This window comes from Tachypleus tridentatus, chromosome 5 (assembly GCF_004210375.1).
Source record: "Tachypleus tridentatus isolate NWPU-2018 chromosome 5, ASM421037v1, whole genome shotgun sequence".
In the NCBI taxonomy this organism is placed as follows: Eukaryota; Metazoa; Arthropoda; class Merostomata; order Xiphosura; family Limulidae; genus Tachypleus; species Tachypleus tridentatus.
Window position 1 is genome coordinate 20,777,153 of NC_134829.1, and position 144,179 is coordinate 20,921,331.

At 34.7% G+C, this 144,179-nt stretch overlaps 2 protein-coding genes across 2 annotated transcripts in view; both read left to right on the forward strand.

Moving 5' to 3' along the window:
- Window positions 1-25,007: 25,007 nt before the first annotated feature.
- On the forward strand, window positions 25,008-82,305 carry LOC143250667 (transgelin-2-like). The gene is made up of 4 exons (XM_076501551.1): window positions 25,008-25,173; window positions 77,736-77,872; window positions 80,918-81,128; window positions 81,229-82,305. Exons 1-4 carry the CDS (start codon window positions 25,120-25,122, stop codon window positions 81,397-81,399), a joined length of 573 nt encoding a protein of 190 aa, XP_076357666.1. The 5' UTR covers window positions 25,008-25,119; the 3' UTR covers window positions 81,400-82,305.
- Window positions 82,306-98,265: 15,960 nt separating this feature from the next.
- The window catches only part of LOC143250668 (calcium-activated chloride channel regulator 1-like), a 71,875-nt gene continuing 25,961 nt past the window's right edge, over window positions 98,266-144,179 (forward strand). Inside the window, exons 1-7 of the mRNA XM_076501552.1 lie at window positions 98,266-98,588; window positions 108,698-109,025; window positions 119,875-120,034; window positions 121,889-122,036; window positions 122,356-122,486; window positions 131,178-131,286; window positions 140,958-141,179. Coding sequence (XP_076357667.1) covers window positions 98,409-98,588; window positions 108,698-109,025; window positions 119,875-120,034; window positions 121,889-122,036; window positions 122,356-122,486; window positions 131,178-131,286; window positions 140,958-141,179 — 1,278 coding nt within the window. The 5' untranslated portion in view covers window positions 98,266-98,408. The remainder of the gene's footprint in view (window positions 98,589-108,697; window positions 109,026-119,874; window positions 120,035-121,888; window positions 122,037-122,355; window positions 122,487-131,177; window positions 131,287-140,957; window positions 141,180-144,179) is intronic.

A 144,179-nucleotide genomic window follows, 5' to 3' on the forward strand; every position in this document is an offset into this window, starting at 1 on the left:
AAACATTAGCTTAAAATAGTCAGTGGCGTATTTTAATTTTAATAAGTTTTCAATTTTGTATCAACTGGAGTCATAGTTAGAAGAATAGGCTTGGTAAGAAGTTATGTTATTTTATAAGAAAAAACAGGTCAATGTGTTTTCTTAGGAGCGAAGCCACATCAGGCTATCTGCTGAGCCCACCGAGGGCAATCGAACCCCTGATTTTAGCGTTGTAAATCCGGAGACATACCGCTGTACTAGCAAAACAGGTCAACACAACACCCTATACTGTCATAAGGTTATATTTTCTCTGCATTGAGTAATATTAGCTTCCGATCAGAGCAAGCTATCTACTTAAATCACAACCAAATATCAAGCTGGTAATGAGTTGGGCTAATGAAATAAATTTTTCTTAATTTTTTACTTATAAATATTAACATGCACAGTTTCATTAGTTGCATATTTTTGGGAGTAAATCCGGTTATGCTTGATAGAGTTCAACCATTTTAGAAGATTTAGGCTAGTTCTAAATCATTATACTAAACTAACAATGTAAAATAACCTTTAAAATTAAAATAATAAAACTAGACATAATAAACAATCTGACAAATACTATTAATGAAAGTACATGAAAAAAACAACAACAGAGTATACCTTACCTATCACGCGCACACACAAGTAACTTCGTGAATTTTGGGGTAAAAGCTGCAGTGAGCACATTTGAGGGATGATTGTTCAAACCATTGTTAACCAGTTATTAAATGATTTTAGTGATCACGGCAGAAGATATTATCTTTTAATTATTTAACTACTGGAAATTCTTTTCGGGCCAAATAAGTAGTAAGAGCCGCAGTTCACAAGCAAAAGTGGGCGTGTGGCCATAACATATGAAGACGGAAGTTGGAGAGGGAGTTATGTCATCATAGATGACATGTTCCATGTTTTGTGTGTTATAATTACGGTCTAACTGAATATATTTAGCAATCTCTATAAGTATATATAATTTAGAGTTTCTTATTAAATTTATATAGTAATTATAATAACTGACGTTCTTTTATGACAAACACTGAAATGTTTAATTAATGTTATCAAAAACTTTAATCAGTTGGTTTATAATTCATTGTTCCTGGATCAGCTAGCCTGTCTTAATTTATTGTTTCTGAATCAGCTAGCCTGTCTTAATTCATTGTTTCTGGATCAGCTAGCCTGTCTTTGTAATTCCATTTTTTCTAATTTTTTTATATTTTCTTAAACGAGATGGTCAATGGTCTCGAACAGAAAACACTTTGGACTATGAATACCCTCTCTTTTTAGGTCGTATGAAGAGTAGACAGTAATGAAGTCAGTATTTCCGTAGTCTGTTTATCTACTCTATGTGTGTGTATATGTGACCATTTGATGACCTTTGTAATTATTAAATTTTGTATCCAGATTGTATGCATATGAAGTAAAATTAAACAGTATCAAAGTTTGACACTTATAATCTAATGATTTTTCTAAACTACCATAGTTCTTAACAAAGATGGTCAGTGTCCTTTTATGACTCAGACTTGGTAAACTTTACGTTGGTACCATCAATATCTTCAATGTGTTGTAGAAGAAAGCTTTACATTTGATCACATGTCATCGCAATAACTGTCTATATGCGTGTTCTAGTTTGACATCAGATATAGGTTCTTTAACTTTGGGAACTTGTAATAGAAATGATATGTAAAATTCGTTTGTATGTTTTGTGATATTGACCAGTCTGAAAGCTATTATATTTTAACTATCAGTAATCAGTAAGTCATTCGTTTATCATATTTACTTGTAGGGATATTACTGGTTATATATGATTTGTGAAACATTGAGTGTTCTAGAGAATGTCGTCTGACAGAATTTATGAACAGTTTAGAAAAGTATTCCATACTTTCACAAGATTTGTGAGCATTTGGAGGTGACCATTGGTTATTTAGGAAATGGACGAACACAGTAAGTCAATCATTTATTGTTTTTATTACAGATGTTAAAATATGCAAACTAATGATTTTAACATAATTAAATCTAGACGTTGATGACTTGTAAAAATACTGGGAGAGCATGTCTGTTAAAATCCTACAGTAATAATAGTAATGAAATATATGTGAAAGTCTAAAGATACATAATCTGTGGTCGCGTTTTTTTATGTTTAGTTAACTTAGTGAATGCTACTAGTTGTGTTTATTTTGATTCTGTATTTTTGACAATATTCACTTATTCTATTTAATTGTGGTTGTATGTTTGTGGCTGCTATTGCTGGTGTTGGTGCATTTTTCCAGACTGCTACATCGTTTGCGAACTGTGATGAGTATTCATTATTTGGATCTTTTAGGGGGGATATTATTCACATACATGATGAATAGAATAGGGCTAACTACCCATCTTTGAGAGACACCAGCTTCTGGAGTGAAACTCTCAGAGAAGTTCCCTTCAACATTTATTCTACATGATCTGTTTTCCAAAAAGTTTGACAGCCAGCGAATAGTTGCCGCGGTAGTCCCATTTCTTGCATTCAGAACTGGAGACCGTTATGCCATACAGTGCCGAATGCCTTCTCAATATCGAGAAAGCATGACTAAATCATGATATCAAGTATTGGTTTGTTTTGAATTTCTCGCGAAGCTACACAAGAGCTACCTGCGTTAGCTGTCCTTAATTTAGCAGTGTAAGACTAGAGAAAAGGCGATTAGTCATCACCACCCACCGCCAACTCTTTCACCAAGAGATAAAGTAAAATGTGGAAATTATTATGTCAGAAATAGGTAAAAGCGTAATAAACATTTTACTGACGATAAAATTATGTATTACGATTTTAATTAATATAAACCTGAGAAAAACCGTTAGTTATATTTACAAGTTAAATGAATGTTAACATGTATCCAATTTATCTCACTTGCCAACAAGATTGATAATCCCAGCTTCTTTTTTAATACAAAAAATGTTTTAATATGCAAACAGCAATACAATTTGCAGTAATGGTTCATAATGATCTATGAACAAACGTTTTATAAACTTACAAACAACATTGAGTCTTTATTGTGGTCTGGAACTTCTTTTATGTTTCTTTGACGGTTTACGATGATCGAGTTAAATTTGAGTTGATGTAGCTAAAATTCACTTAATAGGGAGCTAGCTATCACTGTATTCTTTTTTCTTCGCCTATCACACGTCGAGATTTTTGCCACTGAAGGCATATAATGTCTGATTTAAATCTACTGAAGTTAAATGGTTTGTAATGTTCGAGATTTATAAATGTACCTGGTAAAATATCTCAAGTTTTCGATTAATAACCATTCACCACACTTACGGCTGGCTTTCAAGGTTTAAGCATAAAAGTTATAGCAAACCTGTAATATATACTTGTCTCTTGGCGTGTTACATTGGTTACATATGTTAGGCATGGGGATAGTTTCTAGAAATTTCAGCCTGCACAACAATACTGAGGGTAAATTTATGTTTCCGTACACACACATACATTGTTGTTTCTTAAAATCGAGAGTCTTCTACAACGTTAGTGAATAGGCAAGAATTTCTCAATACAGATTTAACAGTTTAAGTTATGTACATTTCTAAATATAAACTTAACTTAAACAAATATTGATATTAAAATAGATCCATCACGAAATTGTTGTATAAAATTAAATTATAAGATTTAATTATCATATGACATTGCTATTTTTAGTGCAAGTTAAACATATAATCATGGATTGTATGCATCAGATGGAGTAACATATAATCCTTTTAGAACAAGAAATGTAACAGTTTAGTGTGTGTGTGTTTTTTATACCAAAGCCACATTAGACTATCTGCTGAGTCCACCGAGGGGAATTGACCTCCTGATTTTAGCGTCGTAAATCCGTAGACTTACCGTTGTACCAAGAAGGGGGGCTAATAATTTAATACTGAAAATTTTACTTTCTTGATTAAATAACATTTAATTATCATGTTGTCCTTGTACAAAATTTCATGTCCTTTTAAGGACGAATTAATGATAAATGAATTGGTGTTAAGCGTCATTTTTAGGATGACTTAATTAGTTAATTAATTAGTGAAAAATTATAGACATGATGAGATATGTGTCACTCCCTCGCCAACTTCCGTCTTCGTGTATCATGGCAACATGTAACTTCCGCCTTTGAAGTGCTGTCCTTGTTACTCAAGATAATACAAGCCTACAACGGTTTTCTTATCTTGAAATTTCTAAATGATGTTCAGTAATTCCTGTACGTTAATTCCGAAAATGATTTTTCTCCATCACGTACGGATATAAAGTGTCATATGTACTTTTACATAAGTGAATAATTTTCATTTAAATTAGACCACATTTTGTTATGTTTAAAATGTTGACAACCATTGGCTATAGATTTCCCTAGACAAATAGTGACTTGAGTCTTATCCATCATTCTAGAACTCAAATATAATAATAAAAAGTGTTCATTGTGGTACGCGAAATAATAATTTAATCTAAATAAGAGTCGTTTTCCTTCCCAATTTGTATAACAAAATCCTCACCCAATAGAAAAAATAATATTATTTTCGAAACCTGCGTAGCTGAGTTATGGAAAATTCGTTTTTAAAACCAAAATAACTTTTATGAGGTTTAAATTGGCAGTTCTGTGTTATTAGCAAACAAAGTGTTGCAAACACTGCATCTTACGATTACAACAAGAACGACACCTCAAGCAACCCATGGACGAAAGAACCAGCACAGACATAGGTCAGCCAGTAAACAATACCCACCACTTAGGTGACTAACGCAAGACCATACAGTGGAATTAAATGTCTTCTTCACAGACAAAGTTATAAAATGTGTTCAATGACTTATCTTGACTTGAGTCTTGGATTTTATGATCTCCATATGGCACGTTAAACACTAGCCACACCAAGCCCATTAAATGTCGTGTTTCGTTTTAGTTTTGATAACTATTGATTCTTTGTTTGATGAGCCATATTCGTGATGGTTAAGTAGTGTTTATTAATTCGCTGTGTGTGAATGAATCATGTTTGTCACTTCGCTCATGAGACACATTTTTTCTTTATTAACACGTACATCACGCAGTTAAGAGATATTTATTTGCTAGTTGTTTAACTGTGCATGATGAAACAAGGTTGATTGATACCTCGTTCATGAGACACATGTTTTGTGTCAGCACGTACATTGTACAATTGTATGATATTTATATGAAATATGATAGCTGCTTTGTTTATTAGGTACATTTTTCATGATAATACATACATAGTACAGTTATGTAATGTTTCCTTGCTATCTGCTTATAGAAGAAACGTGTTTGTCTCTTTTTTTTTTTTTTTGGTAGAGACAGCGGTGAGTCTAAGGAATTAGGGACTCAATTTCTTCAAGCGGACAAAGCAAATATCCCAGTCTCACAGTGCTATAAAACACACACATACATTTAGAACCCAGAATGCCAAGTAATTAGGGCGCTCTACTCGTAATCTGAGGGTCGCAGGTTCGAATCCCCATCACTATAAACTAGGCTCGCCCTTTCAGCCGTGGGTGCGTCATAATGTGCTGATCAATCCCACTATTCGTTGGTAAAAGGGTAGCCCAGGAGTTGACGGTGGGTGGTGATGATAACCACTTTCTTTCTAGTTTTACGCTGCTAAATTAGAGACGGCTAGCGCAGATAGCTCTCGTGTAGCTTTGTGCAAAATTCAAAACAGACAAACAAAACACATACATGAAAAACAAAACGTAGTTGCAGAATATCACGATCACCAGTCCTCAGTTTCAATGTTTTATAGCAATGGCAGTACAAGACAATAATTAAAAAGTAACCCTTTGTTAGCGTGTTTTATTCTTTCCATTATGTTCGTTAAGGTCGTTAAACTTCTATTGAAAGTCTTATTTCTTGTTTTTCTAACTTGTGTATGAGTTCAAAACGTGTTGAAAACATTTTAGTTTTAATAACAAAGGAATATCTAGCTATATAACTATTGATTCTTTGTTTGGTGCATCCTCCGTGCAGATTGAACCCTGGATGTTAATGATTACTTCTGAACCATGTTTGGAGATAATGTGTGTTGAGTAATATCATTTATTTGGTGTTATTGATAATTTATTTAATGTTATTAATCATTTAATTGGTGTTATTAAATACTTTGTTGGCTGAAGAAGATAATTTGTGTACTTGTAACACAATAACAGTGACTGTGTAGTTTTTCTTTGAACGTAACTGGATTTGAAATAGGACGGTCTTCGTTTTCATTCTCCAGGAACTCTCAGCCCTTATGTCTGTATCACACCTTTAGTTTTTTTGTCCTAAACGACCACCTGAAAAGCAGATTACTTCAGGTTGTAATTAAATACCATTTTTTGGCGAAAATCTTCAAGTTTCAACTATAGCCAGGACTCAAGCGAAAAATAAACTATCTTGTAGAGGTTATCGGAGCCAACAGTCACTTCCTTCTGAATTAGTTGGAGTGGTCTGAGGTATACTTTCATGAACCAGTGGCGGCGAGAAACTGGATAATTCTTTGTACGTTGTTTAGTTTGGTGAGACTGAAACAACGGCTGGATATAATGATAGCTACTTCAGTTGTTTTTTTTTAATTTATAACGAAGTCCAAACAAAAAGTAAGGCTTAGTCTTAGTTCAGAGAAAGCTTAGAGTGTTTTTTTCTTTTGAAAATAATAAACTAAAATTTATTTGTCAAATTAGCTATTGAAAGTATTTTATCCTTTACAAGTTATCATAGTAAAAAAAGAAGGTTGAACTTCATGTAACGTAGAGAACATCAACAAAACGTGATGTTCTGGTGATGACGTTAAAAATTATAAAATAAATATATCATAACAATTAAAATAATGTAAATACAATACATCTTCACCGCCTTTGTGGAAACCAATTCAGAGCTCACAGAAAATATAAAACTGTTTTTGCAACAAACTTAACTTAAATGCAAAAAGCATTTCGTGTTACATCTGAAAGCAAGCTGTGTCATAAAAAACAATTTTGTTTTTAATAATCACAAAAAAGTCTTCAAAGCAACTATTAAAGTAAAATATATTCTGATGACACATTTTACAAATGGCGCTCATTCATGTTGAGTTTTTATCATTTTATTATCTTCACAAATAAGTAGCAATCATTAACATAGAAAATACAAGACGTGTGCTAAGATCGTTATGACCTGGACAAGTACTGTACCTTAGATTGCGTACAGGATCCGACACGTTTTACGCATTCAATGTATACCAGTGTTTACGGTTTTCTGTTTTCGGTTGGCGACTTAAGCCATGCTGACGTATCATCATATTGTTTTCTATTTCAATCCCCACTCTTTGGCAGTAATGCGTATGTGTGTGTAGTAAACGAAAAACTGTCCAAATTCTATCATTCTACTCACATATTTTTTGATAATGCATGACAAATTAATATTTAACAAATAACCTTGAATAAAGTAAAAGTTAATAAAATCATATTAAAACGTACACAATGGAATATTTCCTCGTCTCCTAAGAAGAGAGTTGCAAGTTAAAATATTACTTTATTTTAGACGTGTTTTTCCTTCTTCTGATTGAAGATTTATGGTAGAGGGAACAGTATTTTAAAATAGCTAATGTTATATTCATGTTAAGAGAAATATATCATCATATTCAGTATTATGAAAACTTTCTTGTGCTAGTTCTGCCAGCTTGCGGCGAGCTTATCCAATATAAAGTCGAACAAACTGTAGTAGACCTGAGAAATTATCTTCTGAAAGAAAAGCAACATTTGAAGATGACGTTCGATCTTCTACTGTGGGTGTTTGTCAGATCAATATTTTGTGTTCGTAAATCCTATTCTTAAGATGGAATGTCTAATACTGTAAACAACAAGGAAAACGATATTGTTACATACAGAAATCCAGTTACAATAACTATCCAACAGAGAGTATTGCATATATGAAGGATATAGTTTCTGCCGTTACTAATCCAGCTGTTTCAGCAAGGGGCCGATGCAAGAGTTTATCTAACACGTCATGTATTATGTGACTCCCTAGATTTCCTGTCATGACAAAAATGAAACTCAAGAGACCAGAATCAATTCCCATTTTTGGAGATTTACATGATGTGGTAGAATTTAAAGATGAGACGTCTCATGATTTTGGTACTCTGATAAAATATATGTAACCTTGTTGAATGTGATAATTTATAAATGTGATTTTTAGTCACTTAAGTGTTTTATCATCATAATGTTTATTGTATTTATATTTTGTTGAATTTGCAATAAAAATGCTATTGAAATTGAAAAAATACTGTTTTAATTATTTTATCTGTCTTCTAGTTAGTCTTTTATTTAAAAGTTAAGCTTTTTCAAAAGTTTTTCCAGTTACAAAAATCACGAAGAAAACAATTTAAAGTCATGGCCAAATTAACAGAAACGTTAACAGCATGTCAGCCCTCTAACTGCACCATGAACATGATACCGTGAATGTGTTGTGCCATGCACGCCACAACTTCCTGGTTCAAACTTTCCGTAATACTTCAAAACTGGAATGAAAAAAACATTACATAAATAGGCTATGCTGAATTAAACCTACAGTAACTTATAAACGTGTAACAAAACCAGGTACAATTTCAAGTAAATTGCTTTAAAAAAAAGCACTCACATCTTGTTACCAGAAACAAAAGTTGCGTACAACAACACGAAATTCTGAAGCGAATACACTTTACCATGTGTAATTAAGTGTTAAAATTTACATTGTGTGGAAAGACAAATTTAGCTTTATTTGTGTGAAACAAGACACAAAAGTTTCATCTGATGATCTAGAAAATAGTTTGTTTGTTTTGTTCGTTTTTTTGTTTTTCAATTTCGCACAAAGCTACTCGAGGGCTATCTGTGCTAGCCGTCCCTAATTTAGTAGTGTAAGACCAGAGGGAAGGCAGCTAGTCATCACCACCCACCGCCAACTCTTGGGCTACTCTTTTACCAACGAATAGTGGGATTGACCGTCACATTATAACGCTCCCACGGCTGAAAGGGCGAGCATGTTTGATGCGACTGGGAGTCGAATGCGCTTACCCATACCGGGCCTCTAGGAAATAGAGCAGAAAATAAGATATTTCTAAATTAAAAATTAATGGTAAATATTCATAGTAAAAATAGTAATTTATTTTTAGCACTGTGTTAGTAAGCCTACTAGTACTATTATTAACATCTCTTAATGCATTTAGTGATTAATAAATGGTTAGAGATAAAATTGTATTCTATAAATTTTATCTTCTGGATATTATATTAATAATACATAAATTAACTAACGACTTAATTATTTGATATTTATAAACAAGTGAAAGTTTGATTGGATTTCAGCAAAAAGCTACACAATGAACTATTTCTGCTCTCCCATCATGGATATTGAAACCCAGATTCTAGCACTGTAAAGTCGCAGACATATCGCTGTACCACTGGGAGTCAAGTGAAAGTTAAAATGCATTCGTGATCAATGAAAGTGTTATCTGACAGACAAGTTAAATGGCTTTACTATATCACTATTATAAATGTTCAATTATTAACAATAACAGGGCGCTCGAATTGTAATCTAAGGGTCGCGAATTCCCACCACAGCAAACATGCTCGCCCTTTCAGCCGGAGGATCTGTTATTATGTTATGGTCAATCCCACTATCCATTGGTAAAAAAATAGCTCAAGAGTTGGCGGCGGGTGGTGACGACTAGCTGCCCTCCCTCTAGTCTTACACTGCTAAATTGAGGACGGCTAACGCCGATAGCTCTCAGGTACCTTTCCGCGTAAATTGAAAACAAATTTAATAAATAATTTTAAAAAATTGTTTATATAACACGAAAAAAATACTTACGAATTCATAGAAAACAGAAAATAAGAATAGGATAGTATTTGGAACCCACTATCTACCAAATTTCATACCACAAACATAATTTAGACAAGGAGCAGGTGTTGGCAGCATATCGGCTACAAACACGTTGGCTACGTGTTTTTATCGCCATCTATTGATTCTATTTGAAACAAGTATGTATGAATATTCTAATAATTAAATAATGACTTTTTTTTTCAATAAACAAATATAGTTTGATTTATAAATAAATATAAATATTTTTGTTCTCCAAATTAAGCTGATTAACATTTCTAAAAGTACCCGTCCTTACTGAATATGGCGTTCTATTAAACATGCCATTAAGTAAACCAAGTTTCACTTCTCCTTTAATATCGCTAGACCAAAAACATTATACTCTAATTTTAGACCGAATTTTGCTTCTGACATTAAAATGTACAATATGTTGTAAAAATTAATGGCATTTCCATAATTTTATAAAGAGTCTCTTATATGTTTCTCCATAATGAAAGTGAACTTCTTTTCGGCAGAACATGAAAATGATGGACAAATGAATCCAAAAGTTAGAAGTTTCAACTACTAAAACTAAAACAAGTTAAAACAGAAATGTCTCAGTTAAACAAAACTTAAATCAATAAAACGCTCTATTTCTAACATACATATTAAACAGCAGAAAAATACAGTACATTTATTTATATTGCAGTTAGGTGAAGAATTTTATTACAGTAGGTTGTGAGACACGTGTATGATTTTCATGGAAATTTTGATAGTGTATTGCTGTGTTACCTTGTTAAAGTATATTATTTTACAAGACAAATAAAAAATTGAGAAGTTAAAATCATGCAAATAGGGATCGTAAAAAATAACGAAACAAAACTAGATACAGTAGTTATTATTTGCTAAAACTACAAACCCTTTGGCTTCATGCTGTTACCTAGGATTTTATTTGGTAGATTCAAAATATGGATTTGTAATTTAAGTAAAAGTGTCTGCAGTATCTCCAGCCTTGGTTTCTTACATATTTTACACTTCCTATTCGCAGATTTTAATTTCTTAATTTTTTTATTTATCTTGTGTGCTGATGTTTTTCTATGTTCAACTATGAGCAAAGGATATTTGACAGAGTAACTAACTTAATACATTGTAATGGTAATAAGCTTAACTAGTTATTAGCTGATATGGTTCAAGATGATTTACTATATCTATTGACTACTTGATCACATTAATTCAAGATATAAAATGTTAAACTGCAGCTGGAGACTGCCATGAAGATATATTTGAGAATATAGTGAGCATCTATGATTTATGTGTAACTAAATTCTATGTATGTAATGAATAACAATTGAAAAATACATACCTAGACTAAGTTCTTATAAAATTATACCAGTAGAAAAGCAGCTTTTCCAAAGAAAACATGTACTCTTATAATATTGCTTTAAATAAAACTTCGCGTGCTTTTGAGTAATTATTTTACCAGTATGTGTAATAAAAGTTAATATCATGCGTATTAATTTTTAATCCTTTAATTAATCAGAATAGAGGGGAGGTTAGCTCCCTAAGAACACCGACTGTACAGTGTACAAAGCATTGAATATCTCCATTTTACAGTCATCTAATGTTCATCTGTTTCACCAGATATTTGTAAAAAAGCTAACTTGATGTGATAATTATAAAATCGTTTCCGTTATATTTATGATTCTTGTAACTTGTATAAAATACAGAAGAAAAAATCGATTTCTTAATACCACCACAATCTTCGCAGGTCTTTATTTAGTATTCCACAAAGGGTTTGGGTGCAATACACTAAACTGTTTTTTGTTGTAGGCTGGCAAGAGTATAATAATAAAAATCCGTTCAAAACGGAATAGAATATTAGGGTTTTGTGCAATTCCTATTATGAACCACGATAGTGGTTTATGATTTATTCATTGTTGCCTAAATTAAAAGTGTTGGTTACAGTATCTGTTATATTGAATATAATTATTTTATTCAGGTTTACTGTTTATTACTACAAATATGTTTTTCATTGTTAGTTTAACATATATATTTAGGGCAAACCTAATTATCTTAAGATGAGCGAATCACTTGAGATATTATTGGGGTTACAGCCAAAATTATCATTAACAACGAAGATGCCTACTGATGGAATAATGCATTCTTAATCTTTATAAGTAGAAACGTAAATACTGCATGCTTAAGTAGCCATGCTGATTGTCTGAGAGGTTTTTGATTTAGCTCTAAGTACACTGCTGATTCTGTTCGGAAGATGGCGTTGATATTCGTAAAGTATTTTTGCTTATATTTCGATTATAAAGTATTCGCAGCAGAACATTAAGTAATAATGGCCCGACATGGCAAAGAGTGTTAAGGCGTAGGACTCATAATCCGAGCGTCACGGGTTCGAATCCCACTCGCACCAAATATACTCGCCCTCCCAGCCGTGGGGGGCGTTATAATTTAACGGTCAATCCCACTATTCATTGGTAAAAGAGTACCCCAAGAGTTGGCGGTGGGTAGTGATGACTAGTTACACTGCTAGATTAGGAACGGCTCGCGCAAATAGCCCTCGAGTGGTTAGCTTTGCGCAAAATTCAAAATAAAACAAGCATGGTGTTATTAATCAATAATAAAATTGGGTTTTGAAGGTGGTCTTGGCACGAAAAACTCCAAAGTAATTACACTGGGGAACACTTTTTCAGTAACTTTGAGTTGCATTGGATATTTTAACTGATTCTAAAGGAGTTTTAGGCGCTGATTTCAAATCTGAAATTAGTTTTTCTTTACAAGCTCTAGTTTGTATGCAATTTGAGGTTAATGAAATTGTACAAATGTGAACTTGCGTAAACCGTGTATAAGCATTTTCACGTCCATATATATAGATAGCTTCTAATATTTTGATCATTCTTCTTTTGTTTCAGATCAAACATGGCTTCCAAAAATAGATATCATTGCAGAAACAAGCCTGATGCCTTCTGCTACATATGTGGATGCTACACACTCAATCGTCAGAGACGTAACATATCCTCGTTCGTCAAGCGTGCCTACAAGGCATATTTTGAAGTTCATCTTGGTGATCAAGACAAGCAATGGGCTCCTCATGTTGTGTGCCACAATTGTGAGAAAATGCTTCAAGACTGGACCAAAGGAAAACGCAATGGTCTGCCTTAAAAAATAAATAAAAATGTCAAATTGCATAAAATCTGTAGCTTGCAGACAAAAACCGACTTCAGATTTGAAATCAACACACTCAAATTGACTATAGAAAGGTCTTTTTTTAAATGCAACAAAATGAGTGTTCCCCAGTGTTATTAGTTTAAAATAAAAACATTTTAAATGTAAAATAAAAGTAGAGGAAAGGTTTTAATTAATTGCAAATATAATTCAAGTCTGATAATTTTAATTATGATACTGATTTATTTTTCATAAGATTCAAAATACAAAAGTAAGAAATTTTTTCTATGTTCAATATTTTTTCACTCATTAGTTACTATTTTATGTTTGTTTCAAAATGTAACTACAAATAGTGGTTAAAATGATAAATATACGTTTTTTTACGTGAAAAGGGGAGGTTAAATTTGTTTGAAGAAAATATTTAAGCTCATTCAGTAACGAACCTTTTCAGGCCCGGCATGACCAGGTGGTTAAAAGCACTCGACTCGTAATCTAAGGATCTCGGGTTTGAATCCTCGTCACACCAAACATGCTCGCCCTTTCAGCCGTGGGGCGTTATAATGTGACAGTAAATTCCACTATTCGTTGGTAAACGAGTAGCCCAAGAGTTGGCGGTGGGTGGTGAGGACTAGCTGCCTTCATTATGGTCTTACAATGCTAAATTAGTGACGGCGAGCGCAGAAAATCATCGTGTATCTTTACGCGGAATCTAAAATAAAATAAACAAAACCAACCTTTCCAATGACTTAGTAAACTGGTCGTGGCCTAGCGATTATCATGCCTAATGTATTATTATGCATCTGTCATGTCGATACATTAAAGAAACGGAACTGTACAACTGTAAGAAACCAGGGACAAAAATATATATATTCTAATAAATACTTATAATCTGTTAAAATTAGAGAAGTTATTGTATGTTAATATTAAGGCTGTAAGAAAAACTGTAATACTTTTCTTAGATTTAGAAAATTTTTCATTTCATGAACAGCTTTAAGAATTAAATTAAATCCAGTAAACCAAATCCATTGTTTTATGTCAAAAGAAATCGAAATATTTTAAGCATGTCTGCTTAAAGTTTCGGCATATGACGAATTTCCTGGGTTTGACACAACTATTTAAAGAGATTGACTACTTTTGAACTAAGTAGAAGTCCCATAGTGAAAACAGCAAAATGACACTCACTTTCAGTCATAGGTTAAAATAAGGCTGTGTACGCTTATATGCTTGCATACCTTGTGATATAATTGGAGAATAAATAATAATAATAAAAATATCATACTGTCCTACAACACTCTACCAACATTTCTTTGATTTTGAAAGTAAATATGTGTGGGCTCAACACTCTGCAATTAAAACGGAAGTATGTTTTCAGGCCCGGCATGGCCAAGCGTGTTAAGACGTGCGACTCGTAATCCGAGGGTCGCGGGTTCACATCCCAGTCGCGCCACACATGCTCACCCTTTCAGCCATGGGGGCGTTATATATGTGACGGTCAATCCCATTATTCGTTGGTAAAAAAGTAGCCCAAGAGTTGGTGGTGGGTGGTGATGACTAGCTGCCTTCCCTCTAGTCTTACACTGCTAAATTAGGGACGGCTAGCACAGATAGCCCTCGAGTAGCTTTGTGCGAAATTCCAAAACAAACAAACAAACAAGTATGTTTTCACCCCAGGCCACTGATTTTTATTCCTGTAAACGTCAATTTCCCCTCCCTCAAACACCAAAAACATGGAAACAGTTACCTTTTTCAAATAATTTTAAATACAACTTCCATACCAAAAATTAGGACTACCTGAGACACATATATAATATTATTACCCGAGTCAGGGATTTAAGAATATATACATATCTCAAATTCGCTTAGTTTGTTTTTTTAAATATCCCATTTTGAACTATATTTTGAACAAGAACTTGGAATTCTGCCCTCATGATTATATAAATAAGGTTCGCTATTTTAATGTTATAAATTTTAGGATCACCAGCTTCAACTTCAAGTGATTTTCAAATGTTCTCGGGCAACAACAAGGGCAGATATAGTAGAGGAGTTCGGGAATTAAAGCCTTTTTTTTCCAGATCAAAAGTATACAAGTGTAAAAACTTCGTTACTCAGTTTACGTTTCTCTAAAATAACCAATTATTATCCTGTGACATTATTTGAAATCGGAACTCTTTTTCCTTAGGATGGTCCTTTTTTTTTTAAAATATGGCAATTATATATCTATTTCATTGATTTATATACATAATTACGGAACTAAATGTGTGATTGCAACCAGGCTATACACGGTTAATCCTACATTTTGGTCAAAAAGTTAGATACATCCACCTTGCAAAATTCGCTCTTGTAACAAGTGTTAATACCTCACTTTTTACTAATTTCTCAACATGCGACACCACTAAGAATTAGAAAAACATCAACTCTATTTACCCACATGTACAATGTATCTATTATTTTGAACTCTGAAGAATTCTCCTGTCTTCAGTGATTTGTGGTTTGTATTAGACATCGTCTTACTTTACAATAAATAGCTTTACTAATTTACAACAGTTTCATTTTTAGCGTTCAAGAGAAAATAATTTTTAGAGCTCTGAATTTCTTGTTTTTTTAAAATATTACTGCAACAACACTTTAACCAAATTTCACCCACTCTTTATATTATATTATTTCTATGCGTCTACTAGTTAATTACAGAAAATACCCGACTTTTAAACACAACTGATGTCCCCCTAGTGGCAGAGTAGTGTGTCTGAGAACGTGTGGCTCAAGAAACTGGATTCCAATTCCAAATTATAAAAAAAAGGCATAACTTCTTTTCACTTTTTAAAGGGTTGTTTACAAAACAATAGTCAACTGAGACTTTCAAGTAACTTGACGTAAACATGAGGAAAACGATTTTTTAGGATTTAAAACAAAACGAAAATACATACTTTAAGCTTTCAACCTAATCTTTTTGGGAGTCGATTATTGTTAATCCAAAAACAAATATTAGATTTTAAATCTTAGAATATCTTTTGTAACTTTCTGCTGTCTTATCTAGCATAACTCCGAAAAATTAGATAAACTTCTCAGTAAGTACGAGAACTGACCTTCTAAACACGAGTCACTTTAAAAACACAAAACTTTTAAGACCTACTTTTATGTAATACGATTTACCTGTTAATCAAGCAAAATAGAAAAGCAAAGAAATAGACGGAAGGTTGGATTGTTATGGCAATTAGAACAGGGGTGATCTGAAACTGGTTGAGCTCCCGAATGATAAAGATTTTGGGGCCCTTTAAAAATGATTTTAGATATTAATGTGAGAAAAATAATGCATTATATTTTCCCTTCAGTCAAATATTTACTGACACTGTAATGACGGTGTTGTACTTGTAATTATTAATGTATATATTATGCACTTTTCATTTGTACTGTTATCTCTATCTGCGCGTCCCTCCTCATTGTTGGTACAGCGTCAAGTCTGAGAGTTCCTGTAACCTTGGTAGACACAACACAAATATCCATTCGTGTAGTTTTACGCTTGAGAACAAACTAGCAAATGATATGTGTGACATAAGTTAAGTATTGTGGTTTCTGTTTGAATATCACATGACAAGATGATGTCAGTAAATTCTTATTATTTTTAACATAAGTTAAGTACTGTGGTTTCTGTTTGAATGTCACATGACAAGATGATGTCAGTAAATTCTTATTTTTTTTAACATAAGTTAAGTATTGTGGTTTCTGTTTGAATGTCACATGACAAGATGATGTCAGTAACTTCTTATTATTTTTAACATAAGTTAAGTATTGTGGTTTCTGTTTGAATGTCACATGATAAGATGATGTCAATAAATTCTTATTATTTTTAACATAAGTTAAATATTGTGGTTTATGTTTGAATGTCACATGATGTCAGTAAATTCTTATTATATTTTTAAATTTTTGAACTTCATAAATCAGAATACCTTTTTCTGATAAATTGAAATTTATAAGTGATTAGATTCAAATATGTATTGTTAATCTAATTTCTTTCATGAAAATATACTCCTTGTCAAATATATAATTTTCAAAATTAAGATAATATCTGAGCAGTATTAATGAAAATTTCAAGTGCATTGAATCTTCAAATAATCCTTCACAGGCTAGTCGTTACAGTTAAATTTATATCGTAGTCTTAATATCCAGAGCGAATCCTTTTTTTTATCTCTTTATAAGCTGCTTGGTAGTTATGTTTTCAGTGTAACTGATCTATTTGCGTTACACATCACTCATGAATGACTTTATATACTTTCCATATTTACATGCAAAATCACAATTATGTAATTATTTATCAATTTAAATTGTCGTATACAATCATTTTCATATACATTATTAGTTATAGAGGGACGGTCTTCCGTTTGTGCAGACCTGAAATGGCCAGGTGGATTAAGGCGTTTAACTCGTTAGCTGAGGGTCGTGGGTTCGAATCCACGTCGCATCAAACATGCCCAATCTTTCAGCCATGGGGGCGTTATAATGTGACAGTCAATCCCAGTATTCGTCGGTGAATGAGTAGCTCAAGAGTTGGCGGTTGGTGGTGATGACTAGCTGCCTTCCCTCTAGTCTTACACTGCAAAATTAAGGACTGCTCGCGTAGATAGCCCTTGTGTAGCTTTGCGCGAAAACAAACAAACAAACCGTTTGTGCACCATTATTATGGTAACTGCATTGTCAATCTACTGACTATCGCCCAGTAGCCATTATACCGTAATGTGCTGTCATCTATAGGCCATTAAACTCAATACATTTTCTAAGTATTGAAAAATAAATAACAACCACAATAATTCAATCGAACTAACAGTTAGTAGTTACTTTTGTTGTAGCCAGGATTAATATATATACTTTCTGCAATATCTATTATATATATCAATACACACTCAGAGTTAAATATAATATAACAAAGTAAAATACATTTACTGTCTTAGACACACACCAACACTGGTAGCAGCTAATTGAAGAATTTGTATCGCTCTACATGATTCAATCCACCTTCTGGAGGTGGCATAATAGAAATGTATTTACAACCAAATATAGTGAATTATAAATTATTCCATCCAGATTTACAACAATACAAATTATATTCTGTGCTGAGAAAGAACACAGTCCCCTCACTTTATATGGGGAAGTCATAAACACTTAAGTGTACTAAACATTTTAGTTAATACAGCAGTGTTGGATCTACAAATCTTTCACCATCTGGCTGGACAGGATGAGCAATTCTCACAAAATATCAGACAAACAATTCACTGTTGAAAATGACCCAATACCTTGATAGCAAGGGTTCTAATCTTTTTCAGTTGAATTTTTGAACCATTAAAAATAATCTTTAGTTGTGCAAACTGTTTATGTTCAAGGTGTTACATTTACTGTCACCAACCATGTTAAATGTCTAATAATGTAGCAACTACTATCAATTCTCTTGCACATATTTTGACGTGAGATTCTCCTCAATAGTTCTGGAAGAAAGTCACAATCCAGAAGCTGTTCTATCATTGTAAAAATTGAGTTGTGATCACAATATGTAGTGCATAAATTTCATCATGAAATAAATAACTCTTGATTTCTTGAAAAGGAAGGAATATTATTTGTTTTCAGTCATTGATCTTGTAATGAGTGAGTTTTGCAAAGAGATCTGGTAATAGTCACACAACATAATACATACATAGATCGGTGAACATACATTGATAGCTCAGAAAGCAAGAATACCATATCCTTCCTGTCATCGACTCTTTAAACAGATGGGCATCCCTAATTGTCAGTCCAGCAGTTATTCCCAAGCATAGCAATCTAGAAGCTGATATTACCAGCAAAGATATCTAACATTGTTCCTTTAGATCCACTTCTTACTCATCTTTCATAGTCAGATAAGTACTTTCAGCATAACCCTTCTTATCAGGTGAGCTGAAATAATATAAATAGTGCTCTCATGGTCCTCCTATGCATCATTCCCAATCTCTGATTCTTCAACAAGCCAGTGAGCTAAAGTTTGATCAGTAAAATGTGATCACGGGCTGTAGATGTGTATATCCGCACTGTTAGCCACTGTCTATCAGATGTCAATGGACTAATGTGTCAGAGTATTGGAGCCAAACTGTTTCTATGGTGGTGGCATATACCGAAGCTTTGTGTAATCTCAGCACTGCAACTTACATTCCTTAACTATTGTATTTTAATATCTCCTCTGCCATGTAAAAAGATCTCCAGTTGTTGGCGTGAAAATGCTTGTGTGTTGATAAAACGAATATTAATCAATCCACATATTTTCACAGACCCTGCAATAAGTCTTTCCTAGAAGCAGGCTATACATCACACTTGCAGAAGAGCTGAATGCTTCTCGAACAAACAAGAGTAATTCAGCAAACAACTAATCAGTTTCTTTTGTGATGCACAGTGTGCCATCATGACCTATTGAAATATTCATCTTAGTCAGTATGGCAAGGAATAACAATTTCAATAAGCAACCACTTAATGGTTTGTATTACCTGTTACCAAGTGGCTGGGGGTGGTAAAGTATTGTGTGTATCTTTACCGCATATTTCACAATTCAGAGAATAGTTTATAATTTAAGTTAACTCACTGGAATGTGTCGATATTTTCAGAAGTATCAAATTAGGATACCTTCTGTTTCTTAAACACATGAGCTACAAGCTGTGTTGAATTATAGACCAATGGATAAAAACTGACATACTGTGAAGGTACAAATAATGACCAGTTCACACCAGTTACTTCGTTTCGTCCTAAGGAGAGGACAAAAATATCAATAAACGACCTATTTACTTCGTGCTTTCTGTTGGTTTGTCCTTGGTGGAGGTCCACGCGAAATATTCACTTGAATAAGTTTGGTTTGGTTTGTTTTGAATTTCGCGAAAAGCTATACGAGGGCTATCTGCGCTAGCCGCCCCTAATTTAGCAGTGTAAGACTAGAGGGAAGGTAGCTAGTTATCACCACCAACCGCCAACTCTTGGGCTACTTTTCGTGGGATTCACCGTCACATTATAACGCCCTCACGGCTGAAATGGCGAGCATGTCTGGTGTGACGGAGATTCAAACCCGCGACCCTCGGATTACGAGTCGAGTGCCTTAACCACCTGGCCATACCGGGCCACACTTGAATAGAGTAGTCTGTTTGAGACTCAGAATTTATCCTTTCTTGTAAACTATTGGAAGTCATGACTTCAGACATCACTGCCACAAAAACTGCTTCTATTAAAGTAACAATCTCTCACGCTCAAGTGCGTAGTAGTACCTCATTATCTCATTAGTAACCTTTCAATGAGAATGTCTTTTATGATGTTTTCTTAATCCACCCAAACCACAGCAGAATGTAGTTTCTCATGAAACCAATGTACATTGTCTGTAGAAGCACCAAATTCTCAGAAAAATCCTTCTTTCAAGCTCGAAACTTAGCTTAGCGGATAACTTCTCAGCTTCAGTTGTATCCAAATCCCGTTCTTTTGCCATCTTTAAGTACATGATAGCATCAAAAGCTAGAGTAATCAAACTCGAGATCACCATTGCATTGCTTCTTTCCAAGTAAATTTATTCTTGGAAATGACCTGCCTGTAACACCTCAAAAACATTCAAAGTACTTTTTGGTGTAATATGTTTTGCCTCTATCACACCTGTCTTTGACTTGGCATAATTATCTTACTCGCAGATCTCAGTCAACACCAGGCTGAAATATTTTAAGAAGAAGGTGTGATGGAGTGGGCTGATTCAAGGACCTACAATCAGATAAGCATAAGTCTATGCCTTTGGGTTATAGAATGGCAAGTTTCCAGAGTTTATTTCTTCACCTACTCTGAAAACATATTCCATTCCAAGGTTATTTATGACCATCGTTGCCCTAACACTATATCTCCTGTCAAAAAGAGGCTTTCCATTACCCCATTACCTCACCTGATGGCAAGCAGCTTCAATTGTCGGATGCTGTCCACCAGTAGCACTTCATGTCTCCCTCGGCAAGTCATATTTGGGCTTAGACGTGTTACATTGAAAGGTTTGGTTTGTAAAATTATTTGAATGTCTTGTTTTGTGGGAATAAACATTTATTTTATGTTGATATTCATAGTGTTCTGTTAATAGGGCTCTTAATAATTTGTATAAAGTTCTGTTACTGATCAGGATGTGACAGGAGGAATGGATTACTGACAATCGTAACAAATATGGCATAACCATTGACTTCTACAATCAAACTATATTATATTTTTAGATTAAGAATCAACATTTCTCTATATACAACCCAAAATATATCTGCTCTACCACTAGTAAGTTTACGCTGCTTGGATGGCCTAAGAGACTGATCAGTAACAACACTTCATCCATACCATTTGAATATCACTTAGACTCAATAACCCAACGAAAAGATGAAGACAAACTAGCGTTACAACAGTTATAGAAGTGACAAACTCCAGGGCCACGTTTCCAAAAATCAATAATGACATTGTCAATTCAACTCAGAAACGTAGGCGAAGTATTAAAATACAGGAACGAGTGGTAATATAAAATTATACGTAAATATCTAGTATGTGAAACATAATGTTTCCTTTCCTTTTGGTTTAGACGAGTGAACATTTCTGTTACAATACAGATTAGTTGTGGAATGTGATTGACCTGTTTACCTATTTTAATGGGACACTCTTCTCTCTTTTCCTGTCAGTCAAAGGTTTCCTACCAAAGAGACTGTTCTAAAATCTTGTAAATTAATACAACATGCAATTTCTGCGAAGGTTTCGGCCATGTGGTGAGGTTATCATATCCAAAGTACATATACTCTCCACTTTCATTCGTCACATTTCCCAATTTCGTCGAAGTAAATTAAAACACGTCTTAGGGAGAGATGGTGTTTCTATAATATATATATAGTCCTTTAATGCTCTCAAATTCAATCAGGGTTATTCTAGACCTATGATACATCAATTATTTCTTCAAGTGAATTGTTCCTATTTATAGGATAGAAGGATAGCGCCACATGGTGTACCTGTAAACTTGTTACTTTAAGTATTTTTGTATTTAATAAAAATTAGTTTTCATTTTCGTTCACTTGTGTTTAGTCTCTCTCTTCAGACTCATAGTTCGAAATTCAGATGAAATTCGCATTACACATGCTTCCATTTCTTAGTCTTGTAATTACTGTTCTTACCTGAGATTATCACAAGTATATCTTGGGATAGTAACATATCACAATAAGACCAAAGAGGGATTAACTTGAAATTAATAGGTTTACGGATAGGAGTATACAATAATGATGTATAGTTTTGCATTAACTTTCAATTTACTGTAATATAGAAAGGCATCCTATGTTTGCTAATCCCTTAGTTAACATGTAAATTTTTCGAAATTTCTGTTTCCTATCAGTCTGATTTGACACAGTCACCCAAGTAAACAATGTAATTTCACTTTACTTCAGTTGCACAATGGACTACAGCCATTAATTTATTATTGAATACGCTCTTTTGGAGGAAGAATAGCATTACTAGTGATATCAGGAAATAGACAGTTGTCTTTGCTGATGATGACTCGTTTAATGGTCTGGGGCTTTTTTTCTTCTATGTTCAAATATGAGTGTTTGAAGTTACACGAACTCGGTGAGTAATGTGAACAGCCTGACTTTGTTTATGCTATTGTATTTTGGTGTTTAAAGCTGTTGTTGTTTTGAAGTAAGCACAAAACTACGCAAAGAACCATCTGTGCTCTACTCACCACAGGTATCGAAACCCATTTTTAGCGTTGTAAGTCCGCAGGCATGCTGCTGTGCCACTGGGGCGTTGTATTTAAAGCTACGTTCTACTATGTCACACGGAGACTGTTTATAGTTTTGAAAATTTTAAAATTATGTAAGACTGTTTTGCATTATCTACCTTTGATTTAACTTTGAAGAGTTGTAAAGTTACTCATACTTTTTGACTTAGAGTATATTTCAGCCACTTGTTTTACTTTGAGAGTTTGTTTTTTTTTAATTTCGCGCAAAGCTACACGAGGTCAATCTGCGCTAGCCGTCCCTAATTTAGTAGTGTAAGACTAGAAGGAAGCAGCTAGTCATCACCAACCACTCCCAACTCTTGGGCTATTCTTTTACCAACGAATAATGGGATTAACCATCACATAATAACGCTTCTAATTCATTCACAAAGGAAGTATTTCTCCAGATTATTTGTTTAAATGTTTTTTGTTTTTAAATATAAAGACCACATTTCACTAATTATCTCCTAACCTTGCCTATTCTTAATCTTTAGACCTAGTAACATCTCACTTCACAATTATCTTCCAAAGCTTAATCTAATTTTTAGTGGCAAAATTATTTTGATATTGGTCTTTCTCTTGCATCATCGTTTATCTTCAATGAATACTTTTATATTCCGAACTACTATTTATTATTAAATACGCTTCTTCATTAGTTTCTTTCAGTAAAGACCATATTAATCAAGTTTTTAACCATATTAAAAACCTTTCACGCTGTAATTGTTTAAATAAAATGAAGCATTGTGTCCATTTGGAATGCTTAAGCAAAAAACTGTGCACATGAGTAAAAAACATAATTAAATACACTTTACTAAGGTTGATTTAATAAAAGCAAATACGAAGTTCGTTGAAATTTTATACAGTTATAATATCATGTTGTAGAACATATGAACTGTTTCGTTAAGACTTCTTTATTATGTTCTTTATTAGCAACCAAATGTAGATGTTTGTTTTTGAATTTCGCGCAAAGCTACTCGAGAGCTATCTGCGCTAGCCGTCCCTAATTTAGCAGTGTAAGACTACAGAGAAGGCGGCTAGTCATCACCACCCACCGCCAACTCTCGATTGACCATTACATTATAATGCCCCCACGCTGAAAGGGCGAGCATGTTTAATGTGACGGGGATTCGAACCTGCGACCATCAGATGACGAGTCGAACGCCTTAACTCACCTGGGCATGCCGGGCCTTACTTTGAGAGATTTGCATAATTAACTTAAAAGGGCTTTTTTCCCTATTAATTTAATTTTTAGCGCAGATAGCCCTCGTGTAGCTTTACACAAAAATTAAAAACAAACCAAACAACTTTTATTCTTTTATTTGTATCTAATGGGGTTGAGATAAACCTGAACTGATGGAAAAGAACGAATGAAGTTTTAGTGTAACATTCTCTCCTACAAATTTCACATACCCGCAACAAACATTTACTCTTGTGTGTTGTTTATGCACTGCGTTTGTATTTCACTGTTTGTAGCTAATGAAGTTCGTTATGTACATATTGTATACTGACTCTTTCTAACAACAAACTCAGTCTGAGTTCAGAGACACGAACCTACTCTTCGCAACTCAATAATCATCAAACTTCCTGTTTTAGAGAATTTTGCATGTTTCGATAATACATTTTAAGAAATATTGTGATTAAGTAATATCTCCAATAGAAACATCACACTTCAAACACATCGTACAAACTGAACTTACTGTAAGTGCCAACTTCTATTTAAACTAGCCACCTCAATGAACTGTCAAACAAAATAATTAACGCAGTGTAGCTCTGAATCACAGGTATGCTCATAAATTTTAATTACATAAAGTTTGAAACCACTTTAATCCTTAGATTAAGGCTGACGATACAAATGTAACTATGATGCTGGGAACACTGACGAGTCATTAATAATAGGGTGCTTGTCGTCAATGTAGTGAAAGTCAGTGTATCCGCGAATAGAATAGTTTTAACTATTTTTTAATAGCATAAGTGTATGGACTGTAAATAATGAGAAACATTGTAATACTTTGTGTATTCAGTTGAAGGTGACAAGTTCATTATTTATAATACAGCCTTAACAAATCATTACTAGGCTCTTTTAAAATGTATTTGCTTACATTTAGAGTTCATTAAAAAAGAAAGTAATATGATGTCATACCTAAATTTATTTAGTTAAAGCGCGCACGCTGTGATAATTAAGGCTCTTGCGAGAGGTTACGTTTGTGACGTCATCCCTACAGATGCACCCAAGAATCACGTGACTACGTTTTGAACTACGGCAGTATAGCGAGCGAGGGTTCGACAGTCGATTCTGGGTGACGTGCGGAGTTGTTTGGGAGTATTTTCGTCCAAAACAAGCTGTTTTCTGGAAAGTAAATTTCACAAATTGTTTTGAAAATGGCAGAAAATAGAGCACTTAAATCAGGATTTGCAGCTGAAGCTCACAACAAAGTAAGTAGATCGTTAACTTGTACTGCTAAAGTAATAAAAATTCAATCGTCTGTAATAATTAAGGTTTTCTGCATTAGCGTTAATTACCCAATATACCGGCGCTTTATTCTGGTTAGAAGTTTCAGTCACGATAGATGGTGTTGTCTGTTACAGTATGCGTTATTACATTTGAGTCGGATTGTGTAAAGACAGAAGTGCACAATTATTATTACTCCAGATATATAAATTCCACAGCGAAACGGTTTATGTGTATCAAGAAAATAGCGAGTTTCAAATTTACTCGTTAAAATTATAATTCGGTTTATTTCTCAATTTTCGAGATGTTTAAGATTTTACAATTGAAAATATCTATTGATTTATTTCCTTTATCCAATCCCAATACGTAGCGAGTATTATGTTTGACACTGAACAAAAATATAAAATTTAAGATACTGCTGTGCTACTCTGAACATGTGTTTTTGTATTTATGTAGAGAGATACATGCGTTGCACTTGAAAATGTATATACAGAAATTAAGATAGTATTAAATAACAGCCATAAATGGGCGTCGTTTATATTCGACTATCAATATGGCATAAATCATTGGGTTGTATGATACATTTAAGCTGTTGGAATTTTCAGAAAAACAAATACTTTATTAAAAGTTTGAGAGAGAGAAAAAAAACAACAGATTTTGCACAGACTAGAATGGAGCGTTTAGTGTGTCTGTTGAAACAGGTAGAGAATATGACTTCCCCAAATACCAAGTCAAAAACTATCAGCGCTTTCTTTAATCAGAATTAGACAGACAAACGAAAGCTATAGTTGCATCAAGAACCAGACAGATATCAACTGTTACTACCTTGATCACGGAATTCAAAACCTGCCTATTAAATGCTGTCATTTTATCAAAAATACAAACAAAATCGGAACTTAGCAACAACAAAATATTACTCCTCAAAGCTAGAAACTAAAAAACAGTAAATCCTATTTTTGTTCTTTCCAAAATCCGAAACTGAAAGACAAATATTACAAAAGATTTGGTTGTAGATTTCATGATGATTCAAAAACGTCTTACCTGATCACAAAATTTCAAAAACAAAAATTAATACTTTTTATATAAACGTAGTGCATAAATATTGTAGTGAAATTCGCTATGAAACTGTAAAACGTTGAGTCAGATTCGTCGTTAATTGGATATTGCACTGAGTTTTTCACTTTTTTTTTATTTACAAATGTTTAAGTATTCAACAACTGTATTTGTACTGTATTTTCCGCTTACCAGTTACTTATTTTCGGTGGACTCAGCAGATAGCTCGATGTAGCTTTGCTATAAGAAAACACACACATACTCGTGTTTCATACTTTCTGATGTAATATACAAATATTGCATGTATATCTCATTTCATTTTTAAAACTTTTTATTAATATAAAACGTAATTACATTAGCCACACAAAATGTACATGTTATTGTCATTCATTTCGTTAAATAAGTTGCACTAAATGTTCACGCACTCGAACGACATTTCTGTAAGTAAACTATTCAAAGTGTTCTTGTTATGGAAAATTTCCCTGTCTGAACCACATCAAATTGTCATGTTTTTGTTATGAAACATTTCACTAAATGTACCACGTGTTCATGTTCTTGTAAAAAATGAACCACACTGAATGTTCTTATCATGTGGCATGTCGCTAAAATTTCATATTTTTGTCCTTTAACACTTACCTGACCACACCCATTAATTAATCCGCCTGCTTTTCTAACTCGGTGATAAGTAAAACAAATATTCAAGTTCATGTTACGAACCATTTTGCTAAAGAAAAACAAACATTCCAAACTTTGTATTCGAAACCTAAAATGTATAGTACATTGGTTTTCACAGTTTATAAATGTAATTAGATACAAGTACGTTCTCAAATAATGTTCAGCATATACTATTACTGTCTCATTGACATGATCGTCACAAGTGAACAGAATTCATATAACGCTTCTCCTATTCAAGTCCACCAGCACCAGTTATAAAATAAGTGACAGTGTACGTGTGTTATTCTGAAAAGCATCTTTCAGTTAGGTGAGGGCTTTATAGAGCTGTGAAAACCATCGGGGCGGGGGGTGGACTGCTTAACAACAAGCTTTAGGCCTACAGAGACTTTGTTAGTGTCGTCTTCCGCGCCATCTGGTATGTATCTATCTCAACGTTTTTCAAAAAGCGCAAAACTAACTACTTCATGTAAATTGATATTATAATTTTTAAATACGAATATAGTAGTTTTAATTGTCGTACTGAAGCGATCTATATAATTATCCCAATTCATTCACAAAGGAAGTATTTCTCCAGATTACTTGTTTAAATGTTTATTGTTTTTAAATATAAATACCACATTTCACTAATTATCTCCTAACCTTGCCTATTCTTAATCTTTAGATCTAGTAACATCTCACTTCACAATTATCTTCCAAAGCTTAATCTAATTTTTAGTGGCAAAATTATTTTGATATTGGTCTTTCTCTTGCATCATCGTTTATCTTCAATGAATATTTTTATATTCCGAACTACTATTTATTATTAAATACGCTTCTTCATTAGTTTCTTTCAGTAAAGACCATATTAATCAAGTTTTTAACCATATAAAAACCTTTCACGCTGTAATTGTTTAAATAAAATGAAGCATTGTGTCCATTTGGAATGCTTAAGCAAAAAACTGTGCACATGAGTAAAAAACATCATTAAATACACTTTACTAAGGTTGATTTAATAAAGGCAAATACGAAGTGTTCGTTTTAATTTTATACAGTTATCATGTTGTAGAACATATGAACTGTTTCGTTAAGACTTCTTTATGTTCTTTATTAGCAGCAAAATGTAGATGTTTGTTTTTGAATTTCGCGCAAAGCTACTCGAGGGCTATCTGCGATAGCCGTCCCTAATTTAGCAGTGTAAGACTAGAGCGAAGGCGGCTAGTCATCACCAACCACCGCCAACTCTCGGGCTACTCTTTTACCAACGAATAGTGGGATTGACCGTTAAATTATAACGCCCCACGGCTGAAAGGACGAGCATGTTTGATGCTACGGGAATTCGAACTCGACCAAATATAGAATAGTTTATAGAAGTTTGTAAAAAGTATTAAAACACAGCGAGATTTAATCCATGTGGCACAATGTAATACCATACTTCTCTCGGTGACCGCTTTGTCCAATACAAAAAAGAGAGCCTTACCATAACAACAGTGTAGAAGAGGTTTCGCATTACTGTCTATAACATTCCCTGTGTAACAGAGTAACACACTCTGTTGCGCATCTTCAGATAACCATTAACATGACGGCTGGCAAACCCCACTGCTTCTGTTACACATTATGGAAGCTTACAGCGTCGTATTACATTTCTATCACTTTATATTCTCAAAATGTTTTCACTGATCTTGACGAGAGTTCTTCGACTTATAAGGCAAGTAAAACGAATATGGTTGAAAGATTTTTTCCTCAAGCAAACACTGCAGGCTTTGCGGCCCTCGCTCCCTCTTGTAATAAGACGGGGGAGATAAAACGTGCGTTAAATATCACAATTTTAAGAGTGTTATGATAACTCTCCAAAAACTTTAGAGATGCTTTATATGCACCATCATTTTAAACTTCTTGGTATTTGATATTTTTTTTAATGAATGGCATAATATTGGTGTTGGTTCCGTTTCTTTTGTGCATACCTTTTTTCGGAGCTTGAAGAAACCGATGCCACCCGTAGTAAAGAGGTGGTCATCGACAGGTCAAGACGTAGTAATCAGGCATTCAGTTGACAATAAACTTTATTCTGAGAATACTGTAGTGTCAGTTAAAAATAGTGTAATGGAACTACTGGAGGTCCTTTCGTTGCTGGCCCGGTATGGTCAGGTGGTTGAGGCACTCGACTCGTAATCCGAGGGTCGTGGGTTCGAATCCCAGTCACACAAAATATTCTCGCCATTTCAGTCGTGGGGGCGTTAGAATGTTCCAGTCAATCCCTCTATTCGTTGGTAAAAGAGTAGCCTAAGAGTTGGCGGTGGGTAGTCTTATACTGCTAAATTAAGAACGGCTAGCGCAGATGGACCTCGTGTAGTTTCGCGCGAAATTCAAAACAAACTTTTATTTACTGTGGCCCCTACCATGTATGTGAGTAATATGTCAATGTCGGACCTACATTAAGGTTTAATCACAATTTGCTGACGATGTAGCAGTCTTAAAAAGTGGCCCCAGTCCTGAATAATATAGAAGAATACTGCCAGAAATATAGAATAAAAATAAATATTCCGAAAACCCAAGTAATATTATACAGCACATTAAATAAACTGAAAAAAGATCCACCCAAGTTATACATGAATGGATCACCTTTAGGGACTGCTACTTCTGCAAAATTTCTAACTTATAATACCAAATTAACGTAGATACAGCATACAAACAATATCCTGATTAGAATCTGGAAAAGAGCAAATTATGCAAGAAGTCTTTCAAGTAAAAGTCAAGGAACATCACCTGATAATATAATAATCTACAAAACATACATTAGACCTATAAAAAAAATACGCTTGTCCTGCCTGGATAAACATAACACAAAAACAATTACAGAAACTACAAAAAATACATAATTCAATATTAACTTCAGACTATAAAGCACCACGTAGTACTTCATCCACATTCATGCACAAGTATACAAACATAGAGAAAGACTCTCGCATAATGCACTAAACTATTTTAATAAGAATTGGCATAAAAATGTTTTAATGTGTGATCTCGACAGATACTACGTACATGATGAACATAGTTCTATGTACCTCTCTCCTATGAATATATTTAAGAAATATAAATCAAACTGGCCACCACGCACTAGACGCTTAAAACTAGTATTTTATTTTTATTTTTCCGATAAATATATATATGGGAAAAGGGGGAAATTAGAATATGCATATAAAATAAAATTGAAAAAAATATAATAAAAGAGGGAAAAATTAGATAAAGGAAAAAACAAAAGGGCAAATCAAGACAATACATGGACATTGCCCAATAGCATTACAACAATAGTAGCCGACATGAAAGCTAGGGATGGAGGAAGAGGTATTGTGCACCTGACCCTCCTGGGAATTTAAAAATTCAACATACCCAAATACCCACAAAGAAGAAGCGAATGTGGTCTCTAACACCTGCTATTCTCTTGATCTTCATACTTTCATCAAACATACGTGTTCTTTCAATAGCTGGGGGCATTATAATGTATCGAAACAGTCGCTAGCTGGGGGCATTATAATGTATCGAAACAGTCGCTAGCTGGGGGCATTATAATGTATCGAAACAGTCGCTAGCTGGGGCATTATAATGTATCGAAACAGTCGCTAGCTGGGGCATTATAATGTATCGAAACAGTCGCTAGCTGGGGGCATTATAATGTATCGAAACAGTCGCTAGCTGGGGCATTATAATGTATCGAAACAGTCGCTAGCTGGGGCATTATAATGTATCGAAACAGTCGCTAGCTGGGGGCATTATAATGTATCGAAACAGTCGCTAGCTGGGGGCATTATAATGTATCGAAACAGTCGCTAGCTGGGGGCATTATAATGTATCGAAACAGTCGCTAGCTGGGGGCATTATAATGTATCGAAACAGTCGCTAGCTGGGGGCATTATAATGTATCGAAACAGTCGCTAGCTGGGGGCATTATAATGTATCGAAACAGTCGCTAGCTGGGGCATTATAATGTATCGAAACAGTCGCTAGCTGGGGGCATTATAATGTATCGAAACAGTCGCTAGCTGGGGGCATTATAATGTATCGAAACAGTCGCATCTTCTTTTCTCTGGTAGTGTTCGGTGTTGACTAGCTGCCTTTCATTCGTTGTATTACTTCTAACTCAGACAACTAACTCAAAGAGCCCTCGGTAGCTTTGAATAAATCAAAACATACTTCTATCATCATTCTGTATGTTCTGTTCATGTTTCTTTCCATTTAACTCACTGAGACCTTACCATAAATTGTGACCATTTATTTACATGTTAGAAATCTCTTACCAAGTCATCCAGTGGCACACCATAAGTATGAAGGCTTAGTACGTCAAAAACTGCGATTTTGATACCAGTAATGGGCATAACACAGATAGTCCCTTATATAGCTGTGTGTTTAACTACAAACTCTGAACTCGTACAAATACAGTATTTATTTTATTTAACATATCATCAGTTCCGGATAAGTAACGCATAATACTGTACACTAAAATGATGTTTTTTTAATGAAATAATAACCCAATAAATCAAACTTGCACTGTAACTCATAGTATCAATAAGTTTCTTCTTAGTAGTTTCACATTTGTACTTTCATTGATGTTCAAATACCTGTGGACTGGTTGCGTTGCAATTTAGCAACATTTCAATGAGTGGTGGTACAGAAAAACACATTTTAATGATTGTATAACCATCGTTCAAAATTAATTTTTAAAACGAATTATTTTAAATTGGCAAAATTAATCCCTTCTTGAGAAAGTTTATTGGTTTTGTAGGTACAAAAAATAGTGTTGGAAAAAGTGGTTTATTTTATTTTATTACTGAGTTTTAGTCCTAGTAATAATAATAATCGCAATTCCTTAAATTTCATTTTACTTGCATTTTTCGCGGTTCCTGGATTCGTGCGCTTGACCTAATGGAAATGTCCAGCCTCAATAATTTTTAAACCTTTAGAAAGAACAGTGCAATTTAATGCTAACACTGACGAACCAATTGAAAACCTGTATTTTGCCAACTTCCGTAAGGCGTCGTGACTTCTCTAACATCCCAAAAAGATTTAAAATACACGCGCGCGCGCGCACATTCACGCACAAACATACAAAGATGCACTGATAGCCAAAGAGTTAAGTCAATGAACATAAAGAAAAAATATGCAATTTGCATTGTTAGACTCAACCAGTTATTTGAGTAGAGCTTCGAAAGATGAAAATAAGAAAAGGGAAAATAAAAAAAAACTTTTAGCATTTATTAGGGAACATGTGAACACTGAAATTAGCCTAAATACTAGCTGGTCAAACGTTTAAGACCATACCGAAAAGAAGTCCTAAACAGGGTAGGAAATGCCCAACAAGAGGTCTCAGTAGTGAGTTGCACGACCGTCATTGCGAATAATTTCAAACATTCGCTTTGGCATGGTCGATGTAAGCGCTTGCAGAAGGCTGGCTGGAATGTTATTCCAAGTGGTGAAGATGGCTCCGCGAAGATCATGCACTGTTTGGAATTGACGTCCATTTCTATAGACTTCCCTTGCTATCCACCCCCAAACATTTTCAATAGGGTTCAGTTCGGGCGAACACGCTGGATGGTCCAAAAGAATCACGTTATTCGCCATGAAAAAGTCCTTTGTCCTGCGGGCATTGTGGATTGCAGCGTTGTCCTGCTGAAATATCCAGTCATTTCCACACAAGCGAGGGCCTTCAATCAATAAGGATGCTCTCTCCAACATGCCAACATAGCCAGCTGCTGTTTGACGCCCCTGTATAACTTGAAGCTCCATTGTTCCATGGAAGGAGAAAGCACCCCAAATCATGATGGAACCTCCTCCACTGTGTCGTGTGGAAAATGTCTCCTGTGGGATATCCTTATCGTGCCGGTAAAGTTGAAAGCCATCTAGACCATCCAGATTAAATTTTTTTCTCATCAGAGAATAAAACCTTCATCCACTTTTCTACGTCCCGTATTTGGTGCTTCTCAGTAAAGTGTAACCGAGCTGTTTCGTGGCGTTTGAAGACGTTTACGGTTTTTAAAGCATTTCTCTCGTAGATGCCGTCTTATTATTCTTGAGCTGCATTCTGTGTCCGTAACAGCCTTAATCTGGTTCAACGATCGCCTGATGACTTGCTGGACAACCCGTCGTATCCTTCTGCTCAAAGCCGGCGAAATTTTCTTGGGCCAACCACTTGAAATTCTCGTTTTTTATCCTTCATGGTCTTTTAAGACATTTGCAACAGCAGTTTTACTACGCCCAATCTCACCAGCGATGGCACGTTGAGAGAGAACTTGCTTTTGCAGCTTGACAATTCTGCTGTATTCGCTGGTCGGCTTTAGTTTACAGAAGATGCTCCAAACTCAGTATGCACAAAAATAATTTGATACTTTAACTCAAAATTGTTAAATGAACAGTATTTATTACAGTAATTACCCAAGTAATTTCCTATATAACTAAAATAATTACTTAAACACTCAAGAAAATTCTAAACCTTACGCCACACTCGTGTCGTGAAGTGAAACTCCATTTAGCCAAACTCAGTATAAAAATATAAATGTGCAATGATTTAAATTAAAACTATCTTATGCACAGATGGGACACAGTATCCGTTGCTACATTCCCGTTTATTTGGCACAAGCGAATGAGAATAGGGATACATTCCTCTTGCATAGAATGTTCGTCTATCGCAGGTTAACCCTTAGCTCATAGCTAGTACCCGTCGTATAGGTGAGTAGATTGGAATAAGTGGGGTTAAGTGTCTTTCCTTATGTCAGCTTTGAACTAGTAGTCAGATGACTGCTAGTTCAAATCGGGAAGCCACGCTGTCCCATAGCACCTATAAGCAATTATACAGCCTAACTAGTTCTCTCTTGGGTTATCTACAACTTCTATTTGGACAGAATTATCTTTCCAGAATACTAGGTGTTACGTATTACATTTTTTATATGACCGGTAATTTCAATTTGAACTTAAATGTTAAATGAATATCGAAATGTATTAAATTTATATTTGTCGACAGGATTGATACACACAATTTGCTCTCAACATAAATACATACAAACAACAATACAATTTATAGTAACGGTTATTACAAATGATAATTTATAGAAAAAGTTTTTACATGCTTGCAAACAATACTGAGTCTTCTATCGGATCTTGAACCGAATCTTTTATCGACGTTTCACTAAGAGCGAATTCTATATTGTCACACAGGTAAACTTCTCTTAACGGCTAACCAGCTGCTTCAGTGAGAACACGCAAGTTTTTCCACTTCCGAAATTATACTTAAAAATATTGACGTTCGAAATTAATTCACTGAAGTTGAACGGTTTGTAATGTTCGAAATTTATAAGCGTTCCTGGTCAAATATTTGTAGTTTTCCGAATAATAAGCGTATATTACAGTTATAGCTTCCAAGGTTTATAGCATACTAACTGTGAAGTACCAAAAATATTAAAACTATTTGTGTGTTGTGATTTGTAAACTAGTATCATACCTATATCGTACACAGGTAGATTCTTATGCTCAAAAATGTTCTACAAATTTAGATAACAGTAGGACTTCAGGGATATACATTTAAAAATAGTTACATTTCTAAATACATGTTAAACAAATGTAGATATTAAAAATATACATATAATAGAAAATCCGTTACATACGCTTTATTAAAGATATTTATTATAATAATAACACCAGGAACTCATCTTAGTAACAGATATTTCCAACGAGCACTCTATTATTTATATTCCAGAAGAAAACAGATATTTTAAATGTAGAAATAAGAAAAAAATTCACAAAAATTCGCATGCTGTCCCGCAACAAATCGAATAAAACAGAAACGCAGGTCACTGGAAAAAAATCATGGTTTATAGGCAATTTTCTAACCTTGCAGGCAGATGATAGTACTGTATATGTAGGGATGGCTCGGATTGTTAGTGGAAGTGGTATTTTAAATCTCTTCAATAGATCATTAGAACTTTACAATACCACAGTGTTTTATGTTATAACTATCTGTGTAATGAATAAGTGTAGTTATGAAAATGTCTGTAAATATCATAGCAAAAAATTTGAATTTATTGTTCTTTCTTCTTCTGTTTTTATTACACGATAAATCAAAACCAAAACAATGGTGTGAACAAACTGTGCTGAGATGACAGTTTCAAACGGAGTATCCGCTTTTATAAGTATTAGTAGCTAGCAGAAACACCGCTCTACGGGCGACTGTTTGTGCTAGTAATTATTAATCATAGATCATACCTCATTGAAAAAACTTTAGAAAAATAAATCTTCCCCACCCAAATATTTTCTGAGAAATACTACAAGGAAGAAGTATTCAGATTGTGCCGATATAAACTGTAAAATTTACACTTTAAAATTAACTCTTTTTTTGAAAAAAACGTTTAAGATCTCCATTTTCAACACTTTGTTTATAAATTACATCAATAAAGAATTGTTCTGTGATAGATATTAAGTTTCACATACCTTTTATGTTTTTCTAATTGTCTGAATCTTGAATACCGAAAGTGGGAAATTTTTATGGATTTTTTGTTTATAGTGCAATTCAACAGGTGGTATCAAATTGTATTTATTTCAGTCACACATATAGATACGTATATACGCGCTACGTTTATTGTAGTAAGACTAGTAGCTCTTTCTAAATCAAAAAAATTCTGGTGTTATTACCCATTGAAGCCATATTTCTTACGAAAATTTGGTGTTACTTATATAGCACTTCTGTACAAAGTAAAATGGGAATAACCAGCCAATAATAGATGAACAGTAAATATTACAGTTGAGGCCTCATTTTGTCTAGAACTTAATTATAAATGTAATTCTTCTGTATCAGTTAAAACACTGCATTAAAAAAAAAACTAAGGATGGCAAGTATCAGTCCTTCAGAAGAAACTCAAGACAGTAGGGATGGCATTTGAATCATCCTTACGTAATAGTATAGGCTAGAATTAACATATAGCAATATATGTAGCAATCACAACTGAGTTTTCTCGTATGTTGTTATGTAGGGATGATGCACGTGCCGTTTCTGCTATCTTGTTTGTATTGTTTTTGAAGGATTGATACTGGTCTTTTTTTTTTTTTTTTTGAAATTCTTTACTTGCTTGTGCCCCTGAAAACTGTCGATGAAAGCATAACATAACTGATACACGATACACATTTTTATCGTAATAATTATCGGCTGCGTTTTCATATCAGAAATTGTTTGGTGACTTAGGACTGATACACGTAGAAATATTAAAATAGATGTACAGTAGTTGCTAAATGAAATGCTGAGCAGTTTGAACTACAGATCATTATAAGAATAAAGTTGGAGAGGATATAATTGTACGTTATAGTAAATCTTTCACAATATTGTTTTAATTACATGTATTCAGCTTTAATTCACGTCAACTAGTATTTCTCAATTAATATAAATTGATTTTTGTAAACATGTCTATTTTTATTGGATGATGTTTACACTCATTGTCATTCAGTGCAATAAATATGTCTGAAAGTGCAAAAATGTTACTTAGAACATATGACCTTGATCGTTTATGTATCTGCAAGATTACCTCTTACCCTTTTCGCAAAAGCAAATAAGTTGAGAGATCTTTATCTATTCGTATAAAACATAACTATTCCTCCTCTGGATTAATTCTAATATACCTCTTCTGAACTCTTTTCCATTAATTGAATATCCCTTTCTTCAGATAGAAGCCAAAACTGCACACATTATTTCAAGTGAGGCTTAACTAGGGATTTTTATAGAAATAATTATTGCTTTGACTCGATCAACATGTATATTTTGTTTGGTTTGCTTGGAATTTTGCGCAAAACTACACGAGGACTATCTGCGCTAGTCGTCCCTTATTTAGCAGTGTTAGACTAGAGGGAAGGCAGCTAGTCATCACCACCCACTGCCAACTCTAGGATTATATTACCAACGAATAGTGGGACTGACCGTTACTTTATAACGTCTCCACGGATGAAAGGGCGAGCATGTTTAGTGTGACGGGAATTCGAACCCATGACCCCCCCCCCCCAGATTACGAGTCGAGTTCCTTATCCCCCTGGCCATGTCGGGCCCATGTATATAGTTCTGTTGGTTTTAATACTGCCAACAGAGTACTGTTCAATAATTTATTTGACTTATTTACCATTATGCTAAGAACCTTTTTTGTTTACATTGAGATGTTTCCCATTTTTATTAAAGGTGTAGTCGAAATCGTAACCATAATTCATTATCTTTAAGTTGATTTAATTAAAGGTATTTTACCAAATGTATGTCCAACTTATCAATCGACTTAAGTCAATAAAACTAGAAATATCAAGCATTTTAATGTTATCCGCAAACTTCATTGCTTAATGCCAGATATTATAAGAGACAAAATTCTTCACAGTAGATGTCTGACTTAGTGACAATAAATTTCAACAATAAACGAAAAGCACACAATACAATTGTTTTAAAATAATATACAGTTACGACAGAAGATGTTCGTACCCCTACGTTGTGAGTAACACACATCTACATAAATTTTTATGTAAATTGAATGACAAATAACCAAACATAGGAGGAGCAGAAAGTGTTCGTGCGTCGGCTTTAATGGTCACTTGCGTAGCCTTTTAGATGAATTACTTAGCGCAACCTCTCCTCATAGCCCTCCATGATCGTTTGACAGTACTCGACTGGTATTTTCTTCCATTCTGCTTTACAGAAGGCCTCCAACTCTTGCACGTTTTTCGGATGACGCTGATGAATCCTGGTCTTCAACTCGTACCAAACGTTTTCAATTGGGTTGAGATCAGGTGACGGCGATGGCCACTCCAGAACGCTTATATGGTTCCTCTGCAACCAGGATTGCACATATTTCGATGTGTGCTTAGGGTCATTGTCATGCTAGAAGATCTAACGACGCCCAAGCCGCAAGTTTCGAGCATCATTCTTGATACAAGTCCCTAATATATCAAAGTACTCTTCTTTTTTCATGATTCCGTTTAACGCGCTGAAGGCTGCCTACACAAGAAGAGCTGAAGGAACCCCATAGCATGATCGAGCCACCTCCGTGTATAACTGTAGGGACGGTGTTCTTTGGAAGATTTCGTTCCCCCTTCTTACGGAAAATATAGTGAACATCATTGTGGCCGAAAAGCTCGATTTTAGTCTCGTCTGACCAAAGAATACTCTTCCAATAGGTAAAGGGTTTATCTACATGCTTTCTTGCATACTTCAATCGTGCTTCTAAATGAACAGGCTTTAAATATGAAGTTCTACGAGAACGGCATGCTTTGAACCCAGAAGAGCGTAACATGTTCGTAACTGTAGAGGTGCTTACTTCAACCCCAGTTTCCCTTACCAGTTTCTGTATGTCATTACGTGTTAAACGAGGGTTCCTACTAACTTCTCTGAGAACCTTCTTGGTTCTCTCTGGAATATTGGTGGGTTCGTCAGGAACGCGGGAGGTTAGCAGTTGATCCTGTAAGCTTAAACTTGGCAATTATGCTTTGAACAGTGGATTTTGGCACATTAAGTTGTGTAGCAATACCGGAAAGAGACACATGAGCCTTGTATTTTACAATAATTCGGTTTTTTAAATCACTGGACAGTTGTTTCCTGTTCGCCATGATGACCAAGCAGATAATGACGGAGACAGCGCTAAATTTCCGGAAGTACATTTTTTGCTGGCTAAATTCCGATAATTATGAACAGTGTCTAGTTCTGGAATGGTATAATGTAGTTTATTCGCTAAACTAAACAAAATTTTTACGGGAATATCAGTTATTTCACACGTTCTGAACTGTACAAACACTTACTGCTCCTCCTATTTTTGGTTATTTGTTTATAAACATTTTATTTGTCGTTTAATTTACATAAAAAAATTTTGTAGATGTGCTAGTATAATATTTATAATATATTATGCTGCTATTAGCCTACTCGTGATACCTTTTAAGTTATGAGCAAAAAACCGCTCGGTACGCCGGGGTACGAACACTTTCTGTCGTAATTGTGTATTCAAAACAAATCAAATGTATGTACAAGAGTAATTATTTGCACTATTGTTTACCAAAGTTAAATTTAGAGATTTTAATAATTTTTTTTTGCCAAATGTTCCAAACTGGTTTAATTGCTTTAAAACCCAATTGACAGAACGAATCATTTCTTCCCTTTTGTCCCAATACAATCAGTGATAAATTCACTTAGTGTGGACTACCAAGTTGTATCTTGAGCTTTAAATCATTGTTTCATTTTCGTCAAAGTCCACACACGAGTTTAATTATTATAGAACACTCTTTGTTAACACAAATTAATTTTCTCTTTCTCTGTTGTTACAATACAAACTGTGAGATTCTCACTTTATAAACTGCCTGTTATGGCTGAACTGACAATGACGCAATCTAATTTCATTTTCACTAACTTATCCTGCAATCTGCAGTTATTTATAACAGGGTCACCAAACTTTTTCCACAGGGGACCAGATTACTTGGGGAATAAGAAGCGCGGGCCACATGATCATTATGTTCATTACTCATAAGCTAGAACGAAGTCTTTCTGTAAAAGACTTAGCACTAAGTCTTGTGGGAGTAGCATGCAATACACACACATAATAAAAATCAGATATACAACCAACATTTTTATTTACCAAAATGTTATCAAAGAAGGTGACATTAGCAAAAACAATTGTCACATCGCATATAGTGAGTACATATCTGAATTTCACTAAGCCGCAAAAACGTTGGTGAGATTTATGAAATTGACGTTTGGCTTTCAAAATATCTTCAATGTTCGGTTTTGAATTGCTGCATCCAATCATTAGAATTGCTTTCAACTGTTCATCAGTCAACCTTGATCGATGTACTGCCTTCACATACTTCATTTTTGAAAATGCTTGTTCATAAACATAAGTTGTTCCGAACACTGATGCCATACCAGATGCGAACAGCTTCAGTTTTGGAAAATCATCTTCAGGTATGCAGCTGTAAAATACAACACGTTTCCCCTCTCTGTGTTTTGCTTTCAACAAGTCATTTCCTTGCAAATCGATGACCTCCAGCTGAAGTTCCACTGGCACGTCATCAATGACACAATCAAAAGGATTCTGAAAAAGGAGAATGTCACTTTCGATTCTGTCGAGATCTGAAAATCTCTAAAAATTCTTATTTAAATCACCAATAATCTTTTTCTGAAACTCCAGGTTGACATCTTCTGTGATTCCAGCATGAAACTCATTGAAACACTGAAAATGAAAAAGGTTTCCTCCTTCCAAATGTGCTTCAAACAATGACAGCTTTCTCCAAACAAGATTACAGAGATTACAGACAAGGTTATTCTTCCCCTGAAGTTTCAAGTTCAATTCATTCATATGGGATGCGATGTCAAGCAAAAATGACAACCTTGACAACCAGGTTGGATCCGACAGAAGTGGATCGGCTCTATATTTTTCGATAAGAAATATATCTATTTCTCTTCTCAGCATAAAAAACGAGACAAGACTTTACTGCAGCTGAGTCACCTCACCGCCGTGTGATAAGGCAATTCACAGAAATCCAAATCAATTTCTTCAAGAAACGCCTTTAACTGGCGATGATTAAGTGCATGACCCCGAATAAATTTTACTGCAGAAATGACTGGTTTCAGTACGCAAGAAATATCTAAGTATTTTCCACAGAGTGCTTGCTGATGTACGATGCAATGTATGAACAGTGGGCTTGGGAGTTTAAGATCTTCCAACTGTTTTCTGATCAGCTCCACCAGACCCATCTTTACTCCAGCCATGTTTTTACCTCCATCAACTGTTACACCTCTAATTTGATTCCACTGAGAGTAATAGTCTTGCAAAGTTTCATGCACTTTCATGAAAATGTCTTCTCCAGTTGTTCTCCTGTGCATGATGCAAACTGATGCCAACTCTTCAGTTAAATCCAAGTCCAAATTAACTCCACGAATAAACACGATAAGTTGTGACCTACTCGAGAGATCAGTAGACTCATCCAGTGCCAGAGAATACCGTAGGAAGTTTCAAGCTTTTTGGCGTATCTGTAATGCGATGTTCTCTCCAAGTTCTTCTGCTCTCCGTACAACTGAAGTTGCTGAAAGGTTGATACTTCAAAGAAATTGGCTTTTTCAGGACACAGCTCATTTGCTGCTTCCATCATACACTATTTGATGAAGTTGCCGTCAGTAAAGGGTTTTCCTCGCTCTGCCATCCTATGCACTATTTTGTAACTTGTACGAGCGACAGATTCATTTTCAGCAAACTTTTTCGTTAAGAGATTCTTTTGAGATTCAAAAACACGTTTCATGTATTCAAATTTCTCAGAACGGAACTTTCCTGAAAATTTCAAATATGTTGATAGATGTTTTGTTTCACAGTGACGCTGAGGATTGTACTCTTTCAAAACGACAACACTTTCGGTGCATATCACACAAGTAGCTTTCTGGTTTTTCGTTTCCACAAAGAAGTGCTTTTCTCCCAATTCTTCATTGAAAGCACGACACTGAGTCCACTAGCTCGGCATGGCCAAACGTGTTAAGGCGTGCGACTCGTAATCTGAGGGTCGCGGGTTTGCATACCCGTTGCGCCAAAAATGCTTGCCCTTTCAGCCGTGAGGGCGTTATAATGTTACGATCAATCCCACTATTCGTTGGTAAAAAAGTAGCCCAAGAGTTGGCGGTGGGTGGCGATGACTAGCTGCCTTCCCTCTTGTCTTACACTGCTAAATTAGGGACAGTTAGCGCAGATAGCCCTCGAGTAGCTTTGCGGGAAATTAAAATAACAGAGTCCACTTTTCTTTTAAAAACAACCATAACGATGGGTGTAAAAAAAAAAAAAAACAGGATCTGAAAATGAAAAACACAGAACGCTGTAAGAAAAGTATTGTACTGGTCCAAGAAAGCACAAACTAAATATATTGAAACGTACGTTTGCCACGACACTTACCTAAGAACGAGTTACGAAAAGCGCATAACCCGAGTACTTAGAGAAATGAGCTTGCTGAAGCGGTGACCTCAGGCCGCTGAATTTGCAAGACCGAGTCGATAGGACGAGGGTTAAGTCTATACTTGTTTTCGAAATCCTAATGCTTTCATAGATACGTGCCTCGATATGAATAAACGGGCAGCAAGGACGAAAGAAGAATTTTCCTATTGGTTAAAAATGCGCATGACAGCCTTGTTTCTTTTTATCATAACGTCTTGTGCTTGCCAGCTTAAAGCGACCATCGGTGTCATTTATTTTGTTATGACAGTCAGACATTTGACGGAATGTCACTTTTTATTTCTAAGTGGCTAGCTGCTCGCGAGCCGGACAAAATGACCTCGAGGGCCGTAGTTTGGTGACCCCTGCTATACACCATCTCGACATGTGTGCTTAGAATTAGTATCTTGTAATTATTACGTCGGCATGACTATTAGTAGCAACTCTGAAATGATTATACAATTGCTCTTTTATACATAGGCCTGGAATGGCCAGGTAGTAAGGCACTTGTTTGAAATCTGAGGATCGCAGGTTAGAATCCCGTCTAGCCAAATGTTCACCCTTTTAAAGAGTTGTCTGTGTTCGGATGGCCCTGTGGTTAGGGCACTTGCAATGTGCGGGTTTATGGGTTCAAATCCCTTCACCTAAAACGATTCTCTTTAGCCGTGAAGGCGTTATAAGGTCTCGATAAATTTCATTATTTCTTGGTAAAAGAATAGCCCACGAATTGGCAGTTGGCGGTGATGACTATCTTCCTCTCGTCTTTCACTGCTAAATTAGAGATTGCTAACGCAGATAGCCCTCGTGTAGCTTTACGCGAAATTCAACAAACAAACATTTATACTTTGATCATGGAGCCAATAACATTTGCCAATTGAAAAACCGTGAAACCTTTAATTGAATATATTAAACCTCTTGGCTACCATCCTTGTCTCTAATCCGAATAAGCTGCAGTTCACCCATCATATAAATAACCATTCACCCATATATTTAACCTGGAATTTAAAAATACCTTGTCATCAGTAATCTGCAAATCTAATAAAATTTCATTAATTTCATTGCCATTGTCTTCAATTTTGATTTCAATCATGAAATTTTCCACTTGGTTCCCGAGTTTAAAACCTAAATGTGACAGACTACCTTTAAAAACTTGTAATGCTATGAAACTCTTTTTTTCCAAAACTTAGCTATCTTATTGACATATTCTTATATTCCCTCGTAGCTATACAAGTTCAAATTATATTTAATGAGTATATTTAAAGCTTCCCCAACTACCCTAATATCTGAACTGCTTAACTAAATACTATCTTTACGACATAATTCACCTCCACCTTGAAAACTGTCGCACGGGTCCAACCAGCCCACCTGTTTTGTTCTTTTGATCTCTGTAAGAATATCCTGGATATATGGTTTTGGATCCTGCGAGGTGAACCTACCTGGATCTAGCCCGAAGGGACACTCCCGAAAGGGCCACACCTGTTTTCTAAACCTAACTAGTTTTCTGGGCTTATTAAGCAGTTGTTGTTTTTTCTGGTTTACAGTTTGATATCATTTGCTCCTTCATACACAACAAAAAGAGAATGTTCCCTGTTACCAGCAACTAAACTGTCAAAACCCACTATAATATTCTATACTTTAGTACCTGTCAAATAAATTTGGATATTAGACGTTCTTTGCTTCCACCTACCAGTAATATTAATAGTATTAATGAGAGAATTCCCCACTGCGTAAACGTCCGTATGTCTTTATCATCTTTCCTCCTTACTCGCAGCCAGTGTTTCTAATATATTAGACTGGTACCTTAATTATAATTAGAGTATAGCTTAACCTGCTGGCGCTGTTTTTATTTTTACTTTCTCATTTACTTTATTTAAATAAGGGTTTTCTATATATTACTCATTTGTCATGTAACTTAAAATAGCATATTTTATAATGTAATTAATTTGAAAGATAGTCACTTCTAAAGTTTACTAGTGTTGATCGTATTTTATGTTTATCTAACAACAACTTGGAGAAGTGCCGCTTGTTGTATAACACTAAATGTAAAGGTTCGAGCCTCGTTATATCGTTGTACACGCTGTGGAGGCCTTATAATCGTGATACTGAACCCGCCATTTGGTGATCGTGGCTCTGAAAGCGGAGGGTGCTGCTTGACTGATCATTTCTTCTAAATTAGAAATTACCATACCCGTAACTTGAACTCGTTGGTATGTGCATATAGGTTGTAGGTACAAACCACTTACGTAGGTAAACCAAACGTCTCAAAAACATAACCCTCGGCGGTTTAAGTTACAGATCTAGGATCTTACACCTCTGACTAAATACCTCTCCAATGAATATATATTTAAGAAAAAAAATCAAGCAAGCCACCATGCACTAGACATTTAAGTTAGTATAATATTCATAGTTTTTTTTTAAATATATAGTTTAAATATATATAATTTAAAATTAATGATAATAATGAAAAATAAATAATTAAAAAAAAAACCAACTCAATATATGGACGTTGCTCTGAAAAGGGCCGGAGTACTGTGGGTTACCCTGGCCCCAAAGAACTACAACATAGTAGTAGCTGATATGAAAGTTAAGGATGAAAGAAGTCTTTGCACCTGATCCTCTGGGAATCTAAAATTTCCAACATAGCCAACTTGCTCACAAAAAAGCGAACCTCTGAAACCCGGGTTCAGTGCTAATTTCACTTACAGTTAATGTCTGATATTACCTCTTTATTCCTTAGTAAATAGGTGAAAGCAATAACTCCATCTCACCCTGTTCAACATATTCGTTGGCTTCGACTTGGGAATTTCATAAACCAAAAGCATTCATTTCAACATTAACAAATTACCCACAAACGTGAGATTTAGAAATATTTTACCCATATTCCTCAGGATCTTGGATATAAATGTGGGAAATTAGACACAAACACGTTAATAGTGGTACTCACAGATGTTGTTATACCAAGAGTTTATTACAGTGATTAACCAGCCCATTGTCCATATGCACAAAAGCATCCAAATATTACGAAACTATTGAGATAATGCGAGACATTGTATTTACCAGAATGATTCCGACATAGTGTGAAGTAACAGTCCAATATCATTGTTATTGGACAGGTTTATTGCAGATAAAAGTATGTTATGAACTGTGTATTATCCCCTACATTGGTCAGCGGAAAGTTTCAGGACTTGCAATACAAAACTTCGAGGTTAGATTCGCCGTGGTGGACTGTGTGTGTGTGTGTGTGTGGATAGCTTATTTTAATATGATAGGTTAAAAGGAAGGCGGCTAATTTAACACCACTCGCAGCCAGATCTTGTCCTATTCATGAAAGATGGAACATTAGGATTTTACCATCAATCTAATAACGCATCAACGCCTTCAAAGTGTGAGGTGCACTTTTATATTTATATGTAAGTAATGGAGCTCGATTCATGAAACTTCATTCTAAAATGTTATCCTTCGAGATGGATTCCTGTACGTGGTGAGGGGACCTCCCAGAGAAGGTTCTGTTCTTTCAGTTTATCTCCTCTGGGATCGAAACATCCACCCACATGTTGCCATGCATGGTGACCCGTTAAGGTGAGGAAAAGATCCTGGTGGTTGAGGGGTCCAACTCCAACACACCATTTTGGCCTTTACTTTCTGTAGGCGAGCGGCCTTGGGGTGGTCGCTACAGGTTCAGTCGGCTGGTTCACTTGGGCTAAGGTCAACCGAATACCAGTGTTGAACGTTCTCAGTGGCTGTTGTGGACAGTGCGTCTGATATTAGTGTTCGAGTATAGTGCTCACGAAACCCTGGTGTTGCTGCAGTATCCTTATTTGGTATTGTAGTGCATTTCCTCGTAGGGTTCTATGGTGTGTGTGTGTGGGGGCGTCACCGTATGGTGTGTGTGTGTGTGTGTGTGTGTATGGTAGCGTCTTAATTGTGGAAACCTGTATTTTTGCAAAATAAATAAAAATGAAGAAATTGAAAAAAAAAGTATTGGAAAACGACCACTGCTGTACAGTCAACATTGCAGTCAGATTCTGTACCTCGATTTTTATTATCCATTCCTTATTTAAGAAATCTTTAGGGCAGATATTCCTCTTTTTATTCAAAAGAGATTAGAGGGGCTTGCTAGCTATCCCAAATCAGTAAAGAAGTTGTGCTCTGGAGACATTTGGGTGGAAACATCTTCACCACAACATACCAAACTCCTCTTGAAATCAAAGGTCATTAGTGATATACACATCGAGGTTACTTCCCATGCAACTTTGAATTATTCCAGAGAAATTAAAGTTGAAAGGGATTTGAAGAAAATTCTTGAGTTGAAGATTTTCTCTGGTTTCTCCAGCAAAGGCGCTACTGCAGCACCCTGAATTACCACTTTCAAAGACGGAATTATGGCGCCTACTAATATTTTGATATTGACCTTTGCATCACCTTGTTCCCCTGTCACAGTCAAAACAGCTTTTCTGTAATGCAGGGTATGGTGATTCATTCCCAACCTTCTCAGATGTTTCTGATGTCAATGGTTCGGTCACTTAAAAATATTATGTCGTGGTTCCTTAACATGTGCACACTGTGGTAGCAAAGACCACGACGCTTATGAGTGCAAACTAGAACCACGCTGTGTTAACTGTAATGGTCCACACCCCTCTTTATTTCTTGCCCTAAATGGGTGGAAGAGAGGTGCAATGCTTGAAGACTATAAATATTTCTTACCCAGATGCTCGAAAATTGTTGTCCCCTACTCCACCTTGGACATGTGCTGCTGCACTCAATTCCACTGCCACAGTTGGAATGCAGGAAGATCTCTGTGCCTCCAGCAGAGTCGTTTGCAAAACATCTGTAAAGTCTATTGCCCTCCATGATCAAAAATGTTGATGAATCTACGTCTTTTCCACCTCTATCCCTGCCACTCCTTTCAGTTACTGCCCGGTTCCTTTTTCTTAAAGCCTAGGTGTTTCAAGTCCATCCTCTTCTGCAGCCCCAAAAAGTAAAACAACCATTCGTTCACGCCCTCTGTTGCTGGAATCTTTTTCTACTCGACCCAGGGCAGGATTTATAGAGGTTGATAACCATCGTCCAATGGAAAAAAAAGTGGTCGAAATCAGTAAGGCTCTTCGCCACGTTCTACTCTACATAAATACAAATGACCACCCTTATCCAGTGGAATTCTCGGGGTTTTCGTTCAAATATAGATGGCATTAAGGATTTGATTACTACCGTCCCGTGTGTCTCCTTACAGGAAACGTTTCTGAAACCTGCTGATATCACACCCTTCGGCAGTTTTCTTTGTACAGAAATGACAAGTTCTATGATTGATAAGTGCGTGGTGTGGTGGCGCTGCTGGTTGATCAGCATGTGGTCCACCCTGTCTTTCTCAATTGATATATCTTTAGGGAATGTAGCTATCCATGCTTCTTTGGGTTGTACCATCAATATTTGTTCTGTATACCTAGATCCTGAAGAGACCTATGATCAGTCAGACCTCGATGCCTTCATTGAGGAGTTACGATCTCTCTTTTTAATCCATTTTTATCCTCTCTGGAGTAGAGCTAATATTGATGGGGAGGGGTCGTTACGTAGAGCATATGTTCTTGGATCACAACCTATCTCTCTTTAATACTGATTCTTATACTTATTTTCATGCACCTATTCAGTCTCTTACTGCTATTGATCTTTCTATCTGTTCTCCTTCGCTTTTCTCTTACTTTTCTTGGAAGGTTGACAGTAACCCAGACGGTAGCGATAATTTTTCTATCATTTTGAGAGAGACTGGGCGCGGACGATGCCACACGATCCACGTACCTCAATGAAAGTTGGATCAGACCAACTGGTCCTTTTTTATTGCCCTGTCAAACTTGATCCTGCCAACGTCTGCGAACCCTCGATAAACAAATACGTGGCAGCAGTGACTAACTGTATTGTCCAGGCAGTTACTTAGTGTATTCCTAAAACTTCAACACGCTTCCCACAGTATCCTTTTCTTTGGTGGAATACTGCTTGTCACATGGTAAGGAAAGCTGAAAAACGGGCTTAGGATACCTTTCGTAGGTATCCCGCACTTAAACTGCATTGAATTTCAACAGGCCCTTGCACATGCTCGGCAAGTCGGACGTCAAAGTCAGTTGGAATCTTGGATTAAATGCACCTCTAGTATCTCTTCTACCATCAGTTCCAAAGTCGTATAGGACAGGATTCGAAATGTTAGTATACTTCTGCCCCCCCCCTTTCGATTTTGCGCTCTGATGGCCATGAAGTTGCTGATGCCCAGAGCTTTGCTAGTACTCTCGGCAATGGCTTTTCTCTTGCATCTAGCACTTCTCCTTCATCCTCCACCTTCTAAGCCATCAAGACATGGACAAAGCGATCACCTCTTTCCTTTTGGGCTCATTAGTCTGGCAGTACATCATTTGGACTCGATGATATTCATTACGTGATGCTGCGCCATCTTTCTCCTTCCTCTTAGTTAAGCCTGTTTACTCTGGTACTATCACCACTATGCATGTCCCATACATGGACCACGGTCCTGTATTCAAGGCTCGGCTCCGCGCCGGTTGGCAGTCGACTTTGAGTGAACAACATAATAACAAGCTTTCCAAATCAAACCTTCTGTTACTCTTTGGCCGTTTTGCTTCCGTAAAGATCGGAAGAAGGAAGTTGGTTTGGCTAGGCTACGTATTGGTCAGTTTTGTAGCTCATTGCTTTCTTTTATCTAGTACTTTTGCACCAATGTGGTCTGTGACACTCAGGTCACAATAACTCACATTTATTGTTATTTTAAACATATTTTTACCATGGGTTTACCCTTGACGTTGGGCAGTGTCATTGGCGATGGTGACACTACCCACCTCAGTTGTGTTTAAAAATTTGTAAAGGCTATTGGTCTTTTTAACTCTGCTTAAGATTTTAATTTGAAAATTGTATTATGTTTTCTTTTAGCATGATTGCTTTTTACATATTTTAATAACTTTACTTTTTGCCGGTTGGTTGGTGCAGATAGCCCAGTTGCTTTGCCCCAACAAATGCTTAACAACCAACCGAAATGCAACCCACTGGACCACGAAATATTAACTAATAATTTTGTAGTATTTTATGTGTCCCACTTAAGCCTAAAAAATGATCGAACGTTAAATAACTTTACTGTTAATCTCGATTTTAGCTTGTCGCAGTAATTTGAACTATTTGTTGATTAACGAGTTAATTTTTCTGTAGTACAAGTCTGGTTGTATTAAACCTCGCAACATAACGCTAGTTGTCACATGTACCATTGATGTCGAAAAACCTAGCAATTTACTCTCTGTTGAAAATTAAAGGAGTATATCACATGTAAAATAATCAGTAAATAAAGCAGGTGTTGCCATATATTTTTGAAATACATCTGTTATTTTATCTCATATTTTACGTAGCCCACGTGAAAAGGTATTTCCAAAAACAAACAAACGAACTTCACTAACCTATTAGTTCCTCCCCCGCTAGTGCAGCGGTAAGTCAACGGATTTACAACGCTAAAATCAGGGGTTCGATTCCCTTCGGTGGTATTCAGAAGATAGCTTGATGTGGCTTTGCATATATGAACACACACTAATCCATTAAATAAGTACTTAAGGATATAGAAAATATTTACGACAGTAACTAACCGTGCCATCTGTGTATGTGGTCTGAATCTGTAGCAGGTAATAGCATTACAACAAACATGTGTCTTTAGATTTGTTTATTCTAGTTTCCAAACAAAGGTATAAAATTAAAATACAACACAGTATCATTTTTAAAAATGAAGCGTAGAAATAGCCTGTACCCTGAGTGAAAGCCTTAGGAAGAACATCGAATTATGAATATACAGTTGTACTGCTCACACGTGTGGTATCGTGGAAGAAGCTTATTTAATATCCTTGTGTATCGAATAGGGTTTCGCGCCAAATGTTCTATATTAATCTTCTTCCATATGCAAAGAATAACTTGTATATGACGTTGTAGTAAAACTGATGCAATAGATCGCTACAGATTCTATATATCTATAAAGTCAGAAATCTGGTATAGCGTTTTCTAGTTATTTATATAGATAGATTTTAATGAAATACAAACTTTGTTATCAGTCAAATACATGATATATTAGGTTGCCTGTCCTTGTTAGGCAGCGAGTTTGGTATTTTAGGTTTCAAATCTCTACTGTATACTTACCTGTTAATATTTATTATACTCTTATGCCAGCCTTGTTAACATAGTGCTCAAACTTATCCTATTTTTAGCACTGCCTTATAAAATGGTATTAATATCATGTCTAAGACTCCTATTTTTATTTTATATACTAAGATGAGTTATCTTTCTTCCTAAAAACGCTAATATTTGCAGTCAAAATATTCAATGTGTAATGGATTTACGGTTGTACGTTTAATATTTACGTTTGTTTCGGTTTAATACGTGTTACGTATGTTGTCGGATGTGTTTTGCGCAAGTTCCGCCTTTTCTTTAAATTTGTAGAAGATTCTTGAGAGTAAGAATCTACAATTTTTTTATGAAAAAACTAGCGTGTTTGTACATTGTTTGACGTTCGAGAATGTGGCGTGTTTCGGATAAAAGCAGCTCGACGAGAGACAGTATCAGAATATTGGTCAGCTACAGTCAGTAAACTATAACTCCTGAAGCTATAATTGAAGTCAACATATATTAAGCGGAAAACTACAAATTTGAACCAGGAACGTTTATAGATTTCGAACATTACAAACCGTTCCTCTTCAGTGAATTAACTCGGACGTTAAATATTTCCACAATAACACTAAATATATTCGCTGGAAAAAGTCAGCTTGTAACCAGGTGTGAAACCAATCAAGCTAGCTAGCTTAAGCGAGGTGTTACAGCATCAACTCGGAATTAATTTGCTAGTCGTGGACCTGAATCGTCGATAAAATATTCAGTTCTAGACCGGATATAAGACTCAGTATTATTTGTAAGTTTGTAAAATTCTTGCATACTGAGCGGCATTAAAAACGCAACAACTAATAAAATGAGTTGTTTCATACAAAACGTGTTTAACCAAGAGTATTAAAATTGTTCAATTGTATGTATGTTGTTGCATTTTTAATGGCTCTCAGTATATATAACCATCGTTTGTAATAACCATTATTATAAATTATATTGTTTTTGTTTGTATATTAAAATATTTGTGTTAAGAAAGAAAACTATCAATCATGTAGGCAAACATCAGAAATTTAATACATATTAACATTTAATTAATTAATTAAAATTCATGGTTATTTGAAATAGTAGTACGTAACATTATAAATAGTAGGCTCGTCCGAAATAAATTATAATACTAACAACTGCAATATTTTAATATTTGATGTAATTTGCGTTTTTAATAGTTTTTATCTGACCATTAAGTAATTAGCTGTTAAAACCCAATACAGGTAAAACATTAAGTTTTTTTTTATCAGAATAGCTTCTTCACATGTGGCTTTGGTTTTTGAAGTTTGATATTTTATAAATCAATATAACAGTTCCTTAAGCTTAGAGTTTAATACCGTGTTGCGTATTTGTAGTTTTTTTTATAGATAATATATTACGTTTTTTTATTTATCTTACCTTTTAAGATTGGTTTGTTTTTTTAATTTCGCGCAAAGCTATACGAGGACTATCTAGCCCAGCCGTCCCTAATTTAGCAGTGTAAGACTAGAAGGAAGGCAGTTAGTCATCACTGCCCACCGCCAACTCTTGGGCTGTTTCTTTACCAACGAGTAGTAGGATTGACCGTAATATTATAACGCCCCCACAGCTGAAAGGGCGAGCACATTTGGTGTGACGGGGATTCAAACCTGCGACTCTCAGATTACTAGTCGAACGCCTCAACCCATCTGGCTGTGCCAGGTCTTTTAAGATTGGTAATTAAATATGGTTATTATTGTAAACTTGTGCCAAATCTTTACTTTGCAATGTAGTTTTTTCTTTAGAAATTTCCAGGGAGGGAATTAATTGTATTTAGGGGTTTCAGTCCCGAAGCTTTTTTTGAATCCTGGAATTTCGGGATTATAGTAGTTCAAATTCCGAATCCTTGCTGAGATTCTGAATTTTTATGTTCTCTTGTCTAAGTAAAAAATAATGAAACTATAAGAGTTCCTTATCCCACTTAAAGTATTAAAGGTAAAAGACAGGAGATTGGTAGGACTAAGCATTTGCACGACCAGCTTTCTAAATTGCCCTGTGAGCACTTGATCCGTTTTGTACTTGTGTGACTGCTCTTCAAGCATCCTGCAAGAGTGGTCCTTTAAGTATCCTTAATGTAAGCAATTAAGTTTGAGTACACAGAGCTTTCTATTGGCTTTTAATGAAGTTTAATTAAGGAACGTTAATACTTGGTTATTCATGGAATTTTGTTAAATATCGTCACTGCGAGAAGAAAGCAAGAGAAACTTCAATAGCCGCAACACTTAAAATTCTTTTAGGTAAGATTAATGTATGGGACCTCCCTCCCCTTTTTATGAGCGATGTTGTTGTTTGCCAACAGTGCCAAGCATGGGACTCGTGTATAGCTGACTCGGTTTTATTACTTACTCATTAGGAACTCTATCAGTATACCCTCAAACTGTTTTTTTTTTTCTTTAAGGCAGGACTAGAGTATATTAATCTGAGATGTTAAGCGTGGTTAAGTAAGGGTTTGACCTTTGAGTCCAGAAATGTAATTAGACCTCACGTCGGTCAAGAGGTGGCGGAGCCAAAAGTTTGCACTTAATTAAAAAAGAAAAACAAAACTGAGCCGCTCTATGAGCCACGCTTCCCGCTGGTACAATGGTAAGTCTTATGATTTTCAACGATTCCCTTCGGTGGGCTCAGCAGATAGCCCGATGTACCGCTATGCGACGGCAAGAAATTAGGAGACATCAATGACATTCCTCCGGTTCGGAAGGGATTACTACAATTGTGTAAACCTCAGGCTTCTCTCTTCTATATGTCTAGGGATTGTAGGAAACTAATTAGCGTTTATAGAATTGTAGCACCTAATTCTATTACATTTAGAACCCAATTTTAAAACTTAGCTTTGTGTGCTTACATAACTTAAGGTTATGTATTTATTCATGTAAATTGTTTTAATTGAAAAACAATACTTTATGAAACAAGCAGAGAAACACAGAAGAAATATTCGATTTTCAGGTTTAAGGCACTTCCACTTATTTCAACTATAAAATGTAATATTATAAACCAAGAAGCTGAAGAGCCCATATTACGAAAAGACTGCAGTAACTTTATTTTCAAAGCTAATGAATGGCTTGTGAGAAAGTGGGTTGCTCGTCTGACTATGAAATATTTTGGCCTAGTTTTCATTTACTCATATTTGATGTTTTTGTAGTCTTGTACAAAAACGTTAACCGTTCTCAACTGTTTGAGAACGTTTTAATTTATAAATTCTCGAAACGCAATAAAATCTAAACCCGTTTGATCTTTCTGGAAAAAATAAGTTACACTGCTTGAAATTAAAAACATACATTATTTTCAAGTGTTTTTTCTTCGTAAGAGAAATTAATATAGGTGGTGTTTATATATAAAAAAAATAATAAACGTGTTATTCGAAAAATTGATAACTTTTTCGAATGTGTTATAATATCTTGCTATGTTATGTATTTATGTACGTTATGTATTTAGTAGAACAACCTGAACTTTGTTTGTATAAAAATAGATATATTAAATAGTGTGGACTATACGACTCATTTTTATTAATTTTAGTTTTATATTTAAAATTTATCTAGTTTATTTTAAATAAACGTAACATTCTGATAAATTCTGTATGATACGTTGAGTGCTATGTTGGTATTTTAGAATGAGTTTATAATATACCCCCCCCCCCAGAACAAAAAGTATGTCTTTTAGAATGAGAATAAACAATAACATTTATCATCGTCCCCGCGATAATGTAAATCACGAGAGAAAGAAGATAAAGATATCTATGAAACTTTACATACACAAAAAGAAATTTTGGACTTTTATACAAAAATATCAAAATTCTACTCAGTTAAAATATGAACTTTGAAAAGAAAGTTATGTACAAATATTTATATATATATATATAAAAAGATGCTACTAAAGCTTTCGCACAATGTGTTTACTTTTACAAAAATGGTCGTAAATGACTGATTTCAATACAAGCTTCCTTTTCCATTTTAACCATAGATTTGTATATAATTGTCGGAAGCCATTTACCGTTGAGGTATTCATACTTCTATGGCTCACTAACAGTCGTTGATTAAGGTATGAATAGCAGCTCTCCTGAACGTGCACTTATTCTAGTTTTTGTCTGTCGTTAACCCACATATTAAATCGTTATCGGAGGCGAACTACCTCGGAGTTGACCACGATTGTGTACTGTAGCGCAGCAACAACCGTTTACTGTTGCTCTTTAGAGGTACACGCCAGCCTTTTCCATATCGGCCTGACAAAATATTGTCGAGGCTTTGATGTCAACGAGTGTGGATTGCCAGCGTGATTTTGAGTGGCTTTAGTTTTTCCAAGCCCTCCCATTAACTTCGACCTCCTGGTGTTAATTGCTAACTTGTATCTGTAATATCAAACTGTTTCTTGTGGGATACTGACGGTCTCACCCAAGTATTTGTTTTAGATGGTCTACTCGTTTATTACTTTTATGAAGACATTTTGAAAGTGTTTGTTTGTAATTTTGTTTCAAAGTGAGAATCTAATTAGGTGATTATAGCTTGTATTTTTCAAGACGAGAAATTGCATGAATCCAGGAAAAAGTCATGGGTGTATTTAAAAAAGGCGGTAAAATTCATGAAAACATTATTATAGTTATAATTAATTTTGTTTCACACCTAGAATTTATAAATTAGATCCACAATGACTAACTAATTATGTATTTATAAAACATATTGAAGTTATAGTGATAAAATAGCTCCAATCTTATTCAAATAAACCATTATTTATTATTAAATTACGTTTTTGTTAAGCGTTCTAATTTTTTGCACCTTAGTGTATGTGTGATGGTATCGCACAGCTTCTGTTGTTAATATGTAGAAGTCGTGTATTGCCAGTTAATAACTGATTTAAAATACTTTTATTATATCGATCGATTATGATACTTAAATAATATGACGTTTTTCTCCTGTGACTTTCGCTTATTATTCATATTGTTACAAGAAATTCAACAAATTGGCGTCTCATTAGAAAAATGGTCCTAATTGAATAAAACAAACTTAGTCGAATACAAGAGACAAAATTTTCAAAAATGTTTAGAAAATACAAGACGTATTTATATGAAAAAGGCCCGACATGGCCAGGTGGAAAAAGAACTCGACCCGTAATCCGAGGGTCGCGAGTTCGAATCTCGGTCGCGCCTAACATGCTCGCCCTTTCAGTCGTGGGTGCGTTATAATGTGACGGTCAGTCTCACTATTCGTTGGTAAAAGAGTAGCCCAAGCGTTGGCGGTGGGTGGTGATGACTAGCTGCCTTCCCTCTAGTCTTGCACTGCAAAATTAGGGACGGCTAGCGCAAATAGCCCTCGTGTAGCTTTGCGCTAAATTCAGAACAAATCAAACTTGTACGAAAAAACCAAAAAAAACTTATTGTCTCAATAAAAATTATATAAATTTTGATGGTCGACTTTATTTGATTACCGTGTTCAAGTCTTATTTTTCACAAAGTATGCATCCTATGCTTTGTCAGAGTAACTCCAAATTTTTGCCAAAATTTTTATTTACAAATAGGAATACGCCATCAAAAGTTAGTTTTAAGGCGTGAGTCAGTATTGATAGAAGTGAGACATTGTCCTGAATTTGTTTCTAGTACTTGAATTGAGTAATCAGTGATTGGTTTTGTTTTTTCTTTGCCATTTCCTTGAAACATATCCAACAGTCTTGCGCTTTGATACATGATTGACTCGTGGGTGATTGGATAATTCTTAAATGTTCATTTTTCCTTAAATTAATATTTTAATTTCATGATCCTCATTTGTAGGTTTATTTAATAAGTAAGCATAATTAGGATATATTTCAAACGTATTGAGGTTAACCCTAAAGATGGATTTAATTATGCAGGTTTAAAAATATAGGCGTGTATAAAGGTTAAAAAACACTGGGCATTGGTAAACTTGTAAGGAGCTCAACTGCCCACGTAAACTTTATCCATATATGGGTGTATAGTGCGTTCGATGCTATGTCTCCTAATTTGCTTTTTTTCTTTTCACATGAAACAGTAAAGGTCACTAAACATAACACACTAATAGTTCTTTATTACCTAAAATTAAACAAAACCTCTCGTGAAGTAGTTATTTTAAATTTTCCAAAGTAAGACTTTAAATGTGATTGTGGCAAGTGTTTTGGAGGTAGGGTACTACGTTTCATTTAATACATATGCAAAAACGACTCGTTTGGGTTGAGAAAATATTTTACGTAAAAGAGCGAACAACGTTTCGACCTTCTTAGGCCATCGTCAGGTTCACAAAGAAAGAGGTAACTGACCGGAAGCTGGCCACATGTTTGGAAGGGGTTGTGTAACTGAGTGTCGGAATGTAGAGGGCGGTGTTAGATGTTTGAATATATAATTTTATATTAATTTTATTATATTTAATATAGGTATAAAAACGTTCCTTTATATTGGTTTATCTTGGGTTTAAGTTGTTTTATAAGTAAGGCTTCTTTAATTTTGCGTGCGTTTGTTTGTTTCTTTATTTAGTATTTGAGTGTTTTCTATGGTTATGTTGTGTTTATTTGACACGAATGAATACATCCAAAAAATGAACATCCTATCAGACACGAACAAATTTAAACCAATACACACAAATCCAACATAGACACACGAGACGCAACTATACAAATTGCTACTAAAAATGAAAAAAGCCAACACAATTTCACAAACACTTTATTCCTACCTACGTAAAACCGACTCGCGCACACCACAAATATACGACATCCCCAAACCTCATAAACTAGATTGTCCATTACGACCAATAATGTCCCCATATGAATCGTTTAATTACAATCTTGGTAAATACATTGCATGGGCATTCTCCAAATATGTAACATCAGCCAGCTCATTCATCAAAGACTCTTTTAATTTCAAGTCTAATCTAAATTAACTTATTCATAAATCCTTAATGGCCAGTTTCGATGTTATATCCCTCTTTACAGGAGTTCCAACCACTGAAGCAGGTAAGATAGCCTTAGAACTCTATATCCGAGACCCTAATCCAACTATAAACATTTTCAGTAACCAATTATCAACCCTCATAGAATTCACCACGATAAAGACAAACTTCATGTTCAACAACCACAACTATATACAAACAAATTGCCTAAGCATGGGCAACCCAGTATCACCAGTTCTAGCCAATATTTTTATGACACAAGTTGAAACACAAGCAAATAACACAGCATTACATCCACCACTATACTGGTACAGATATGTAGATGACACGGCTGCGGGATTCACATCTACAGAACACACACTTAATTTTTTCGATCACATTAACGCTATACATCCCAACATCAACTTCACATGTGAACAGGAAGAAAGCAATCAAATATCATTTCTTAACCTCAAAATTACGAGAACCAACACACAATTCAAAACAGAAATCCACCGAAAAATAACCCATACTGGACTATACATTCCTTGGGATTCAGCACATGAAACAAAACAAAAACTCAACATAATAAGAAAAATTAACAATGAATTGGACAAAATAAAACAATACTTCATCAACATGAATAAGTTTCCTCCACAAACCGTAGAAAACATTATACGCACACACCTAGACAGAAAGCAAAATCAACCAACAAAAGTAAATATATCTCACGAATCAAAAAGTCACGAAACCATATACTGCTGGATATCACGTATTCCCGACATCAGCAGACAAATAACCAACATTTGGCAAAAACTAGTAACAAAATGACATTCCAGTTAATACCAAATTTGTTCAAAAACCAGGCACAAAACTGAGGTCTATAATATGTAAAAACTACACTGACAAACACCACACCAACATTATTTATAAAATACAATGTGATAACTGCCACGACTTCTATATTGGAGAAACAAGTATAAAAATGGAAACCAGATTCAAAGAACATAAGTCACCTTCACACGTTTTCGAACACTGCAAGTCAAATAAACACAACATAACCATAGAAAACACTCAAATACTAAATAAATAAACAAACGCAAAATTAAAGAAGCCTTACTTATACAACAACCTAAACCTAAAATAAACCAATATAAAGGAACGTCTTTATACGTATATTAAATATAATAACATAAAATTATATGTTCAAACATCTAACACCGCCCTCTACATTCCGACACTCAGTTACACAACCCCTTCCAAATATGTGGTCAGCTTCTGGTCAGTTACCTCTTTCTTTGTGAACCTGACGATGACCGAAGAAGGTCGAAACGTTGTTCGCTCTTCTACATAAAATATTTTCTAAACCCAAACGAGCCGTTTTTGCGTATATATTTCTCTACAAGTGGGTTCTCTCGACATCACTGATTGTTTCATTTAAATAACTCGTAATGCAACTGATGTAGTCCTGAAATTAATTGTAGTGTTTCCGCCTTTAGATTAAAGAAAAAAGGACAAGCTTTGGATCTTACATTTGCAGAGATTTGACAGAAATTAGGAACTGCCTCAAAATAAATGTTTGTGAAAGTAAATACATTTAAATGTATTAATCTATGGGATATTTAAGTAATGAATAAAAAATTGGTTTTCATTTTTAGGAGAAGTGTTTATGTAATTCAGTAGTTTGATTAATCTTTGCGATTTTGACTAAATTAATTATTCAGAATGCAATTCGAGACCTTACCAAAGAAAACGTTTCTCATATAGACATGGAAATATAATTTTAAGTGGAATAAAAAAACATTGTCTTAATTACTATACGAAAATTCCAGCATTGTTATCATTGTCCGACTATTTCGTTAGCCTCAAGTCTTGAAATAACACCGTTAAAATATAATTTAAGAACATTTAAGACAAAAAAAATTTTCAACGTGAAATATTTAATTAATTAATAAACAAACATTTTAAAAATAGACATGAAATTAATCACATCAAGGCAGTGTTTGGTATAAGAACACCACTTGGTGAAAACTATAGTGTTTGAATAATTAATGCTTGAAACTAGGTGTCGTTAGTTTGTACCCAGCAGTATCCTTGTTTGTTTTCATTTTATCCAAGATAAATTATTTTAACGGAAATGTTGTTCTTCAAACAGTTATCATAATTACTCACAAGGACGAGACACAACTATATGTTTACATGCCCCTCATATTTAAATATTTATTTTACGATTTTTAATCAAACCTGATATTTGTAATTATTCGTAAGTTATTTTCAGATACCAGGTGTGACAAGTCACCGGTGGCTCAGCGTTAAGTTTAAAGGTTTTCGGGTTAAAAATCGAGTTTCGATACTTGCGGAGGGTAATATAATTTACGAATACTTTGGTGTTTTCTATTTGTTTTACTCGAACGCTGGCATCTGTAGTTCAAGGCCCAAGAAAGTACATTCAACAATTACTCTATATTGCTTTAAAAGTACATTTCTGATCAAACTAACAGATCTGGAAGTTGTTACAGCTTTAAAAAAATATATATTTTTCGTATAGTATCCTGAATTCTGTTTTCCGTCATGTACACGTTTTCAAATATATTAAGAAATTATTTCTAAACTCTCAGATAGACCTCATTTCAAGGCAACGCTGTACTAGGAGTTTGTGGGTATAGATGTGTTGTACAAATTGTACGACACTTCAAGCAAGTCATGGGTTAAACGGGGTAGGTCACAGGCTCAAATTTGTTAAGCAACATATCTTGGTAGAGCCTTGAACATTTCGATACGCAGACGGAAATGATTAATCATAAGGCAAGGAATTCGGTTTTACGTCTATAATCTTAGCACAGTTTTCTCGCATTCTTCGTAACTTAAAGAATAGGTCGTGTTTTGTGTGAACTTTCTTTTAAAGCAACATAACTTTGATACGAAAGTGAGTCTAAAAATTAATTCATTTTCGGTTACATTGTGCTACTGTATAAATAGTTAGAAACAAAAATGTTGTATTTTGTCAGAATGAATAATAAAATATTTTTGGATATTTCAGCCAACTAGTTTCTGTAACACATTTACCACCATTATGGTTAACGAAGTAGTTTAACGTCTAATGATAGGGCAAAGGTATTAGAAGAACAAATTGTTTGTTGCTGCGTATTTCACGTGCTCTCTTGCTGAACATGTAATTAATTTGAAAATTATTGTTGGCCTCTGTGATAATTAAATATGTATGTTAATCAACTGGCGTTGTTTTCACCAACTTGGTGCTGCTTTATGCGTTTTGGTTTGTTATTCGTTCGGAATCAACTTTAATAATACTGAATAAGATAAGTAAAAACTAATATTAAACTCATTTAGATTTTGGTTTGTTTGGTTTTGAATTTCTCTCAAAGCTACACGAGGGCTATCTGAGCGAGCCGTCCCCAATTTAGCACTGTCAGACGAGAGGGAAGGCAGCTAGTCATCATCACCACCCACCGCCAACTCTTGGGCTACTCTTTTACCAACGAATAGTGGGATTGACCATCACTTTATAACGCCCTCATGGCTGAAAGGGTTTTGGTGTGATGGGGATCACATTTAGGGTAAAAACTGGATGAAAAGAGAATAAGATTTCTTCAACTTTTGAATTGCTTTAATGGTTTTTACTAAAATTGTCTGTTTTCCTTTTATCCTCATGCTCGCTTATAAACTTGCTCGTGTTTGTCTGGTTTACTTTTCATAAAAGTGGCCAGTGTTAAGTATTTTGGGTGATCTTTTTGGCAAATTGTTGATTTTGGTCAATTTGCGGGTTCTAGATTCGAAACTTGTCCACCTGACAAATGGCTCCTTCATTCTCAAAATTGAAAAACAAATTGGCTGTCCTCCAAAAAACATCAATGGCCATTATCTCGTACACCCAAAAAACATCAATGGCCATTATCTCGTACACCCAAAACGTGAAGGGAAATTTGTGTCTCAGACATTTAATCAGTTTTCTGGTCTTATTACAGATCTAAATGGTTCTTTGAACTAAAAAGGGAATTCACAATAGCTCCGGCACTTACAATTCCTTTAGGTGGAATTAAAGTAATCTATAAGACCTTTGTTCTCTTAGCTATAAGTTTGTGCACGTGTAATATCAAACGTGGGACGCGTGTATACGCCATTTGATTTTATTTCTCATCAGGATCTATGTCAGCCTACTCTAAAATTGAAATTATTTTAGGCAGGCTTATAGTAAAATATTCTCAGACCTAGGGCGTGAGAAATTCATCAAATGAAAGGGTTTGATCTCCTGAGACCTAAGTTGTAATTAGATCTCAAATCAGTCAAGATATAAAGAAGCTATGAATGAGGAAGTTAGTCAAAAGCTTGAAAAAAATTTTGATCGATGATGCCGAGGTAAAATAGTATTAATGCTACAATATCAAAAAATTGTTTTTTACTGAGCTGAAACAGTTGATTTGAGTATTGGCGTAAATAGGTGAAAAAACTTGCATTAATTAAAATAGAAATTGAAAATGTATGTTACTGTTTCAAAGATTGTAGTTAAACAGACTTCAACACCCTCAAGTTGACCATACAAGTAATTGGTTGCCATAAATTACCTTAGAATTCTTTATTTATCTTTTTCACACTTTTTTTTTTTTTGGAAAAGTGATCCAGACTGTTTGACTTTATATAATTTACCCAACAAAGGATGATGTATTATTACTATTATAACCCTTTTTACCACTGGCTGTTACGGTAATGGCAAACAATTCTTCCTTGGTAAAGTGTGACCTAGTGTTAGAAGGGTTGTTAATAAAGTTTTTACTATATATAGGTTGCAGATCGGAAGGTACAAGGTACAATATACTGCTGACTATACATTGCACTTTCAACTGTGAAGGCATTCTTATAACTGACGCTCAATCTTATTTGGTTAATAGCAGCATATAGTTGACATATGCTGTTGTATTGTGTTTTCTTCGGACATTAAGTCGTACGTTTAGAGATAGCTGACCTAACATTAGGGGTCCAGCATGAGGGAAAATGACCCGATTGTGGTTTTGTTTCTCAGTTTATAGTTTGCACTGTAACCACGACTACTCCAAGACTGTTAAAAGTACTATTTAAGATTGAGATTATTGAAATATTAGAAACCGAACAAAGACACACAATACTGAATTGGTAAATGACCACAGAAGTGTTTTCCCGTTACGTAAATAGTTCCAAAATGGTGGCGATATCTCTTGGAGACGAATTCGTTTGAATATTTGTCTCAAAAAGAACTGAACTTTTTTATTCTGAAGAAAAGTCCTTTCAGAACCAAGTGACATAAATGAAGAGCAAAAATAGTTGACGTTAATGTGAAATAATTACTATAATATTAGCACTAATACTACTAATAAAAAAAAAATCTAGTATTGCTACGTCAAGGAACGGTAAGAAAAAATAACTTGGGAAACCAAGAAAGCACAATAAATTAAAAATGCAGTTAGGTGGCAAGGATAAGTGCGACCTTGAGCTGCTCCATATTACTGAAGGCACTTAAAAACTGTTACAAGTAAAAATACTCAAATCAATTGGAACTGGGCTAAGTGTTGCTTAGTAGTTATTGTGCTATATTATAGATCCAAAAGTCCATGATTTACTTGCTGTTGCCACATACACACACAAAGGAAATCGTATTTTCCTCTTTGGACTATGGAACTGTCATAAGAGTGATAAACAAATTTCTTCAGATCATGCCATTTAGCCAGACAAGAGTTGGTGGTGTTAACTAGCTGCCTTTTCTTTTGTCTGTAACAACAGAGTTGTTTTGATACTACCAAACATTTATCCAATCTTTCACACCCGATTGTTATTTTGTCAAATTTACTTTAAAAAAAATGTAGCAATCTGAGATTAATGTATCGATAATTAGCCAATAAAAAGTTGTTTTAGTTTCATTTGAAACATAAAATAGTATTTTACTTGCACTTCTCAATCTGGAATTTTACTGCAACTGACACGTGCTGGTCAACACCTGGTAAGTCTCACGCTGGTACAACGGATTTACAACGCTACAATTAGGGGTTCGATTCCACTCGGTGCACTCAGCATGTATTCTGATGTGGCTTTGCTATAAGAAACACACACACACACACCTGGTAATTTGTAACGTGCAACTTAATGTATCGCTCCTTCATGTTTCCACAGTTCTTTTTCTCCAAAAATTCGCCTAAAAGACAAACACTGGACTTTAATCCCTGACATTAACATTTCCAAAACTGTTGATTCTGACCATCTAAAAAATGTTGACATTGTTATAATGTGTCCAAGAATGACGGGATGGAAAGTTGGTAACCTTATCGCAGAAGTTGGAGTGTCGCCTTTGAAATATCTGCTAATTTTATCTTTCCAGAACGAGTAAATACTATTATGTCCTTATTTAGTATATGTACATAAATTATACTAAACTTTGTACGGGTGTTTTGTATGTATTTAGTTGGCGTACTTGTTAACTGCCTTTATATTATAAAAAGTTGTAAACAATTGTTAATCGTACAGCTTAGCGAAAGTTGCATAGAGTAGTAATTGTTCAGTAAGGCTTATAGTTGTTTGAGCCTGTTTTTGTGTCATACGCATTTCCAGTGAGTTTTGTACGGCTTTTATGAAGTAATGTAGAGTTGTACAAGTTGATATGGGGAGGTTATTTTCTTTTGAATATTTAACATTAAAGGAAAACAAGGAACCCTTTGGTCCAGCTAGGTCGTCCTATTTACTAACCTAAACACTGAAAAAGAAATCATCCCTTATCATTCAGATATTTGTCAATCTTTCCTTTAAACTCATTTAAATTAACTACATCTAACAAATCTCAAGGCAACCCGTTCCTAGGGTCATCTACCTGTTAGAAATAGTTGTTGTAGCTAGAAATGACTCCTTCCCTGCCAAGAGTTGTATATATTTTCCCTTGTCTTGTCATTTTCACCATTAAATACCCCCCCTCCAATTGAGACAATCAATCTCTTTAATTATCTTAAACACCTCAGTCATGACCATGTGGTTAGAGCATTTGTCTCACAATCTGAAGGTCGTGGGTTCGAATCCTAGCCCCACCAAACATGTTGGCTCTTTTAATCAGGGAGGAGTTATAATGTGACGGTTAATCCCAACATTCTTCGGTAACATAGTAGCCCAAGAATTATTAGATTGGAGATGGTTAGCCCTCGTGTAGCTTTACGCGAAAATCAGATCAAACCAAATCAATCAAATCTTCAAGCCTTCTCTTTCAAGAGGAAGTTTGGATATCTTAGTTCAGATATCTTAACATATCCTTTCCATTCCTCTTCTGAACCCTTTCCAGCAATTCTGGGAGTTATCGTTGGGGTAATTACAGTATTGTAAGACACATAATCTTCATATTAACATGACTTAAAAAGTTAGCGCAAGAATAATTAATGAATCAACTACACCTTTACAACTCTTTAGCCGCTGGAGTTTGAGAAAGTTTGTTATATTAAATATATGAATAACATCTACTGAATATTGCAGACACTTGAAACTTCCTGTTTTATATCAATGTACGTGTTTATTACGACAGTTTTAAATTCGTTCACATGGACTGCATTTATCCCATTAATCGTGTTGATTTATATTAATCAGATTTCTTTTAGTGCTAAGGTTCAAGTGCTGTTTTTATAACCTAAATGTTCTCCTCGTATTAGATTTCTGCTTAAAGAAAAATGAATCGTAGAATTTCAGTGGCTTGTGTACCAATCAGTATGTTTCGTTTTGTGGTACTTTGAATTCTGATCTATCACACACTTTTGTTTGCTAGGGAAGTATACTGATTTTCTTTTGTAATTATTAATAAATATGCATGTGTATATACACGGAGTTTTACCTAATATGTAAACGGAATCCACTACATTCACCATCTGCTATATCTTGTGATCTGTTTAAACAACGGGAAGAGAGGGAAAATTGATCATGCAAAAGTTGAACTTTGTATAGATTCTAACAGCCGAATGGTTACAGTTCAGATGTATTAAAATGGCTAAACCTAACCTGAATTACTAAAACTGTTCTAGGCCTGATAAAACGACGTGGCAACGTCTTAAGTACTAATGCAGTGATTTAGTGTGTAGATTTTATCCAATTCGCTTGAAACAGACCATAACAGCACGCTGTTAGGTGTCACTTCGAAAAAAATCATGAAAATATATATATTTTTTTTTTTTTAATCTGAAAGATAAAACTGACAAGCTGGTCCTTTTTTCCAAATATAATGAACTGGAAAAACAAAAGGATAGAATTTAAAAAATATACAACTGAAACTTGGCATGGCCTATTTGTACACTTACTAGATATAGCGAAGTACATACACGTTATTCAGTAAAACGAATAAAAAGATAATGCAGGTGGCAGTCAGTAGTGTACAATTATACCAGTACTCAACTACAAGAGCCCGACATGGTCTAGCGCGTTAAGGTGTTCGACTCGTAATCCGAGGGTCGCGGGTTCGAATCTCGGTCGCACCAAACACGCTTTCAGCTGTGGGGGCGTTATAATGTGATGGTCAATCCCACTATTCGTTGGTAAGAGTAGCCCAAGAGTTGGCGGTGGGTGGTGATGACTAGCTGCCTTCTCTCTAGTCTTACACTGCTCAATTAGGGACGGCTAGCGCAGATAGCCCTCGAGTAGCTTTGCGCGAAATACAAAACAAAATTACAGGAATTAATGTTTAAATTCTCCAGAAGATGGAGGGAGGTAAGATACTCAGATATTGAATCTGAGGCATTTCCCAGCACCGCATACTTTTGTAACTGGATAAATTAAGCTTCGAAACAGTACTGTATCAAGGATATACCTTTGTTAAAAATAGACTTTCAGCTAAATTAAAAAAAGAATAGAGGGCGCAGTTAACTTCTAAAACGGCATGTTAATATTATATTCCTCTAAATCAGTATTTTCGTTTATACATCTGATTGTTCTGAACAGTGGCTTGAAACAAAGTAACTTATGAAGGGAAGTGTCTGATGAAGCTAATAAGTGGCTTGAAACAAAGTAACTTATGAAGGGAAGTGTCTGATGAAGCTAATAGTTTGCTCTTGTTCGTGTGTAGTTAAGACTATTACCTGTAAAGGAGATGACACACAATATTTATGAACAAAAGTGTCTTAAAATTTCATGTTTTAATGTAATTTTGGGCTTCAAATCGTAAAATTGATGTGCACAACGTCCATGACATAAAGCACATGAGTTAAGACAAGTATATATGCGTTAAAGAGTGAGGTGTAATTCTTCAGAAGGTTCCTTTCTAAAGCATTCTCATAATTTTTTATAAATACCGATCTGCTACCTTGTTGAGTTTTCATACGTGTTTTACAGAGAAGTGGCGAGTTAACGAATATGGACGTCACAAATCTAATCTCCAAGGGTTTAAAGATGTTTAGTTCATGGAGACATCGCATCTTCTCAGCATCAAAGCCACGTTGGATTCTTTTGCTTTATTGACGTATACGTATATATCAGTTTGAAGAGGTTTTGCGAATACAAACGATGCAGCTATTCAATAGTGTTTTGTAATAATCCAAGTGCCAGGCGCTGTGGATACTTCAATCAATAGCCGGGAGTGAAAAACAGCATATAGGGAATGGTGGTGTTATACATGTTAGTTTGTTTAAGTGGTTTTTAAGGTGGCACGCCGATGAACTTCAAAACCTCTGAGGGCCATGTGGTTTGTAGAAAATACATAAAGGATTTTTGTCTACAGAAGAACCCACGTCTAGTTTGTTCTTTGCATCGGGAAAACTGTCCTGTTTCAAAAGATATAGAAAGGTATAATGTTAGTGATAAATAATAAGTTTGTGTCTATTAAATATATGGGTTTTTGTCTTCCGAATAATTTTGTCTCATTAAATGTTCAACAGGAAATTATTAACAAAGGTGCCGTTGTAACTTTCTTTTCGTTGGCAAGTTCGTTTATGTTGAAAATAACTCGAGGCCAGTCTGTGCAACAAAAAAAAACAACACTTTTTGCTAACGTTTCTCTACAGGTTTGTATACTGTATAAATTGTTTTAGGCCTGTATTTAAAGTTATGTTATTTGCACTACACTAACATAAGAACGAACTTTCTACAAAGTAACTCAGTATTCGTGATAGCTAACACAGACACAAAAATGTGAACACAATGAACGATTAACTCTGAGCTAAAATCAATGCTCTTGATACTTTACTGTAAGCTTGCTGAGCAGATATTCTATTCACTCACATTTATAGCATAATCCTTGTTTGTCTCGCACCTCACAACGCCTTTAGTTCATTAATATTCCCGAATATTCTAGGACTGACTTGACATTAACGTGATACGCCCTCTAGCAAATATTTAGATTAAAACACTAAAAAAATATATAGCTTATAACAATACGTAAACTAAATTCAAGTTCGTTTACCAACAAGCTGTGCAAGTAGTAACTGAAACATCTCCCTCATAAAAACAACAAAAATCCTTCTAGTACAGAATTTTACATTGTTAAACTTTAATTGTAGTACATGTCTCTCACTCCCCTCGGTTTCCATTTCCACTCCCACCTTCACCCTACTAGAAAAGTCTGCATTTGGCGTATCTAGTGCCAACGAGACATTTTACGCAATACTAGGCCTCACCATTTGAAATAAGACATGATGGTAGTGTCTGCGCTACTTATGTTGCCAGTTTTCATAAACGACAACTGTTATGTTGTGAAGTAAATTAAAGAAATGTATTGAAATTATTATCAATTTCATTTAAATCATTTACAAGTTACTTTTATTATAAGGATTAATAACACAACGCTATCATTTATTGTTTTTAGCACTAATTATTTATTATTTTATTAGAATAAACTTTAATTTGATTCAACGGAATGATAGTTTAATAAACGCGCAGGAAGATACACACATCTAAAGCATACTATCACAATTCAATATTTAAACAGTTTAGAATAAAGAACATAAAATGCACTTGAACACCAAATCAGGTTTTACAGAGAGCCCCTGCTGTCGAGATTTCATTGTTAGTTCATATATAATATGTAATACTGTAACGTAGTGATTGTGTCTACTCTGTTCTGGCGCCTGGACTTTTTGAAAGAGTGCATTTAATACTGAATTCCTGTCGAGTACTACTCTAAAGATAAAACGTTAAATCACCAGCAGGAACAAATATATATTCGATAATCAGTGGCGTCATTGCTGGGGGAGGGGATAAAGAAGTAGCTCCCCATGAATCTCGGAAGGACCCTAGAATAATAGTTTCTTTGATACATTTCGAGCCAGACCGGAATAACAGATACATAAATTACGCCACAGATCAGAGGCCCACTTGAGATAAGTCTTCTTTGCACTTTCCCTTAATATTTTATGTGAAATGACGCTCCTGAATAATATAACTATTCTTACAGTTAAAAACAAGTGGAAAATACTCTCATGAAATTGAAAGCGTAAGAATTGAGTGCACCACAAAGTGAGGAAACAAGGTAGGAATGGGCACTGCGTAATAAAACTTCCTCTGCAGTCCGCACACGTACTCGTGTCCAACAACATTGTCTACTTCGTATATTCTTTGTATCTACGTGGATTAAATTTATATAGAAATTAGTTTTGTTTATTATACAATGACTAGACCAGGTGGTTAAGGCGCTCGACTCGTAATCCGAGGGTCGCGGGTTCGAATCGCCGTCACACCAAACATGCTTTTTCAGCCATGGGGGCATTATAATGTGACGGTCAATCCCACCATTCGTTGGTGGGAGTAGCTTATAGAGGTCGCGGTAGATGGTGATGACTAGCTGCCTTCCCTCTAGTCTTACACTGCTAACTAAAAAAATAAAGAAAAAACAATTATTTTCAGCTAGGTACTCAATTACGCTTTGCCAAAATTTTGTTTTGGTATTCTTGACACGTCAAGTTATATTAATTTGGAGTCGTATATTAGTCCTAAAACTTTAACTGCTGTTGCTGCCTTGAGTAAAGTTGCATCTAAATACAAGTCTGGTACTGTCCCACTTTTAATCGATGTAGTGAAAAGTATGTCTTGGGTTTTTATAGCATTCGTTTTGATTCTCCATTTATTACAATTTCTTTCTATTCCATCTAATAATGGTAGAACGTTACATGCTGCTCTTGTAGAGTTTATGTAGTCTTACACTGCTAAATTAGGGACGGCTAGCGCAGATAGCCTTCGTATAGCTTTGCGCGAAATTCAGAAACAAACAAACGAACAATGACTACATATTTCTTTGAATCGAATTATTGAAAGTAATACATGTACTATAGCATCTATTTATATGGCATCAATCAGAAGGATTTGGATATTCGTGTGGACTCGTATATACAATATTTGTTTATCTTTTCCTTATTTTAACTTGAGAGTAGTCACCTTCCCACAATTGTCTGCAGGCAGTGAAGAGTGATATAGATGTGGAACGTTGTGGGCTTGGGCACCCACATCTTGTTCTCCTAATTTCTAATTTTCTTATGTGAGACTAGCAAATTGGAGGTTGACTGATACAGTGTATCCCCACCGCAATGTGGGTCGTACTTCTGAAGTCACTTCCAAAATTAGGATAAATTTTATAATTCCACCTTGTAGCTTGTACCTTTAGGATTCTTTTTCTTAATTTTTTATTTCATGTTAATGTGTTTTGGCTTATGGCTTCAATTTTATGATTATATATATATATATATTCGTTACAACTTGTCCTTCCTTTTCCAGTTGCATGAAAATGCAATAGGACTTTATATATAAATTATATACGTAGATTACCATACAAAGACAAAATATCCTAAGAGCTTTCTATGTATCGACGGCACAGATATGTTGCTGTCTATTCAAAAACAGAAGTATAATGGCATGGACTATGTTGGACACGCCCCCTCATGAGGTTGTTCATATAAAGTTTTATTACACCATTCTACTTTGTCGTCACTTTTTGGTCATCTCATTCATACACCTTTTACATTCAAAGTGACATGACATGTGCATCATTTATTCATTTGTGTTGATATTCTGTCTGTATATCATTGGTGTGGGTGTGCACCATAATATAATGTGCAAACAATGATGCATGTGTGTGTGGTGTGAACTTTTTTCACTTCTATGTGTACGTATTGTTAGTGGGTTCACCCCGCGTTAGCATACCCTTACTCAGTTTCAAGATCATTTCATCCAATGTTATAGATTACGACCCTTCACTCTTTTTTTATTTTACCACTTAGAGTATGAAGTGAGCGAGCAGACGTACGCATTTCAAAATGGCGTCCCTGTTCGAAGTATAACATGATGGTATCAAATAGCACTTCGTCTTGGATTTGTTTAGTCTAGAAAAATGTTAGAACTTGCACGTGGTTTCTGTGCTATTACTCTGTTTGCTGCACTTATAACTATGGTAGTCTGCCACACAGCTAATGAATGAGATTGAGAAATGTGTGGTTTTGTGAACTTTTTGTATCTGTTTAGGTTTTATAACTTGTATTTTTATGTGGTTTCTTAAATCACCTAAACAAATACTTTGAAGATTTAACATTTAGCCTTTAAAGGTATGTACGAGTAAATAGCTTGCGTTGTTTAACCGCCCCAATCCTATTAAAAGTACTACCATACTTCCGATATTTGGAAAACGTTGTTGTGAACAACCCAGAATGAAATTTATCTGAACCTTAACAGTAAGGAAAATTTCGCGACATTTTTCCATGTGAATACCAGAGCTTTCTCAAGCGAGATGATGGATTGTTATAGCTTCTACGCTGGAACGTAACTACCATATCTTTTTCTTTTTTTGAATTTCGCACAAAGCTACTCGAGGGCTATCTGCGCTAGCCGTCCCTAATTTTGCAGTGTAAGACTAGAGGGAAGGCAGCTAGTCATCACCACCCACCGCCAACTCTTGGGCTAGTCTTTTACCAACGAATAGTGGGATTAACCGTCACATAATAACGCCCCCACGGCTGAAAGGGTGAGCATGTGTGGCGCGACTGGGATATGAACCCGCGACCCTCGGATTACGAGTCGCACGCCTTACGCGCTATCATATCTATTTTGTGTAATTTTGTGAAGTAAACCCATCGATCAATACACCTGGCGTTATCTCATGTGACTGTGAATCAACCAACAGGATTAATACGTTTTGTGTTGCACCAGTCATGTTGTTATACAGTCGATCTAATTAATGCACTAGTATTTTAGTTGTTATAATGCAGCCAACTAGATTATTAAATCTTATGGTGACGCAACAAGTTTTGTTAATGCATGCGATACATTTCAACATCTTGTGTCACAGTTAGTCTAAATAATTTACTTGTTTTAACTGTCATGTTGAGATAGAGTCGATTCATTTAATGCACTTGTATTTTATTTGTCGTGTCATAACGTAGCCAGCTAGAGTAATAAACCTGATATCTTATTTCTCATATTTTGACACAATCTGATTAATACGTTTATAATGACATTTTGTGATCCCTTCTACTCCATTGTTGTTGTTGTTTGCAAGAAACAAAAGGAAACTAAACAGCACGAGAGAAACCTTTAAAAACGTTTATTTAGTGACTAACCAGCTACCAACCATAATAGTAATCGATATACGATCGACACATTTACCATAAGCACAACTATTTTCTGTTTTCTCTCTAGGAACGTGCAAAACATACATAAGCCTTACTAACGCGCCATGTTAGATTGTAAACTGTATCGAAATATATATGCAAAAACGGCTCGTTGTTCGCTCTTTACGTAAAATATTTTCTCAACCCAAACGAGCCGTTTTTGCATATATATTTCTCTGCAAGTGGGTTTTCTCGACATCACTGATTGTAAACTGTATCGCCTTATAATTTTAGATTACTTGTGTTTTCGGTTTTGTGCGTGTTCTTTGTCTGGTTCGAATCGACAAATTTCTTATTGATCCTTTGTAAATACGATCTTACGTTCGTCGTATCTGTTTACGTACAGGACTGTCTCGGTTTTTTCTTGGTCTTCTGGGTCGTGGCGACTGTGAAGTCGACGTTGTGAAGTCGCTGGCCCCACAATCACGCCGGGAGATTGTCTGCTTGTAATGGACTTATTAAAAATGGCGCCGTTTTCCATGATGTCTTCATGAAAAAAAGGCATTCTCAGAAGTTGCTTTCTATGTGTTGTTGTGTCAGCTCGATCATGCCTTTTTCCATAACCTTAACGTATTCTAGTCATCCATACAAGTAGTCTATCACTTTCCATTTGATTTTAACTTGCTTATTTTCTAGTCAGCTAATTTCATGTCACATCAGATATGTTTCCCGGAAGATGAATTAGGACTATTTTTGATACCATTGCACATGAACAGTCTTTTTCCCTGCTACATCATAGTCATCACTGGAAAGCCCAATAATCAACATCTTCTAATCTCTTGCTTTCTGACACCCCCCTTCCATTTCCTTCCCGTACATATTTCCTAATGCAGTGTTACGTATTATTTCTCGTTAGGTGACATAAGGTGTTTGCTCTTGTACCTTGTAGTTTAGTTATAGTTCTCGGTGGCTCAGCCGGAAGTTCAAGGTCTTTTAATTGTAAAATTGAAGGTTCGAATCTGTTGGATAGCGTAACTTTAAATAGAATGAAATAACTTTATAGTTTACTATTATACGCTCATAAATATATACTCGAATTGCTTCAGTGTATATTTAATATTTATAACACTGCAACGTTATTAATGTTATACGCACTGTATTGATACTCGTAACAACTTTCTTAGCGCTTAAAACAATACTATTACTATAATATTTCATTGTTAATAACGGTGTAACTTATCAATGTTCGAAGGAAATATATACACAGTTTTATATAGTACGCCTCTGTTTTAGAAAACAGATAAACAAAAATATTTATTGCGTACAAGATCTTCGTCGGAGAATATTGTAACTTCTTGTAAAGTTAGTTAACAATACGAAAACCTGGTGTAGATTTAGCTTGTTTATTTCTCCCGTGTTTTACATAATATAAAAATTGCTGCTTACTAAGGCCGGACGTGTTGGTATCGTGGGCCCTTGGAATTGTAACGAGAACTGATCTCTTCCCTTTTCCATACTTCACATTTAGATATCCTTTCATGTTCCTGTACAAGTTACTTAAATTTGAAGATGAATATTCCACCTTTAGCTAATTCGATCATGAAGTAAGCAAATTAGATTTCAAACTCTGAAATAGCGATTATAAATATATTTGTATATTTTAACCTGGGCTGTATATACTCTTGGCAGCCCAGGATCCTGGACAGATTTCCCGATTGGCCTCCCTTAAATCCGACCCTTATTGTATCCTTTAGGTAGCTGTTTCTTCAGAATCGCCAATGTTGTGGAGAGTTAATATTTTCGCCACACGAATTCCTTTTATATAGATATAGAAGGATATAAGAATACACGAGTATTTTCAATTATTTATTGATAGAATTAATTATATTAAACATACGTGGTTAGAAGTAAGGTACCAATTCACATGTGGCTAGTGGCGACCGTATTGGACACCGTGGCTTTTAAGATGTAAACGCGTACATCAAATAGTTAAGTACACTTGAGTTAAGCCTAGTTAGAGTTCTTAAAGATAAATGTTGACCTTTAACACTTGGTTAAGTGTTTAGCCATATAATGAACTTATTCGACGAAATTGAGTGGAAACTTCAAAATTTCGTGTAAAATATAATAATAGTAAAATAAAGCGTAACCACTTTTCCTATCAATTATGAATTATTTATTTTAAAATTAAGAATATAGTCAATATATTAGTTTCCTGTTGTTGATGTTAGTTTGTTACGAATATTCGTATAAGACAAGTCGTTAAAATATTTGAGCGACATAAACTATGTTGAAAAACTCTAGTTTACACCTTTATCGTCACTTAGTTTGTTGACATAAGGCGTAACCTGACCCTCGGATGCATAATAAATAATACTTACACAACACTTACACTAATTTCGTGTTAATAACATAACTTGCATCACCAAAACTTGTTCGTTTTTTGTCTGTCTGTAAACCTTTCTGCTGTCTGTTCACATATACTTGTACATTAACCTGAGAAAATAAAGTTCCATATATCTCCTGGAAAACTAACCCATCTTAGTTGATTAAATCATATTGTTGAACGACATGTATACGTGTATATACCATTATGGCGACTTACACAATGGGTTATTTATAAGTGAAATTCTAGTTTGTCAGACGACAAGATGTTTTAATATCGGACACTTCTATGCTATTATTGGACTTCGCCGTTTTGTTATTAACCTTTCACCAAAGTTGAAATAGGTTGTTTTTGATATTTAAATGAAAGTGTCATTTGTGGTTAAAAAGTTAAGATGTCCCGATTGATTTCAGTGGTGGCAGTTTATACAAAAGAAAAGGATATTTTCCTTATGTGTACTTTACTTACGGATAAAAGGTTGAAGGATATCCAGATTGATTTTAAACATGGCAGTTTTTACAGAAGGGTAGTTCTGTGTGTGTGTGTGTGTGTGTGTGTGTGTGTGTGTGTGTGTAATATTACTTTTGGTTAAGAAATTGAAGGATGTCTAGACTCGGAAATTCTAAAGTTATGAATGTTTTTATAGATGAAAATAACACCATTGTCCAAGCTCTTTACGGAAAGGAATGTTATGTGGGCGATTAGACATCATAAATATTATTTGTGTGTGTTTAAATACTTTCACGGTCACAGGTCTACAAATATAGATATTTGTTTTATCGTTCGTGGCTGTAGATTTATAGATGCAAGTTCCTTACATATAAAAATATTTTTATCCAGTGCTAGTGTCCTTCACGAGATGGCGCTTGCATATTTCGTTTGATCAATACCAGTACAAGGTTATTTTCGCATTACTTCGTTGGTCAGTGTTCAGTGGTCTTTTCGCTTCAATTTAAGCTTCAATTTATCAATGAACATTTAAAGCGTAACAATTACTGTGAAGTCTTAAATAAAATACTTTTACAGAAAATGTAAAAATTTTAAGATGATATATCAACACTTTAGTTATGCCATTTATGAAATAAGATTTTCTTTTGAAAACACTATCATGCTAAATATTTTTCGTACTACACAGTGACGTACCCAGTGACGTACAGAATGGGCAGTTCCATCCCACCCACCCCAAAAAAAAATTATCCCTATTTCTTCTATTCATAGAACTTAAGTGATTTACACGGAAGTTGTTTTTTAAATGAAATGACTTTTTCAGAATACTGATGTGATCATTCAACTGCCACCCTATAATAACCGTAATTAATTAATCGAAGCAGTGGCGCCAATGAAGGCCTTGACATTCATGTTACTCAAACAAAACTCCAGCCACGTACTTGTAAAACTAAACTAGTGAGTATGAACGGCTGACTTTAGGGTTGAAAGCATCATGGATTAAAATCTGCATCACCTGAATGAAGTAGAATTGATGCAAACTCTTTGAGGAAGTGTTTCTTTAATTCCAGGTTCGTGATCGCTAGTTTGCGAAAATCCATTAGGCTTACGTCGTGGTATCAAATTAACAACCTGAATGACATCGCAAATCATGTTTATTTCGATCCCAATGTTTCAGTTAATAATGTATCAGAAGCAATAATTAAAATCATATATATGGCGTTGTACTAAGACAACGAATCACTTTGGGCTGTTAAATATATTTTTGGATGTGGTATTTACTTGCACACTGGGAGTTTGTTTTCGAACATTAGTTTATTAGAACCCATCGCTGAACCGTAACAAAGGGTGACGTATTAACGTCTCTTCATCTTCTCGAATTATCTGTTGTGAAAAAGTTGTAATATGAAAGTGAACTTTTGCCTATTTGTTTTATATTTCATAAAAGGTCTTCGTGTCATGGTTTAATACTGTTCATTAGCCCCTCAAAACAGCAAAACCATAGTATTAACTCGATTTTTTGTTATAAAAACTGGATTATGTGTGTGTGAAAGTGTTTAAAAAACCTACTTCCTTTAATCAATTTTATTAGATTATATTTGATGAATGTATGCCAATGGTGTTGAGGATATGGGGAAGCCACGCATGCTCCTCAACTGTAGTTCCTGTTTAGCATTGTACATTTCCTCTGTTGTTCCATTATTTTCTCATGTGAGATACGTAAACACGCACGTGTGGTGTTACAAGAGTACATGCATACAGCTGCTGTCATAATTAAGTGCAGTTATGCAGACCAGACAAGGCTTCTTACTGGGTGATAGGTTAGAAATGTGTATGTTTGAAGTTATCAGTTGTAGTTGCCACAAAATAAAGTACCTGTCACTATTACGTTGCAGGAGAAATTCAACTTAAATTTGGTAACTTTTAATGATGGGATTTAGTGCTAGTATATGCCCTTTAAAACTGAAATTACTCGCTCCTGCCATTGTTAAATGCATTTCGCGCCATCTATTGTGGATATATTTAAACAATTGATATTGATTTATTAACATGATCATCTGCAGGATGCAATGTGCTCGTATTCAGTGCGTAGCTAAAACAACAAAATAAAAATCCGCATTTTCATGAATATTCCTGCATATGTGTATTTTGTATTTAATGTGCGAGATTTATTTTTGGCATTGTCTTAATTGTTCAATTAAAATATTATCGAAGTGAGGAATGTGTTCACGTTTGTTTTAATCTTTAAATGTTAAAATTTACCTATCGTCTTATTCTATATTTCTTAAAATATTTCCTCAAATTCGGAAAGAATAACATTAGAGAAACTTTATATGTAATTATCAAAGTAAGTCCTGCCGAGTGTACCTCGCAGTGGAATATCCACGTAATCGCTTTTTATAAGTGATTCTTAAAAATTCGTGACCCGAAACCTGTGTTAACATTAACAAAGGTACTGCGTTCTTGTACAATTTCATAATTTTATTCCGAATACTGTGAGTAGCTCCGTTCAATAAGACCTGCTCTAACCCCTACATGTTTTGTTACGAATCACGTATTAGGATTGTTTTTCGAGAAAGCGCGTGACTTGGCTGAAATACGTGGGTCATTCATCTAAAACAGTGCCCTATCACTTACGGTATAATTTCCGTAATAAACGAGTGAAAGCAAATGTGCTATCAACCACATTGTTCCGTCTTATCCCAGAGAACCTGACATCTCCTGTAAGGTCTCAGCACTGGGTATAATAAACAAAGATGGTTTTAAAGCTCTTTATATAACTTTTTATGAACGACTGTTATGGTGTGAATTAGGTTAAGTAAGGGAACTGCAATTACCTTTTGTAAGTCAGATACTTAAGGTCGGTATTAATAACACATTAATTATTTCACTTTTTAATACTTGTTACTATATTTTTACTAATTTTATGACTTACCTTTACTCTCATGTTGGGTATGATTATCTGTTTGTGTAAATTTATTCAGTTTTTCATTTGTTTAGTGGTAATTGTTGACCTTAGACATCTTAATATTTGTTATATAACATTTCAACATTATGAAGATAACGTTGACGTCAGGAGATAATTTAATTTGTCCTTCAAGTACTCCTATTGCAATAACTAGATTTTAATTATTACAATTCTGTTTCAAACAGAGCAACTAAGTTCCTACAATTGGGGCAGTTAGTAATTTTTGGATGTTATTGGGCTATATAGTGGTTCTCAAGCTCTTTGACGGATTATAAGTTCTATATACTTCCTTTGTGTAATTAAAATTTTTCCAGATGTATTGAAGACAGCCAGCGCTGATCTAAATACTTCGAGTGGCGTTTTTTGTATTCGTTCTTATTGCCTAAATATATCTACCCTAAGTGAATACTTGTCAGGTAATTATTTGAATACTATAAAATGTACAGTGCTATATGTTAATCGCGAGTTATAGTTAATGTATAACGTGTATTTAAATTTTATAGATAAAATCGAAGTATGACCCACAGCTTGCGTTTGAACTGTTACAGTGGATAAAAGACCTCACAAACGAAGATATTGATGCTGATGGTGACAGCAAGAACTTCCACGCTATACTATGTGATGGAAAGATACTCTGCAAGTGGGTTACAAACTTGTATTTTTAAAGCTGTTTAATGTACAACATTTTATTTTGTTACCTGAGAGCCCCCCCCTCTTTTATTTTAATTTGCTTCTTACATTTCGGGTTGGATACTTCACATTAACCATCTAACCGTTCTACAGTGCAGTAGTCTGCTTTTATTATTGGCTGTACATTTTCCTCATTAGAACGTGAATTTCGGTGAAGAAAAGATGGCGCCCTAGCCTAATGATGTAATTTAGCCTTTGATTCGCTACTTCCGCTGCAGCAGACTGGTTTTGCTGAATTCACAGCTCATCAAAGCTCCATGGAAGAGCGAACGAAGTATATAAATAAAGTAGGCCTCGTACAGTGGTTGAATTAAGCAGTTTATTTGTTGTTGATGTGTAGCCTTTACGCAGTACTAATAATCTAAAATAATTTGATTGCTTTTCCGTAACAATGTTTATTACTGTACATTTTTGTAAATTTTGACTTTTTTTTCGCTCAATTTACTTAATGCAGATCAAGCATTTATTCGTGAATCTTTAATTGGATTTATTTTAATTCAAATCAATGAATTATTTATTTGCTTGGAAAATCAGTTCTGAAATTTACTAACAAATATTTCAATATAAAAAAAAAAAAATCTGAAAGTTGCGCATTACTCCTTTGAGCATTACACATTTTCTTAATCTTAACGGAATTGTAAATAGTTCTTTCTAAGAGGAAAGTTCTTTTCCTATAAAGTTTCCGCACATGAGAAGTATGTTTTCAGCTTTCCTTTCTGAGAAGCCCCCTTGTGGCACAGCGGCATGTCTGCGGACTTACAACTAAGAACCAGGTTTCGATACTGGGATAGTCCATTCTGAAGCTTTTGGGCTTAATATAAAATAAACATTTCTGAGAAATTAACCAGTGTCTGAAATATCCTCTCAGTCCTGTGTAACATTTTATTAGCTCTAGCTTATCACAAATTTTCAGCGAAAAGGAATTGTCTGGTAAAGCCATCGGTTTTCTCCTTCCAGATTATTAAGTATTTGGCATATTTCTCATAATGACAGTTCAGCTGTGGCAGTAGTCTTCTCATAAATAGTCAGGTTCAAGAAGAGCAGCTGTTGCCGCCCCAAAAATGTCTTGAAATAGAGAAAGGTTCTTAAAATTACAAACACAAAACTTGTAGCACTGGTTCGAAAAACTAATAGGAATAGTTCTTTATGGTTTAGGGATTTCGCTATTGAATAAATGTGGTACAGTCCAGTTAATTTTCAAATACTTGTTTTAATTTTTCTGATAATTTTAATATTTTCAAACATTACTAGATTGTGTTATATATCCATTAATGCAAAATTTTGATATATGTACTTTGCTAATCAAATATAACATTCTTCACATGAGACGTAAATTCACCTGATCTATTAAATTATAAATGCCAAACTTTCTTCAAACAGATTCTTCCGTTTTGTCCAGAATGTTTTCGAATATTTTCCATGGTTATTTTGTTTTTCGTTGCTAGAATTGCTTTCATTAAATTTTTTTTTTTACTTCCAGCTTTACGTTTATTTATTCTTTCTTGTTAAATGGTTGAAAATAAACCATATGTATCAAATAAAATTATTTAGGAGTAATATACAAATTATATCATCAAACATTTATATAGCTGTATAAAATAATTTCATAAAATATCGTTTTCTTTGTGACAATTATTTTCAAAGAATTTATAAAACATAATTTAACCATTACATCTTTTTATTTTAAGGTTTGTAATTACAATGTTTCACATGTCGTAACTGTAAGTGATATGTTCATTTTTTATTTTAATTATATTAGTTCCCTAATTCACTTGCGTGCTAACACTAGCATACAAATAATGCATTTTTTTTAAGAGTTCTTTAGGCCTGTTACTAGTTCTTTCGCATCCCGCTAGTTCAGCAGTGTCTACAAATTTACAACGCTAAAATCAGGGGTTCACTTCCCCTCGGTGGGCTCAGCAGATAGCCCGATGTGGTTTTGCTATAAGAAAACACACAAACACACACAGTTATCTTTCATGCTAGGTAAGTAGCGCTTTATTATCGTCTTTCCGTAATAGACAATTTCTTCTTTTGAGAACTTAAAAGCATTTAAGATAGCTTAATTTAAAATACCTTTTATTTCCTGTTTAGAAGTCCATTAAGGCCTAAAATTTATATTTTTAAAACGTTCGGAACAAACTTTGTTTTGTAGGCCAAAGTCCTTATGTTGGGTTTTTGCCAGCCATAATACATCCATAGAAGAAAATCTTAAAACTAACCGATGTAATTCCAGCTTAAGTCTTGCAGTAGCTAATCCACATAAGTAGATCTAACTACAGCGAGTAGTAGTTGTATAACAAGTATATTACATAATGGTGCACCACACAATCCATTATTCTGTTTATATGCAAGCTCTTTTTTTCCGAAAGAGCGACGCCTAATCCACTTAGTATCTCTGAGCTGCCGTGCAATCGGCGAAGGTAGCCTCACTAGCCATATAAGGATACACTCAGTAAACCTTCATTTTAATTTAACATTCGTAGTCCAGTATTTGTCGAATGGGACAGTTGCGTTTCAGCGGTGATGTATGTAACACGCCTAATATAGTGTAACTATTGTATGGGTGGCGGTGTAATTACAAACCTACGCATTCGTCATATTAAAATGCCAGTTCGTCTTTTTGCATTTCACTAATTGTTAATCATGTTTACACATTTGAATATTTTTCGTTTCTGTGAATTAAAGCATCTCAAATCCTTATTGAGAACCATTTAAAACATGTTAGGTACCTATTTCGTTATTAACAAACATTTCTTTAACTTCATACTTTCTTTACCAATCTGTACAATCGGAACCATTTAAAACATGTTAGGTACCTATTTCGTTACTAACAAAAATTGCCTGTACAGCTTCTCTATATAAGAACATATACGAAATTGTGATAAGTGTTCCTAAGTTATTAAATATAACGTAAAAACAAGCGACATGTAAGCGTGGAGTCCGTGGACTGTTTAGGAGAGTTTGTGAATACTGAGTCTTTATTTATTTACAGGTTGATCAATATTCTTCAGCCAGGCACTATCCCAGAAAAAAAGATAAATGATAGTAAGTTGGCTTTTAAGAAAATGGAGAACATTAATCATTTTCTCGAAGGTGCACAAAAGTTAGGAGTGCCATCTGAAGAGATATTTCAAACAGTCGACTTGTGGGAACAGCAAAACCTGACAGCGGTTTGTATCTGCCTTCAGTCTCTAGCACGTAAGGTAAGGTACCACATTTCCGTATGAGAACTGTCTGTTTACAAATTTTTCATTGTATTTCGACAGTAGTTTAATTTTCAGTGTGCATGGGTGTTTATTTTAGGCTCACAAGTATGGTCACAAGTCCCTTGGTCCTAAGGAAGCAGAACCTAACATCCGAACATTCAGTGAAGAACAACTGAAAGCTGGTGAAGGTGTTATTGGATTACAGTATGGAACAAATAAAGGTGCTACAGCAAGTGGAATAGTCTTTGGTAACACCCGCCATATGTAGAGGTGTTATTTTCCTATTGTTCATTTATATACCAAACAATTCCTGATACCCAGATTGCAACAATTGGCCCCAAAACAAAGCCAATCAAACTTCAGAAATAACGGATCTAAATCTTCATAAGGCCAATAACAGTTACGGCTTAAATCTTTCAGAAGGAACATAGATTGATAGTTTATAACACAATATTCCAAAAGGTTTTGTTTTCATAACGATCTGTCACCCACCTTTAAGTACAAAACTTTAATACAAGTCCGAAAACTTATTATTATTAACTCAACTGAAGTGTCAAAATCTTAAATTGCCTTTGTTTCTATTCTTATCTGAGAAAAAAAAAAAAAAAATTGAAACCAGCTTTTGCCAAAGTTAAACCAATGTTGTTACTATGGTCTTGTAAGCTTTCTTTGCTATCCATATTTACATTGATTAAAAACTTAAGTCTGGGTCTTCCGATAGAATTGCTTACACAACATTCCTTTTTTTCTTTTATGCTTTCCACTGTTGAAATTATGTCTAAAGTAAAATTTGTACGATCTCAAACTTGTTTTTGCTTTATCAGGTTAATGGAATATCCTGTCGTGGTGTTTATAGTGTTTACTTATTTTTGAAAATGCGCTCATATTTGTTTTTCTTTTTAATTTTAGCGAACATTTTGAGTAATGTCAGACTTGTGTAAGTTTTAATTGTGTTGATAGTAAAATCGTTTCGTAGATTAGCTCATTTTCAAAGGCGAAAAAAGTCTCAAGATATGCAGTACCTAAAATCAAGTCTGAAACAGATTACTCTGGTGACTATGTTCTCTTTCTTTAGTTACATTAATACATTTTTATTCTGCGCGTATGTGTAAGTGACCAGTTGTATCATAGGAGCTCGAGGTTAAATAAACAATAAAGAATTTTATGAATAAAAGCTTCAGAGTGTATCATTGTATTTAAATACAAAGTGTTCCTTCTATCGGTGGTGGGTGTTACCTAATTGCGGTTAGTGTCATTACTGGGCTGCTTGCTGTAGTGACGAAAGTGGTGGGCAGTGAATTAGGATTCTTGCCGAATAACTCACGGATGTAGCAGGACACACAAATGAGAACAAGTCAACCAACGAAGTTGTTTTCGTTACTTTAAATTACGCATCATATAAATGAAGTGTTTCTGTTTGATAGTTAGTGATAAAGAACCAGTGTGAAATACTGATGGACATTTAAAATAAAATCGCTTTTTATTAACTGTGAACGAGCTAAGTTGCAACATTGTGTATTTACTGGCACGGACACTGTTGTGGAAATCTTGTATAGCGTTTTTATAGAGAAAGTAAATTGAAAGTTCGCGACTTGGTACTCCTGCGTGTTTAAAGTTAGGTAAGTGAAGGCGAAAAGTTTTAAATTTCCTCTTTATCAAAAAACACGACATTTCGTGTTTCATTTGAAAGTGACAAATAAATTAAGAAGAGGAAGAAAAGTAACATTCGGGTGCATCTAAAATATGACATGGGTGGATGAGTTAGTTTAGCGTTTAATGGCGCAAAGCAACTAGGCTATTTGCGCCAAAACATGACATAGGATATCTTGTTTTGCTTGCAGAAAGAATACGAATATTGTAAACAAAACCACGTTCATCACACTGAGTAAAGTAGCAGTCCTCATGACCAAATACTTTAAAAGGTTCGTGGATGTTTAAAACCTAAAGTGACAAGTAAAACTAAGTTTTCAACAACATTCGTGTCCATGTAACCTTCGATTCCGAGGACTGGTTGGAAGAGAAATGTAACAAGAGAGACTGGATGGAAGAGATGGATTTAAAAATCAACCAGAAAATCGAAATAAATTTTAAACAAACGTTATAAAAGGAGCAAATTCGGAGAAATAACAGTATTGATCAACTTTTTTGTTAGAAGTTAACTATAAATATCAGTTTCTAACAAATTGTTGAAAAATCATTTTAAACAATTTCTATAAAAAAAGAAACTATTCCTCACGATTAACATTTCCAAACCTCTATACCTGAAATTATCTCTCACAATGATAAATAATCCAGACTAATAAGGTTCGTTCCCTTACAATTTTTCATTAATTTCATCAGTTTGATCTGGTGGTCTGTAACAAGTTCCACCTAAAAAGAAAACCTCTTATAACCACTAACAGAAACCTCACTAGTTTCAACCACATTTTTATTAGCCTCGATCTCCTCAACTTCAACAGACTGTAACTGGTGCACTATAAGTCACACACTTTCCCTTTCATTTGGATAAGCTCTGTATTAAATTAAACGCGTTGTGTGCAGGGGTGGACACTGTGTTTAGAAGTTAATCAAAGAACTGTGTGTGCTTTTTTTATAGCAAAGCCATATCGGGCTATCTGCTGAGCCCACCAAGGGGAATCGAATCCCTGATTTTAGCGTTGTAAATCCGGAGACATACCGCTGTACTATCGGGGAGCTAATCATAGAATTCCACAGGGGGGGGGGTATTTGTGTTCTGCCTGCCACGAGTATCGAAGCCCGATTTTTAGTGTTGTAATCACGCAGACATACTACTGTGCTACTTGGAGACATGGTAGGTATTATGTGGTAGTTAAAATATTATTGTGTGTTCTTATTGAGACCCCTCGGTGTGGATTCCTGTACGTGGTGAGGGGACCTCCCAGGGAAGGTTCTGTTCTGGTTACCTTCTGGGATCTAAACATCCACCCACGTGTTTGCCGTGCGTGGCGACCCGTGAAGGGGAGGAGAGGATCCTGGTGGTTGAGGGGTCCAACCCTAACACACCACTTTGGCCTCGAATTCCTGTAGACGGGCGGCCTTTGGGTGGCCACCCTTGGGTCAATCGGCTGGTCCACTTGGGCTAGAGTCAACCAAGTACCAGTGTTGGAAGTTCTCAACGGGTGTTGTGGACATTGTGCCTGATGCTGGTGTTTGGGGAAAGTGCTCACGAAACCCTAGCGTTGCTGCATTGTCCTTGCGTGACTTTGTAGTGCGTCCCCTTGTAGGGCTCCATGGTGGGTGGGGTCAGTGGGTACCGAAATTTTTCCTTTTTCCTATGGATCCTCCAAAAAATTTAAATAAAATTGTAAAAAAACAGTCAATGGGTAAGCGACCACGTCTTGAATACTCAGAACAGCAATCTTCAACATCAGTAACACACGTACCTCATTTTCTTATATTACATTCTCTTTCGGAAAAACCTTTAGGGCAAATGTCCCCTTTTTTTTTATTCAAAAGGGACTAGAGGGACTTGCTGGCTCTCCAAAGTCAGTAAAGAAACTTCGATCTGGTGACATATTGGTTGAAACATCCACATACCAACACAGTGAACTCCTCTTGAATTCAAAGGCAATTGGGGATATACCTATTGAGGTTACACCCCATGCTACCTTGAATTATTCACGAGGAGTTATTGTTGAAAGGGATTTGAAGAACGTTCCCGAGTCGGAGATTCTCGCTGGTCTCTCCATTCAAGGAGTTTCTGCAGTGAGGCGCATCTCCACTCGCAAAGATGGAGTTACACTGCCAACAAATACCCTCGTTTTAACATTTACTTCACTACGTACACCTGCCACCATCAAGGCAGGTTATCTCATTTGCAGGGTTCGGCCATACATACCAAACCCTCTTCGATGTTTCCAATGTCAGAGATTCGGCCACTCAAAGACATCTTGTCGTGGTTCCCTGACATGTGCTTGTTGTGGAGGCAAGGACCACGATGCCTATGACTGTGACATGAACCCACATTGCGTAAACTGCAATGGTTCTCACCCCTCTTACTTTCATTCTTGCCCAAAATGGTTGGAGGAAAAAGAGGTGCAGCGTTTGAAAACGACACATAACATTAGTTATCCTGAGGCTCGGAAATTGCTGTCCACAACTCCATCTCGGACATATGCTGCTGCATTTCATTCCACAACTACAGTGGGAGTGCAGACAGATCTCTCTGTGCCTCCAAGAGAATCGTTTTCAAAACAAATGAAAAGCCTTTTGACCTCCGTGGTTAAAAAGGTTGATGAATCGACTTCCACACCCATCTCTGTTCCTCCCATACCTTCCAACAAACCTCAAGATTCACGTCCTTCAGTTTCAAATACAGGCATTTCTTCTGATACATCTTTTTCTCCCACCACAAGAGACAAAACATTTCGTTCGCGTCCTCAGTCACTGGATTCCAATAACAAAAACCTGCCCACCCGACCCAGAGCAGGATCCATGGAGGTTGATAGACCTCCTCCGACTAAAGACAGTAAAGAAAAAAGACGTGGTCGTAAACCGAAGGGTTCTCCAGCCACTTCACCTACCCGTTCTTAAAAATGGCCACCTTGATACAATGGAACTGTCGAGGTTTACGTTCTAATCTGAATGATATCAAAACGCTGATTGCTTCCTTACCATCCTGTTTGTCTTTCTTTACAAGAAACATTTCTCAAAACTGCTGATACTGTCTCCATTCGGCAGTTTTCTCTGTACAGAAATGACAGGTTGTGTGATGGTCGAGTACATGGAGGGGTGGCACTGTTGGTTGATCAACACGTGCTCACCCTGTCTTTGTCACTCAACACACCCTTGGAGGCTGTAGCCATCCGTGTTTCCTTGGGTCATACCATCACTGTTTGTTCTCTGTACCTGTCCCCTGGAGAGACATATGATCAATCAGATCTTGATGCTCTCGTTGAACAGTTGCCATCTCCATTTCTAATCCTAGGGGATTTTAATGGACATCATCCCCTCTGGGGAAGTGCTATTATTGATGGGAGGGGCCGATCTGTAGAGCGGATGCTCTCTGATCACAATCTTTCTCTTCTCAATACTGGTTCTTCCACTTACTTTCATGCACCTAGTCAGTCCTTTACCGCTATTGATCTCTCAGTTTGCTCCCCTTCATTATTCTCCCATTTTTCATGGAGGGTTGACAGTAATCCACTAGGCAGTGATCATTTTCCGATCCTTTTGAGAGAGACTGGCCGTGGTCGATGCCACCCTACCCGCGTGCCCCGGTGGAAGCTGGATCAGGCAGACTGGTCCACTTTCACTGCTCTCGCAGAACTTGATCCTGCCATCGTAAATCAGCCATCAATAGACGACTGTGTAGCAGCGGTAACTGACTGTATTACACATGCAGCTGCTCAGTGTATTCCTAAAACCTCGACACGTTTTTTACGATATCCTCGTCCGTGGTTGAATCCTGCTTGCCACTTAGCACGGAAGGCTCAAAAGCGGGCCTGGGATACTTTTCGTAGATATTCCACACTTTCAAACCGGGTTTCTTTCCAACGGGCCCGTGCACATGCTAGGTGGGTAAGACGTCAAAGCCAGAAGGAATCTTGGATTAAGTTCACAACCAGCATATCTTCTACCACCAGTTCCAAGATCATATGGGACAGGATTCGAAAGGTTAATGGGCACTACAATTCTGTCCCCCTCTCGATCTTACTCTCTGATGGTCAGGAGGTGACTGATGTTCGGAACATCGCTAACACTCTAGGTGAAAGCTTTTGCGGGTATCTAGCACTTCTGCTTGTTTCTCCACCTTCCTGGCCATCAAGACTCGGGCAGAGCGATCACCTCTTTCCTTTCGAACTGACTGTTTCTTTGACTATAATTGTCCCTTTACCCTGGTGGAACTAAAAATGGCCCTTCATCGGTCTGCCAGTACGTCTGTTGGACCTGATGATATTCATTATGACATGCTGCACCATCTATCTCCTGCTTCTCTTGATGTCCTTCTGATTGTTTTCAACCGGATCTGGCAGGAGAATGTTTTTCCTGATGCCTGGCGCCAGTCTATTATTTTACCTTTCTCTAAGCCAGGGAAAGATCCCAAGATTCCTTCAAACTACCGTCCAATTGCTTTGACGAGCTGTCTCTGTAAGACATTAGAAAGGATGGTTAATGCTCGTCTTGTTTGGTTCCTTGAATCAAACAACCTCTTCTCGCCCACCCAGTGTGGGTTCCGTCGACAGCACTCCACCACAGACCACCTAATTCGTCTTGAAACATCTATCAGAGAAGCCTTTCTCAACCGCCAACATCTTGTATCAATATTCTTTGACATAGAGAAGGCTTACGACACAACATGGAGGTATGGCGTTTTGCGAGACCTCCATACATATGGGTTACGTGGCCATCTACCCATGTTTATTAAAAAATTTTTAATGGACAGGAGATTCCAAGTTCGTGTGGGTTCGACACTTTCCCGTTCTTTTGTACAGGAACTTGGAGTCCCTCAAGGCTGTGTATTGAGTGTTACACTCTTCAGTATAAAGATAAATGCCATCACTGAACAACTCCCTCTCACTGTTGCGAATGGGCTGTATGTCGACGACTTTCACATCTCATGTCAGTCGTCAAACATGAGATATATTGAGCGGCAACTACAAACTTCCCTCAATTGTGTACAGAAGTGGACTCTGGCGAACGGCTTTAATTTCTCTCTCTCCAAAACTGTATGCATGCACTTTTGCCGTCGACGGGGTATTCACCCTGATCCTGAACTTCATATCGGTGAAGTTTTGCTGCCAGTGGTCCCGGATACCAAGTTCTTGGGGCTTATCTTTGATCGTAAACTGACCTTTATACCACACTTAAAGCAGCTTCGGGTCAAATGCACAAGAGCACTGAACATCCTCCGTGTTCTCTCTTCTACCAGTTGGGGGGCAGATCGCTGTTCAATGTTAAAGGTATATCGTGCTCTTATTAGATCGAAACTCGATTATGGATCAATGGTCTATGGCTCTGCCAGACCCTCGGTCTTAAAGATGCTGGACCCCATTCATCACCAAGGACTTCGACTCTGCACTGGGGCTTTTTGTACCTCTCCAGTTCAAAGTATATACATTGAATCTCATGAACCTTCTCTACACCTTCGCCGTTTGCAACTATCTTTACAATATACTTCGAAATTTCATTCCTTACCAAAGCATCCCACCTGGAAATGTTTTCCTTCCTTGGGGGGCAGTACTTTTTCAGAACAGACGATCTGTCATTGCTCCGTTTGGCCTTCGCATCCGGGCGTAATTGGATGAATTGGGTCTGTCCTTGGATAACATTGCAGATTCCACAGGTCGGCCCATCCCACTTACAGCCCCAATTGTGACCTTTCTTTCAGTCACCTAAAAAGGCAGATACTCCAGATTGGAAGTACCGTCTTTTATTCAATGAATATCTTTCAAACATTCATTCAGTTCCCATTTATACAGATGGTTCCAAATCAGGTAATTCAGTGGGCTCTGCTATGGTTTGCTATGGGTCAGTAGTTGCGCGCAGAATCCCTTCTACAGCTTCTGTGTTCACTGCTGAACTGTATGCCATATCTCTTGTCCTGGATCATATTGCAGCTGAGCAGTACTCCAACTGCACTATTTATACTAATTCGCTTAGTTCTATACTTGCCTTGGAATCGCTACACATTAGCTCACATCCTATTCTCGCTGATATTCGAAACCGACTGGCCCATTTCTTATTAACAGCTACTTCAATCCAGTTTTCTGGATACCAGGCCATGTTGGTATTCGCGGGAACGAGCTTGGAGACATGGCAGCTATATATGTCTGCTTCAGCACCATTACTCCTATGCCTATTCCGTACATGGACTATGGTGTTGTCTTCAAGGCTCGGCTCCGTGCCAGCTGGCAGTCCACTTGGAGTGAGCAACGCGACAACAAACTTTTCAAATCAAACCCAAAATTGGACTTTGGCCATCTAGCTTCCGTAAAGTTCGGAAGGAGGAAGTTGTTCTCACTAGGCTACGCATTGGTCACAGTTTTTAACTCATCATTTTCTTTTATCTGGAACTGATGCACCAATGTGTAGTTTGTGTAACACTCAAATCACTATCAGCCACGTTTTACTTTCTTGCCATCGTTACAATTCTCAACGACGGCAATATTTTAAACATGTTTTTTCCAAGGGTCAGTCTGTAACATTAGACAGAGTTATTGGTGATGGTGACTCTGTCCACCTTGATAATGTTTTTAATTTTTAATGGCCAAATCTTTTAATCTCATTTATTTATTCATTACACCTTTTTAATTGTGGTTCCTTTTTTACAGTTTTAATCTCTCTCATTCAATTTGACATTGGACAATGGCCAGAACATTAAATAACTCGACACCAGGACTGGAAAGGCCAACTTCAGGTGACTAACGCTACTGTTTGAACTATCCGTTTGAACTACTCGTTAGTCGTCCTGGCGAGTTGTTATTATACTTTTGCTGCATATCATTTCACACTTTACTACTTTACTTTTTAGTACTGGCCATATTGACTCATAACCCGGAACCAGGACTGGAAAGACCAACTTCAGGTGACTGACGGTGGTTTTTATACTTACCTGTTAGTCTTCCTGGCGGGTTATGATCATTACCATTCTGCTACAGGTAGTCCTTTACAACTTTGTTGACTGGATGTCAACATTGGTTTTTACGCCATTTTCTGTTTTAATTGCCGTTTTGCTTTTATCTTCAATTACTTTTACAAATGTTACTTCATTTACTTGACTTTTATCTTTTTACTGGACATTTGGCTACTCATTATTATGAGTTTGCGGAGTGTCTTTTAAAACTTTTATTCTTTTACATTTTGATAATAGCTGCTATGACACATAACCCGGAACCAGGACTGGAAAGGCCAACTTCAGGTGATTGACGGTGGTTCTTGAACTTACCTGTTAGTCCTCCTGGCGGGTTATGATCATTACCATTTTGCTAGAGTAAATATTTTACAACTCTGAAGACTGGATGTCACCATTGGTTTTTACACCATTTTCTGTTTTAATTGCTGTTTTGTTTTTTACCTTCATTTACTTTTACAAATTTTACTCCATTTACTTGACTTTATCTTTTTACTGGAAATTTGGCTACTCATTGTTACAATTTTGCTATGTGTCTTTTAAAACTTCTATTCTTTTACATTTTGATACTGGTTGCTATGACACATAACCCGGAACCAGGACTGGAAAGACCAACTTCAGGTGACTGACGGTGGTTCTTGAACTTACCTGTTAGTCAGGTTATGATCATTACCTTTTTGCTAGAATAAATACCTTACAACTTCTTATACTCTGCCTTCTATCTTAACATTGTAGACTAGGTGTCAACATTGGTTTTATACTTTTTTGTTCTACCTTCATTTCCATTTATGTCTATTACTACATTTATTTTTTTTTTTACATTTTTACTGAATGTCTGGCGCAGATAGCCTCGCTGCTTTGTGCCATAAAACACTAAATCAATCAATCTTATTGAGACATCTAAGGGACTTTAAAGTATAATCAAACATCTAATAGACTTAATACTAATGTTATAAGTACACTTAATTCTAATTAGCTTTGAAAGCTTGAAAATCGTGTTGACGCTATAATAATATATTGAATTTTTTTTAACAAGTCTTCTTAGGCTTGAAATGAGAAAGTTACTCATGTCGCAACCATTTGTTTATTTTTATCATAGCATTAATATGTTCTTATCAAACTGTCTGACATTGTTAGATATGTAGATGTCATATCTAATAAACATAGCTTGTTAAACTCGTATAACTGCTCTCAATCACAAGGCCATTCAATGTCTTACAATGCCACTGGAGTTCAAGTCCACTCCTTTTATACAAATACAAGGGTTTTGTCGAACCCTGTATCATGTCATACAGGGTGGCCCGTAAGACCCTACCCATCAATGTATTGTGTCTAAACAACGTTATAATACTAATGATGAGTTGAAGGCAGCTGTTACCCTGCTATGGTGAAAATGTCTCGCAGAACATGGCGTCGCATAATATTATGCAACGAGAATGAGGGGCAGTACACAGATACACTGGATACATAAGATATATGGATGGGTAGGGACTTACGGGCCACCCTGTACTAAGTGGATCTCTTATTTTCCTATCTTTTATTCCACCCCAGTGGTATAGTGGAATGTGTGCAGACTTAGATGCTAGAAACTGGGTTTTGATACCCTTGGCGAATAGAGCACAGATAGTCCATTGCATATCTTTGCGCTTATTTACAAACGACTGCCTTTCATACCCGTCTTCTGGATACGCAACGACATGTCCTACCGATAGTTTTCAATATAACGCTTTCTAGTCCTCCAAATGAACAGTGTGAAAGAGAAACTATTTCTGTACGCTTGTACATCCTTCGGAAAGTTTATGAACTGTGTTAAATGATGTTTTCTCTCTCTCAAAATGTAATGTTTCATAATATACTCGGCAAAATTGTTCATTTTATATCTAACCATTCAGACAATTGAATGGTTATTTTTGTTTCTACATTTCTCTGAATTGCTATATTTAAAAGTGAGTGGGACTTTCTTTCGAAATCACAACCATCCACACGCCAGTCTTCATGAATTGTTACGTTTCCACACATTGTGTTAAGTTTCATCGAATCTCTTGATCAGTTAGGAAGCACAACCAACTGATAATCCATCAGTCACCCCATTCTCTCACCCCCCCTCCTTTTATGGCTTGTGGTGAATTTACAAGGACAACAAAAAAAGTTAAGCTTTCTCTAAGTATTGAAGTGCAGTGAAAGGATAAAAACGAACCAGGGGGCTAGGGTGCTCGACTGGTGTGATATGAGGGTCATGATTTCAAATACCAGTTATTAAATATACTCGTCCTATATAGTTGCCAACTGGGCCAGCCTCTAAGGTGTAAACGTTATTGGGTAACAAACACCAATCAACCCCAAACTAGTTGGGGAAAAGATCCTAAAGACAAAACATGAGCGAGTTACTACTTTTAATTATTAATTTATTTATGATAAACAAATGAAATCAACGACTTAGAAATGTTATTGAAGAATTAGGAATGACTTGATATTAGCTAAAAACAAATCATTGAAATATAAATAATCAATTACAGTAGATAATTTGTAAGTGTAACGTAAGATAAGACAAACCCCCAAAATAATTCATGCTTTTAAAAAAATTATGAAAATGAATAGAAAAATATAGAAATTAAAAAGGCTATTTAATCTTGTAAGTTCACTGAAACATTAGCGAGGATTATAATTAAAATATTCAACAGAATCTTTCTCATTGTCCTGAATACTTTTCAGTCAACAATAAAGCGTATCATATTTTGATTTGGTGATGAAATGCATTTGTTTTTATACTTGTCACAAGTCGGTATAACAATATTCATTACAAAATTAAAATCTGCGGTAAACGATAAACTGTTATATTCTCGGTGATCAAAGCCCTCGATTGCTTTTTGTAATTCATTCATGTTCCTTTCATATTTAAAATTATACTCTTGATTGTTTTTTAATTTCGCGCAAAGCTACTCGAGGGCTATCTGCGCTAGTCGTCCCTGGTGTAAGACTAGAAGGAAGGCAGCTAGTTATCACCGCTAACTCTTGGGCTACTCTTTCACCACTAAATAGTGGGATTGACCCTCACATTACGACGCCTCCACGGCTGAAATGGCGAGTATGTTTGGTGCGACGGGGATTCGAACCCACGACCCTCAGATTACGAGTCGCACGCCTTAACACGCTTGAAAAGTAGGTATTAATTAACCGGTTAATTCAAATTTTATTCTTTAAATTTACATGAAACCTAAGAAGTATTTAAACGTTGATAGATTATTTATTTTTACTATTTAATATATCAATGATAGGTTAAATAATAAACGTAAGAAAAAAAATTTGAAGGAATAAATAGAAAATGCAAACTGGTTCTTAAAATGAAGTCCAGTGCCATCTGGTACCTTTCAACCGTTAATTAAATATAGCAGATTTTTCTGTAACACTGGAACGTCTAGTAGTATGGTGGGTGATAAATGACGTTTATTGATTCTTTTATTCAAAAACCAGGTATAAATGAATACAGGCTCACTACATTAGCACTTTTTTCAGTACGTGTTTATATAATTGAATCAGAACAAATATTTTATATACCTTGACAAACAGCACTATAAATTTATTAAAACACAGGCGAAAAGCTCACGACAAAACTGAATTTTTGCCTATGTTTTAACAATAGCGCGATCCGATAAAGTAGTATTGTGCTTACATAATGAGACACTAGATGGTAGCACTTTCAAAGCAAATAATTTCTGCTTTCCATGAAAGAGCAGTGGGCACGTATACATGGTCAAAGTTCAACCTGGAAACTGTTTTCAGAATTCACCAATAATTTGATATTTTCATTTTCCCTCTGAATGTAGATACCTTTCTAAAGTTGCATATTACTTGTTGTTTGTTAAATAAAACAAAAACTAAATTAAAAGGTCAGCTATCCGTCAGTTACCTCTTTCTTTCTTTGTTAACCTGACGATGACCAAAGAAGGTCGAGACGTTCTCTCCTCCACATAAATTTTCTCAATCCAAACCAGCCGTGTTTACATATATAATATGAAGTATTTTAAAAAATCAAATCTATTGGACATGAATAATTTTATTTTTATGTACTTCCAATTACCATCGAAATATTTTAAGGGATAAAACTCTCATAAACCTCTCACCATTCATTCATTGTTCAGGTACTTTTCTAATGCTAGCAATGGAAATTTACTATTTATAACTTGTATCGTTGTGTGCTAAAACTACGAGTTGCCGTTGGTACAGCGGTAAGTCTACGGATTTACAACGCTAAAACCATAGGATCAGTCCCCTCGGTGGACTCAGTAGACGTGGCTTTGCTATAAGACACGCACACTAAAACTACAAAATTTTACCTCAATAAAATACAAATGAAAATAAAGAAACAGTATCAAAACAGTTCTATTTCCGGACAATAATGCAGAGGTTTTAGCTCAATTTTACTAAAGTTTGCAGAATATGATCATATTTCTTAAGTATATTTGTTGAAGATACTTGTATTGTTTTCTTTTTTACTAAAAACGAATCATCAAAAAGTAACAAAGTGCTATAGTAAATCAAAGTATGAATAAAATAATTGCATCTTAGCTAAAAACTAAAGTACAGGATTTTCTTTCCGACTGATAAATAATACATACAAACTAACTGTTATATTGCTAATACAGCAAAGATCACCAGCATCTCAATCACAAATAACAAAATGTTCAGGTGAGCAACATCCAGTAACACTAGAAATTGTTGGTTTAGTGCTGCATTTGTAAGGTGAAACATTCACATTTTGTTTATATCATCAATCACACAACACAGACGTTTGACGGCGTTGTTCACTTCTTACCGCCGAAACTGTTTCTCTTAAGCCTAATAGTATATATATATATATATAAAGCACGAAAATCTGTCTGTCTGTCCGTTATCTAACTACTACTAGTTCGCTGGGCCAATCTCAACTAAACTTTGTGAGATAATAGTTTGGAAAAAGGGGCATGTTAATATGGTATTCACAGCTCTTGCCTCCTCTCATTATTGCTGTTATTTTGTATCGACTCCTTTTAACTCAAGTAAGCGTTAACTACATTCATAGATGGTGCAATAGTTTGGATAATTTCATTTTGTGTTATACCGTGGTTTAAAAAATATGCATATTGATTTCTTAAAACTTGTATCAAACTTTTGGTGAGGTAATAATTAATCTCCTGTAATAATAACCTATGTTATAAATAAATTGTATGAAAGTTAAGATTTCTGTGTTATTTATCGTAGTATCCACCTCCACATTTTTAAAAGTTCATAACCCTGACAAATGACGGGTACCTTAGCTTGTCTTATTATAAAACAAAAACTGTTGAGCAGAATTCTATTACACATGTGAAATAATTATATTTAACGAGATTTTAGTTAATGGAGATAGCTCATACCCAATATCGTTTTCAGATTTCTTTGTCATATTTATGTTTGAACTTTGTTTTACAGACGAAATTAAATTCGAACAGCGCGAACTATACATTTAGGTCTATTATGATAATTTGGAGGTCGAGTTCACCTCATAGTCAGACTTAATAAATATATACATCTAAGGAGCGTTGAACAATAAGACAAATTTTTTTTATTTTTTACATGAGTCACAAAGTACTCGACCGTGAACTTAATACGTCTATCAGTAAATTTCTTAACTCTGAATTACCTTTTTGGTCCAATTAGCTAATTAAATACCTTTTTCTAAATCGTTTATCTGTCGAATTGTTTGTAAGATTCTTAATAACATACAAATCCTAAAAACGACTTTAAGGATACACAATCATTACTGAACTTATTATTGTTAATGTTGGAGTTCCCTGTATATTTTGTATAAAAACTTTTTGATAGTGTGAGGTTTTTAAACTAGGTGTAACAAGCAAAAACACAAAGTTACTCAATATGATGCGATATTTTGATGCTACCGTGGTTAACAACATGAAATTTAAAATAAATAATAAATTTGATAAAGTATTTAGTGTGATGGAGTAGTTATAATAGTTGACAATATTTACCATACCTTAATTATAAGAAACGTAGTATTAGGACTATGGCGTCACTAGAACTATGGACAGGTAGTTAGGGCACTCGACTCGCAATCTGAGGGTCGCGGGTTCGAATTTCTGTCCCATCAAACGGACCCGGCAAGGCCAGGTGGTTAGGGCGCTCGACTTATAACCTGAGGCTTACGGGTTCGAAATCCTATCCCGTAGTGGCTCTCTCAGCCGTATGGGAGTTATAATGTTATGGTCAATCCCACTGTTTGTTGGTAAAAGAGTAGCCCAAAAGTTGGTGGTGTACGATAATGACAAGCTGCCTTCTCTCTGACCTCTCAGTTTTTGTTTGTTTGGTATTGTTCATGTTTCCTCAACTGTATGCGTATGTGTGTGTTTTTATAGCAAAGCCACATCCGACTCTCTGCTGAGTCCACCGAGAGGAATCGAACCTCTGATTTTAGCGTTCTAAATCTGTATAAAAGAACAACAATAACAGTGTTACCTAAATAAACCAAACAAAACGAAATACCTCACATATTGAATACCAGTTGTTACTACATACTTACGATCTCAGTTGTTTATATAATGTAATTTACACACGTTATATGAAACCTCGAAATTCTCCCATAATTTAAAACATAATATTTGCAAGGTAAGCTAAGAATCATAACACTGAAAGGTAAATAATAATAATAATAGATATCGTGTTACTGTGCACTTTGTTTGTTTGCTTTGATTGTGATCCATCCCGTTTCAATCTTTTTTTTTAAGCCAGATAATATGGAACTAACACCACACCTGCAACAATAGTTGTTTAGTTTTCATATTTTTTTATCTTTAATTTGTCAAGTTCATATTTTATAAAGTGTTAAACGTTTATAAAAGAAACTAAAGTTATAATGAGAATTACATAATATTAAAAAAATCGCATAGAATGAGTAATTAGAAGAATTGATAAATTGAATTATTAAGTTCCCTACGTAATAAGAATCAAACTCAGCAGAATGATTAATCATTATTTGTTTTACGTGCAATCAGATATCTTCTGACGTATTTTTGTTTCATTACACAAGTGTAGATAACTAACTATTCTGTGTTGAGTTATTCACATTTCTCTAGAGCTTTTTAGTTACTTATTTTTTACCTGTAAATTCTTCGCCTCCAGTTTTCTTTTCTTGATCCCCGTCTCCAGCTTTGGGTTTACTCACTTTATATTCCATGTTCTTCTTCTCCATTATCTTGTTTACCCGCGTTTTATTCTTTCTCTGTCATGCCCGTCTTCAGCCTTGTGTTTATACGTCTTTGTTTCATAATTCATGCATTATCTTCTATTTTATGGCCAGGTGGGTTAAGGCGTTCGACTCGTAATCCGAGGGTCCTAGGTTCGAATACCTTTCCCACCAAACATGCTCACCCTTTAAGTTGTGGGGGCGTTATAATTTGACGATCAATTCCACTATTCGTCGGTAAAAGAGTAGCCCAAGAGTTAGCGGTGGGTGGCAACGATTTACACTGCTAAATTAGGGAAGGCTAGCGCAGATAGTTCTCGTGTAGCTTTTCGCGAAATTCAAAACAAACAAACCAAACCTTCACAACAAACCTTATCGAACTGTATATCAAGATTTGTTCAACTATATGTTATTTTAGTTTTATGCCCAGCATGAGTAACTTATATGTTACATGAGTAACAATATGCTGAAAATTAAACATTTGAACACTGCAGTGCACTATTCAGAGCTCTTCCTATTTATTTAATACGCAGAATGTACAAACATATTACTTGGGTAATTGTTGAGTCCATGGTGAAATGGTATAGTATACATCATTGTTTATTGTAGCTCGTTCACTGGCTGCGAGTAATTACGTTTCTAACAGACCTAAATAATTTAATTAAAGGATATCATGATGATCTTGCATCCAAACGTGTTGAAGTGTGGAGCCAAATAAAAAACCCATAAAATATCACAAAATCGTTATATTAATTTTGATTTAAAACGTTTAATCCGTTTGTTTCCGATTTTACTGTTGAATTTGAGTTTAGTTTTGTTATATTCACACTACACTGTGGTAATTTTAAACCTAGTTGACGATCAACTACAAGTTTGTGGCAAAACTCGTGATGAAGAGTTCATGTCTCTGGAGCTGTGACAATTTCAGCAACATATACACGAGTGAAACAAATGTATAAGAAAGGAAAAAGGTAATTCACAAGCGACTAATATTCGTTCTTAAAAGATATAAGAAACTGTAATATAACAGTAAAAACGTTCAAGGTTTTATTTAGTGTGAATGAGGTAAGAGTTAGTTAGGAACGAGGGTTAAGTGTCAGAAGAACGGAAATCCGTTTCCGAGATTCATATCTCACATATTCAAGATTTAAGATTTTTTTCTGAATAGTATCGTTAAACCTTTTGATATTTACAATAAATAAATGCTTACAGCCCACCTAGTGTCATCTAATCTAATCTAGAAATACTTTATCAGTTGGTCCCCATAGTAACCAAATGAACTTTCTACTCCGAGATAATAATTTCAAATACAGCTACTAGTCATCAGTGTGATATCCGTTTGTTTTATTCCTGGAACATTAAAGTCATTATAGAATAAACTTATTCGTATGCTACTTAATAAATCAGAACCACTGTTGAAGAACTCGATTGTACGATAAATGACATTTCTTTAAGTGTAAATTTTACAATGTTTAGTCGGCAGAAACTATGTATCGTAAGTTTATGGATTTTTTGTTGGACATTCTACAAAAGTAAAGCAAGTTTAGTAACCATCGAGAGAAACAGGTACGATGGAATTGTAGTAGCATTGTCACCATATTTTAATTTAACCGCTGACGACCCAGTCACCATTATTGAACAGTTTCAGGTAAGAGAATGTGATTTTACCTTTACCAACATGTGATTTTACCTTTACCAACATGTGATTTTATTGTTTATACTCTTTGTTAAATTGACCTCATTGTTTCATGAGCAACTGTCGTGTAAAGATCTACACAGATCGAATAACATAATCAAAAGAAACCAATAAAGAAAATTATTGGTAAAAAGAAAACACTTTCAAGTGCACGATAGAAATGCCACAATTGATTAGAAACGTAGGTTAACTATAATTAAGAATGCTTATATATTAACTTGTTAAAATGACAATTAGCCATTATTATTGCGGTTACTAAATAAACAATCTGACAAGAAAAAAGAAACAAAAGTATTAAAAAATAGGCATAACTATTTCCTGCATCTTTTCTCACGCTGAAACAGTTACATTTTCCCTACGATACAGTTACGACAGAAAGTGTTTGTACCCCTGAGTGGTTTTTTGCTCATAACTTATAAAGTATCACGAGTAGGCTAATAGACGTACAGTATATTATAAATATTATACTAACACACATCTACATAAATTTTTATGTACAAATAAAATGTTTATAAACAAATAACCAAAAATAGGAGGAGCAGAAAGTGTTCGTAGAGTTCAGAACGTGAGAAATAACTGATATTCCCGTAAAACTTTTGCTTAGTTTAGCGAATAAACTACATTATACCGTTCCAGAACTAAACACAGGGTTCATAATTATCGGAATTTAGCCAGCAAAAAATGTACTTCCGGAAATTTAGCACTGTCTCCGTCATTATCTGCTTGGTCATCATGGCGAACAGGAAACAACTGTCCAGTGATTTAAAAAACCGAACTATTGTAAAATACAAGGCTCATTTGTCTCTTTCCGGTATTGCTACACAACTTAATGTGCCGAAATCCACTGTTCAAAGCATAATTGCCAAGTTTAAGCTGACAGGATCAACTGCCTCCCTCGTTTCGGATGCCCCACCAAAATTCCAGAGAGAACCAAGAGGAAGGTTCTCAGAGACGTTAGTAGGAACCATCGTTGAACACGTAATGACATACAGAAACTGGTAAGAGAAACTGGGGTTGAAGTAAGCACCTCTACAGTTACGAACATGTTACGCTCTTCTGGGTTCAAAGCATGCCATCCTCGTAGAACTACATATTTAAAGCCTGTTCATTTAGAAGCACGATTGAGATATGCAAGAAAGCATGTAGATAAACCCTTTACCTATTGGAAGAGTATTCTTTGGTCAGACGAGACTAAAATCGAGCTTTTCGGCCACAATGATGTTCACTATATTTTCCATAAGAAGGGGGAACGAAATCTTCCAAAGAACACCGTCCCTACAGTTAAACACGAAGGTGGCTCGATCATGCTATGGGGTTCCTTCAGCTCTTGTGTAGGCAGCCTTCAACGCGTTAAACGGAATCATGAAAAAAGAAGAGTACTTTGATATATTAGGGACTTATATCAAGAATGATGCTCGAAACTTGCGGCTTGGGCGTCGTTAGATCTTCTAGCATGACAATGACCCTAAGCACACATCGAAATATGTGCAATCCTGGTTGCAGAGGAACCATATAAGCGTTCTGGAGTGGCCATCGCAATCACCTGATCTCAACCCAATTGAAAACGTTTGGCATGAGTTGAAGACCAGGATTGATCAGCGTCATCCGAAGAACTTGCAAGAGTTGGAGGCCTTCTGTAAAGAAGAATGGAAGAAAATACCAATCGAGTACTGTCAAACGATCATGGAGGGCTATGAGAAGAGATTGCTCCAAGTAATTCACATAAAAGGCTACAGAACTGACCATTAAAGTAGACGCACGAACACTTTCTGCTCCTCCTATGTTTGGTTATTTGTTTATAAACAGTTTACCTCTCGTTCAATTTACATAAAATTTATGTAGATGTGTGTTAGCATAATATTAATAACACACTATACTTTTATTTTCCTAATCGTGATACTTTTTAAGTTATGAGAAAAAAACTACTCACGACGCAGGAGTACGAACACTTTCTTTCGTAACTGTAGATGGCTTTAAATTTGGAGAAAATAGACTGCGATAATATTTTTTCTTGAAAATATGGCTTTTTGTGTTTTTTTGGAAATGAGATTTTTATTTTAAAAAATAAGCTAGATATATTAAATCACACCTTATAATTTTGATCATGTTATTTAGAGAATACATTAGAAATATTCGCACGCGTGCATCCTATTTAATAAAACTATGGGGATTGGTTTGTTGGAAGAAGACAAGTAGTTTTAAAATAAAGATGACTGGTATAATTAATGAGGACTATTTACACAATCACATCAGACTGCCTTTAAACCATCTTAAGCGTGGCCTACAGAATGAAAATGAGTATAATACGTAAGGATGAATATGTATACGATCTTTCTACTAATACATTAACAAACTGATAAAATACAAGTGAAACATATAAAACTGGTAGACTGATGGAACGAATTAGTGGAGGGAAGTGGCGCGACAATTCTAGTTTAATGGACAGAAGTTGCATGACAATTCTAGTTTAATGGAAAGAAACGATATGACAATTCTAGTTTAATGGACAGAAATGGCATGACAATTCTAGTTTAATGGACAGAAATGGCATGACAATTCTAGTTTAATGGACAGAAATGGCATGACACTTCTAGTTTAATGGACAGAAGTTGCATGACAATTCTAGCTCAGTGGACAGAAGTTGCATGACAATTCTAGCTCAGTGGACAGAAGTTGCATGACAATTCTAGTTTAGTGGACAGAAACGATACGACAATTCTAGTTTAATGGACAGAAACGATACGACAATTCTAGTTTAATGGACAGAAACGATACGACAATTCTAGTTTAGTGGACAGAAACGATACGACAATTCTAGTTTAGTGGACAGAAACGATACGACAATTCTAGTTTAGTGGACAGAAACGATACGACAATTCTAGTTTAGTGGACAGAAACGATACGACAATTCTAGTTTAATGGACAGAAACGATACGACAATTCTCTCTATTTAATTTTTCTTTAAGCTTGCCAGTTTTACACCAACTATTGTGTTTTGGAAGCGTTTTTGTTGTTAGTAGAAAACTCGTGTGTAAACAAAGAATATAAAAATATACAAGTTAAGAAAAATAAATTTTCAAAAACAAAAGTAAATGTATAAATGGCTATTACCAATTATTCCGAAATAAAATAGTAGACATATATAACAGATATACACTATTCAATCACAGTTGAGTTCAATTAATGCTATTTTTGTCCATTACCATTCAACTACGCTGTGTATCTATGCTATTATGTTAGAATGATGCAAATGCCATTCTTACAATCTTGTTTTTGAAGGACTGATATTAGCTATCCTTATATTTATTTCCATTTTTAAAAATGGTTTTCTCAACTTGTTTGCTTGTTGTTTTTTAATGCAAAATTTCAACAGACTTAGGAGGGTTGTTGTTATAACTAAATTTTAGATACGATAAGAATCCAAGTGTAATATTTACTGTTTATCTGTTATTGGTAGGTAATTCCTGTTTTACCTTATATTTAAGGTTTTTAAAGGAACACCAAATTTCTTTAAGAACTCTAACTTCAAGGAGTATTTATAACGCCGTTTACACTAACATTATATGTGTATTTAATAACGACTAGTCATTAATAACACTTATAAAAGCGGATACTCCGTTTTGTCGCCTCGGCGAATTTAGTTAATATTGTTATGGTTAACTTGTAATACATAAGAAGTAGAACAAAGAAGGACAAGAAACTCAAACTTGTTATGTTATCTACGATACAAACATTAATCAGAACTTGTGACTCAGTCACGACATAAATATTGTTATAAAAGGAAACACTGTATTGTATTATTAATTTCTGATGACCTATTGAATAGATATTTAAAATACCATTTCGATGTACAATCCCAGACATCCCTCGATAGGCAGTGCTACTGCCTGCCTGATACATACTCGTATTCATTTGATAAATCAGGCTGAATATGGATTAAGTATAATTTGAAATTTGTGTTTAAATAAATGTTCATCATCGCACAAGTATTTTTGATTTGATTTTATCTCGTTTAATTATTTGGGAATATTTATAGACGTTTTGCATAGTTTGTAAAAGGTTTGAAACAAATATTTGAAAATTTACGATGCAAATGTGTTGAAGTTGTAATTTTCCCCTTTCCAAAATCGGTCTGGGCGATTGTGTGGTAGGTGTAATCGGATAGTTGGTTACATCAATGTTCCATGTTAAATCTTTTAATGATTTTACACAGTAAAGTGTCTTCAATGAAGGAAGGCTGTGCCTTAAAAAGATGTAAAAGAGTGAAACATGTTACTGAAGTAACATCGAATATCGACTTAAAACATCGTTTAATTCACTGTTTTCTCAGTCTTCAAATATTAGCTCATTTCTTACGGTTATTCTCATATTTGACATTGGTAATTTTAAGTGAAAACGAAAACCGCTTAAAACACTTAAGTTTGTCCACTGTGGGGACTGCTTAATAGTCCTGAACATCATTATTCTTAAGGTTCTAAGGTTCTCGAGTCCAAATCCTCGTCACACCAAATTTGCTCTCCTTTTCAGTCGTGTGGACGTTATAATGTTACGGTGAGCCCCACTATTCATCGTTCAAAAAGTAGTCCAAGATTCGGCTGTAGGTGGTGTCTATCGCTGCCAAATTAGGGACAGCTAAAGCAGATAAACCCTCGTGCATCTTTGCGCAAAACTCAAACACACTAAATCAAACTAAATTTACCATAAGAATATAGAGTGGATTTTTTTTACTTCGTAAATAAAAATTTATTTTTGCATATGAATAGAAATGAACTAAAGGGATGAGAGAGAGAGACAGGATAGGAAACTATAGGATAGGAGAGGACAAGACAAGAAACTGTAGGACAGGAACGCCATGTGTACTTTGTAATGAATCAACAGAACTAGGTTTTTCCAGAAATTTTTATGTAAACATTGACCATATATAGCTAGATTCTTCACTGAGATGAAAACCAAAATAATGACTTTGCCAAGTGGAGAGAGAGGCACCTTTGCTTTTGAAATAATATCAAATCATTGACAGCACACGAGAGATACATTGCATAATCTTCTTTCAATTACTTAAAAGAATCGATGAAATACTGTAAAGAAATGTTACAAATGTCTCTTTTGTACGTTCTACTGACAACTTAATACACGAAAACATAAAAAATACTAATTCGTTACTCACTTTTTGACGCCCCAGTGATACATCGGTATGCCTGCAGACTATCATCACTAGAAATCGGGTTTCGATATCCGTGAGAGGCAGAGTACAGATTACCAATTGTGTAATCCCTACTGACCCTTGTTCCTTGAGTTTCCCAACTTTTTACTCGTTAAGGAACATAAGTAAAGCCCTAATTCCCATGAAGAAACCAGTTATTTCAGGGTAAATGGATTTTAAGATCAATGGGCCTTAGGCCTATAGACATGGCACCGGTACTGTAATGACAAAAAAAAAGCTTTCTTAAATGGCTTGCTAAGCCATTTAATGTTAAATAAATTGCAGTAGGTTTCGTCCTCAAACTATCTTCCAAAAGTTTATGTAAGGTTAACAACGTCAGGCCTATGTCATGAAACTTTACTCAGTATATAACAAGAGAAACGAAACCCGTGTCATTTGAAACGTAAAGTTCGACGAAATTATTGATACTTTCAGATCCCCCACCCCTACCTCCTCAATGAAAACATCATCCACAATTGTAGATTTTTAGATCATATAAAATAGATTCAATGAATCTAAGACTATTTGAAAATTAAGTGTATGTCTTTCATATTTACATTTGATGTATTAATGTACTATTCGTATATCAATTTTAACGTAAAAGGCATTCAGAAAAATTAATTATATAAAAACACGATGCTGTGTAGTGAATTAACTTTTCAGAGCCTCTTTTAAAGATAGAAATCATAACCAAACCTAAATATTTCGAACTCTCCATCATGCTGATATATTCCACGTACACCATTGACTCGTTCTAGTTGGTACAATATTTCTTATGAGAAATCTGATTTACATTTTATATATTTAGTAGAATTCTTTATACGAATGTACATGACTCGTGACTAATTTCAGCCAGTGAGCGTGAGATATATTGAATGTTGTCTTATTTTATTGTAACTGCTTTGTCAGATAGTAAATACGGTCTACTACTCAAAATTTTAGTGGCAACTGTAATGTTCAAGCTAAGCCCGGAGATGTTCAGTCTAATAGAATGGTTATTGGAAATACTGACCAGAAAATTAAAAAAAAAAGAATCAATTTCAAACAACACCAGCGTGTTAAGTTTTTGCATTATCGTTTCGAAAAATTCCTTTTCCATTGTGGTGGAAATCAATAAAGCACTTTGAAGTGGATATCACCACCAACAATATCATGTTCACTCCGAACATTATTCGGCCTCCCAATAAAATCAAACGAATCAACATATGCTTTAAGAATTATTTTGCAGTACATTACACTGTTTTCAACTGTTTGTAAACCCCCCGGTGGCACAGCGGTATGTTTGTGGACTTACGACACTAAAATCCGGATTTCGATACATGTGGTGGGCAGAGCACAGATAGCCCATTATCCAGCTTTGTGCTTAACTTCAAACAAACATATACAGTTTTCTAAGTCCCTCTCCGTAGTACTGTTGGAAACTGTCAAATCATGATTGCTCATGAATGAATGAGTTCGTTGGGACATGAACTGACCTTTGGAGTGTGCTCTATTCCTTGGTTAGCCATTGGTAATTCGGCTGTAGTTTTTCCGAAAACTGACACATGTATATCTGATGATAGATATTTAAAAGCCCAACCAAAGGAAATATCTGATAATCACATCCTAGCTGTGATATTCAAGTACATCATGTACACTGTATATCACGTATTTGTTCACAATCTTAAATGATATCGAACGTTTTTAAATGTTCATTAGTTTTCTTCTGTGCAGGTTTTAACATAAAATTACTTGGTCCAGAACCAATGGTGTTTATTCGTTCAAGCGTGACTTTGTCTCTCTCTTTATTTCTCCAATTAAGTGTCACTTTCTGTACTGGAAACATGATTTAGAGACCCTTTTGGTCAGAAGGCATTGGAATGTCAAAAGAAGTAGTGTGTGTAATCAATCGGTCACACGGTGAAGCCATTACAGGATAAAAAAAACCGATAATTTCATGCAAGCTTGAAATATTTCCAAGGCCTTATCTACTTATATTTCATCATAACTGATTCTACAGGATTTCAGCTCGAGGGATGAGAAACTGAAGATCTAGTCACTGATCCAGTAGAGACAACCATAAACCTGTCTCCGCCGATACCACATTTTTTATGCTGTGTTTCTAATAAAAACTTTTTTACTATCCTTTAAATTTTGTCTAATCTATTTATTTCTTACGAAACTTAAGCTGTGTCGACTTTGCAGATTCAAATAACCAAGTGAATTTCCTGTTCAAACCAAGTCAGTTCATACGATTTTCACCCTGTGGTGTAGCGGTGAGTCTTCAAATTTACAATGCTAAAATCAGTAGTTCGATTCTTCTCTGTGGACAAAGCTGATGACACAGTTCATACGAGAATGTTACACGTAAACCCACTTGTTATTTCAAATATTGTTTTTACTGTGATTATTTGGTTTCCCACAAAGCTACACAAGGGTTATACCTGTGTTAGACTTCACTAACTTTGTCGTAGTAGACTAGGTAAAAAAACAGCTAGTCATCACCACTCATCGTCAACTTTTAACTTTAGGGCTCTTCTTGGGTCGAGACTCGATATTCTGCTGAATATGTTCTACTCTTTCAGCTGTTAGGCGTTGTAACTGTGGCATTTAACACCGCTTTTCGTTTAAGTCTAGCTGTGTTGGCCGTAAATGAAATATTTTGGTCGTTATCCCTACAGTTATTTCTAAACTATGAACGACTCTGATTTTTCGCAGGAGTGAATACTCATAAAGTTGTTCTAATCCTTGCTTTGGATTAGGGTTACTTCGTAAAACTGATTAGGGTAACAGCCCCGTGCGTAAAGAAATGAACTTTGTAAGTATCTGGTGGTAACAAAAGAAACCTATTAAATTATGTAAAAGAAACACTTTTTCTTTTCTTTTCAAAGAAATGTCCAAATCGCTTTCTAGTCCTTGGTTAAAAAACTTTATTTGTAGTTGACTGCTGTTCTGTATAAAAAAAAATAATTACAAACTTGTATTTGTGATGACACCATGTTAAAAAACTTTGCATGATAACGCATTAGTGTATACCCTATACAGTGAACTTTGGCCTAATCTTAATCACATGTAGTACAAATTATTAATAAGATTAGCATTGTTAACACATTAACCTCGCTTTAGACAGCATGACCATACAAATATCATATGTACCTTATTATAAAAAACTTCCGTGCTTACTAGATAGGAGAATCGATACAAAAGGAAAGTGATTAAAACTGTCTCGATTTACAATTCATTTTCATTTTCCCTGTTTTTTACTTTGTTTTTCTTCATAACCCTTTGTAAAAGGCGCCTCACTAGGAAGTGCTAGTGAACTAGCCCTGTAGCTCGGTTGTTGGAAACACTCACATGGTATAACGAACATAGAAACTCAATACACAGCAAAGTTTTATTCAAAACAAGCTCAATATTACCTTTGTTGTGATTTTTGTGGATAAATTCTGCTTTGACGTAAACATATTTTTTCTTTTAAAGTATTAATTACTGCTCTACGTGTAGTATTACCATTAGCAGTTTCTTGAGTATGTGCAAGTATAGAGTTTTTGTGGATAGCTTTCGTATCCTACGTTTTATGGACGTTAATGTTGAGAAAGCGGTAACGTCTTATATATATTTCCTTATGCAACATGATTTAATTGGTCGCTACTATAATGGATGTAGCGTGTATATCAGTATCTACGTATGCAACCAAAACTTCTGTTCCATATATTGAATTAAACCATAAAGAAAATCCGTAAAACTTTAACAGCTTGGCAACTCAAGATTCAGACAATTATAAACATAACTGTGGCACACGAAACAATCATTTATTTATAACATAAATCAATTTTCAATAAAATACTCTATTCGCAACAAGAACACAACTTTCGATAGGACTATAAGTGAGGGTTTGATTATGTCGTTCTTGATGTAATTCGTAAATGTAGTACTAAAAATTAAACTATTAGAAACATATTTTCTCAATAAACGGTATCACTTCCAATACATGCAAATATTACAGTTCATATCAGTGACATTTATAAAGATATTGAGCTCTTCACAATGAATCATTTTGATGCAGTGAGTTACGTATGATTAATGAACACAATCCGAACACTTTTCCCATGCAGCACTTCTCGGAAAAAAAAAACAACTTTATTTTTTATGGAAAATGATCACTTTTGTACATTTTATTCAATAATGTGTGAATACTACGACTATTAATTACTAGCTATTATTCTTATTTGAAAATCGTACACAAGCACATAAATCATGTGTGTGACTTGTTTTCATAAATTTTTGTTTTTATAAACTGCAATAGACAACGACCATTTCTAGTTGTTGTTAACCCTATTTTCATTATTCTGGAGGATCTTTCATCAACTGTGTCTCTGATTAGATTAAGAAAAGAAGATATACACTACGCTATACGAGTGACGGTGTGTGTGTTTTCTTATAGAAAAGCCACATTTGGCTATCTGCTGAGTCCACCGAGGGAAATCGAACCCCTGATTTTAGCGTGGTAAATCAGTAGACTTACCGCTGTATCAGGATCAAAGGGAGATAAACTTAGCAGCTTTGCCACAAAATAAAATAAACAATCAAATAGTCGCCATGGTAATAGAATAGCGTGTTGAATTTCTTCAGACGTCAATCATGTTTCATTATCTTTGTTTACCTCTTCTGATCAACTGTATCTAACATGTTCTTCTTGTTTTCTTGAGCTGAAACATTTACTATTATATTCTTTTCCAAATTCCTCTTCTAAAAAATAGAAATAATTTCAAAAACCATTAAAAATATTATTTCGTACTTTCCGTTACCTAAAAAAAAAGACTTTTTTTTTTGTGTGTGTGGGGACTCACGTTTTATTTATTGTCATTTTATTATTCAGAATATGATCAGCAAGTCATCCCAAGATTTGTTCGCCGCTACTGACCAAAAAGCATATTTTGGAAATGTGACTTTTCTGATCCCGAAATCATGGAGTTTACAGGAAGGTTGGAATAAGACATTAGAGGTTTTTACAAATATTGAAAAACCTGGTCGAGAAGTTTTTCAGTATGCAGATATTTTTATCGAACCTGAAGGAGGGGCATTTGGAGATGGCCCATTTACTCTCCAGCACGAAGGTTGTGGCAAGCTCGGACATCATATCCAGCTAACAGGAAATTTCTTAAAAAGCATAAACAACAATCAACATCCAGATTTTGGAGATACAGGTTAGTGTGACATTCCTAGTACAAAATAGTTTTCATAAATCATAATATAGTCTTAAATGAGTCATTCAGAAACTTACTCAGCAGCAAAGCGAATTACTAAATTTTGTAATTACGTGGACTTGAAATTGGTTTTATTTATTTAAATAAATTCATTTAAAATCCATTCACTAAAGTGACATTTATACAATAGTCAACATTTGGTAGGGATCATATTTTATATTGAGTATATGTCAAACACTTATCACAAAAGTATGTATAGATTGAACATTTTAAAAAGAAAAACACCTGAATAAGTTGTCTTTACACCTTATTAAATTCTGTAATTTAACTTGGAAAACAGAGCCTGAGAAGCTGATGCACCCTGTAGTACAAAGTTAACAAGAAAAATTCAAAATCAATAATCATTGAAAGAAGTGTCCAATTCACAGTTAAGATTATTTCAGTAACCTGTGCGATCAGCTCTAGTATTAATAACTGATGCACATCGTCTTGCGTGCTCATGGTCAGATTGTCGTTGCGGAATCTGTTGTTGTTCTTCAATAAGGGTAGTTTTCGGGCTCCGTAATGTCCTTGGTGGGACCTAATGAGCTTGTAGCCTTGTATATGGTTGGTCCCAGACGTGCTATATTGGGTTGAGGTCAGGATATCTAGTTGGCCACTTCATCCTTGGAATTCCTTCTTTCAGGAGGTTAGTCACTGCTCTTACATGGTGTGGACGCGCATTGTTATTCATAAAAAGCAGTCTGGCCTCGTTGTATTTGCATATGGACAAACAATGGGTGCAAGGTTCTCATTTCCATGTCTTAAGCTGGTGAGACGTACGTTTCAGATGATTACAAGGTCTATACTGCCTGCAATTGAAACGCCTCTTCACACCATGACTGAGTCTCGTCCAAAGCGATCATGTTCGATGACACTATGAGGCAAACTGTGCTCACCAGAACGTTTACAATCCCTCCTGTGTTTGTCAAGAAAGTCAACACAGGATCAGTACTCCTCAGTGAAGACTATGGTCCTTCATTGTGGTGTAGTCTACCTACCATGTTTTCTATCCCAAGGCAGTCATGCCTGCCTGTGCTGTGGGCTTGAAGAAACATAAACAGCAGGACGTTTAGCCCTCAACTGAGTTTCATGAAGACGTTTGCACAATGTAGACATTTGGACTCTTGTGACATCTTGGAGGGAATTACGGATGTTAATAGCTGGAGTAAAGCAATTATTTCGATTCTATTGACTCTGCCAAACCACCTGAATCTGTTCTATGCCCTGGACACCACATATGGGATATATCAAGAGCAGCAGCAACCCTGGGTTGAGTTATGTCTTCCTGCAGCATCCCAACATCCCTGTTAAGATCTACAAGGGAAAGATGATGCCTTTGACCTAAATGAGGCATTTCCTGCACTGAATAATCTCTGTCTGACATATTTTAGCATTCAATGATTATTGATCTTAAACTAAGGACAATTTCACTATATGAACTTTCAGTTTCAGGGTATAGTCAAAAAACAGAGCCAGAATCCATTCAAAGTCACGCAGGCAGAAAGTTTGCACTTGGCATACAATAATCAGGTAATGAACTTCCAAGCTATATATATATATATATATATATATATATGTATGTATGTATTTATAACTGACCTTTATTAACATTAGTGTACTTATTATGTAAAAACACGATCCCTAGCAAATGTTGGCTTTTGTATAATATTCTATTTTGTCGATTTTATAATAAACATGTTTAATATTTATTACTTAAAGTATTTACATTTATTAAATCAATATAGATTACACTGAAATTTAGTAGTGTAACTACTTAGTGTCAAATCAGTGATTGGAAGAATCTTCACATTTTATTCTGAAATTCTCCACGCTTTATTATCGTTATATTCTGCTCAGTCTTTGACAAATTCCCGGTTGTTTGGAATAAAAATAGTTCATATCATACGACAGCTGGAAACTAGCACAATAGTTTAAAGCTTCTTCTTAGAAATGTGTAAACTGTTGATAAATAAATTATTATGACTGAAAATTAATTAGTTTTGCTTTTAGAAGACGGTCTAGAAAGGCCAAGCGGTTAGGGTGCATGGCTCGCAATCTGAGGGTCACAGGTTCGAATCTCTGCCCTACTAAACATGCACGCTCTTTCAGTCGTGGGGACATTATAATGTAACGATCAATCCCACTTTTTTTTTGTAAAGAGTTGCCTAACAGTTGGCGCTGGGTGGTGATAATTGCCTCTCCTCTAGCCTTACACTGCTAAATTAGGTACGGCTAGCGCAAATAGTTCTCGTATAGCTTTGCGTGAAACTCAAAAACCAAAATCAAACCAGAGTAGGTGACATTGCGAGAAAACAGAAGCGTGTGTGTCGTGAGTCTACTTTGTAAGTAGCTATTCAATCGATAGTTAATTAATTTAGCCTAGTTTTCCTCATTAGCCGTCTAAGTTTTTTTAAATTTTTGAGAGTTTGGCCAAGCTTTTAGTAGTTGGGCTCGGCATGGTCTAGTGGTTAGGGTGCTCGACTCATAATCTGAGGGTCGCGGATTTAAATTCCCGTTACACCAAACATGCTTTCCCTTTCAGGTGTGTGAGCGTTATAATGTGACTGATAATCCCACCAATTCGTTGGTAAAAGACTATCCCAAGAGTGGCGGTGGGTGGTGATGACTAGTTGCCTTCCCTTTAGTCTTACATTGCTAAATTAGGGACGGGACGGCTATCGCAGATAGCGCTTGTGTAGCTTTGCGCGAAATTCAAAACAAACAAACGATACAAATCTTTACAATTGCTTTTTGTAACTTTCTGGGTGCTGGTTAAAATTCTAGAAACTGACACGATACAAATTTATTTAGATTTATATTATTCCAAACGTGCATTTTAAATTAAGAGCCACAGTCAAATTACAAAAAAAAACTGTAGCAAGTTACAGTTACGACAGAAAGTGTTTGTACCCCTGCGTCCCGAGTGGTTTTTTGCTCATAACTTATAAAGTATCACGAGTAGGCTAATAGACGTACAGTATATTATAAATATTATACTAACACACATCTACATAAATTTTTATGTAAAAATAAAATGTTTATAAACAAATAACCAAAAATAGGAGGAGCAGAAAGTGTTCGTAGAGTTCAAAACGTGTGAAACAACTGATATTCCCGTAAAACTTTTGCTTAGTTTAGCGAATAAACTACATTATACCATTCCAGAACTAAACACAGGGTTCATAATTATCGGAATTTAGCCAGCAAAAAATGTACTTCCGGAAATTTAGCGCCGTCTCCGTCATTATCTGCTTGGTCGTCATGGCGAACAGAAAACAACTGTTCAGTGATTTAAAAAACCGAACTATTGTAAAATACAAGGCTCATGTGTCTCTTTCCGGTATTGCTACACAACTTAATGTGCCGAAATCCACTGTTCAAAGCATAATTGCCAAGTTTAAGCTAACAGGATCAACTGCTAACCTCCCTCGTTTCGGACGCCCCACCAAAATTCCAGAGAGAACCAAGAGGAAGGTTCTCAGAGAAGCTAGTAGAAATCATCGTTGAACACGTAATGACATACAGAAACTGGTAAGGGAAACAGTTATGAACATGTTACGTTCTTCTGGGTTCAAAGCATGCCATCCTCGTAGAATTCCATATTTAAAGCTTGTTCATATAGAAGCACGATTGAGGTATGCAAGAAAGCATGTAGATAAACCCTTTACCTATTGGAAGAGTATTCTTTGGTCAGACGAGACTAAAATCGAGCTTTTCGGCCACAATGATGTTCACTATATTTTCTGTAAGAAAAGAAAACGAAATCTTCCAAAGAACACCGTCCCTACAGTTAAACACGGTGGCTCAATCATGCTATGGGGTTCCTTCAGCTCTTCTTGTGTAGGCAACCGTCAACGGAATCATGAAAAAAGAAGATTACGTTTATATATTATGCACTTATATCAAGAATGATGCTCGGAACTTGCGGCTTGGGCGTCGTTAGATCTTCTAGCACGACAATAACCCTAAGCACACATCGAAATTCGTGCAAACCTGGTTGCAGAGGAACCATATAAGCGTTCTGGAGTGGCCATCGCAGTCACCCGATCTCAACTCAATTGAAAACGTTTGGCATGAGTTGAAGACCATGGTTGATCAGCGTCATCCGAAGGACTTGCAAGAGTTGGAGGCCTTCTGTAAAGAAGAATGGAAGGAAACACCAATCGAGTACTGTCAAACGATTATGGAGGAGAGATTGCTCCAAGTAATTCACATAAAAGGCTACAGAACTGAGCATTAAAGCAGACGCACGAACACTTTCTGCTCCTCCTATGTTTGGTTATTTGTTTATCAACTGTTTATTTGTCGTTCAATTTACATAAAAATTTATGTAGATGTGTGTTAGTATAATATTTATAATATACGTTACTTTCATTATCCTAGTTGTGATACTTTTTACGTTATGAGGAAAAACTACTTACGACGCAGGTGTACGAACACTTTCCGTCGTAACTGTACCTTGTGATGTTGACAGATTTATTAACTCTTTGGGGAGCGTCGGTCGAAGCTGCGAAAAGGATCGGCGAGCCAAAATGCGTGTGAAGAGTCAGACGAGAATTTCAGCTTACACTTTCTCGAAGATAACTTGGCGTAGATGTGGTCGTAGATTGAAGAGCAGAGAGATACAAAACAAACACGTCGATATAGTCAACACACATGACCGTGGTTTACGAAAATTTTGATACTTAAAGACGAGCCTCTTTTCAGGGCTGGGATCTACAGATCCAATGAAACTGAAATTTTTCTGTGGGGGAGGGAAAGGGAGTATCCCAAGAAAACCCACTTTCACGGCCTAGGCGCCGAATAAAAGTGCTCTGACCGTGCCCGGAAGCAAATTGTAAGAAAAAAGATACAAGGATTAACAAATAAAAACATACAATAACAGAGAAAGATACAAGGAATAAAACATACCATAACTAGGGTACAAATGAAACACTAAAAGCTAGTGTTAAAAAATACTTGACGATGTGGAGAGGCGATTCGCTGAGGTTCAAGTTGAAGAGGAACGTCATTGGTAGTCCTGCTTGGTGATATTAATATCAACCTCTTGTTGGATAATCGTCTCACGTGTCTGGGAGAATGTATGGATGTTGTAACTGCTAGAGCTAGCTGGGAAAATTTTCAAGCACCGAATGAAAACTATTACATGTAAAGCTTCACGTATGACCCTAATTACATCTAGCCAATGTAGCAACTACTTAAAAATAAAAAGATATGTAATATTATATATATGGCATCTGTTTAACATTGCAAATAACTAAAAGACCTAAGGAATTAATTCGTTCCTGATCATGTTGGCTTTAAAAACGTTGCAGCGTAAACAACACTTCTCGTGTCAAGTACAGTTAGCTTAAGATTATACGGTGTAAGTGACAACTAGTTTTTAACATATATTCAAGATAATTTGTTTTTTGTTTGCTTCTTGTTACGTCTAGAAAGTTATTTAGAACTTACAATATTACATTTTTGTTCAGTAGAAATAGATATTCTATTTTTGGAATGTATTTTCAAATGTTATATTTAACATTAGTTAGGTGTTATCACATGCGTTTCAAATGCCTTGGTCACAAATAAATTGCCCGGCATGGCCAGGTGGGTTAAGGCGTTTGACTCGTAATCCGAGGGTCGTGGGTTCGAATCCCCGTCGCACCAAACATGCTCGCCCTTTCAGCCGTGGGGGCGTTACAATGTGACGATTAATCTCACTATTCGTTGGTAAAAGAGTAGCCCAAGAATCGGCGGTGGGTGGTGATGACTAGCTGCCTTCCCTCTAGTCTTACACTGCTAAATTAGGGACTGCTAGCGCAGATAGCCCTTGAGTAGCTTTGCACGAAATTAAAAACAATCCAAAACTAAAGTTACGCATTTTAAAAGAAAAATGACTTTTTCAAACATTCTGAATCGTTCCTAGTTGATTACAAACAGTAGTGGTTCACACAAATTTATCATGCTTTTCTACAGGTTACGTTAGGACTAATACAGATCCGTAGAGGGCTGGGGTACTGGCGATTTAATAACCATTTGCTACTGGACACTTATTATGTTACAACTGTTTTACAACTTATTGGGCGTTGTAAGGGCTGGGATGTTTATCATCAGGATAAGTGTAAATGGTGCATGTGTTTAAAAGATGCAATTAGGCAAGTGTGTATTACTTACGGTAAACATAGAGCTTACATTGGTCGAACACAGATCAAATCTTGAACGGGTTTTTCGTGAGGAATATAAAAAGATTGAGTCACATCCTTCACGTAGTAAGCGAAGCTTATACGATATGGAGAAAGAGTTAGAATCTCTTGACCGTGAACAAATTGAGGGTATTATTTTACGTTCACATTTTCGCCGGTTCGAGGAAGGGGAATGTTCATCGTCATATTTTCTGAGAACGGAAAAGTACAGGACTTGGAAACTGAAATATGGATCTTTGTTTAATACGAAACGTGAATTAATGCAGGGTTTTGATATATGACTAGTAATCGAAGTTGTATAGTGAGGGTGAAATTGTTGATGAGTCAGAAGATAATGTGTTATCCCACGTGACATGACATCTCTCTGATAAGGATAAATTTACTTGTGATTAGAACATTACAGCTGCTGATATTGTATGGATTTTAACCATGATGCCGAATAACAAAGCGCCGGATGTTGATGGTTAAAACCATTGAGTTATATCGATGCCTTTTACCTCTTTTTGTGGAAGTTTTAAATCATATTTATGAACGGCAGAGCCAAACTGATGATATGTGTTTAGGTATATCACCCCTATTCCCCAGATTGGAGACCGTCATCAGATATCAAATGTTCGGCCCTTCACACGTTCGAATAGTGATTATAAAATCTTATCTGAAGTGTTAGGTTGTAGGTTAGCCGCTGCTATTAAACACTTGTTTCTCCGGTACAAACAGGATGTATCCCAGGTGGAAGTGCTGTGAAGGTGCCTCTTCTTGTAAAACTCATCTTCAAATATTTCGAAAAGAACCAGTCGGGAGGATTTTTTTTAAAGTTAGACTTGATGCAAGCTTTTGATAAGATTTAGCACACGTATTTATTCCGTTTATTAGTGCACATTTGTTTTGTTATTTCCTTTTCACGGTAAGTTCCTATTTTATACACTGATACATGTAACCAGGTTAAGTTCAACCGCTTTCTGACTGCCCCCTTTTGTGTTAAGCGGACAACTCGGCAAGGGTGTCCCTTGTCGGTTTATTTGTTTGTTTTGGGTGTTAATCCTTTACATAACATGTTGCTCGAGCGAGAGGATATTCGACCTTTGTCAGTTGTTAAAATGAGTAGTGTTATGTTTCAACATGCTGATGACACTACTTTAACTTTCGGTGATGTATCTCCTGTCGCTCCAGTCATGGAAGTTTGCAGGCTTTTTGGATACGGCACGGAAAATTGTCTAAATGCTGCTAAAAGTCGGGGATTATGGGTGGGAATATTGGCTGGACAGTCTAAGGTTTGTGTTGATGGAATCACAATATCAAATGATAGGTTAAAACCTTTGGGCATTATTTTTAATTCTGATAGAGAGCTCATGTATCAAATGAACTGACGGGATATTAGCACTCGTATTTCGCGGATTTTAACTTCTTGGTGTTAGCGTTAGTTGTCCCTTGATTGTTAACTCTTTAATGGCTTCAAGGATTTGGTACCCTCTCCAGATATTATCCTTAAGCAGATCACTCTTGGAAAATATCTAAAGGGATATACTCACCTTTGTGTGGAGAGATGGGCTTCATAAAGTTAGTTACAACACCCTAATTAAACCAATCACTAGGAAGGGAGGTATAAATTTGGTTGACATTCGACAATGTCTTTTTGCTTTCCGTTTAAAATTTCTACTACACTCGTGTTGGGAAGGACATAGTTGTGAATTATTATATAGGCTGGCTGAGTATTATTTTGATTTTTATTGTGGTTTGAACATTGGTTTAAGAGCATTACATTGTATTTATCAACCATATTTCGCTCGGAATATGTCAATATTCTTTCGTGAAATAATGTATGCTTGGGATATTTTGCGTGCAGAAAGAGATATCGAGGTGGTTCCTCTGACAAAAGATATTTTTGATCAGTCATTGTTTCTTAATCTCGGATAGGAAAGGTATTAAAGAATAGAAATGATAGGCGGCTTTTGTTCAGGGAATTTGTTGATGCGGGTGTTGATACGTGTTTATTCACTGAGAGCACATGTACAGAAAAAAAATATTCCTAACTACAGGTGGCATCCCTTAATTCAATATTCTTAACAGCGGGTGTAGTACGAATACGACATCTTTTGTACGAAGTAATTATTCAATTTTTGAGCGTGCAAGCTAGTGTTGAAATGGTTTTACAGGTCTGTCGATAATTCAGTCAGTCATTAATTAAACGTCATTTGCAGTTAATATACATAGCTCTGCCGAGGAATTGGAAAACTTTTCACTTTCTTGTTTGCCATCTAGGAACGTCAATTAGTTGTTGCAGTTTTTCTTTTTAGTGTCTGAATCTGATAATCCTTGTTTGTTAAGGGATATCACTCTTCGCTCTTTAACCTCTTTTGTATGATATCGTCTACAACCTACAGTTATCTCACTCTGCATATTGAACTTCAGTATTTCCGAAAGACTATTGGAAATACCTTCCTCGCCGTACTTTCGTTCCTTTTGCTGGTTTTGATTTGTGTGATTTAGTTATTTATTGCTGTAACATGCTGTTGCAACTAATGTTAGGTTGGTTCACATGCAATTCCATTTAACAGGTAAATGTACATTTTGTTATCGTGATATTGAAATATCTGCCACTTATTTTTTTAATGATCTTGTGTACAAGATTTATGGGAGCTTATCTTTGGTTTAATGAGGTTGGTTTTTGGAAGATCTTTAATTGATGGCGAGAAGCGTCGTCGTGCACTTGTTGGTCATATAAAGCATGTCAGTAATTCTCATAATAAATTGTGTCGTTTACTAACTTCTTTAGCTAAGAATGTAATTTACTCCGCGAGAAATGTTAAATTAGCAAAACAAATTTCATTGCACATGGTTTGTTATTTTCGTTCGAAGGTACACCACTGTATTTCTTTTTATTATTGTAGTTTCCTTTCCCGGATGGATCTCCAGCAATTTTATGACTTTTATGAGAATACTGGTAGATTGATTCAGAGTGTTGTTCAGGGTTATATTTTGAATAATGTATTTAAAAGCTGACAAATAACTGTAATTGTTTATTTTGTTTAATTCGGAGTTTTGCTTGATCTTCTGGAAGCATTTCTCTTTGCCTGTGTAACGTAACATCACAGGTGAAACATCAAATATTATTAGTCTTCATATTTAGTACAAACAAATAAAACTCAGTGGAAGTGCTTGAGTTCAGCAAACAGTTAATATTTTGTGTGTCCCTCTTTAGACTTTAATAACTGCAGACAGTCTTTCAGGCATTGATGCAACTAATTTAATCAAAGTGTCTTTTGGGATTTTACTCCGAATGGCTCCAATACACTCCATTAAGGTTTCTTTGGAAGTAATTTTTGATTTGTAAAGTGTTTGATTTATCAAGTACCAGATCTTCTCAATTGGGTTGAGATCGGGTTCTGTGGGGGCCATTGCATCAGTTGAATGACTCCAGCAGCTTCTTTCTTAGCTGAGTAATTTCTGCATAGGTTGAATGAGTGTTTGAGGTAATTATCTTCTTTCTATTGGAATTCTTTTCCAATAATACACAAATCACTGGGTAAACTATGACGGACAGTATTTGATTGTACTTGCGTTGGTCCATTATTCTATCTCTTTTGCAAACATCTCCTGTCGCCTGATCAGAAAAAATTGCCCCTAACCATCACACTTCATAGTAGGTGCTATACATTTATGTAAGTATCTTTCATTTTTTCTACCGCTAACTTACGCTTTGTACCAAATTTTTCAAACTTGTACTCATCCGTCCATAATACCTTTCTCCAATCAACAACAGTTCAGTTTTTGTACTTTTTTTTAACAAATGTAAGTTTCTTGACAGTATTAGGAGATTCAAGTAAAGTTTTTTTTTAACTACTACACGACCAAATATTACATTCTCTTTAAGCCTTCGTGATACTGTAGATTTGTACTTTTTTTTGTCATTTGGTACATGGTTGTTTATCTCATGCTTGAAATAAATAGCAATCTTCCTTCTGTCCTGATATCAGCATAAACAAAGATATTTAACATCAGTATAATTGAACTTAGGTGTTCTGTTTCATCCTTTTCTATTTTGAAAACTGCCTGCCTCGGTCTCTCGATCTAGGGCGTACTTGATAGTGTTTTGGGAGCATTTCAAGTCTGCAACAATTTGTCGGGGATTTCAACCAGCATCACGTAAAGCTTTTATGTGAACTCCCTGCTCCACTGACAATTATCTATGCTTTTTGGGCCATAGCATAACAACAAAACTTAATATGTGGTGTTAAATACTATTCTTTTTATCAAGGTTTATTTCTGGAGTGCTATTGAATTAATTTATATAGTTAAGACAGTGTATGGGATACCACGACAGTTATTTTAGACCCTAACTTTGATTAGTGTGTTCAAGCAGAACTCTTATGACATGTTTTGGTTCAAGTATATGAGAATTCTAAAGAATGATTAATATTCACACCCGAGCTCATCAGTTGTTAACAGGGATCAGTGAAGCGTTATCGTAATATTGAAATTTACATTCTGTGATGACATGAAAGACTATTGACCCCATAAAATTGAAAGAATGACAAAATATTCTTTTGTCATAATATTTTTGTTCAGTACTGTATAATTAATAAAGCCTTTCTTCAACTAGTTGTTTTCTTTTTTCACAGGAAAAACATTTGTTCATGAATGGGCACATTATAGATATGGAGTATTTGACGAATACGGCTTTCCTAATGATCCGCTATATCCAATGTACTATGGAATCCCAGGAAGAGGAGAACCTCTTGCAACTGACTGTGCTAATACTGAAGTCCAGTATGATAAAAAGTAGGCTTAACATTATGTCAACAGTGCAATAAACCTGTTTACATTGATAGTGTATTGCTCTGTAAAATAGTAGTGATAATTGAAATATAATTGCTACACTTAAAAGGCAGACTAAATTGAAATTACAAGTAAGAACTAATCATAAAATAAGTTGAACTCAGGAAATAAACATATATTTAGCAAATAGCACTAACTGAAATTGTTTAACTATAAAAATATACCACAAAAGTGCTTTCAAACACTCAGTAAATTTCATTTTCAATACTTATAGCATTTTAATCTCAGGCATGCATTAAATGGTAATATAAATATATTGTTTATAACTGTGTCATATTCCACATACTGAAGAGCGTTCACCAATCTAAAAAAACGTGGTTATTATGATTTTGGCATTCTCAGGTAAAACTTAAAACCAATAGGTACTTTAAATATTGAGTTCACAATATAAATCAAATGTTCTGAAGCCATGTACACCACACTTGAAGAACCAAGATGTGCACTTTACTGTATGAGCTAGCCAGCCTCTATGATCGTAATTAACTTTCCTAGCTGAGGAAGAACACAACTTCATTCAGAAGAAGTTGTAGGATTACTACCTTTTTCACTAAAAAAACACAAAACCTGAAGGTTTATATCTATGTCAAACTTTCAAGTTGATCAAGGTCAGTCAGACCATAGCCTTATGGTTAGTGTCCATGGTTTACATCCTGTTACTGCAAATTCATATTCCACATTTTGTTGCTATTGATACTTTATAAGACTGATGGTCAAATCCTACTATTTTGTTTCTCTTTAGAAGAATAAATATGTTATCACACTTGTAAGAGTTGGTTTTCTTATTCAAAAGAGTTAGTGAAGTCAGGTACACCAACTCCTATTAGAAGGGTTATTACAGTTATATTTGGTGCATTGTGTATTACTACAGTGAAATTATTATTTTTTCAATGAAATACAGGACTGAATATGTAAGATATATTGTCTGATAATCTGTAAGGGAGGTATGGTTCTCTTTACTCATTTTAAGTGTTTGTGTCATATGTATTATACCTGTACATTAAGGTCTTTAATTGCTTCTTTATTTTTTGCAATTTCCGTTTCAGAATAGCATAATTTGAAAGCAAAAACAATGCAGTTTGCCAAAACATTGTAACTTTCATCTGCTACTTAGTAATATTAACTTTTATGTGCATTGGTGGTGGAGGGGGGGACTGAAAGCATGCATAGCATGGTCTTTCACAGAATGCCAGTCAACATGGTATTATGTATATTATGTTGAGTATCAACTATTAATTTTACTTTACATTGCTGATTTAGTGATAGTTTGTGAATACTAGATACAGTATACAGGACAATGAAAAGAACTGTGCAATTGCATTTCAGAGATTCTAGAGGTTATTCGAGTGCAGTTTGCAAACTGTGCAATGAACACATGTATTTGTATCTACACATGAATGTTGTCTTGTATTTTGACTTTTTTAAGTCTGGCAAATATCAGTTTACAGACATTTCTGGTATACATGTAATATTTTTTTGGTACATCAGACATATATTTTACTAAACACATAACATGTTTTGTATAAATACACTTTGTAAACGCTATGTGAATATCTTGTTAAGTTTTACTTAATAAATTGTTTTGAGTGTTTTTCAATTTATTTAAGGGTAAAGTAAAATAGACATATATACTGTAACAGCCATAACAAATATAACAAACCTAAAGCTCATTGTATAAAATTTATGTAAAGTTGAAAATTAAACTATGAATCTAGGTCTACACCATATAAGATTAAGAAATAATTTAAATATCTGATAAAAGATATTCTCTTTTGGGTGTTATTGATCTGTTTTTTTCAGAAATAAAGCTGGTAGTTTTTGTACACCAGTCATTGATATCAGCACAGGAAGGGCACAAGAAAACAACTGTTTCTTTGTTAGTAGACAACAAGGAACTGAAAATAATGGTGTTATGTCTTCTCTTATGTCTCAGCATTTTCTACCACAGGTAAGTTTTCGTTTACTGTTTTTATTTTGAACAAGTGTGATAATTAAACTTTTTCTTAAGCTTGTTTGTTCTAGATCACAAGTTTTGTTTTTAAAGTAGCTATATTGAACAACAAACAAGTACTTAAAATATTATACTGTACTACTAATTTAACTACAACATAATATTTGAAAAAGCATTATCACAAGATTGAATTTTTTTTTACATTACTTGAATAAGGAAGTTGTGGATTTTTAACAGAATCATTTGATGTGTTTTTTTTTAATGTAACACACTGAGTTGACCAAACTCTTATATGTGATTTTTGTATTAAAATTAGGTTACCCACTTCTGTAGTGGAACAACTTCATACAAGCATAACGTTGATGCTCCAACAAAACACAATGCTCTGTGTCATGAAAAGAGCACATATGGCATAATTCTAGGGAACCAAGATTTTGCCAATGGAAGGTAAGTGTCAGGATTTTGATATGTATGAAGTGGGTTGGAGTTCTTCTAGTAAGTGTCTGTGACTTGTTCATGATAAATTCGAACAGTAACTGGACTGCATACAATCCACTTGTCTTAAATTAATATACTCAAAACAAATCAAATGTATGTACAAAATTTCTTTATACTATAGGATATTGAAGTTTTATTACAGCTCTGAATTATTCTCTTTTCTTGTTGAAAGCTCACACAGGATGATTCAGTAACTTTAGAATCCAATTGATATGTGAATTTTCTGTAAGTATAATTATAACATACAATAGTATTGTTATAAACCATGGCGTACTACATAGAATTGAACATAATAATTTTCTATAAAATATTTCATCGTTTTATGAAAATTGTTTCAGATTTCTAGACGTTTGTAACTTTGGTGACATACTAGTAACATACTAAAATTTTAAATCTATTTTAACATGTTATTATTATTATTATATAAATATCTTTTTATAAAATAAATCAAAATTACAATAGTAAGCTAAGTAATCTCTAAGTCACATAGTATAAGTGTTATGTTTCGTCATGTTCTCTAATAGTGAAATAATTACTTAAAAAAAGAAAACATAAAGAGTAGAATAATAAACTATAAACATACTTCTGTCATGATTGGTTATTATTTTCAAAAAGTAGTTTGTAATTGAAAAACATTTTCATGTAGTTACATGTTGTCACTCTTTCTTTCATTTAATTGTTTACTAATTAGTAACATTTTTCTTAGTTACAATTGTAATAATAAATTCTTTTTGATGAAGTATTTGAACCAACCAAGACTGAATATGTCTAAATGGTCAACATTCTGGACTATGAAGCAAAGATTCAGTGGTTTGTAACCATTTACCACTCCCCCCCTCCAAAAATCTTGTTCTTTATGTTGAGACTGTGCATACATTACAAGATTGCCTGTAATATTATAATATTCAGTTTCACAAGAGTAGTCAAAAACTGGCTATGGGTGATGCTAATTAGCTGCCTTCTCTTTGGTCTATCACTTAAATTAAAGACAGCTAATACAGATAGCTCTGTTGTAGTGTTTAGGAAAAACCCAACAAACAAATAGATAAATCTAACCACCACTTAGTTTTTGTTATTTTTATGATAGATCACAAGAGTGCATCAAAATAAATTTCATTTCATCTGGGGCGATATTTATGGTCTTAGAAATCTCTCTGAATGACCACTTTGTTATTGTGCTTGTTTGGGTCTATTGTTTTCATATTAGTCAAGAATTTTGAATTTATTACTAAGGATAATTATACTGAACTATTTTCTGTATCTTATACAAACTAAATCAACTGGTGAATTTGTGTAATCGTACTTATAATCATAATAAATACAGAGGCAAAAACAACAAATAATAACAAATAAGAATAAGACACACACACTAATAAAGTTGTCATTTACAGTGGACCTCTATGACTAAAAAGGTACCATTATAGAAATATGTCAAGAATAAAATACCTCTTATATAGTTTAAACTCATCTCTTATATCTTAGTCACAGTACCATATAGCTTTGCATGAGTATGCTTATATAGGTTACTTGACATCTGACTACTTTATTTTCAAGGCTTTCTTGTGTTTTATTTTGACTTTTTTCAGTTGCAGCTACTTCTTGTTTTCAGAAATAGTATTGTAAAATAAAAAATAATACTTCTTTTAGAATACGAATCTCCATGAAATTCTTTGGGAATGAAAAATATGCCAAAATGTATTTTCTTTTCTTGAAAGGGAGCCAAAGGCTGCCTATAGAGGTCACAATACAGTAGTGCATTGTTTATCAGTCAGTCAGTAGACACTAAAATGACATCATATGAGGGATGCCAGATGTTGCAATTTTTATTGTTGTGGCATCAGTAAAATATGAGCGTGCTATGAATCATAAGAAGAATGTTACATTCTGTAGATTGCAACACAGTACAAGAAATAAAAATATTTGTTACTTTCAACTTTTGTTCTATTTGTTCATGAAACAGAACACTTTCGAGGACCCTGTGCAATTGCATTTAGTATAATCCCCTTATTTACATGTGCAATTTTTCTATGTAAATAACATTAATTATAGGGAAAATTAATACATTAACCATTTTGTTTTCTTTGATCCATTTGACCTAAAATTGGTGTTAAATAATATAATATTTTCAGTAGGATGTTACTTTAATACTATCTATGGTCAATTTTTGTAACTTATGTTGCCAGTCATCCTTTCTGTTGCTTCAACTTTCTAGAAACCTGTGTAAGCAATTTCAACTAAGGGTTTATTTTATATAAGAAAAATAATAATAATCTTTACTTGTATTAAATACACTTTGTAGTTATATTTTAGAGTTTCTGATGTGGTACTTCCCTCTTCTTACCAAATTAGCTATTTCCATTTGTTGCTGCCCACCATATGCAAACATTTTTATTACACATGCCACAAGCTTTTCACACACCCCTGTTGGAATCAAAATATTGCAACGTGTCTGTCATGCAAATAATCATTCATTACTTCACCAATAGGAGCATAATACACTCAAGTGAAGCATGTGACCCCCTCTATGTGCCTCTACCAAACTATCACTTTTCATTTGACAGTGCTTGCACCCAGACTTTGTTTTGTTTATCTTAATCGGTATATTAGATTGAATTTGTTATCAAAGTGGTTTAATTTAACATAGTCAGTTTCTTTTTGAAAGCACTTGGATTCCATTATTCTTATTGCAGTTGCATTCATTTTGTACTTCAAACATTTTTGTCAGTTGATACAATATAAATTCCAAAGTTTATCTCACCACTTCAAGTGTCTCACATTCAACAGGCACTTTACTGCAGGCTTCATCTGCTTGCAATCTATCAGGAGATTTATCTAGATTTATTCACAAGCAGATTGAACATTATAAGGGGTCAACCTTTATCTCCAGGCATTGGCCCACTCTTCCTGAACATGAAGAACCTGGGCAGGAAGATAACTTTGATCATCTGTTTCCCCTCCTGAATTTTTCATGCCTTTCTATACTCTTTCTGAGGATTATGTTTGGCATTCCATGGTTTTTCAGACTTTATTTCTCAAGTATATGATGTTTTATCCTTTGCTCTTATATCTTATGATGGACCATAGTCCTTCACTGTTACAAGAACATACTTTTCAACCATATTTGGTTTTATCCTGTTCTCTAATATTCAGGTTCATATTTAACAAATTGCCTTTCAATTGGGCGATAGTGTCAGTGTCATCCATGAGCTTTGGATCAATTTGCCCTTATATATCATGTGGCTGACTGTTCATATCTCAACTATTCAGTTTTATCCATTTGGAGGTGAGCCCTGAACTTCCCATTAGTCTCTCCCCTGGCCAATTCTTCTGCCTCTGTATAACCCTTAATACTCTTTTGTGGTACTTTTCCACAATTCACTTCTTACTTGAGGCTCTTCACAGATATCTTGAAGGACACTTTGTGGATATCCGTTCCCTTCTATTCTCCAAGTTGGCTCATTTTTCACCTTTGACTCCAGCTTTGCAAACGTGGTTAATCTATTGTTGGGACCTTTTAGACTGTGATGATATATTATCTCAAACACATTTACCAAGTTCTTTATTTGGAATTTGTATATGGCTCCATTTTTATGACATTTCGTCTTTGATAAGGTCCTAGAGTCCTTGGAGTCTTGTGTAGCATCTGCTCAGCAACAATCTGCGCTATCACATCTGATAGTCTGTTTATTCCAGTCAGAACTGAATGTGACACTGACTCTGGTTTTAGATCCCTTACCTATCTTTAATTCTCATGGAGCGACGTTTCTTAATTTTTCTTGATAATGCATACACCATTTTGTGGTTACCTGGCAAGTGTGTGCCCAGTGGGAGCTTGACTTAGAGCCTTCATTCATTGGTTACTTCCTTTAACCAGTGATGTTTGGGTTATTTAGCTTTTTTCAGAGGGACTCAATTTTTTTTTCAATCAATCTCCCTTGTTACAGATATTTCTTTCTTTCCCTTCTCCTCAGGATCCCATAACTTGCCAGCATCTGTCAGAGGCAGTAGAAGACATCTTCACCCAATATGCTGTCAAACCTGTTTTATATCATTCTGTTTTACTGTTCCCCAAAAGACCAGGGCCTAAAGGTGTGTTATTGAACTTTCCCACCTCAATTGTTTCGTTCATTTCCCATGTTTTACAATGGAGTCCTGCCTTACTGTTTTGACAGCATTTTATTTTGGTTTATGGATAAACAAGTTCATCCATAAACTTCTCTGCATATTCCCATTTTCATACAATTTTGCCCTTATCTTTGGTTCATCCATTGTGGGGTATTTTGCCAGTTTTGTAACCTATCCTTTGGGTTGGCTTCAGCTCCCTATGTTTTTTATCAAGTGATGATAGCTTTTGCTCTTCATCTTCATGTCCTAGGGCTGTATTATCATTTCTTACTTGGGCGACTAGCTACTTTTTGCCAGTTCTGTAAAGAAGTCAGCCAGTCATACGTATCAACTCCTTCTTGATTGGTAGACTAGTTGATTAAACTAGAGATGTCTTTCCTTTGTCCTTCCCAATACTTTGTGTATTTAGGGGTATTTTCAATACTCACTTCATTCAGGTCCAACCTTCTCCTGTCTGACTGCATTTTATGGAATTATCTGTTCACCATGTCTTGTCTGAATATGAGGTTCTGTTACTTTTAGGGATGTTGTCTCCTATGGCATCACTAATCCCCCTTGGCTTTGTATATATGCATTCTATTCCATGGACTTTGCACCATTAGTGGAACCTTGCTTCAGATTCCTTGGATTTTCCTATTACCCATTTCCTTCCTTTGTAGGCAATCCCATTTTGTGCTTGGACAAGACTCACACTCCTTGTTCTGAGGGTTGTGGGTTCGATTTCCTGTCGCACCAAACAGGCTTGCCCTTTCAGCTGTGAGGGTGTTATAATGTGTTGATCAATCCCCCTATTCATTTTTAAAAGAGTAGGTCAAGAGTAGGTGAGTGGTGATGACTAGCTGCCTTTCTTCTAGTCTTACACAGTTAAATTAGGGATGGCTAGTGCAGATAGCTCTTGTGTAGCTTTGTGCGAAATTCAAAAGCAAACAATATATGTCAGTACTCTAAATCTTCTTCCTCTTCATTTGGCTTTGGATCACATTCTTTTCATTATCAGATATTGTTTGATAATGATCCATTCTGACAAATCAATGGTTATGACTAATATTAATCACTAAAGAGGCTCCCATTTGAGATCCCTCTGTTTCATATATTGGATATTCTATATTGGGCCCATGCACAACACACTGACTTAATTATATGTCATGTTCTCGGTGCTTTCAACCTCATTGTGGATAGTTTTTTTCTGCCACGACAAGATGTGTCCTATAGAGTGGTACCCTCATCCTGTCATTTTCAGGTGCTTTATAGTTTGTGGGGTTTTCCTCACATTAATGATTTCACTGCTGCCCTCAATCACCAGTTACCCCTCTTTTAGCCTGTGGTACCTCATATTCAAGCTTTGACTACATATGCCTTCAGCCAGGACTGGTCACACAAATTCCAATATGTTTATCTTCCTATCCAGTTGCCTCAGTGGGTAGTTTTCCCTTATCCATGCTACTCTGATCTGGGTCCTTCTGATCTTTCCTGACTAGCTGGCTCAACCATGTTTTCCTCATTTACTGCAGCTACAATTATTTTTTTTATTGTACCACTTTCCTTATTATCCAACTTCCTTCATCAATCCAAGTTACTGGTTTTGCATTCCACACTTCGCATCATCTGTCTTAATACCAGGATTTTGTCTGCTCCTTGGCAAGAAGAATAAGTTTCTTCTGTCATGTAGCTTTTTTGTTTGGTTTAGTCCATCAATCCTTCCTCTATGGAAATGTTTCATTGAAAATGGGAAGTCTATTTCTAACTGGCCCATGTTCAGGGATTTTCTGCTGCACATTGTCCTGAGGCTAGTGCATCCAAGTTCCTCACGTGGCTTTTCAACCTTGAGTCTTCAGTCTCCTCCATTTCAGGTTATCAGGCAGCTTTATCCCATACCTTTTGACCTTCCCATTACTGGAGAGGGTTTCTCTCATTCATACTTGCCATTATATTAATCCATACCTTCCAGAGTCATTGACCTCCTTGGTAACCTGCTCTTCCTGATTGGAATATTAATATGATCCTCCATTTCCTTACTTTACCTCTGTTTGAAGCTATTTCCATACATTATTTGTTTCACCTGTTCCATAAGGTGTATTTTGTTCTCCTTTTGACTATGGACATTGGCAGCTGATTTATTCACCATTGACATTACATGCACACTTCACCAGTACACTTATCTTCTCCTTTAACTGGATCATTCCATCCTTCCCAAGCATTGGTGGCTCATGAAAGTATCTCTTTTTCACCTATTTCACTTACATATATTTCTCATCTTTGTTCCTGTATCAGCCTGTTTAGACCTCTTTGTTCTATGTATGCCCTTCATTGTTATATTGTCCACATGGTTTCCTTCCATGATTTCTGTTCTCTTTTCTTTATCCCATGAGAACCCTCTTCATCCAGAAATCTCTCCTCTTTTACCCTCACCAATTAGATTCATTATTTGAACCAGTTTACTTATTCCTCCTTGTTCCCTTCCCACCATACTTTGTTTCATGTTATTTCATCTAATCTGACATCTCATCTTTTCTTTTGCTTCTCGTCTACTCAATATTTGGAAGATATCCTAGAATCAGGGATGTGAACGAATCCTAGCATGTTCATCTCTCATTATTTACATCATATCATGGCTTCATCTTCCACCTGTGACTGTACTTCAAACTTTTGTGCAACCCTAGCAATGGATAGGTCTTTATTAATGCTTCCTTTCCTTCCAGGGGCCAATTCTTCATACCTTTAATACAAGGATCCCACTCTATGGTGAATGGTGCCTGATCAGGTATTATTTAACACAAAATCTGCATTATACACCTTGTTGACCAGCACAAAGCTAATCCTGTGCCATACCTATCAATTTGAGTGGTTCTCAATTCCCCAGGTCTTGGACTTGAGGTGAAAGCAGTATGATTCTCATCTTTCCCTCACATAGTCGGTACCCCATGAGGATGTTGTTGACTTACCAAGAGTACAGTCTGCCATTCTATAGCCAGTCAACACCAGAGGATACATCCTCATTTGCTTTTCTTATTGTGGGATTGAGGTATTACATCTTTCTTCAGTTTGGATCACTCTCCTACTGCATTCTCTTCCACTCAGACTTGCTCCCCTCATTTTCTACTCCAATTTCTTATACAGCACACACATATATGGATGAAGAGTATAGCTGAATCAGAAATAGTGTGCTTATACTCTTCAGGTATTTGGATCTGATTCTCTCAGCTACGGAACTGTCCTTTGGACTCTATGTCAGTTCTTCCATGTTCTCCATTCACTTCCAGTGATTCTGTCATCTATCAAACTTTGAAGTGTGTGGAGGTGCATAGAGAGAATCACGTGTGTAACGTGAGTGTACTGTGCTCCTATTGCTGGAGAAGTGAAGCTTGATGATTTGCACGAGAGACACATTGGAATCATTTGATTCCAATAGGGGGTGCAAAAGGTTTGTGGTATGCATGATGGAAAGTTTACATATAGAGGGCAACAATAAATGAAAATAACTAATCTTGTGAAAGGAGTAAAGTACCTATCAGAAATACATTTTCAGTACAAGAAAATTATTACTTTCATCAGTCTTTTCCAACCAGAAAAACATGTAGTTTTTATTTTGCAACTTTTTAAAGTCAGCTCATATGTAAGAAGTGTAGGAATATTCATCATGACGAGAAACCCACTTGAAGTAAAAATGTATCTCAAGGTTGCTGGTTTAGGTATTAACACTTTTAATAATAAAGCAGAGAACAACATTTTGACCTTCTTAGGTTAACCTGAAGATGACCTAAGAAGGTCGAAACATTGTTCTCTGCTTTATTAGTAAAAGTGTTAATACCCATACCAGCTGCCCTAAGATACATTTTTACAGTGTAGGAATATGTTTGTTAAAAAGAGCACATAAATCTAAGAATTTTAATAATGATTGAAATATTCAGTCAAATTAGCTTAGAAGTTAGCAAAACCTGAATATCCTTATTGAAAACAAAATCAAATAGTTAACTGATTGAAATTCTAACAGGGAATCTCCAGACTTTTTATCAAGAAGATCTGAAATCAATTTACAGCCATCACTAATACAGAAACGATCATTTTCAGAACTTCTTTGATGATGAGGGCATATCAACACCCAAAATGTCGGATAATGTTATTTAATAATTAGACTTAGATGATGGTAGAGGCTGCTCTGACTGTGATTAATATCCAGTATCTACAACGTTACTGTGACCCCTTAAGTAGTACTTTTAAAGAACCTAACTGAAAGGAAAGAATTATGTCACAATTATATGCAACAAAAAATACTAGATGCTGGCTAATACTAAACACAAGAAGACTTGATAATGGCTAATACTAAAACTGTTATTATGGACAGAAACAGTAAAAAACTGTAATATCTTAAGGTGTAACAAATTTAAGTTAGCAATTTTGTTATAATTACAGTCAACAATGCACATGTTTGAATAGAGCCCATATTAAGGAATTGTGCATAACTTATTGAAATAAAGTACAAAACTTTATTTTCTATTGGTATTTTTTTCTTTTCAGCAATCTACCAGAAATAATTTACCCTCCACCAACAGTTTTCAACTATGTTCAGGAAGAAAATCTTCGCATCATTATTGCTTTTGATTGTTCCTCTAATATGAATTATCTTGTAAGTAGGTATTTAATTTATCAAAATATGTATCATATAATTTTTGAAATTTTCACCCCTATTCTTTCTCAGTCAAAATATAGTTTTCTAAGTTTTTCTAATAAATTTGTAATAGCCCCAGTTGCACAGCAGTGTGTCTACAGACTTACACTGCTAGAAACCAGGTTTCAATACTCATGGTGAGTACAGCACAGATAGCCCATTGTGTAGCTCTGTGTTTAACTACAAAGAAACAAATTTATAATTCTTTTTTAAAAGTGTTTGACATTCAATGCAAATTCTAAGAATATAAGAATTTATAAATTTGTAAGGGGAAACGTTATATTTATACTTTGTTTTAAACTACTACTCTGTGGTTAAACTTAGAATTAATCTTTTCTTTTATCAAATATACACCCAAAAGAAGTCTCAGAGATATAATCAGACATACAGATTTCTTCATTAATGCAGCAATACTATTTATATATTGTTAAAAAAACACATTAAAACCCTTTCTAAGAGCAACTTGAAGTTTCCCATTTGACAAGAACCTCTTGATTCAAAGTTGCTATTGTAAATACACTTTTCTGTCTGTTGCAAATTTCATTATTTTAACTTAAGCTATGCTTATGCTATAATGTAAAAAGTATTAGATAAGTCTCTGACCATGCCTAGTTTCCTACATCTGCCAGGAACTTGTATTTTTGTGTGTACAGTGGACTGTGAAAAAACAGATAAAGTTAACATATTTCTGATGGACAGGATTTGGGCCAGTGGTTAGCATGCTGGAATGTGAATCTAAAGGTGCCTGGTTTATTTTATTGCTACAAAATTGCACTTGACACTTTGGGTATGTTACAAGAGTTATTGTCAAATCTAGAACTGGAATATTAGTGGAATGCACTGTTTTCATTATTAGGTTAATAAATCAATTACAAAATTCCTCTCATCAATCAATTCTTACATGTGACTAATATATATATATATTCAATTTGTTTTTGATTTATTAAAGATATTTTCAAAATGTCCTTCATTTAACATAGTAGCCATCTTCAGGTATATCTATTATGCAAAGTAACACAAAACCTGTAATTAGCTTATAATAAAGTTAATATTATTCCTTGGATTTTTCTCTATAGGTTTTTACAAGCTTACTAAATTATTGTTGGAGAGAATTTCTCAGTGACATTGATTTTACATTTAACTCACAAATAGTATCAGAGATATAATTAAAGAAAAACATTGCAATATAAAGAAATTTAAATTACCTGGTGTAACAGGTGATTATAGAAGATCAAGAAAATTGGTAAAACAGGAAATTATGGCATCAGAAAAGATGTGGGTGTATGAGAAAAGGTTGGGTGAAAACTAAAACTTAAAAGTAATGATTTGCTTATATATAGGTTAAACAAAATATTAGAATGGGATGGTAAGACCCTTGCAGGATGATAAAGAAAGTCTTATATCTCATGATTATGAGATGATTGGGTTATTAAATTTTGCTTTTTCTCCAGATTTTACTAATGAAGATTAAGCAGTATTCCACGTTTTGAATAGATGGTAGATGTAAACAAGATCAAGCAAGATGAGTGCATTAAGTGTGAGCTTGTTATGAAAAAATTGGAAAGTTTAAAGAACAGTAATTCTCTTGGATCAGATAATATTTCCCCAAGGGTGTTTTGAAGGGGGATAAGGATTAGATATGCCAGCCACTTGCTATTATTTTTTTTATAAGTCCATTAATAATGGGTAGGTACCAAAGGATTGGAAGTTAGCAAATGTCACTCCTCTTTTCTCAGAAAATGATAAAAAATTGTCTTAGTAATTTTAGGCTCATTAGCCTTGCATCAGTTGTAGGAAATGTCTTTGAAAGTATGATAAAAGATGCTTTGCAAAGCTATTCAACAAAGTCTAAATTTTATTGAATACCCAAATCTTTCTTTACAAATCTTTTGATATTCTTTAAAAAGTTCACTGTTTATATAGATGAGTGTAAGGGTATCGATTCAGTGTATCTGGATTTCCAGAAAGCATTTAACAATGTTCCACATAAAAGCTTATTAATAAATTCTCTATAGATGTGAGGGATAAGTTAGTTAATTGGATAAAAGAAAGCAGGGGGGTGTTGCAAATGGAGCTCAGACGAACTAGATTAATGTTACAAGTGTGGTACCTCAGGGCTCATTCTTAAGACCTTTGCTCTTTTTGCTTTACATAGATGAAGGAATAGTCTATAAATTACTTAAATTTGCTAGTGATATTAAAGTCTTAGGTGTTGCTAGCTAGGAAGAAAATGCTGCTCATTTACAGAAGGATTTACATCACTTAGTGAGTTAGGCAAATAAATAGTAAATCCATTTTAATTATAATAAATGAATGAGGGTTATAAGTTGAATTATAAGCATAATATGGATGGAAATAATCTTGATGTCTGTCATGAAAGAAAGGGATCTTGGCATAATAGTTGATCAGTCTCTGAAACCATCCAAGCATTGTGCTGTTGCTAGTGGTAGGACAAATAGGATTTTAGACTGTATCTACAGAAATATTGAATACAAGTCTAAAGAGGTTGCAATTTCATTGTATAGGTCACTGGTTAAGCTGCCTCATTTGGAGTATTGTATTCAATCTTGGGCTCCTTTCCTAGGAAGAATATTGGATTGTTGGAAAGGATTCAGTGGAAAGTTACTAGAATAGTGCCTGAGATGGAGGGGCTATCACACGTGGAAAGGTTTAAATGTCTAATATTATTTTCTCTTGAAAAAATTAAATTGGGGGAGATATTATTGAGATGTTTAAGGTTGTTAAGGAAATTTATAGTGTTGATACATTATATTTTCTCATACTTAAAAGTAAGATTAGTAGGATCAGGGGGGCATGAATAGCAATGATCAGAAACCTTTATTAAATTAGATGGTTATTTTTGTAAATTATGACACTGAATAAGCAAAACAAATTTGAATTAATCAAAATAGTAATAAGAAATCACAATAGATAATTGAAATAATCAATATAATCACAATTTTGATTCATCAGTTATTTTAGAAGAAACTGATGTTATGGATGCTTACAGGTAATCATCTATCATATTGATTTAATGAGTTCAATGATGTTAACTAGTTAGCTGTCTTCACTTTGGTCCAATGAACATTGTAGATAGCCTTTTGTGGCTTTAAGCACATTATTGTAACAAACTAAATCTCAACTAAGATATAAAGAGCAATTATCTAGGCAACTAGCTAGTAGGGCTAATAGTTACCCTATATCCGTAATATTGTTTATTTCTTTATGAATATAGTTTGTATGCAGAAGGAATCTACCAGTGGCAATACTAGACCATCATGGTCTTCGATACAAAATACTTAAGTGGGCCACAGTATACAATGAAAAATTACTTACTGTGGTGTATATACCAATGATGTTAATTATTTGAAAACATTAAGATTCATTATATATTTAGTATTTACCATTTATTAGAAATCAACTCTTCTTGCATTAATTATGGTAAAAGTTTTTATTATATCTTATAAATTAATATTTTTGACATTTTATTTTCAATTCAAATTATTGAAAATCCACTTAACCATTCTTGCACCATTGTGCTTCTTAAATAATTTATATTAACTTAAGTTTTAAGACAGATATTTTGGCACAGTTGTCAAAAACAAAGTTTTAATAGTTAAGATTTCTTGGAAGCTTCAACACAAGGTACTATTTTCACACATGAAGTTTGCTAACTTAGAAATAGTTGAAATGTTTTCAAAATCTTGTTTGAAATATTCTTGGAAAAAAGGCAAATGAACAGGAAATTTTGTAGAAATATTTTTCTCGTATTTGTTTACTAAAGTTATGGATGGCTCCATTATGCAATTCCTTATCAGTTGCAACAAGTAAATGTTTTGGGAAAATAATGCTAACATTTTCAGTAACAAGTTTAAGATCTTTAAGTCTGTGATATAGTTGAGCAATCATAATGTCTAAACAAGCTGATGTTTTTCTGAATCTGAAAGTCTTTAATCTTTAAACAATTCATTGAATGTTTCTTTGTCATTTTCATGTACTTGGACTGAAATTTGGGTTCAACAGCTCATTTCTACGAAATTTCCTCAAATGTTTCTTTAGTAATTTAACTACTCTGTCCAACAACAGATTTTCACTTTACAGTGACTTAAATATTGCATTAGTTACTTCTAATAATTTTTGTTGAAGAACAACTTAGGATAAAATCTCAAACTTTTCTGTCCACCTCATTAGTCCAGATGCTTCAACTCTCTCATTATGCTTATTTAGTAAAAAGAATTATTTTTGAAAGCCCTTTTACAATATCTGAAGAGGAGCATTTTAATACAACTAGTAAATAATGCTTAGTGGACTATCAAATCAAACATAGTCTTTAAGTGTTAATTTTCCAATAACTTCAGAGACAGAAGCCAAGTTTTTAAACATAGCTCACCATCGTATACTATGACCAAAAGAAATTATAAAAATGTACAGTAGTATCATAAGATATTTTAATTTGAGAAATATTTTGAACACAATTATTGATAGTAAAATTTAGATTATGGGCAACATAATGAGCATATTCAGTCTTTAGTTCTTGTTTACCTACAATCTTGATCTCCAAAATATATACCACTCATATTTACTACACCATCATACACTTCATCAAACATTTATTCAAATTTAATCAATTTTCTTCAATTGAATTAACAGTTTCTAATCCAATAAAAGTTTAATTGGAAACTTGTAACCTTGTAAATTATTCCTTGGTTTCAAAGTTACCAGTAAGTCCATTTGAACTAATGTTTATTTTGTCATATTGAAAGATATGAGTCATTTGATTGACTTTTGAAATGTGTTATATCTATAATTATTGAAAACAAATTACACTTATGTCATCAATAATATTTCTTTCGGTTTTATTTGCAATTATCATGATAACTTCATTATGTATTTTAGGACTAAGATATTTAACTTGTTTTCTTTTTCTTTTGAAGCAACTGTGCAAGAACAGGGTCACATTTTGCTAATAGTTGAATAATAGAAAGAAAATTACCCCTATCAAGTTTTATCAAAGCTCTTTTTGTATCCTCTAATGAGCAATTTGCAAAACCCTAATATTAATATTACATCACCTATAAGCTTTAAAACATGTGTCTAAATTTTGTTTCTTTCTCATTTTCATCTTGTAATACTGAGATTTTGCCCAAATGCCATTTTTGTACCATCAAACAAGCATCAAGATATGTTCTTGTGCATTCATGTGTCTGAGAGTTTGGGTCAGACATCTCAAGTCTCTTATACCATTGATCCAAGCATCATTAAAAGAAAAAAAACTTACAGTTGGTGAAAAGTCAGCATAGTTCATAATAAACACTAACTGTCAATGGTTAATAAGATAGCCATGTTTGAGGCAGCACCATTCCCACTTTCAATTTTTTTGAATAAAAAGTTCTGAAAAACATTTATCATTCTGATTCACATCCATGGAAAACAGCCCTTTTGGTCTAAACAGTCCCCTTTGATATAATTAAACCTTTAAAAACACTGTTTTAGATATATTTACAGAAAGGTATCCTCTCTCAGATAACAATATTGAGTACATTTGTGGTATTTGAGCAATTTCTTCATGAAAAATTAACTGTTACTGGTGAAGACCAAGCTCAGAGCTATGGTCCATTTGAAATATTTTTACTGAAAATGTAATGGTATTTTCTGTTTATTAATTTCAGTTTGAGAAATATTTAATTTTTCAATAGACATTAATATATATATATATGTATAGTTTTGTACTTACATTGCATAAAATTGACTTGTTTATCCTGGCATTGCAGCCATTCCAGGTGGTTAGGGAGCTCGACTCTCAGTCTATAGGTTGTGGGCTCAAATCCCCATCCTACCAAACATACTTGCACTTTTAGCAACGGTGACCATAAATCCCACTATTCATTGGTAAAAATAGTATCTCAAGATTTTGACAGTGGTGATGACTAGATGCCTTCCCTCTAGCATTGTAGTGCTAAATTAGGAACAGCTAACACAGACAATCCTTGTGTAGCTTTGCAAAAGATTCAACACAAACCAAACCAACCTGACCTCACAATGGGCTCTCATAGGGATTGGAGCCCCTGTGAATTGCACTATCTGCATCCTCAGTAATTTTGCTACTGGAAGCTATTGACAGTGTTAAAAGTTGTTCACCATTGTCAACATCAGTTTAGCTTACATAAGTGGGTCAGAGTTGAACTATAGGCAGCACAGAAATCAGTGGTAATGTATATATTTTCTTACTAGGAGTGAGAAATAGCTCAATTTCACTGTTCATTAGTCTAATTCCAGGAGGCAAATGACATATATTTTTAATATTCTTGCACACATATGCTTTGTGTAGTGTGTATTTAAAAAAGGGACATCCTTAGGTTAAGGATCTTTAAACCTTTGTTTAATTCTCTATAATATTCTTCTCTACTGAACCTTCAAAACTTGTTGAAATACTGTATTTTATTTAAGCTGAATTTTTGTTTCAGAACCTTAGGAATTGCTGTGTTTTATTGTTAGGGCTAAGCTGCTTCTTATTTACCCAAATCTTTATGCAACTTTAGGCCTATGTGAATTTTTGAACCTATACTTAGAGTTGTGGTTATTTTTTCTTTTCTTTTCTAGTGTAATGATAAAAGTCCTTTTAAATGTTATGTCATATTTGAACTGTGGTTTGAAGAAACTGACACATCTTATAGCATAGTAGTTGAAATAATTGAGATTAAAAAGTGTTTTGTTATAAAGTTATACATAGATAAAAAAAACAATGTATAAAGAATGTGTAATACATTTTGAATCTAATGATGGTATACTTTAAATTCCTGCAGTGACATGGCATCTCTGTGTATTGGCAGTCTGTAGTTATATAATTTTTTAATTAATTAAAACAGACTAGTTTAACATAAATACAATATGGAGAGATAAGAGACTATTTGGTCCTTCAAAACTGATATTGCACACATACCCTTGTGAAAGTGTATAAACTTAAACCTACCTTTTAATTTTCAGAAAAACATTAATTCCTGTAAAGTGTTTGGTAGATCTACTGCCCATGGCAACTTGTTACATAAGTCAGTCACCATATTAGAATATTAAAACTGTCTTAATTAGAGCTTTGAGTGTCTTTTTCAAATCTTAAGTTTGTTGGGTATTCAACAATAAATAACTAAATTTTTTCTACTTGTCAAGAAATTTAAAGTTTTTTTTATATAGCTGGTAAAGTTAATATCTGCTTAACTTTCATTTTAAGCATATTTAAATATTAATTTCCAACTATTCAATATTTATCTAATATAAATGAAAAAACCCACTCTGTTTTACATTATATCTTTGCATTACGTGGTCCTTAATAGATTGTTTTAGGTTTGATCACGTTTAAAATGTCTTCAGAAGTACTTGACCACAAAAAGACTTTATTTTTATATAGTGTGTGATGTAGACATACCTCTTGGAGAAAATAATACTGATAGTGCACACAGTTATTCAGTATTTGTACACATTTCACTTGTCTAGTCAACCAAAATCATGTGTGCCAACCAGAAAAGAAAAAGGTTGCCTGTTTCTAGTATTTATAATATGTGGAATCCATTTTTCCATATGCTTGTGATACTGATGGGTAATTTTTGTGACCAACTGTGTCATCCGTCAGTGTGCATGTACTTTGTATCTGTAAATAATTGATAATTATTTGTTATTTATTTCAGGATGACCATGAATCTGAAAAACACAGAGAATTTGAAAAAAAAGTAAAAAACTGTTTAGGGCTGAGTGTAATAAAAACCTTCCAAAATCAGGAATAAGTTGGGGAAAGTTCTGTGTTTCCCTTTTCTTTCTAGGAACTTGCTGAGCAAGCTTAGCCACACTAATTGTTGTCAGTTATTTTGAACTGAAAGCTGCTTGAAATAATTGCTCTTAGTCAACTAGAGAGATTAACTGCATTTTTTCAGTGCTGCACAGATGAAACTTTGAAGCAGTTTTTGCTAGCAGAATAAAACTGAACCCCAGACCCTGAATTTTCCTAATAGAGCATACTTGAATCTTATTTATTTATATAATTTATGTAATATAATTTATCATAATTTATATAATGTATATTATAGTGCACAATTTGTATATAGATGCAGCACTACAAACTAGAAAGTATTTTCTTTGAATGTTTTTATTTTATCCAGCTCAACTACCAATTTATTCTCTTTTTGAAAAAAATATTATAAAAATAAATATTTATATATATATAAAAGCAACTCTATAAATATAAACATAATTCCTCAGCAAATATTAAGAAAGATGAAATGTAGCATCCATTCATGAAAGTTTCTTATTTGTGGATTAAAAAAACTATCATGTATATTTAAAGTAATTAAATTTTAATGGAATACCAACACACATATACTTTTTTATGTTATTGAAACATTGAGATTAATGTGAAGAAATAGTATCTGTGTAAATAACTTTTAATTCCTAAATAACCTCTCAATATTATCATGTTTTCACAGCCAAATTCTTGTTTATAAATTATTTGTAAAACATATAAATCAACAAATTTTCTTGTTTTAAGAAATGTTAAAAATCTTCATTTTTTCCCATATTAATAATATGTTGTTTCTTTCCTATTAATATACACTCTAAGTTTAATCCTTCAATAATCAGACAGTTGCAAATTAAATCATTACAGAAAAACAGAGTGATAATGAATTTGATTACAAACATGATTTGATGTTCCTAAATATATTAGATTTCTAATCATTTAAAATGAAGTTATTAATTACTACAAAATTGTCTTCTATTTTCCAAAAATTGTCTTTTATAAAGTCAGTATTTACACCAGTTTACCTAAATATATTAAAACTTCATCTGCAAATATTTGTTTCTCACATTTATTTGTAAGTTACTTATAACTACCAAAAGTAAAATGTAGTGAAGAACAGAACCATTGTGAAAAACCATATTTTATTTAATTTCTAACATGATTTCCCACTTTTAGTTTTTGTTTCCTATTTCTCAAGTGATTTCCTGTCTACTCTAATATTTTATATTCTTGGCATTTCCCTTTAATAAATCATAGAGTCCTGTTTTATATCTGAGAAAATTATCACTTAATTCAACTTGTCATTCATATTAATATTACTTGTATAGAAAGTGAACATGTAATGCAGTTTTTTTTAAACCTAGGTTGATAGAGAACATTTTTAAATTAAAAAATTAACTTTTTCAACACTTTTAAAAAATAATTATGATACTGAATTGGTATTTTGCTAATATTTTAGTATCACTAGTACCTGATCTGCTCCAGCAGCTTTTCCAAAATCCAAATACGTTATTACTTCTTCAACCTCAGATTTGTGTGTGTGTTGAAGCATGTGTAAGACGCTATTTTAATGCAGTTACTTTTATTAAGTTAACCATATTAACACTGTCTTCCAGAAATATCAAGAAATAATTAATGGTTGACAATTTGTTATGCATGAGTGTCTTTACTTCAAGGAAATGATTAAACTGTAAATGTTTTGTAAACATCATTCACAGTGGTTATTAATACAAAAGGTACAAATATATACACATATAGATCTGTAAAAATAAACTGAAATAACATCCACTTTGAAAATTTGTAGTGTGTGTGTATATTTGTAAAAAGAATTGTTTATTTATTTCAGAATAGATTTAACATACTGATAAGTACACTCAAAAGACTTTTGGGAGATTTTCCTTTTGGTTCTGAAGTGGGAATGGTATGCTTTAAAGAAACTGCAAATGTGGTAAATGAAATGACAATTATTGATCCAAGTGCTGAAGAAAAGCTCTTCCAGAAGTTTCCAGATAGGCCTTCTGATAACACTGAAGCTTGTGTTGAATGTGGAGTAGAGAAGTCACTAGAGGTAGCTAATATTTGTCTTATAAAATAAGTAATTTTATTTTTTGTGTTTTTCCCCAAACTGGAAAGGACTAGTGGCTATATGAAAATTGTTCAAATAGTATGAATTACTTGTGTATGGTAAAAAATAGTTTTGCTTATTCACTCCTTTTTTTTTAAGATGTGCTTATTGTAAAGAAATTTTGTTGTAACATTTATTTTACCGAATTACTATTCATAAGTTTAGGATTAATTGACTTCATCCTGTTTCAAATTTGGACAACAGGTATACTGTGGCATTTAAATTTAGTAAAGAGTCATTTTAAATCATTTTTTAAACAAATGCTTTTTTGCTAATATTTTGATAATGTATAAAGGAATACAAATAAAATTTGTTTCTTAGATATTTATAGTATAAACTGAAAATATAATTGTTTTTTACAATCTATAAAGCAGATGCCTAACTAACTTTTTATCTAAATATAATGCCCATAGATGTAACTTTATAGAAGGTGAAAAATTGTTTACACATTCTAGCTTTTATAGAAATTGGATTACTTTGTTTTAACTAGTCATTTTACATTAAATTAAATAATAATTTTGAGATTTTGTAATCAGCATGATTTGTGCTTTTTAAAATTCTGATACTATTTCCATTTTAGACATTTTTGTGGCATGTTCCACTCAGTAACAATAAACTGATGTTTTATTTGTATTATTGTACATATTTGAATATTTATTACAAAACAGGTAAATTACAGTGAAACAGTAGATGTAACTTCATACAAGCATGTCAAAAGATAAATATTTATTTATTCAAATTAAGTACTACAATAAGCTTCATTGTTTTACAAAGTAGCCTATGTAATAACCTAATTATAATTATTAGTAATGAACCATATTTATTAATGATATTATTTGTATAATTAAATATTAATTAGTAACTGTTTTATAACCTATGTTTAAGCTGCTAATAAACTTAAATGTGAAGCAAGATTCCTCTTCTTGGACAGTTGGTAGAAGAAGAAAAAATCAAACAGGATGATCACATTAATTCTGAGCTTGTTAAGGAAAATCTGTAAAATTTAAAGAATAATAAGACTTCAGAGCCAGATAATATTTCCATAAGGGTCTTGAAAGATGCTTAGGATTTGATATCTGAGTCATTTATTACTATTTTCTCTAACTCCTTGAACAGTGAGCAGATACAAAAGGATTGGAAGCTAACTACTAACTAATATTACACTTCTTTCAAGAGATGTTATAAAAATTGTCATCCCACTTACTTTAGGCCTATTATTTTTAAATCAGTTGGGGTAAAAAGTTTTGGAAAGTATGATAAAAGATGCTTTGCAAAGTCATTTAATAAAGTTTAAAATTTTATTGGATATTCAAAATGGATTCACAAAAAGAAAATCTTGTCTTACAAATCTTTTGACTTTTATTGAAAACGTTACTACACAGGTAAATGAGAGTAAGGGTGTAGATTTGATGTATTTGTATTTTTAGAAGGATTTGACAGGGTGCCACATAAAATACTTGTAAAATTAAATTCTTTGCAGATGTGGGGGATAAAATTTAGCTAATTGAACAGAAGAGTGACTGAATGGAAGAAAGCAAAGGATTATTTTAAATAAAGTCAAACTGAATTAATATCACAAGTGAAGTACCTCATGGCTCAACCTTAGGGCCTTTGTGTTGTTTGATTTACAACAATGAAATAGATGAAAGAATTATCAATAAATTACTTAAATTTTCTGATGGCTGTGAGGAGGATTCTGCTGTTTTACAAAAGGATTTAGACCATTTAGTGAGTTTGGCAAATAGATGGATTTTAATTATAAATATAATTTGGATAGGAAAGACCATAAAAGTATTAGGGAAGAAAAGGATATTTGTGAAGTGGTTGGTGAGTCTCTTAAGCCATCCAAACAGCGTAATGTTGCTTATGGTAAGGTAAATAGGATTTCAGGTTGTATCTACATGAATATTGAATACAAGCTTAAAGAGGTTATAATTTCATTGTACAGGTCACTGGTTAGTTCATATTTGTTGCATTGTTGGAAAGAGTTCAGTAGAAAGTTACTAGAATGGTGCCTGAGATGGAGGGGTTGTCTTATGAGGAAGGGTTGAAATCTCTAAAATTAATTTCTCTTGAAAAAAATAATTACACTGGATCTTATTATCTTATTGAAGTGTTTAAGGTTATTAATGGAATTGATAGTGTTGATGCATCATTTTATTTCATACTTAATGGTGAGAATGATAGGACTTTAAGACACAAGTATAAATTTTGGCAGAGTGAGAGCTATCTTCAGTTAAGGCAGTTTTATTTATTTAACAGTGTGGTTGCCCTTTGGAGAGGGTTGCTTTCAGATGTTGAAGAGGCAACAAATTTAAATGAGTTTGTAAGGAACCTTAATAACTGTATGAGTGATAGAATCTTGATTTAATTTTTTTTACCTTTTAATTTGATTGCTTTATTATTATTTTTGAAATAATTTTAGTTTAGAAGATGGGACAGTCTAGATGGGCCAATAGGCCCCTTATTGTTCCTAAGCATTGTTATGTTAAATCCTGAGAAGGTGATTGATGTGTAGTGACAGGGAATTTAGATTTCATCCTGGATTTTCTTGTGAGAAAGAATGTTGGGTTATGTACGTATCCCATATTTTTCCCTTTAAGTCCTGAATTAACCAACTGTTTCAATGCTTTGTTTTGTTGACTGCTGTGTTAGGTTTTCAAAGTGTGTTATCAGTTAGATGTATAAATAAGCTTCTTTCATCTGTATTTTTAAACTGTGTAGCTCAGATTTCATTATTTGAGTACTAAATTTTATTGTGGGATTTTCTTCTTTTGCATTATCGACTGTTGCAGACAGATTAATATCAGTTTTTTGTATTTGTTATGCTAATAGATTGTGACTTTTATCTTTTTATTTCTCTAATTTATTAGAATTTTTATGTACAAGGTTTATCTTAAATGGTGTTTTTATTTTCCATTAATTGTGTCTTTAGAAGATTTC

Excerpts from the sequence above, each read along its gene's own strand:
- LOC143250667 (XM_076501551.1), top strand. The coding sequence starts at position 25,120 with ATGGCAGAAAATAGAGCACTTAAATCAGGATTTGCAGCTGAAGCTCAC. Across the intron at positions 77,873-80,917 it reads GATGGAAAGATACTCTGCAA|GTTGATCAATATTCTTCAGC; the intron begins GTGGGTTACAAA and ends ATTTATTTACAG. Across the intron at positions 81,129-81,228 it reads TTCAGTCTCTAGCACGTAAG|GCTCACAAGTATGGTCACAA; the intron begins GTAAGGTACCAC and ends TGTTTATTTTAG.